Source organism: Takifugu flavidus, chromosome 10 (assembly GCF_003711565.1).
Source record: "Takifugu flavidus isolate HTHZ2018 chromosome 10, ASM371156v2, whole genome shotgun sequence".
In the NCBI taxonomy this organism is placed as follows: Eukaryota; Metazoa; Chordata; class Actinopteri; order Tetraodontiformes; family Tetraodontidae; genus Takifugu; species Takifugu flavidus.
The window spans coordinates 3,994,045-4,126,360 of record NC_079529.1 but is presented as its reverse complement, the minus strand read 5'-3'; the positions used below and the strand labels follow the sequence as shown (position 1 = coordinate 4,126,360).

At 43.4% G+C, this 132,316-nt stretch overlaps 21 protein-coding genes and 3 long non-coding RNA genes across 41 annotated transcripts in view; 11 read left to right on the top strand and 13 right to left on the bottom strand.

The window, feature by feature from the left end:
- Positions 1-130, bottom strand: part of spaca6 (sperm acrosome associated 6) — a 6,107-nt gene extending 5,977 nt beyond the window's left edge. For all 3 annotated transcript variants that reach the window (XM_057045570.1, XM_057045571.1, XM_057045572.1), the window contains exon 1: positions 1-130. This exon is cut by the window's left edge. The gene's annotated coding sequence lies outside the window, so the exon portion shown is untranslated.
- A 1,611-nt stretch (positions 131-1,741) lies between these two features.
- Positions 1,742-5,372, bottom strand: LOC130532764 (uncharacterized). The gene is made up of 2 exons (XR_008952422.1): positions 2,913-5,372; positions 1,742-2,828 (listed from the first exon to the last, which is right to left on the bottom strand). It is a non-coding gene; the product is annotated as an uncharacterized LOC130532764 (long non-coding RNA).
- Positions 5,373-18,820: 13,448 nt separating this feature from the next.
- Positions 18,821-74,641, top strand: LOC130532742 (myelin-associated glycoprotein-like). 2 transcript variants are annotated; one of them, XM_057045562.1, is made up of 11 exons: positions 18,821-18,911; positions 69,501-69,766; positions 69,900-70,781; positions 72,471-72,534; positions 72,614-72,973; positions 73,050-73,340; positions 73,407-73,670; positions 73,765-73,858; positions 74,001-74,093; positions 74,254-74,332; positions 74,408-74,641. In XM_057045562.1, exons 4-11 carry the CDS (start codon positions 72,492-72,494, stop codon positions 74,441-74,443), a joined length of 1,260 nt encoding a protein of 419 aa, XP_056901542.1. In that variant the 5' UTR covers positions 18,821-18,911; positions 69,501-69,766; positions 69,900-70,781; positions 72,471-72,491; the 3' UTR covers positions 74,444-74,641. The 2 variants fall into 2 exon arrangements, with proteins under 2 accessions (XP_056901542.1, XP_056901541.1); XM_057045561.1 differs by having other exon boundaries at positions 69,879-70,781.
- Positions 21,302-26,119, top strand: si:dkey-79d12.5 (maternal B9.15 protein). The gene is made up of 5 exons (XM_057045577.1): positions 21,302-21,457; positions 23,864-24,041; positions 24,119-24,253; positions 24,440-24,719; positions 24,926-26,119. The coding sequence occupies exons 2-5, from the start codon at positions 23,869-23,871 to the stop codon at positions 25,136-25,138; spliced, it is 801 nt and encodes a 266-aa protein (XP_056901557.1). The 5' UTR covers positions 21,302-21,457; positions 23,864-23,868; the 3' UTR covers positions 25,139-26,119.
- Positions 26,644-40,879, top strand: kcnn4 (potassium intermediate/small conductance calcium-activated channel, subfamily N, member 4). Of its 6 annotated transcripts, XM_057045549.1 has the most exons (9): positions 26,644-26,785; positions 26,903-27,267; positions 30,720-30,806; positions 31,738-32,174; positions 33,305-33,440; positions 35,644-35,754; positions 37,624-37,745; positions 38,450-38,519; positions 39,015-40,879. In XM_057045549.1, the coding sequence occupies exons 2-9, from the start codon at positions 26,989-26,991 to the stop codon at positions 39,183-39,185; spliced, it is 1,413 nt and encodes a 470-aa protein (XP_056901529.1). In that variant the 5' UTR covers positions 26,644-26,785; positions 26,903-26,988; the 3' UTR covers positions 39,186-40,879. The 6 variants fall into 6 exon arrangements, 4 of the variants coding, with proteins under 4 accessions (XP_056901529.1, XP_056901527.1, XP_056901528.1 ...); XM_057045547.1 differs by lacking the exon at positions 26,644-26,785 and having other exon boundaries at positions 26,792-27,267; XM_057045548.1 differs by lacking the exon at positions 26,644-26,785 and having other exon boundaries at positions 26,792-27,267; positions 38,983-39,157.
- On the bottom strand, positions 40,310-43,616 carry si:dkey-79d12.4 (zinc finger protein 135). Its single transcript, XM_057045557.1, has 2 exons — positions 43,263-43,616; positions 40,310-42,575 (listed from the first exon to the last, which is right to left on the bottom strand). The coding sequence occupies exon 2, from the start codon at positions 42,353-42,355 to the stop codon at positions 40,973-40,975; it is 1,383 nt and encodes a 460-aa protein (XP_056901537.1). The 5' UTR covers positions 42,356-42,575; positions 43,263-43,616; the 3' UTR covers positions 40,310-40,972.
- On the top strand, positions 43,993-48,390 carry smg9 (SMG9 nonsense mediated mRNA decay factor). Its single transcript, XM_057045555.1, has 13 exons — positions 43,993-44,508; positions 44,588-44,662; positions 44,880-45,114; positions 45,203-45,300; positions 45,387-45,499; positions 45,968-46,079; positions 46,153-46,248; positions 46,398-46,483; positions 46,845-46,951; positions 47,027-47,134; positions 47,296-47,421; positions 47,512-47,656; positions 47,768-48,390. The coding sequence occupies exons 1-13, from the start codon at positions 44,362-44,364 to the stop codon at positions 47,844-47,846; spliced, it is 1,527 nt and encodes a 508-aa protein (XP_056901535.1). The 5' UTR covers positions 43,993-44,361; the 3' UTR covers positions 47,847-48,390.
- Positions 49,523-51,346, top strand: LOC130532760 (urokinase plasminogen activator surface receptor-like). Its single transcript, XM_057045586.1, has 5 exons — positions 49,523-49,751; positions 49,898-50,011; positions 50,274-50,420; positions 50,642-50,755; positions 50,847-51,346. Exons 1-5 carry the CDS (start codon positions 49,706-49,708, stop codon positions 51,047-51,049), a joined length of 624 nt encoding a protein of 207 aa, XP_056901566.1. The 5' UTR covers positions 49,523-49,705; the 3' UTR covers positions 51,050-51,346.
- On the top strand, positions 53,563-55,198 carry LOC130532759 (phospholipase A2 inhibitor and Ly6/PLAUR domain-containing protein-like). The gene is made up of 5 exons (XM_057045585.1): positions 53,563-53,719; positions 53,903-54,022; positions 54,106-54,252; positions 54,405-54,515; positions 54,586-55,198. Exons 1-5 carry the CDS (start codon positions 53,632-53,634, stop codon positions 54,786-54,788), a joined length of 669 nt encoding a protein of 222 aa, XP_056901565.1. The 5' UTR covers positions 53,563-53,631; the 3' UTR covers positions 54,789-55,198.
- On the bottom strand, positions 56,425-58,979 carry LOC130532763 (uncharacterized). Its single transcript, XR_008952421.1, has 4 exons — positions 58,774-58,979; positions 58,311-58,376; positions 57,724-57,886; positions 56,425-57,440 (listed from the first exon to the last, which is right to left on the bottom strand). It is a non-coding gene; the product is annotated as an uncharacterized LOC130532763 (long non-coding RNA).
- LOC130532721 (uncharacterized) lies at positions 59,827-65,303 on the bottom strand. 2 transcript variants are annotated; one of them, XM_057045529.1, is made up of 18 exons: positions 65,208-65,303; positions 64,765-64,820; positions 64,300-64,686; positions 63,923-64,210; positions 63,534-63,830; positions 62,976-63,353; positions 62,611-62,898; positions 62,223-62,516; positions 62,070-62,108; positions 61,629-61,967; positions 61,244-61,540; positions 61,068-61,167; positions 60,935-60,973; positions 60,812-60,838; positions 60,686-60,730; positions 60,582-60,608; positions 60,348-60,393; positions 59,827-60,112 (listed from the first exon to the last, which is right to left on the bottom strand). In XM_057045529.1, the coding sequence occupies exons 1-17, from the start codon at positions 65,249-65,251 to the stop codon at positions 60,360-60,362; spliced, it is 2,979 nt and encodes a 992-aa protein (XP_056901509.1). In that variant the 5' UTR covers positions 65,252-65,303; the 3' UTR covers positions 59,827-60,112; positions 60,348-60,359. The 2 variants fall into 2 exon arrangements, with proteins under 2 accessions (XP_056901509.1, XP_056901508.1); XM_057045528.1 differs by lacking the exon at positions 60,348-60,393.
- On the bottom strand, positions 65,951-68,579 carry LOC130532743 (myelin-associated glycoprotein). Its single transcript, XM_057045564.1, has 10 exons — positions 68,316-68,579; positions 67,633-68,028; positions 67,237-67,533; positions 67,060-67,159; positions 66,946-66,981; positions 66,826-66,858; positions 66,699-66,740; positions 66,461-66,529; positions 66,331-66,367; positions 65,951-66,256 (listed from the first exon to the last, which is right to left on the bottom strand). Exons 1-10 carry the CDS (start codon positions 68,359-68,361, stop codon positions 66,197-66,199), a joined length of 1,116 nt encoding a protein of 371 aa, XP_056901544.1. The 5' UTR covers positions 68,362-68,579; the 3' UTR covers positions 65,951-66,196.
- Positions 71,647-72,435, bottom strand: LOC130532765 (uncharacterized). The gene is made up of 2 exons (XR_008952423.1): positions 72,144-72,435; positions 71,647-71,754 (listed from the first exon to the last, which is right to left on the bottom strand). It is a non-coding gene; the product is annotated as an uncharacterized LOC130532765 (long non-coding RNA).
- Positions 74,642-74,838: 197 nt separating the features above from the next.
- Positions 74,839-76,795, bottom strand: LOC130532751 (sialic acid-binding Ig-like lectin 10). Its single transcript, XM_057045576.1, has 8 exons — positions 76,525-76,795; positions 76,367-76,427; positions 75,913-76,284; positions 75,797-75,838; positions 75,611-75,713; positions 75,438-75,512; positions 75,246-75,300; positions 74,839-75,154 (listed from the first exon to the last, which is right to left on the bottom strand). The coding sequence occupies exons 1-8, from the start codon at positions 76,543-76,545 to the stop codon at positions 75,080-75,082; spliced, it is 804 nt and encodes a 267-aa protein (XP_056901556.1). The 5' UTR covers positions 76,546-76,795; the 3' UTR covers positions 74,839-75,079.
- A 481-nt stretch (positions 76,796-77,276) lies between these two features.
- si:dkey-238d18.4 (TBC1 domain family member 15) lies at positions 77,277-81,765 on the top strand. Its single transcript, XM_057045559.1, has 10 exons — positions 77,277-77,770; positions 78,765-78,950; positions 79,029-79,147; positions 79,706-79,809; positions 80,016-80,083; positions 80,185-80,331; positions 80,425-80,515; positions 80,612-80,760; positions 80,876-81,017; positions 81,112-81,765. Exons 1-10 carry the CDS (start codon positions 77,590-77,592, stop codon positions 81,278-81,280), a joined length of 1,356 nt encoding a protein of 451 aa, XP_056901539.1. The 5' UTR covers positions 77,277-77,589; the 3' UTR covers positions 81,281-81,765.
- Positions 81,766-82,087: 322 nt separating this feature from the next.
- On the top strand, positions 82,088-86,163 carry hsc70 (heat shock cognate 70). The gene is made up of 9 exons (XM_057045543.1): positions 82,088-82,247; positions 83,134-83,338; positions 83,424-83,629; positions 83,867-84,019; positions 84,090-84,645; positions 84,766-84,968; positions 85,081-85,279; positions 85,361-85,593; positions 85,745-86,163. Exons 2-9 carry the CDS (start codon positions 83,134-83,136, stop codon positions 85,931-85,933), a joined length of 1,944 nt encoding a protein of 647 aa, XP_056901523.1. The 5' UTR covers positions 82,088-82,247; the 3' UTR covers positions 85,934-86,163.
- Positions 86,164-86,344: 181 nt separating this feature from the next.
- On the top strand, positions 86,345-87,908 carry LOC130532753 (chymotrypsin-like protease CTRL-1). The gene is made up of 7 exons (XM_057045578.1): positions 86,345-86,501; positions 86,611-86,714; positions 86,808-86,887; positions 86,962-87,043; positions 87,136-87,316; positions 87,409-87,539; positions 87,663-87,908. Exons 1-7 carry the CDS (start codon positions 86,456-86,458, stop codon positions 87,822-87,824), a joined length of 786 nt encoding a protein of 261 aa, XP_056901558.1. The 5' UTR covers positions 86,345-86,455; the 3' UTR covers positions 87,825-87,908.
- A 913-nt stretch (positions 87,909-88,821) lies between these two features.
- lin37 (lin-37 DREAM MuvB core complex component) lies at positions 88,822-91,044 on the bottom strand. The gene is made up of 9 exons (XM_057045584.1): positions 90,612-91,044; positions 90,394-90,469; positions 90,269-90,319; positions 90,164-90,190; positions 89,955-90,040; positions 89,687-89,844; positions 89,268-89,399; positions 89,117-89,190; positions 88,822-89,031 (listed from the first exon to the last, which is right to left on the bottom strand). The coding sequence occupies exons 1-9, from the start codon at positions 90,643-90,645 to the stop codon at positions 88,944-88,946; spliced, it is 726 nt and encodes a 241-aa protein (XP_056901564.1). The 5' UTR covers positions 90,646-91,044; the 3' UTR covers positions 88,822-88,943.
- A 125-nt stretch (positions 91,045-91,169) lies between these two features.
- Positions 91,170-95,172, top strand: proser3 (proline and serine rich 3). 4 transcript variants are annotated; one of them, XM_057045539.1, is made up of 13 exons: positions 91,170-91,601; positions 91,678-91,786; positions 91,866-92,143; positions 92,245-92,390; positions 92,498-92,565; positions 93,072-93,148; positions 93,228-93,361; positions 93,452-93,690; positions 93,784-94,247; positions 94,315-94,474; positions 94,589-94,760; positions 94,838-94,919; positions 95,036-95,172. In XM_057045539.1, the coding sequence occupies exons 1-13, from the start codon at positions 91,591-91,593 to the stop codon at positions 95,088-95,090; spliced, it is 1,995 nt and encodes a 664-aa protein (XP_056901519.1). In that variant the 5' UTR covers positions 91,170-91,590; the 3' UTR covers positions 95,091-95,172. The 4 variants fall into 4 exon arrangements, with proteins under 4 accessions (XP_056901519.1, XP_056901521.1, XP_056901522.1 ...); XM_057045541.1 differs by having other exon boundaries at positions 91,171-91,601; positions 92,039-92,143; XM_057045542.1 differs by having other exon boundaries at positions 91,178-91,367; positions 92,039-92,143.
- Positions 95,091-96,565, bottom strand: hspb6 (heat shock protein, alpha-crystallin-related, b6). 2 transcript variants are annotated; one of them, XM_057045587.1, is made up of 4 exons: positions 96,314-96,565; positions 96,064-96,218; positions 95,680-95,802; positions 95,091-95,600 (listed from the first exon to the last, which is right to left on the bottom strand). In XM_057045587.1, exons 2-4 carry the CDS (start codon positions 96,214-96,216, stop codon positions 95,442-95,444), a joined length of 435 nt encoding a protein of 144 aa, XP_056901567.1. In that variant the 5' UTR covers positions 96,217-96,218; positions 96,314-96,565; the 3' UTR covers positions 95,091-95,441. The 2 variants fall into 2 exon arrangements, with proteins under 2 accessions (XP_056901567.1, XP_056901568.1); XM_057045588.1 differs by having other exon boundaries at positions 95,091-95,597; positions 96,314-96,561.
- Positions 96,566-97,784: 1,219 nt separating this feature from the next.
- Positions 97,785-99,271, bottom strand: psenen (presenilin enhancer, gamma-secretase subunit). The gene is made up of 4 exons (XM_057045589.1): positions 99,129-99,271; positions 98,744-98,817; positions 98,497-98,601; positions 97,785-98,240 (listed from the first exon to the last, which is right to left on the bottom strand). The coding sequence occupies exons 2-4, from the start codon at positions 98,802-98,804 to the stop codon at positions 98,101-98,103; spliced, it is 306 nt and encodes a 101-aa protein (XP_056901569.1). The 5' UTR covers positions 98,805-98,817; positions 99,129-99,271; the 3' UTR covers positions 97,785-98,100.
- Positions 99,272-99,686: 415 nt separating this feature from the next.
- Positions 99,687-118,553, top strand: kmt2bb (lysine (K)-specific methyltransferase 2Bb). 4 transcript variants are annotated; one of them, XM_057045518.1, is made up of 36 exons: positions 99,687-100,041; positions 101,737-101,815; positions 101,945-105,427; positions 105,510-105,691; positions 105,780-105,890; positions 105,975-106,161; positions 106,524-106,755; positions 106,844-106,911; positions 107,003-107,254; positions 107,420-107,526; positions 107,980-108,090; positions 108,517-108,630; positions 108,978-109,124; positions 109,206-109,298; positions 109,369-109,486; positions 109,585-109,698; positions 109,855-110,039; positions 110,152-110,253; positions 110,720-110,830; positions 110,967-111,043; positions 111,162-111,370; positions 111,448-111,554; positions 111,638-111,775; positions 111,933-112,091; positions 112,173-112,290; positions 112,374-112,452; positions 112,537-112,697; positions 112,799-112,966; positions 113,067-116,121; positions 116,218-116,318; positions 116,411-116,548; positions 116,673-116,925; positions 117,000-117,107; positions 117,199-117,282; positions 117,382-117,511; positions 117,826-118,553. In XM_057045518.1, exons 1-36 carry the CDS (start codon positions 99,736-99,738, stop codon positions 118,099-118,101), a joined length of 11,463 nt encoding a protein of 3,820 aa, XP_056901498.1. In that variant the 5' UTR covers positions 99,687-99,735; the 3' UTR covers positions 118,102-118,553. The 4 variants fall into 4 exon arrangements, with proteins under 4 accessions (XP_056901498.1, XP_056901499.1, XP_056901497.1 ...); XM_057045519.1 differs by having other exon boundaries at positions 99,687-100,065; positions 106,002-106,161; XM_057045517.1 differs by having other exon boundaries at positions 99,687-100,065.
- Positions 118,554-120,270: 1,717 nt separating this feature from the next.
- igflr1 (IGF-like family receptor 1) lies at positions 120,271-123,422 on the bottom strand. Of its 2 annotated transcripts, none has more exons than XM_057045573.1 (7): positions 123,256-123,422; positions 122,989-123,181; positions 122,869-122,893; positions 122,411-122,465; positions 122,192-122,329; positions 122,048-122,119; positions 120,271-121,958 (listed from the first exon to the last, which is right to left on the bottom strand). In XM_057045573.1, the coding sequence occupies exons 1-7, from the start codon at positions 123,347-123,349 to the stop codon at positions 121,624-121,626; spliced, it is 912 nt and encodes a 303-aa protein (XP_056901553.1). In that variant the 5' UTR covers positions 123,350-123,422; the 3' UTR covers positions 120,271-121,623. The 2 variants fall into 2 exon arrangements, with proteins under 2 accessions (XP_056901553.1, XP_056901554.1); XM_057045574.1 differs by having other exon boundaries at positions 122,048-122,074; positions 123,256-123,421.
- Positions 123,423-125,163: 1,741 nt separating this feature from the next.
- zbtb32 (zinc finger and BTB domain containing 32) lies at positions 125,164-132,071 on the bottom strand. Its single transcript, XM_057045556.1, has 5 exons — positions 131,831-132,071; positions 128,757-129,729; positions 127,871-127,980; positions 126,603-126,764; positions 125,164-126,288 (listed from the first exon to the last, which is right to left on the bottom strand). Exons 2-5 carry the CDS (start codon positions 129,710-129,712, stop codon positions 126,059-126,061), a joined length of 1,458 nt encoding a protein of 485 aa, XP_056901536.1. The 5' UTR covers positions 129,713-129,729; positions 131,831-132,071; the 3' UTR covers positions 125,164-126,058.
- Between the last annotated feature and the right edge of the window lie 245 nt (positions 132,072-132,316).

The window sequence follows — 132,316 nt, the reverse complement described above, 5'->3', positions numbered from 1 at the left end:
GAGGAGAGGGGAAGTGAAAGGAAGAGGACACTAGTGAGGGATCGGGGCGCGGGAGGAGGACGAGGGAGCGGGACCACAAATCAAGTCGACTGCCTCATCACATCCTGTATCCCCCACTCGTCTCCCATCCTCCTCAACAACCCCCCCTCCCCCCGCCAACGGCCCCATCCCCGGTCGCTCGCTCCCAGTGCATCTCCATGGCAACCAGACAGGGTGCCTAATACATGAACTTAATATATTTTCGGTGGCAGGGCGAGCTGGGTACTAATGCATTCATCTGTCTCTACACAGACAAGCCAATCAATGTTGGCCAAGAGAGGCTGCACCAGGACTGCCAATGTCAGACAGCCAGACGGGCGGTCAGACGGGCTACAGCCCAGATGTGTGTGTGTGTGTGAGTGCGTGTGTGTGTGAGTGAGTGTTTGGGATATTTTTGCCATGAAAAGGTATTTTTAAGAGCCTTTGTGCTGGAATAAAGCCGGTATCAGAGTGTAGAAAAGCTTATTTAAAAGCAGTTGTAAAAAGAAAAAAACCCAACAATGGACGCCTGGAGGGAAAACTTCCACTAGCTTTCTGTTGCTTTATATTCATGACTTCTGCTTCATGTCCTGGGCTCCAGTGGGCAAAGATCAGACACTGAGACACATAAATCTTTATTGATGTACAAACCAAGAAAAGTGGAAGTTTACTGGTACAGAAAACACCAACGCGGTGAACTCGTGACTTCGCTGAAGCTGATATACAAGGCGGGGTCGCGACCCTTGGCTGTCTTCCGATTGGGCCCTGGTGAGGGCGATAAAACAAAGCCAGCCAATAGGATGGGCCCCCTGAGACTGTCTGCGCTGCAGGAGGAGGGGCGGCCATCTCCTGGTCCAACTTGATGCATCCCAATCACGTCTGGGACATACCGTAGATGTCAGCGTGACATTGTAGCGTCTGACAATCTTCTCGTGGTAATAAAGGGGACAATGACGAGACGAACTTCACCAAGAGTGAACTCCCGACCAAAAAAAAATCCTCTTTTCACGCTGAAACTGAATGCAGCCCTGTTCCCGAGGACCTCACCTGTGACCTGCTTTGACCTCACAGGTTAAGGGTCTCAGGGACAGAGGGGCATACTGGGAGAGCAGGCTTTGAATCGAGGGCAGCTTCGTCTGACTGTAAAATCGTGTAAATAGGAATGTGATGAAACGTGTTGCAGGGGAATCAACGGCAGGGGTGAGGCATGGAGACAAAGGCGTGACCTCAGCTCACATTTGGACTCTGCGGCACTGAACGGATTCCTGGGGTTCTGGCCAACAGAGGCAGAACCAATCGGTCGAATTGAAACAAGGAAATGAATATTTGTCTCCATATTTCCCCCCCCCACTCATCGTCAGTGCAGCAGGGAAAGTTTTTTTCTGTACATTGCGGCTGTGGTAATGTTGCCACTGCAGCAGCGGAGAACATTGTTGAAGGGAGGCGATTCGCTTAAGCGAAGATATTAATTCCGAACTCTCGTTAAATTCCTTAGACATTCTGAGCAAAATTTAGTGACAGCCTTGAGAAATTACAAGAGCAGCTGTTCAGGGCTCAGAGAATTGAAAGCCTTAGGTATGAAATCATTTATTACAGATTTATAATCTTAATAACTGCCCTAAGCCCTCGTCTTCAACTCGAAAACATAAGAATTTTTACTTCACCAATAACCATTCAGAAAGAGAGTGTGATGTAATCCACAATTAAATGAAGTGGAAAGACATTTTCAGTCTATACCTATCAAATCATGTTTTATACATTTTCAAATTTACTGGTAAACTTTTTGTACATTTATTAGATGGCAAGACTGAAATTCATTACATATCGGACAGAGAAATTTGGGAGCGCGCGCCCCCTACTGGTAGACAGGTAACATGACACATGACTGGAGAAGACAGTATTGTCTCGTGGGGGGAAAAATACATACATATCTATTTATGATTTGTTTTAAAGTGAAAACTGAAAAAAAACATGTTAGCGTTAGACATCAGCCCTAATGTTTTTTAAAAAGGCCTGTATCATTGCATGTAGTCTAAAGAGTTGCATTTACATTACGCTTTAGTTCTAGACTGACAGCGTGCGCCACAGGCCCCGAGATTTTGCAGGGGAAAAATGCAATTTTTGAGCTTGCCTCAGTGAATGACGTAGGAAAACCAACCTGGCAGGTGGATTGGATTTAAGTGAAAAGCAGATCTTCTCCGTAACTCACTCTGGAAATTAATTCTGGCCATCCACAGAACAAGTTGATTGTCAAGTTTGTTAAAGAAGCTGCCAACCAAACTTAATGTTAACACATTGTGAGAGGCTGTGCTGTCATTATGACTGCAGCAATTCTGAATGCGTATCGTGCACACGTCTATACCTTGACATTAATTCGGCTAATTTACCTGCCTTATGCGGCAAATGTGAGAGTATCAATGCAAATCTGAGATCCATGAATGGAAGCATAAAACTGTAAAGGTCTAACAAGCTGCAAAATACTCATGAGACATGGACATGACCTGTGGAGAGCGTGCAGCGAAGACAAGACTGATGAGCTTTTAATCCTGCACAGTTCATGGTTATACATTTAAAACCCCCCAAAAACTGTGGAAATGCACGCACACGCAGCTAAATCATTAGTGTTTAACTGTCAAAGGAAAGAAAAATTTCCATGTAAAAAGCAAAATCAACATGAAAAAAAAATCTGAAATTGAGAAACAATCGCCTCACATCTGGAGGGCTCCTCTCCTGTCCCCGCCGGCGTGAGTCGGGTTCCTCGTCCCTCTCTGGCGCTCTGTTCTGGGGCCAGACAGCCAAACCAGCGGCGGCTAGGATACAGACAGGAGTATTGATTCCATTATTCTGCTCTCACCCCACCAACCTACCTGACTAACGTCCGAGCAGCTTCTCACCTTTTGTCTCTGCAGGGCTGCTGTCGCCACACACGTAGAGCTGCAAACCGGGGAAACAAAAAGAGGAGAGAGAAGGCTCGTGTACTCGCATGCCCGCTCACACACACCACACCTGAAATGCTAACCAAGACTCTCTACCACACACAGAGCGCTGCATTCACAGACACTTGTCATCCCTCTCAGCTCTCCCATGCAGTCTCCCGCCTTTACACCCTCATCCCTCCATCTATCTTTTCCTCTCACGTTTTTCCCGTCTGTACTAGATCAGTAATCCCCCTTCCGCACACGCTTCTGTCTGTGAGCTGTGTGTAGACGTGTGAGAGGTGGGAAGAGAGGGAGAGAGGGAGCGAATGAGAGTGCAGCGGGTGCATGTGTGTATTTGTGCGTGCGTGTGTGTGTGTGTGAGACGGTAGGGGGAGGGAGGTAGGGTGGCTGAGAGGCTAGCAGAAAGTGGTGATGGAGGGGGAGGGTCAGAATCTCTAATAGGATGAGAATAGAGAAAAAATATAAAGCCCAGGAGTCTCATGAACGGGGGAGCCTGACATTACTGGTGTGTGTATAGCAATCATACCATCATCACATTGATTACAGGATTTATGGTGTTGCTCAAACACGACTGTAAAATCGCAACCTGTTTGATGGGAGGAGATGGGGGCAAAGTGTGGCCAATTACAAGAATGTGGTTTTAATTATGCAGCCTGAGCATCAGAGGCGGATGCGGGCATGTGTCCGTGCCAACCAAATGGATCCAGACATTTCGGTAAACACGAGGACACGCCAAGACGGACGAAAGAGACCCGTGCTCGACGTTAACAAAGAACATTGCCACAGTTTTGCATATTTAATGTTGCGTCATATCCCTCAATTTCCTTTTATTGATTTAATAACTCTGCAGTGCTGCTCAGTCGGCCCCCGTGTCTGTCGGCAGTTTGAGTCCAATATTTCTGTGACTCTCCGAGAGGACAGGGAGTTACGCTGGTGTTTGTCAGATAACAGAATCATACGGCCCTAAGGGAAAAGCTGAAATGAAAGTAAATCTAATTTAGAGTCACTGATTAGCTGTCTGTTCAGTCAGATGGAGCATAAACACTATACTTGATGTGTGAGCATCATTAATGGCCCTGAAGTGTTCTGACCATGTTAGACAACACTGCGCGTCCGCCAACATGTCACGCGTTCAAAGCAAATGAGGGTTAAAGTGATATATGGTGGCGCTTATAGCCCGAAGGAACAAACAACTTTCGGGTGGACACGCAGTTTACACCCTGGACAACAAAGAAATCCGCGCAGACAAAAGCGATAAAGCTAAAAAGCAGCAGGGCGAAATGTCTTGTAGCATTTAGTGCGTCTCCTCTGCGAGATGCAAGAAATGTCAGGCTGCGTACGATGGTGGGAAAGGACGGCAATGAACTCATCGCAGCCTTCGAACAACCTTTCATTTGTGCCGTCTGTTTCATAAATATGCAAGACAGGCACACAACAGCCTTTCAGATATGTAGGTTAGAATAAAATCACTGCACTATACATTCATGATACCCCATGAATATTCATTGGGGGACCTATAGATGAGTCTGTGTCACATCAGCAGCAGGTATTCTAGACACCCAGGCAGCACGGCTGAATGTGTAGCCCTGCTTTGATCCTATTCAGCACAGCTTCCATGCATCCTCCTCCATATCTGCAATAATACCGTAATTTCATGCCAGGCACATTTGCATAGAAACAACATGCAGAATGTGTTTATATTATCTGCTGCCATATGGCAGTATGTGTTCTGTCCCATCCCTTTGCGATGAATGAGCTCCTGCGTAGTACAATACGTGCTTGCGCAGCAGATTTATTCTTTCTGATCCCACGCTAACGCTGCTAAGGCAAATTGTCACACCTTTACAGTTCAGACAGCCTCAGTCTGGTTTCCAGAAGACCATTACTGGCAGCTATCTGGACACCCATTTGACTTAAGGACCGTGAAAGTAAGCTATTCTCATTAGCATTAGAACCCGAATGACGAATAGGGAATGTCACAGATGAGTGTGGCGTACGTGTGTGTGTGTGTGCCTGCGGCTGCTCTCCGCAGTGCCACTGCGAGACAAAGCACTGGAAGTGCTTCGTGGGGATGACATCACCAGTCTGGGATGGTGTCTGCCATGTCTGTCTCAGGATCGGGATGCTCCACGTCTGCGTTGCATCCCCATCCCCGCGTTGCACTGGAGACAGCATCGTTTTTATCACCTGACATCTCGTCTTGTCACAAGTTTCTCTCGAGAAATTTATATTTCATGGGAAAAGTGAGGAAAAAACGCGTGGGCCGCGCGCTGCAGAGGGTCTATAAATCGGGTGGGTCGTGGCGGTTTATGTGTGTGGCGGTGCACAGTATGCAAACAAATCCACAAAAAGTATAAGTGGCCACTCAAGCAGACTGTATGTGTGCGATAAAGGGTCGAGGCTGGGCAGACAGCTCATTGCTCACAGTCCTCGCCCCGCACAACTGTCAGACTTCCATCGTCTCCTCTGGCAGGAGGGCAGCGGTGTTCAGGGGATGATAAAGAACGCTAAGACTGTGTTGAATCAGCACAATTCTGATTTAGTGCGCCCATTTTTTTTTTCCTACCCAGAAAGGGAAGCGCATCGGCTATAACGCACTGCAGATGGCTGCTGCCTCGACCGCCAGACTGAGGCGAAGGGAGGCGAGGGAGGAGGTTGTGGGGTAATGAAAGTGGAGAAATGATTGCTGTAGTGTTGGCGCGGCTGCAGAGGACTGAAACGAAATGGTCGAATACGCCCGTGTTGTAGAGCAAAGCAAAATGCGGCTCCTCTACCTGTTGTGGCACATCGACCTCAGAAGATCATTGAGACGCATCGGGGGTATGATTCATGACAAAAAGGAGTGATTTTTGTCTTAAGAAACATCTAGTCCTTTATTTCTGGATTCTTTAAAAAGGCAAAGATATGTTGAACCACATCTAGATGAAAACTACTGTTTCACAAGTGAGATCTTCTATTTTAGCAATTCTCTGACTACCATTACCTCTTATTGATTTTCTATTACTAGTGTTTAAACTCCTTTTGAATATCTTGCCTTTGTATTTTTGGGGGAATCATTTATCTGCAAATTTGGGTTCCATGTTTGACGTCGAGATGCCGCAGTGTTGTTGAAACGTAAGTGTGCTGCAGCAGAAACGGTGCACAAGCTCCAACCTGTTCACACGCAGGACGTCCCCCAGACAAACCTGCCCAGGTGCTATTACACATGAGAGAACACACAAGCAAACGCGTTGGAAGTTAGAACTTTTCACGTTCACAACCGAAATGCGTCGCGGCTGAAACGAACGAGTCATTAACCACTGGGAGATCCCCTGGTGCAGTAAGAACATACTTACCTCTCTGCTGGGAGGCTCTTTAGATGTGGCATAAAGTGACTCCGCAGGGAAAGCTAGAAGGTTGTACAGTTATCTCCGTGCTGTTTATTATGCGAAACCATACAACCAACTACCTCACACTGCAGAGCACAGACTGTAGAGCAGCTCTCCAGACAATATCTTCACCAGCAGGATGAAAATGTCTCCGTACAAACTACAAATGTGCCTGTCTGCCTCCTGCCTCACTTCCTTTCTCTGAGCTATACAGTCATTGTCACTAAATCATTTATCGAGGGTTGAGAATGAGGGGAAAAGTCTAAAAAATGGCTAATGTGACTGTTTTTTGTGCATATTTGTTGATGCCAAGGATAATTAAACTGAATTTTCCCACAAAGCCTCTTTTCTCTGGTGTAAGAGAGACTTATTTTGATATAAGGGGTGTGAATAACGTTGGATAAATATTACATTTCCAACATAAAATGGAAGAGGCGTCATCCCTTCTGGAAATATACCGACTGCTGCAGTGGCCGTGATGCTGTCGGCTGCAGGTGCAGGAGCTCACACAAAGGCACCAGCAGCAACAGACTGGGTGGTGCAGACGCAGAGCGCCAGAGATTGAATATACAGCAGAAAAGGGGGAGCGCGAATGTGGAAAAAAAGTTACATCTGCTATGAAAATCCAAATCTACACTTCTAAACCACTGAAGCAGGTGTGAGTACTACAAAGCCTTCATTTCATTTTCATTCATAGTATTTCCACCCATTTCTGGGGAGCTGTTGCCCTCTAGCGGCCACTGCCTGAACTCCTCCCTCCGCTATACTAAGCGCGTTGCCACAATGACATGAGACTTTGCATCAAAGCTGCAGTGAAAACTGCAGCCAGGATGGTGCGAGCATAAAGCACCTGCTTCCTGGAAAACAATTCACAAAACTCATCAAAACCCACCACCCAGTACCACCCACAGTGTCTGGTTCTATTACATGGATTTTCAAAGCGTCATGTGATGTGTGAACACCATCGCCCTCATTAAATGCATACACCATCAACTATGAAGTGAGAGCTTTCCCCTATGGGGAGCAGAGAGGATTTACTAATAAATAAATAAATAATAAGGAACACCTGGGGACTGTGGGTAGTGTAGTTTCTTTCTAAATCATGCTAAAACATTTTGAAGCATCTAAAGAAGGAAAACTATAATTGTTTCCATGTCTGGGAAGGTTAAACAAAGGTGGCGCTTCCCTTCGCGTCTACCGTCAGCTGTGATATCTAAATCTGGGTCACGTTTTCACGTCACAACCCAATGACAATCTGAAAGTTTCTCCCCAATCTGTACAAAAAGAATATTAGAGATTTGCATTACTGCTACAAACTAAGGATGAAAATTACACAATTCACAGAGCTTCAGCAGACAAGACAGGATTTTCACAAATGTTAACACCATAAAGTCCAGTGGTATGCTCATGAAATCTAAGGAAATAGAGAAAAAAAACAGCCACGATCATGGACTACTGTATTAACGCTGGACTGCGCACGGTTAGGAACAAAAGGTAGACAAAGAGAATGACGACTGATCACAGGAACCAACAGGAATCCTGCTGGTGTGACAGTTAAAACGTTGCCAGGTGAATTTGCTTCTTTTTTCTTCTCGTCTTTTGAGTGCTCTAATCCTCCTGCTTGCCCCCTTTCACAGTCTTGCCCCAAAGTGCTCCCCTCTTCCGTGCTCTCCTCCTCCTCTCTTCACTCTTTTTTCTCCACTTCAGTTCTCACGGGTCCCAGTTTCCCGCCCCTTTACCCTTTTAACCACAATCCATCTTCATACCCCCCACCTGCCTTTTCTATATACAAATGCCAGCCGGCCCCTTTTTTCCCATCTACAACCTCCTCTACTGTGAGCAGCATTATTTTCACAGGCCACTCACGCAGAAATGCAGTGCACTGGCACAGGTACACTGCATGTGTCGGCCATCTCTCTCTGACATCCTCCATCTTTCAGCAGATTCGCTCAATAGCAAAGAAAAAAAGTCTAATAAAACTTTCTTGGGTGATTCATGGATTTTACTCAATGAAATTCTCTCAGAATTCTCCTTCATTCAAAATGTGTGGTCGCGATGTGGAAGATCTTTTCAACAGCAAATCACAGATGACATTTTCAGATGACATTCCCTCCACCCTCACACACCCATAGACACACACATACACACACGAACACACCGCACACCCCACCCCCTCCAGGTGACGGCAACACTCTGTCCAGGACTGATCTGTTTCGGTTGACGCAAGCTTCGTACAAGAGGACAAAATGCACGTTGCCATGGGAACCTATTTTCCTTTTTTCATGGCAACCACAACATCCCGGCAGCTTGCCAAACCTTTGCTATGGCACAGCTGTCAATCTATGGATGTTGACATTGAGCCGGGCCTTCTGGATCTCCTCCTTTTCAAAGATTCCACTCAAATACACAATGCCAGAAATGATTTAAAGCAACAAAGGGCGTTCGCCCTCCTATTCTACATTTAATTCTAAAAAAACTACATAAATTCTGACACAATATTCCACAGTTCGCGCAATATTTCTTGCTAAGCCAGAAAATGCTGTTAAAATTGTTAATTTGTGTATAAAAGGCACTGCGCCAAAACAATGTAAATTATTTGAAGTACTGTAAAATACTTTAAAAACAGAGATGAGCGTGTGAGCAAGCAAGATGGAGAGAGAGAGAGAGAGAAAGAGAGAGAGAGAGAGAGAGAGAGGAGAGAGAGAGAGAGAGAGAGGCACTGAATAGAAAGAGTGTTTAACCAAGAGGTCACAGGTTTGCTCTCCACAACAGCTGAAGTCTCACTGACATGAAAAGCTACTGGCTTACTTAAGAGCTTCTCTGGAGAACAAATCCAGCTCTCAGACTATAACAGGAAACAAATATGTCGTCTCATCTTCTTGCATTTTCTTAACCCTTAAGTCTCACTGTGGCATCTGATTGCAAGGGTGCGCTATTTGCACACACCACCAACAGCCACATGGATGACTTTAGCATGTCAGCACTGGCAGAGCAGCTGTTGACTGCTATTGTTGGCTGCCACCAACTTTTGCCGTTCAGCAGAACCACGAGTTTGTCTTGCAGTAATAAATGTGTTATAAGTGCTTTGGCACAAATTTGCAGTGTGCAGTTTAAAATGAAGATCCCAACGTTGGATCAGTGTGTATTGAAATAAGGATATTGGCATTAAACAGCATATCTGGCCAGTTTTTTCTGCCCATGTTTGATTTAGAGGGTTTAAACCTGTAAGTAATCTCATTGTATACATGCATCCTGCAGTGTGGACAAAGCAACGGAGCAGCTTGCAGCACTCAGCCTACTGCTCCAGTTTGATAAATATAACTTCAAAAGAAGCAGCCAAACAGCTTTAGCTGGCCGACTGCACAATGAGCATAATAACTCCCCACCCCATGGGAGCTCCAGCCTAGTTCATTTACCCCTGCAAATTCTGTCGTGTCTGTATGTGCACATGTGTCTTTGTTTCACAGCAAGCCTCTCGGAGGCTCCCCACCTTCTGCTCCCTACAAAGCGGATGTATAGAGGAACCTTTTGGACCTCTTTTTTTCAGAGGAAATACACCCCTCCCTTTCCTCTCTTCTGTTTGCCCCTCACATGTAATGCCTGATTGACCACAGCACCCCTTAAAGAGGTCAAAGGGCAGACAAAACAGTCTGGTGTCATGGCAACCTGTGTGCCACCAACCAGTATAGGCAGGGGGAAAATGAGGGGGCTCAAAGAGCTGTCACTTAAACCTTCAAGAATGCTGCCTTCTGTGTAAGCTAATGTCTGCACGACACACACACACACACACACAGAGCCAATGCACCTGCACTGTGGGGACCCACCTAATTTTCACTCCATGCCAAATCCCTTTGTGCAGCGCAGTCAAGCGTAGCACCTTTGGAGTATCAGATGGCGTGCACACTGACGCATGTTTGCTCTTGCTGCACATACAGTAGAGGTGGTTGTGAGCTTGGATGGTGCTCGAGACAGACGCTCATGCAGAAATGGTTCTTAGAGACCGTCTGATGCGGTGACAGTGTTTATGTGATTTGGGGGATGGCGGAAAAATGGCAGGCAAATGGACTCAGATCAATATGAAGCTGGGAGAGTGCGAGGGATAAGACAAGGTGGTGAGGGAGGAGGGAGGGGCTACAGAGGGGCTGATTAATCATGCCTGGATTGTTATTGACTTTCTGTTAAAGGGTGCGTGTCAGACTCTGAATTATGTGTTTGTGCATATGCGGTGCCCGTTGAAAGCACGTCATCCAAATGTAGCTAGTCGCTGCATCGTTTTAGCAGATACTTTGCATATTCAGGGAGATAGCTGTGAAGTATTTAATAATTGATGCTTTGTAAAAAGAGCTAATATGCTGTTCCACTTTGAACAGGAACAGGGAAGTGAAGGAGGCAAACAGGAAATCCCCCATGAGGAGTTAATGAGGAGCTGATGACTGAACAGACACAACAGAGAGGGAGGGTTTGTGGCTGCTGAAGGTGGAGGAGGGGAAAAGGCTGCCCGACATATGACCACGTAACTGTGACCTTGTCCATTGTCTGAAAGGTTACTGTGGGCAAGCCTGTGATCATCCGCACATATGAAGAAGAGAAGGTATCTTCAGCTCCACTAACGCTCCCATTTCACACCCACGGTAAAAAAAAAAAAATCAACATAATTAGTTAACAATTTACAAGAGCATGACACCGGCGTGAGGCTTTGCCAAAGGCAGCATTTTCCTGTAATTACTGACCTTGCGAAAGAGCGACTTGTCAGAGGATAGTGGGTGGGGTGGTGGGTCAGATAACTGAATGAAAACTCCATTCACTCTTACCTTGAACTTGAACAATGAGTCTGGTGTTTGTGCTGGGGCCACATCCTGACCTTTCCATGCCTCTGTGGAGGTAACGGACCACAGCCTCTCCTTTCATCTTACAGATGTGACACGGCTGACCCGCGCTGACCAAAGAACAGCCGCCAGCGGAGGGCTATGCCTCCGCAGCTCACTTAAGAATTCTGGGCTTGTAAACGGTCTGCTTTATATACTGATGTGTAGCAGACAGTCGTTTTACCAGACTGCAGACCAGCTCGCGTTTATTGGTGGAGGTTATTTCTTTTTAATGGTTGAGCGGACACACAATAAAGACAAACGATTCCTTCACCTTCCTTCCCCCGCACCCTCCCCCCTCCCTCCATCCCTCCCTCCCCTCTCGCCTTCTGTCTCTAACTCACATGACGCCTGTTTCCCTTCTCCTTCATCTTTCTTGTCTACTCATCTACTTGTCTTCACACCACACCCATTTCTCCTCCTCTCTGTCTGACACTCTCGGGGCTGCTGCCGTGTGAGTCGGGCGGCTGACACCTCCGCCGCCGCTGCAGAGCATGTGCTCCGCCGCATAACGGGGGACCTTGTGAATAACACCAGCCTGTTTTCTAAGGTGCAGTAGTAACACTTCAAACAATTAATTTTCCAAATAAAAAAATGGTTTGGAGCGGAAGCAAATTATTTTGTATGCCCTGAAGCAATAAGACTTATTTAGTTTTTGCTTCTTTTACTGCTTTTAATTGCAAATTATTAAGCTACGAATGCAAAACTGACCCGTCTTTGTGTGAAGAAGAGCAAAACTGGAAGCCAATCTCCAACCATCCTTCAGATTTGATTAGTTATCTGATGCCAGAAGGACGACAGCAGGTGGCCACGTGTGTGGTGACTGGGGCTCAGTATGTTCTAGAGTCTCGTGTTATAATATGCATCAAGATACCCACATTACAATATTAATGTACACACATTGAGTGATTATTGTAGCTATGGCAGTTTCTGTTGCTGCTGAATAGCACCATAAAACCAATGTGTGCTCTTGCTAATACAAGAAAATATTTGTAGTGTTTTCTGGAAGAGTATCAAAATTTCACACGTTCTATGCTATATGTCACGCCGCATCATACGTGATGCTTTTGAAGCTGTCTTCGTGCTGCATCGATTCTGTGTCATATGCATCCATGTGTGCACTGACCAAGAGAAAGTCACAACATATTACCATATTGATTTTTTAGTGCAGACCTGTTGGTAACTCAATACTGCAGCAGAATTCTGGTCTCGCGGTGCAAAATGGCAGCCCCATATCCTGGCCGTTACCTCCTTCAGTCTTATACAACGTCGAGAAGTTTTGATGTGTGTGAATATGTGCTGAAAAGTCAACTGCATAATCTGCTCTGAATGTGATTTTACAACAAAGTAATGAGCCCAAGTCCTGGTATTAAACTGAAAACATTAGTTATGCGTATGATGATGACTTATGTCATGGTCCCCTGTAACCTGCTCCATAAATCACACCTGAATGACATTCTGAAGGAGCCAGCAGAGAGCCAAAGAATCATCACACTGATTCACTCTCACTTGCCGTTTACCCAACCCCCAAATCCCGAGAGTGCGAGATGGCGAGGATCAAAACTGGGGAAGAAACGTGGAAGAAAAAGACAAGACAGATTTAGGGGCGTGGCAGCAAGGGCTGCGATCAAATGTGAGATGGAAGAGTACGAGACAGATGTGAGGAAAGATGAGATAGATGGAGTTTAGACAAGTGGCGATGCGGAGACCTGCTAATGCAGAACTGAGGAATTCTCACTGCTGAATCCAAACACATTCCTACAGCCTGCAAATATTAACCCCCACCTCACCACCTCTGCCTCCATCTAAATGCACAAGGCAGACAGCGATGGGCCCCCCGCATGAGGAAACGATTCATTGATCTGAATCGGTAGCTGGAAGCAATTTTAACACTGTAGAAAAGGGGGTGTTTACTGGCAAAAGCACGATGCAGCTCCACTGCACACTCTGTTGTAATGTTAAAATTCAGTACCCCAAAATGTCGACCCTCGGCACTTTTGCACTATTTAAGAGGAATATTGACATGGACAACTACTGTTGCCAGGTAAATGTGGCTTAGTCAAAAGGTCTGCAACACAAATATCCATCCTCTACAAAAAAAAAGCATCCAAACCAACAAGGTCAACCTAAAAATTGTAATATTACAACAACAACCACATGAAAACATTAAAAAACAGAATCCTGTGCCAGTGAGACTTCCTCGCAAGCATTAGCAATATCACCCGGCGGTATACAGATGGAGCTCCGTCCATTCCAGCCCCATTTTGGGCCCACGTCCTGCAGAAGGCTGACAAGCCCTGATGCAACTGGAACACTCAGTCCAGTGGGAATAGCTCTTACTCAAAGCGTGAGAGAATGCTAGTACATCCACAGCAGTCACATGGTGCAGCGTTTTCTCTCCACACTAGTCTGTGGTATATATCTGCTTTTTCTATCCCTCTTCTACCAGAGCTACATAATTGATAGTGAAGGCCGAGTGATGTTTAATATAATGAAGCGTATTAATGGCTTTCACTGCACTCCAAGATATTTAGATGTGCTCTGATCAGTAAGTAGGAGCTTTAGGTAGAGGAGGTTTTAAATAACTGATGCATTCATAGTCAGTACAATAAGCCAGAGCAACCCTTTATTCCTGCCATAGCACTTTTAAAGAGAAGTGGTGCTTAGAAGATACAATGAAGGTCTAATATAGCCTGCTTTAAATGTTAGGTGATAGGCAGTCTTAATGTCACAACAAGCGCATATATTCCCTTGGAAAGATTTTTCATCAATGGCCACAGCCATGGTTAAAACTATTAGCCAGACCCTTTTTTTGAGGGAACATGCCCTCATCTGGCTTTTACAGAAGAGATGAAATCTGTGGTAGTTTGCAAAACAGTTATTTAGTCATACATACTTACAGTCCTGACTACACTTTTAATACACAAACACTGTCTTTTCCCCAGTTCATGGAAAATTCTCTACTACCTTTTCCTGCATGTCACCATAAGAATGATAGGACATTAGCTGTAAGATCAAAGGCCCAATGGGACAAAAATGTGCATCTTTTGGAGGTAATGCAGATGGCAAACACAAGAAACCAGACCTGGACGGGCGGCTGACTGGCAATTAAACTGATTTTTCCAGGACTGCGTCAGAAAATGTGAAGTCCAGAGAGTGGTTGCTGTAGATACGCCATTGGAATTTTAAATTTTAGCAATGCAAAATTGAAGTGTAGAAACACAGCTTGTTAAAACTTGATATGTCGGACCTTATTCCTTACATCACACACTACACATAAGATTCAATTTTAAACCATAACTTGTGCACAAACATACAGAGTGGACCATTCAACATATAGTTCATTGTCTTCACCCTGATCTAGACCAAATTAAATTGAGGCCCCCTGGCTGACAACATCTTTGTCTTCTGTCTTTGTGAAACTGGTGAAAATCAAACATCAATAGTGTGGGAAAGCTAAACTACTGGGTCTTCTACAAAACTTACATTCAGACACATTTATCAATCCTGCAAACTCTGAGCCACTGGTTGGCAGAAGCAGTGTGGCACAGAAAGTACTGGGGGGGTTGTTACAGTGAGGGGCCCAAAGACTGAGTGCTTTTATCCACTATTCACAGGTCCTCAGGGGGCATGTGGGAGACAAGTGTAACTTGGTGTTCTTACACATATGACAATGGAGCAGGAGCTGCGAGAAAATAGGACAACGAGGATGAGGTGCACAGGCACAGAGCATTAAGGCATTCAGGGGAGGTAAGTTTGGTGTTAGTAAGAGCTGAGAGACATACAGATGAGGCTTGGCTGTATCTAACAGATAGACACAGTGAGAGGGAAGTGGAGGGAGGGACATGACAATTCCACAGTAAGGAGGATGGTGGCTGCATAATTCAGATATTCTGTCATCTTTTCAGCAGTGTCATATTGGGTGAAGTCAAAAGTAGGTCAGAAACATTTACTCCGTGCACGTAATGATTCAGAAAGGCTGCTTGAACCCCGATCGTCTTTCTCGTCCCCCTTCGTAACCGAACCCTCAAACTGCAAAGTATCCACTCAATATCAGGCAATAGTTAGCTCAGAAAATACGCATATTCTATCCCTCATGTACAGGAGGGGAAAAGCATGGCAGGATAATGGGAGAAGCTGGGAAAAGAGTGAATATGTATGAGTGAGAGTGGGAGGACGGATAATGTATACAAACCAGCAAGAAAAGCGTTACTGAACTCAACTCAGAAATCGAGGAAAAACAGCCACAGATGGGATTAAGGTGTGTACACAGATACTTTCAGAAGAAAATCGAAGCTAATGTTGTACAAGCACCCCCTCCTTTTTTTCTTTTACCTTTTCCCGCGTTTCTTCACCGATTCCAACTTGATTCCTCTTTGCATCTGTTTCGGTCCGGTCTTGTCACGTTTTATCTGCTGTTGCCTCAGACACCATTACGCTTATCTTTACCCCTCCACATACAGGAATTGCCCTCATGGACAAAGGATATTAATGCCGTGGGGAAAAGTACGGGATTAGCACTTTTTTCTTGTGCCGTGTTCCTGAAGCTGTGCAGAACCGGTTCCACCGTCTGCTGTGGAGAGACGACAAACACACAAAAGTATCAGTGCTGCAGGGAGAGCTGAGAAAACGGAGAATGCAAGGGAAGGAGGGACGAGGCATCAGTCATCGTGTGTGTATGAGAATATGTGTGTGTGTATGTGCGTGTGTGTGTGTGCGTGTGTGTGTGTGCGTGTGTGTGCAGGGCAGGAATGAAGGAGAGGGAGGGACAGAGATTGAAAGAAAGAAAGGTGGGAGGGAGTATACGTGGAAAGAGGAAAAGGGGAGGAGACATTTTTTCTCTATTTTCCTGTTCATATTTTCTTTAATTCACTCCTTTCTTCATGAAATGATCCCTCTACTGTCTCACCAATCACCTTATCAGCAGGTCATTATACCATGTTTCCACCATTGTTTTCCCATTGTCATTCCCCCTTTGTTGAAGCCAGCTGTGTCTTTAAGCCCGTGCACTTGAACTCAGAGTGTGCTTTTCCTTTTCTGTGTACTTCCCCTCCGCTGGGCCCCCTGCACACAGGAAAAAGACACAGCTTGCAGAAGGAGAGGGAGAGAGAGACGGAGAGAAAGGGAGAGAGAGGGGCAAAAAGGGGCAGAGAGAGAAACAGATGGGGGAGGGGATGGTTTGTAAATGATGGCTCAAGGCTTTGTAAGACTTGGAAATCAGCTCAGGAAAAACAAGAAATGCACATTTTGTGAAAAAAATATTCTAACAGCAAGTTTTCTCGTTATTGTCGTGGACTGATTCCATTTAATTTGGTTGCTATGTTCTATAACAGAGGTGTGAGTCTGGAGAGCCGTTGAAATATTGATTTGCAGTGTAAATTATGCCTGTGTGCTTGAAACACCATGAAAGCACGCAGCGGAGAAAGTGCAAGTTTAAGGTCAAACCATTAAGCTGTGCCGTGCATATCTGCACACATTCTCCATGGCAACAGCTGACACACAGGTGAAATGTTTTATAATAAGCCTTGATTGTGTTGCTGATCATGAAGTGAACTTTCTTCTTGGTTTATGATTTTTTTTTTAATCTGTTTGCATTTTTACTTGGGAACAGAGCTGAGAGAGGGCCGTCCACGCACCTTGACTGATTGAATTGTTAATACAGCAGAGGGGGAGTCGGGCGAGCTGGCTGGACTCCATCGCAGGCCAGCGAGGGCACGAAGTAAAACGAACTGCCTGCCGCCTCTCACAGGAGAAACTTGCATATGTTAAATTGTTCCACATTATACAAGCATTCCCAGAACATTTACGTGTGCAGCAGCAGAATTTATGTGATGGGTTTTTGGCTTCATAAATACATTTAAGACTGTCGGAGCTGTCGGGAATTGGATGATTTTCTAAAGAAAAAGGGAAAAGAATACAAGCCACAGCTCAAGCATCGACAGTAAGAGTGGTGGAAAACTCCCGACATTTTCTATATTTTAGCAACCCCAGCAGGGAGGGATTTTCACATTCAATTTTTATATTCAGTACATCACCGGTAAGAGTATTTGCGCAAGTTTGTCTTAAGAAATACAATAAAGCAAACAATAAACAATTAAACATACAAGGAAAAATGTTTTCAAAATGAGGCAGCGTGGGCAGTTTGCTCGTCTCACGATTACTCGTCCAATGCATCTTAGATATTTATTCTTGCCTTGGAAAATGTTTATTTCTAATGCACTTAGAATTATGATGTATGCTTTGTTTAACTTCAATCCTGTGAACCAAGGACTGGCTGTAATACAGACAACAAAAAAGAAAGCTTTTTGAATACTGTGGAAAATAACATTGGTGGTGATTTAATCACCATCACAACCTCGAATCAGAGGCTGCCTTATATAAGACAGTTGAAGGAAAGGACATAAATAAATGCTCAACCATCTAAAAAGTCAAGTAATGGCTGGAAGAACAGTTGATATTAACCCCTTAACATTTTAAACTGCAGGGATTTAACACATTAAATGATCAATCAGGGAAAAAGTTTAAATGCTTGCCGTGAAAGACCTTGTTTTTCAGGACACAGTGAAGTGTCTATAATGAATATTATTATAATATATTAGTATCTATAATGAAGATTATATCAATGGAATGAGTGCAAACGTGTAATTATTATTTAGTTAACTGAGATGACACCTTATAAAATCACTGAAAAGTAAATGTTTCATTGCAAAATTAGCTTTGGACATCGATGAGCTGAGCAATTAGCTGGTTCAAGGACAGAGTATCAACAAGTCCATATGCATAAAAATGCTGCCCTCGATTTGTAAACATGGATTTTTTTCTTGAGTTGTGTTTAAAGGGGATACAGGTTCCATGCATGTGCGCATGGCTTAAAGCTTTCACAAGAAAAGAGTCTCTGCAGGCCTGATTTCCCTGCAAGGCAAAACCGGAGAAAAGCCAACTTTTTCAATCTAAATGGTCTAATGCATTTCAAATACAAATAGGTATCGACCCGCTGGGGAGTGGAGGGGTGGGGGGTGGGGGGATGGGCAGACAATAAAGGTCAAAGAAGGTGCGTTCTGCATTTGTTCATACCCTCTGTGAAAGAAACCAATATCGGTTGAGTCCCATTATTGAGGAGCGGAGAGCATGGAGGACTGGATGCCGCAAGAAACACTTCAAAACGCAGACAAACAGCCCTCGCCAGCTCTCCCAACCCAAGGACAGTCATTACCTGAGGGGAAAGAGACAGTGTGTGTGTTAGAGGAAGAGATGCTTATACTGGTGCTGATCTTGAAAGGGCCTGACCGATCGATGGCATTAAGCTCCCTGTGAAAGAGAGAAATCAATATGTTTTTTAAGGGCGAAGCAGGCTGCATGTGGTGTATGCGTGTGGGCTTCATTGATACCACCAGACACATTTAGAGAGTAGCCATTCCTGAGAAAGAACAATCATGTTTGAGGGTCAAGAGCCTTCACTTCCAATACTTAACTTATTTTTCATAAATGTGCAACGGCATGACTCATCCAGGTTCAGGATCCATTAACTTAAACAGGTTTCTATATGGGCACAAACAGAAGAAGAGTATAAGGTCCCATGATTCCATGAAAAAATACTGCCTGTTTTCTTGTCTGTCTGTCTGTCTGTCTGTCTGTCTGTCTGTCTGTCTGCCTGCCTGCCTGCCTGCCTGCCTGCCTGCCTGCCTGCCTGCCTGCCTGCCTGCCTGCCTGCCTGCCTGCCTGTCTGAGAACTAGACGATATAGAGTGACTAGCGTGCCCTCTAGTGGTAAAAAAGGACTGACGTGACACAGGAGAACCTATAAAATCGAAATATCCAGTAAAAACTTTATTTCAGTGGTGATATTCGAGGGAAGGGGGGAAATTGTGATTTTAATCCTCATGTTGATTTATAAAGCCCGTGTTGTGAACATCAGCGCTTTTTTCAGTGAAGTAAAGGCAAATGATTACCCGCGATAAATGACACTGCGTAAGCTCCAGTTGTGCTGTCAGTCTGTTGGTGGGGAATGGAGATACTTATGGATTCCTACATGATGTTAAGCATCTAGACGGATCTTGTTATAGCTGGAACTCAGTGGTTTAAAAAGCATTGGCCAGATATTCTTACATTACATTTGTTATAATAAAATGCTACTTTGAAAAAGAAATAAGCAGCGAGAGGAAATGTTTCTCAGGTCATTACAGTTACATGACAGACATTCAGAACCATCAATAATTAACACTTATTAAGACTGTAAGTATATTCATTCACACTTGCAAATGTGACAATATTTACATTAAATAGATATTTATTTGAAATGAAGGAGCTCTTTAATATGGTATGACCCGAGTGCTTTTACCTGATATTGTGCATTTAAATTCTTTAAAAAAACTTTTGCTACCAAAAATTCTTTTAATTAACACTGAGATAAACACCAATACAGATAATAGTTCTGTTGAATTGGGACATAATGGGACTTATTTAAAAGACATAAAGGATTTAAAGGAAAGTATATAAATGCTTAAATTGGAGTATATAAATGTTTAAGTATAATCTAGAAACAAAAGCACTCAGAGTAATTTCTATTTTACCTTTCATCTTCCAATGATCAATGGTCAGAATCTAGTTTTGTTTTTCTCTGACTTTTTGGCAAAATAACAGGTATGAACAAATTTTGATTTCTATTTTAGTAAATATTGATAACATTTATTTAAAAGCTGGCTGTAACATAACCTCAATGGAGGTAATTATAAAATCACGATATAGGTTGTTGACGTGGAGATTCCCTCGTCTTTGTGATCAAAATATTCTGAGTCCAAAATGAGCACAAGAGCTTGGTGGAGTCAAGTCCAAAAGTTTATTAGCAAAAAGTAATAAGTAAAACTGTGAGGGAAAAATGAGCGATTCCAAAGGAAAACCCAGGAAGAACTAAAATCCTTACGCTTGTGTCTGTTTATACCATAAATTCTGGGTGTGGAAGACCATTCCTTACACCCTACTCTACTTATATAATTCTACTTTCTTTGTTTTCATTGGTGGATTACTCTTTACCTTATTGCCCATTAACCCTTTGTATTGGTGTCTAAAATGGTAGTTCCCCCCTTTGTTTAATCTTACACTTAATATTAATTTCTATTGGTGACCGAATATACCTTCTTTGGTTTTTAAAAACATAAGTTCTTCGCTGTAGACCATATATACCTTTTTAAGACATATGTTCCTCCATATGTTCCATGTCACCTCCGTATTGCACCCGGCGTTTTACTAGTGGTTTCTTGTTCTCAGCTAGGCCTAAATTTCTGTAGAGACAAAACCATCCCTCCGGACGCTCAGATTCCCTAAGTACAGCATTTTATATTCCTCTTATACACAATCATTCATTTAAACACCAAATACCTTTTTGTGCTAAAGGAAAATACACACGAACATTACATAGCCTTATGAGCTAAAGAAAATATACACTACATTGTGATTTTCATAGCTGCAGTGTATTTCAGTGCAGTCAAACGTCTCTAACAAAACACACGTGGCCACGTGTGAACTGGCGAGAAATTTATTCCACTTCCGTCTTCAGTTCTTCAAACGTTGCAAACACTTTTCTTTGCGAAATTCCTTCAGTTTCGCAGCTTTTCTGACAGAATTTTGTAAGATTAAAATCACCGACTGTATATAGCACATTATTCGTGTATTTATTACGAATAACAAAAGTACAGTCATTTTTTTGGTAAAAATGAAATAAATATATGCCGTTGGAAGTTTTTTGGTGGGCTTTCCTTTCGCGATATCGTCGTGCATAAATCAATTAGAAGTAAAACATTAAGCAGTAATGAAGAAATTAGCAACGCATGCTAACTAAATTAGCAATAAGGGGAGCTAATTATGAATTGTGGCGCGTGTGATGCATTTAGGAGACGTAACTGTTTTAACAATAACTCAACGCTGACACGGAGATAAACTGCAGGTAGAGTATACCTGTTATTATTGCAACACATTACATTGTGGTGACGAATAGTGCAACAGGGTGAAACGACTGGTTACCTTGACAGCCCATATATGGTCCGGGCGGGGTGTAGCTGGGACTCAGCAGCCAGTCAGCTCGAGCTCACGGCTCTGACAACAGGAAGTGAGTCATCCTGACGGTAATGTTACGTCCGAGTTACAGCAAGTGAACAGAACAAGGAAGCAACATGTGCTGAGCGACCACAATAACTCCAACACATCAGCGCGAGGCACGCAGACACGGCACACGAGCTCAGGACGCCTCGCGACCAGCCGGACACGTTTCCACGGTGAGTATCGCTCCGCATCGAAAGCTAGACGTATCACATTTACGATTTGGATATTGGCGGGCTGGTTTGTCCGCCTGATTAAACTTTGATACCTACTTTTATTTCAAGTTCTTGGTATTTTTTCCCCTGAAAGAAAAAAAATAGTTTAACTAAATGGTTAGCAGCTCGGAAACTTTTTTCTTCTTAAATAAATCACCTCAGAGCGAATATTCGCTATATAACCACGGAGTAGTTGAATTGATTAGTTACTTATAATAGGACCGTTTCGCATCTTCCTCCTTGGGGGGTTTCCACGCTGTCAGAAACACCAAACGTGTTATTTCCAGTTCGTGTCGTGAGGTTTCTTTTGTCACAGCATAAAAAAAAAGCGCCCCACCATATTTCCCCCCTCTTTTCTCATTTTTCTGTCGTATCGAGTTACAGACCGTTGAGTCTGTCCTTCGCCACGTTGCGCCTCCTTTGTTTCAGCCCGAGAACAAGTTTTGTTTTGCACACAGTGATTTTTAACGACTCTTGGGTGGAATAAACACCACCTAGCGTGAGACGAATGTTTGAGAAAAACCTGCCAGTCACATCCGTCAGCGTCTGTGACTCAGTCTGTGACCCACTTATGACGAATGGAAGTTAGGATATTTGACAAAACACACACGTCCGAAAACATCCCCTGAACTGCCAGGTCAGCATGTCCATGTTCAGATGGTTTGTCGAGTACAGACAGGCGTCTTAAGATCTGTCCTCCCAACGTAAAGCTGAAGTGTCAAAAATGCCTCCTGGCCTGGCTGACAGTTGTGATTGTGCTGAAATCAGTAGCAGCGTACTTTAAACCACCACTCAGATCGTTGTGTACTGTCCCTGGATAAAAGCCATCAGCAAAACACCCGTTGAGCCACTTTAACTGATGGCTGAGCTTATGGACAACTGTGGTTCCAGTAGGTGTGACACAGCAGAACAATTAAAGACATTTCCAACCGTTGGTGAGCACAATTGTGCTTAAAAGAATAAAGCCAACAGAAACCTGTATGTACAAGCAGCCGATGCCTCTGAAAGGACTGCGTCTGCTTGACGGATGGAGTGACGGCGTGCAGGCCAAGCTGGCAGTATCTGATTTGTCCTAATTGTGTATCTTTGTAATAGCTATGCACCGGCTTGTTGTCAGACGTGCATCTGCGTTAGTGTTCTTGATGGATCGCCAGTTTTCTTGTCCTGGACTTAGACACTGAGTCTGATTCCTGTTTTCTTATCTTTAAAAAAAAAAACCAAAGCAGAGCATCAAAGACACCAATAAATACGAGACTAGGAAAGGAGTGAGCATATAAGGAGAGGTACAATAAATTTGTGACGCCAATAAAAAAGTTTTGTTTTTTTTTGCAACTATGCCAGATTAATCCAATAATGCACATAAATTAGATAAGGTTATGAGAACAAAGAGGTGTGAGAAACAGACCCCCGCATCCATGTTTTATGGTATAAAAGATGAGATGCAATCATTCGTTTTCAGAACTCCTTTTGCTGATGCTCGTGATTTTCCTCTGCTGCGCCATCGCCGTCTTTGGGAATAAACGTGTTTGACTTCATTTTTGTGGGCTCCTGTGCTCATTTGGCCTTTTCTTATAATGAAGACGGGAGATATTCAATGTCTGTGTAACTCCACTTTAAATCTCACATTAAAGACGCTCCCTTGTTTCACATAATGGAAACAATATTTTGATACAGATCTGCCTGTTGTGGAGGCTGCGGTTGCGTCTTCTGGTGCAAATAATCATTTTCTCCTTGATTGTACAATGATGGCTGAAGTGACAGACGTGTGTTTCAAGCCACAACAACAGATGACTAAACCTGAAAATGTCACGGCCGGAGTTTCTCTGCGGGGTCGTCAACAGGTTGAGCTGAGAGTTAGAAATCAGCCTGGCCTTCTTCAGCACGCTCTATCTGGTCAGGCTGACACTGGCAACTGAGTGGGCGCACTATCGGACAATAAACTCCCCACTGGTGCAGTTCAGATTGAACGAGTGTCAACAGAGCAGCTTATGTTTGTATCGCATTTGCTTGAATGCAGTTCTGGGCTTTTATCCGTGACCTGCAACCAGCCCAGTTCCTGGAGTTGCTCTCCATAGGAGGACAGTCTCTTATTGCCATGTTATGCCATTGTTTACCAGGGCATGCTAACAGCTGAGGCTAGCGCTAGGTGTTTTTTTTAATTCGACCTATTTTTGATTTGCTTTACACTGGATCAAGTTCTGAAGTAATGCCGCAGAGCAGCATTTTGACACCACGGTGTTATATTTTCAGAATAAAAAAAGAAGGTGCAGAGAGGGGGGCTTAGTGGTAGCAAATTACTGTATCCTCTGCGAGAGCAGGCGGGCCTGGGGGAGAGTGTTTTTTTAAGGTTCTTGTTTAATTCTGCAGACACGATGAAAAGAGAGGTGAAGGCTGGGGTTGGATTCATCAAACGCATGGCTGTGGCATGTGGGAAAGCCGACGAATCCAAAGCAGAACTGTTTGCCCAGACGCTGCAGAAACTTCTGTGTGACAAATATGAAAACCACTGGTACCCCGACAGCCCCAGCAAAGGACAGGCGTACAGGTACCAGTCTGGAAAATGGTTGTCTCATCAAAGCATTAATACGATCAGCTGGGATCTTAACCTCTTTTCATCCACAGATGTATCCGGATAAATAACGGAACTCTCTGCGAGGTGGTCCTGAAGGCATGCGAGGAGAGTGAGCTCACGCCCCGTGAGCTGGGCCTTCCGCCTGAATTCACACTGTGGATCGACCCACTGGAGGTCTGCGCGAGGTGAGTCATGGGCCATGAAGCGGCAGGGAATGATGCAGGCAGGCCAGGTTTAATAAACAGACATGTTTCTGCCTGGCCAAGAATTAGTAACAAGGTTAAGTCATGCGGCATTCTGGGAAAATGGTGAACAACAACGTAGGGTGCACAAAAGAATGAGCTGTAAGTCATTCCGCTCCCTCTCCGCAGGTGTGCAGAGAACAGCAGGCCCTTCACAATAGAACATTTTGATGAGGAGGACACACGGGGAGAACAGGATGACTCGACTCCGTTGGACACGTCAGATTACCACTCCGCTACCTCATCAGACTGCGGTTCAGCCGTGTCCAGCGACGCCGAGGAGGAGGCCAAAGATGACGAGAAAGAGGTGAAGAACGTGGAAGATGGCGGCGCCGTCACCATCACAATGGTTCCCAGGATCCGGAAGAGGCACATAGAGAATAATAAGGTCCAATACATCAGAAATGTGGTAACTATTCTCTTTTTGATTGCATTCTTGAATCTCAGTGTTCTAGTGAGTGTTTATATTCATTATATGGATTAAATTTGGTTCCATGTATGGAGGAGACAGTTCTAAGATGTAGATTTAAGCATGACACGTGTGAACTCGCCGCACACTCCAGACACTGTTTAACATCCATACAGGAAACTCATGTCAGTTGTTTGTCTGTTCAGATCCCTGCGAGCCTCCAGTACGTTTACCAGCCCACACCAGCTTGGCCTCAGTACAAGAAAGGTGCTCCAGTGTTTCTGAACACGGTGTGTGCTCCTCCAGCAGCACATTCTCCACACCAGCAGGTGTTTGGCTACTACATCCTGCCGCAGCCGTCTCCACAGTTCATTCTCCCTCAGGCCAGCCTGCAGCCTTGGGGATCTGTGAAGGGTTAGAGCATCCAGAAAGTCCGGGAAGAAGGTGGACACGGTGTTCTAAGTTCTTTTGTCTGAGCCATATCACATCAGGGCCCTGAGTTCAGCTCAGTTTGGCCCGAAAAGATCCTTTTCTAAACCTCACAGCTGGACATTTTCTGTAATTTTTATGTCTTGAAGGTTGATTTTTTTATTTTTTTTTTTACACTCAGCACAAACCCCACTTACCTTGAGCAATATCACATTTTTCACTGTCAGTTTTGCACTGTTAGGTTTTGCAATGTTCTGCACACTTAAAATACTTTTGTTGTCACTGGGTGCTAGAACATTCTCAGGAACTCATGACAATATCTTTAATATGAAATGCTTGTTCTGTCAGTTTCCGTTGTTCTCTCACCAAATACTGTCCACAGTGCATATGTCGTAAATAATCAGTGTAAAAAGGATTCCAGGTTTTAATCTGTTCTAGCTATAGTGGCAATATCTGTATAATAAGAATATTTTACGACCACTGCTTGTAAATATAGAAAAAAACAGATTGAAGCACATTTTTTTACCTTCACAGTCTTGTAATTTATTGGACCTCCACTGGGTGGCACTGAAGTCACAGCTAATGCCTGCGATTATGCGTAAACATCTATTTTTTTAAAGTGTGACTGCTCTAAAATGCAAATGTAACTTCACAAATACTCTTCAGCTGTAGCAAAATGGTTATTTTTCAGGTAAATATCTTTTATTGCTTGCTTAAAGTTCTTTTAAAAACAATTTTAATTGTTATTGTAGATAACTTGTGGAACTATGCTACCGCTATTAGCCTGCACAATGAACTCGGTCACTGCGTACTGTAGTCAATTAAATTGCTGCATATTTATTTGATGGACGTTATTTTCTTTCACAATTTTCACATTCAGTGTCACGCCTCTGCTTATTTGTTTTATATGAAATGTGTTATCTTTTGCATATAAACAATGGCTTTAATACATTGTTTGCTGTAGCATAAAACTGTGTCTGTGTCTTGTTATAAAAATGCATAAAGTCTTTTTGATTTAATGCCTGTCAGTCTTAGCATGTCTTTCTGGCACTCAGTGTTGGAAGGATTGCAGGGCTTTAATTACGTCGGAGAGGCTACAGGATGCGGAAAGACGCCCCCCTCTGCTGGCTGCGTCATTTAGCCCAAGGTCATGATGCTGGCCCTTTTAAAAGTTTAATAAGGAGATAGAAGAAAAGAGGTTTTTTGCCACACAGTGTTCGACCTCTTGTAAACTGGAAATGAAAACCAAACAAATGTACTCACAAAATAATGTTTGGCTTAAAATATGTTGCAAACGTTAAAGTGTCTTAACGTGAACGCAGACCTAAACGGTTAAAAGATCAAGTCCAAAGTCGACCAGGAGATGTCACTGTCGCATTGGAACTTCTCACTCCGGATTATTGTTGTTTTTTTTAATGAACAGTCAAAAGCTGTAGATCCCTTCAAGCCTGTCCCAAAGCAAAAGAGAGCCACTCTTTCAAAATTTAAGATGAATAAAGAGCAGATTGTTTCACGAAGTGCACAGATAAACACACACCTCTGCTTTGTGGCGTACTGACGCACTCCCGTCCCTGACAAGTGTAAATACAAGTGCGCAAATAGCATCAGTGAGTCGAGACGCGCCGCGCCGTGCACATGTAAGGATAAAGCCCAGTGTCTGGGCCGTGTTGTCAAGATTGCGACTTGGATGTGCGACAAGCGTGAGCATGTTCCGGGCGTCCGAGCTCCTTTCAGATTATGTTTTCCCCAACTAGGTCGGAAAGCGAAAGGGGTCCCGGACAGGCAGGACGCGGCGGAGCGGAGAGTGACGGAACGGGGGCGTCCAGTCTGCGCTCTGGACATGGAGATGACGAACTACGACCTGCCCGGCGACTCCAAACTGGACTGCGCCAACCTCGGCGGCTTGATCAGTCGAAACGGTCGAGACTCGTCGAAGGTGTCAGTGCCGGTGACGCAGCGGACAGGTCCCATGGAGGGAGACAACCTCTACAGACTCCGAGACAGAAAGTTTTTGCTAGAGGATAAGAAGCGCCTGTGCGCCCTGGCTTTGGGCACCGCTGTGCTCGGGATCGTGCTCATGATCGTCCACGCTGAGACGTGCCCCTTCATTGATAAAACGGTAGGTGTAGAAGTGAATTGTGCCTCTGCAGGCTGCTCTTCTCACAAGGTAGGTTTCCCTGAAAAGCCGCATGAGTAGGGGGACATCCTCTGTGACGTGCCCAGAGCTCTGACAGACGACTTCATTACATCTTGTGTACATTTTTACATGCACGTTAAATATTATCAGTATTGAGCACGCCAACTGGCGTGGCCCTCTTCTGAGGAACTGAGTAGCTGAAGAATGTTCACAAGTCTTCTCTATCTCACAAGAGCTCAAGATAACACATGCGGCAGGGCTGATTAAAACTAACCAGCAGATTGAAGTGTTGTGCAAGACGCTGGCATATTTCAGCAGCAAAAGAAACACCTGTAGCTGACGGCTCAGGCGTTATCTGGGCCTCTTTCTGTAGCGGCACCACCGGATCCCCCACCTGGGTCCTGACCTTCAGTGACCTTCCTGATTAGCTATTCCCTTCGCAGACATGGTCTGGCAGTTTGGCCCCGTGACATTAACATGCAGTTCGTAGTGGATAACAATGCCAAGCCACACAATCAACAAATTGTTTAACCCCCCACCCACACACACACACACACACACACACACACACACACACACACGAGCCCACTCTCCTGACTTCTTCCAGCGCACGCCAGTTCCACATGTGGAAAAAAGCTCTCATGCGTGCTGCAAAACATCAGGCCTCCTCCGTGCTGTGAAGCCGGTGATTGATTACAGCGTCAGAGAGCGCCGACGTGCATCAGATCATCTTTAGAGGGACCGATGGAAATATGTCCGGGCCTAAATATGGATGGTGTTGGATGCAGACAGAGTATTCCAGCGTGCAGATGAGGGGAGGAGAACAGGTGTCGTTGGTCCATCCATCAGCCATCAGGTTCGCTACCATGGAAAAGTTGATGTACTGGAAAGGTGTTCTCTCCCGCCTTTAAATCTTCTAGTTTGGCAAGGCAGCATTAGGAATTCACACACAGTGTGAATAATAGTGTGCAATACTGATTTTAGCCCATGTTGTGTCCAAGTCGGGAGTGAGATCTGACATCTTCCTCCTCCTTGGAGTGCTGTGACTTTTCCCACATGGCCGCAGTTAAAAAAAAAAAAAATCTCTTTTTAAGCAATTTTTAAATTTCCTGCGAGATACGACGGAGCCGTCTGACCCCCGAGTCGATGAAAGATAAATCCGTCCCGCAGAGTTATATTTCGAGATTACATTTTCGTGGTTATGCACAAAAACAGAGCTATTTCAGGAAGGTTTTTCCACATTTCGCCTCTCCTCCAGCGAGATTACTCAGACTACTTCAGGCTGTTTCCACATCATTTAGTGTCTAATTAGAGCGTTTGCGTGGCCAGCCTGAAAGTTCCTGCGTCTCGAGTTCACCTGTGTTAGAGCCAGGAGTGTGTCCTTTAATCTGGAGGAAATCTCACATCCTCTCTTCTTCTCTGGCACTTTTATGGCTTTCCAAGAACGACTCCATCCAAAGGGTTATCTTACCCAGACTGCAAAGACAAAACCAACCCTTTTTATCCTGCTGATTTGATTTAGTTACAATGAAAAATGAAAGTATACAGCCAGTCGGTAAATGTTGTCAGTCATCCAGGTTAAATAACTCCTCTCCAGCTTGATAGATAGATCAGCTGCATTTCACGCTGGTGTCTCCAAAGACATTTCAACATGTCGGACTGTGTCTTGATTCTTTGGAACAGTGGCTTCTAATGAGAAAGAGTGTAGAAGCACTACTGTACTACTCTTTGTTGCATGGCTCAGAAGCTGCAAGATGGTTTCAACAAAACCTGGCTAATGAAGTCACTCACAAACCACAACTGTAAACCCCCATAGCAACAGGATGAACTGTAGCTCACACACTTGGCTTCGCTGTCATGACCATAACCATAATAAATGAGCCTGTTACAGGACACAGGCAATGTTGTGACAGTGCATTTCAGAGCCAGGTCGATCCATCTACTGTGACTCCCTGACATAAATCATCAGTCTTATTTTTCAAATCAGTTCACTTCTTTGCTATTGTTTTTAGGGTTACATTAGTCTTTGCCTCACAGATGGTTTCCGGGCCTTTTCTGGGTAAGCACCCATGTCACTGCAGATTAAAGTGGGTGAAGGTGCAGAAGTCAGGGCTTTTTTTGTTTCCATATGTCAACCAAGTCATGACAGTTTTATTTGTACAGCCCCAACTCACAATCACTGCTCCCTTGAAAGGCATCTTTGGTTCTCAGACACGCAGGAAAAAACGAAATATATATGTAACAGATGTGGTGTTAAACTGCACAATTATAAATGCACTTCTTTCATTCACAGTAAATCTGATAGATGTTATACTTACATTGCTCTGATATCATAGCTGAGGTTGTGACATCCAACAGTCCTGTGAGGAGCTGTAGCCTGTCTGTACTTTGCTTTTGCCCCAGCTGATGCTCCAGCATTAATTGAACCCATAGCTGGTAATAAAAGAGAGGATATTATTACACCTTTTACCCCTTTATTTACATGCAAAAATCCCTGTTAGCTGGTCCCTAAAACAGCGCTTCAAGCAGGGAGAAAGTCCAAGATGTGCAAAAAAAACCCAACCAACTGCTGTTGACCCCTCTGTTATGCAATCTGGTGAAACGTTGAGCCTTTGTGGGGTCTTTCTAATTGCCCTTGGATGAAGTGCACACATATTGTGGATGCTATGCTAGAAACTGTGGAAAGTGGCGTGCCCTGCCAAGGACGTCACACCATATCACCTACACCCTCCTCAAGTTTGAGATCCTCCAATTATCTTTTTAAAACTGTAAACCAAACTTAACTGCAGTTCCTGTTAAAGAAAACAAAGAAAAAAACTTCCACTGGCTTAGCATTAGTTGTTCTGACATGCATGGAGTCTTTAACTACTGAGGGCCGGGCCACTTCATAACTTCTAGCTTTGGGTTCAGCTGCATGCAACAGCGCCACCTCTGGCTGTTTACTGAACAAACGCCTCCTGCATAGCTAATAATCCAACCCCGACTTGTCCCACATAAACATTTATAACCAAAGAGAAGGAGAGCAGAGAGAGATCTACTGCTGGGGGGCACAAGAATTTATATTGTGGATAATGGTGGTTTTTTTCACGGTTTCATTTATCATAGTTTTTGCTAAATTTGCTTGTTTGTTGCAAATGCATTTCAGAATATAGTGAATCTTTCCTCTACCTTTCTCTATTCTCTACCCTTTTTTTCACAAGCTGCTTCAGCGATAAACAGGACTTAACGATAAACGTAAGGATATTTATTGCTCTCCTTCCCCTGGTAGCGATGCTAAGATACATTAAGTACCTCTCAATAGGGAGAGACAGTTGTCCAACAACATGTAACAAATATTGAGCTCTACTGAATCAGGATCATTAACGACACGTCAAATCACGTGTCGGCTGCTGTAGAAGGTTGCACTTTCACACCGTCGTCTCTGTCCTCCGCAGGCCTCGCACGTCTTCAACTGTTCCATCAGCCTGTCCACAGCGTGTCTCCTGGTCCTCATTATAGCTTTCCATTATAAGGACATCAGGGTGAGTTTCCTCCTCCCTGTCCAACGGATTTCGACAGGCGTGCTGTGATGTGCCGAGTCAGAGTCTGTGTTTGCACACGCATGGCTGCATTGTTGATCTCCGTGGGTTGATTTGCCATGGTTTGTATATTGCTTTTATTTCACTTCTGTTTGTTCCACATTAGCCTGGTCAGGATGATACTTTCTCAGAGATACTTGAGGGCAAACATTTTAAAAACAAGCCTCGCTCCACTGATGGTAGCCTCAACACTGATTACCTGTGTTGCATTCACTGCATGTGTAAAGAAAAAAGAAAAAAAAAGACTAGATGAAAAGCAGTATTTTTTCCAATCCAGATATCCTGTTTTGTTTGTGTGTAGATGAAATATACATGACGTGTTTTGGTTTAAATTAAACAGAATAAACACGGCATCCACATCTCCGGCTCAGAACGAGCGCAACGCGGCGGCGCGATGACAGGAGTCTTTAAAGACGTTTCACTGTGTTCACGCTGCTGGGAGGATCCTTACAGTTGGTGGTGTTTTCAGCTGCTGCACGTGTTTGTGGCCTCTTTACAAATGCAGGGAGAAGATAAGGGAGGCGTGGAGAGGCTTAAGTGGCCCTCACTTCTGCTCTGATGTTGCTGTAACACTCAGAGATGAAAGAGTAAAGAATAGCTCATTGTTTCCACATCTCAAGAATACGAGGCTACTTTACTTCTTTTGCGTTTTGCAGTAATCTGATTCTCATCTCAATAAAAATTAAGATGTCTTTATTTGCTGATTTCTGCCCAGTCTGTGTAAAATGCACAGTGAGTGTGACGGATGGTGTTCCGCTGTCGCTGTGTGATCTTGCTCACAACAGAAGTGACCTTCATTAAGTTTTGCTCCTCATAATGTTAGAACAGTAACAGCTTTCAGCACTTTTCTCCTCCCCTGTCATTATCTTTTCAGCTCTTCATCATTGACCACAACCAGGTGGACTGGCGTATCGCCATGACCAGTCAGAGGGTCCTGGTCATCACCCTGGAGCTGATCGTCTGTGTCATCCACCCCATTGGGACGTACAGGGAGCTAAGCCAACACCTCAACTCCTCTTCTCCTGCGCCGCTCTGCATCTCCAACCACAGAGGCGAAGCCTTCATGGACCTGGAGCTGCTGCTGTCTATGCTGATGTTCCTCCGCCTGTACCTGGTGCACAGAACCATCCTGCTGCACAGCAAAGTGCTCCTCAGCGCCTCCTACAGGAGCATCGGCTCGCTCAACAACATCAACTTCACCTTTCGCTTCGTTCTCAAGGTACTGATGAACAAATACCCGGGGCGCACGTTGCTCATCTTCATCATCTTCTTCTGGCTCACTGCATCCTGGATGCTCACACTGTGTGAGAGGTAAGACCACAAACTCAAGTCAAGTGATGTAGATCAACTGAGCAGCGTTTATATCATTAAGAGCAGTTTTAGCAACATGAAAGTGCTATGAAGTGTTTAGTTTAAAGACTTTTACAAGAAGGGAATAGAAAATCTAAAACTTGCTATTAGAGCCGTGGAAGTCTTGAATGGTGAAATGGGAGTTGTTGTTTGTCAGACTGATGTCTATGATGAGCGAGTGAACATCAAATAAACGGACTTCTTGGACAGAGTCAAAGTAAATCCCCAAAGTGCTTTTGTTAAATGAACAAACGTGCCATTAAATTAGACACACCCGTTTCAGATATGGGAGACTTTTGTGTTTTCGGACAGTGTTCTGATGCATAAATGATAGAATGCGTTGCCAATAATTATAGTTTTTGTTAATAAAAGCCTGCACACACATGCGCGCACACACGCACACAGCTAACGTCCAGCATTCCTCCCCCTCGTCACACATGTGCACATGAAAGAGAGAAATATGTGGTAGTCTGACATTCCTCCTCAAACCTTGATGGTCAATTTGACTTTCCCGTTTCCAGAATGGATTTATAATAACTGATTCGATCATCGCACAGTTCTGTTTTGTGATTTCAACAAATTGCTCTTTAACGTCGGCCAACAAAACAAAAGCCCTGTCCTGTGTGCATGTGTGCGCACACGCATATGTGAGGTCATTTGTTCATCTGGGAGGCTTGGCCTTTTGCATCTTCCTGTGTGTTTTGGTGAGTCAGATGTAATAAAAGAGCTTATGATGGACGGACCCAAACCTCCACCCGCCATTGTCTGTTGATAAGGAGACCGCTGAGCAGCGAATGGGCTCTTTGTTCAGAGTCAGCCTGGTAAATACTCTTACTCCGCCGTTTTTAGGAGTTTACACTAATCAGTTACTGTGAGCTTCTGATAGGACAGCACAGGTGACGACACCTTGGTCAAACTGCCACTCTGGAGCTGCCAGTATGTTTACTGTAGGTGGAAGGTCACAGGGGAACTCGAGTTGAACGCACAAAAAATCAACAGAGGTTTTGTGGGAAAGAGTGACTAAATCCATCAACTCTCAGGACGTCCATCAGTTTCATATCGGCTGATCACTCTGCGTTTCTTTCCTGCAGGAAAACCATCGAAGTGACGGGTAAAATGGACACGGCCCTGTGGCTCGTGGCCATCACCTTCCTCACAGTGGGCTACGGGGATGTGTCGCCCCAGACCACCTGCGGCAAGGCAGTGTGTCTCTTCACGGGAGTCATGGTAATTGTGCTGTCTGGGGAGAGAAACACTGAGAAGCAGCAAAAGTGAACATCTTCTCTTCTATTTTCTTTTGCTCTGCACGCCTTCCTAATCAATCCTGGGCCAGAACAAAAAGTTCCGTTGCTGCCGTTAATTCCACGTCACTTCCATCTCTTATTTGTTTTATTTCATTGCTCGGGGTTCTGCTCTGAGTTGTTCTGCTCCGTATCACCTCCTTGTTTTGGTCCATTCTGTTTCTGTTCCACTGGTGCAACTTTTTCCAATTAATCTTTTTTTTTCTACCCACTTTCTACCCAAGTTCGCTTTTCTCCTCCAGCATTTGCGTTACATCTCGACAGTAATTCAGAGGCACATTCTGAATCTCCTCTTGCGCAGCTGAACCGCCGCATGGTGCTGACGCGGCGCCTTTGTAATCGCAGCTCAACCGCCGAAGTCAAAGACCTTGGCGGTACCAGGCGCTGGAGTCTGCCTGAATATTTGGGTACTCTTCAGTCCTCACTAAACATCTGTATAGATTATGAGGACTCTGCTGAGTGACGATGTTTCGCTGAACTCTCTGACTTCTCTGCCTGTTACAGCTCGCAGGAGATAGAAAATATCACTCACCGGAGGTTACATTTTTTCTCAATTGTATATTTTTCGGGGGGAGCAAAAATGAAATGAAACATCTCAGTGATCCTATTCCCATCTGGTGCGGAACAGCTCATTTTCTTCCAACATATCCGGTAAAAACATCTCTCGTGTTTCTTCAGTTTGTAAACTGCAGCCCAGACTTAGATTCCATATCAGATTTGACGGGAAAACAATATAAACCACAAGGGGTAATTTTTATATACAACCGTTTCCCAAAACTTTGGCACGTAAATGTAAAAAGTGGACATGCAGAATTTAAAAAAAAACCCACAAAAATAAATAAATATCCAGCGAAATATAAATGATTGAGCTTTGTAACAATAACTGAGCTTAGACTCTCATCATGTAAACACAACATGGGGAAATCTCCCACCACATTTGTAACATGCACTCACCATACTGCGCAGCTTCCAGAGTTCCTTGAATTTTTGTAAACAAGCTGTGGTCACATGACCCTTATGTTATATGTTTGTGCAGGATTATTGTTAGGATATTATGAGTTGTGAGATGCCGACACCCCCAAGTGTAAAACTACAGGGCACAATGGAAACACCCCCTCAAGCGTGCATCACTGTTAAAGACCTCAGCATTTCAGGATCAGCCTCAGATGGTTGACAAAACATCAAGAATCGCAATAAGCCCACAATAAAACGTGTGACAACCAGCAACGAGCGCTGATCGCATTAAATTACGACGCCAGCAGATAAGAGTTGCCGTCGTGGTTGTGGATGTAGGTACGGCTCTGGTTTCAACACCTCTCTGACAGAGTGGAAAACAATCTTTCCCCTCTGTTTTTCCCCCCATCTGCCTTGTTTTTATAAGCCGCCCCCCCACTTATAAGGGAAAACTTTCCAGCATATCCATTTTTAGGTTTTTTATTGCCTTTGGCAGCGGTACATTAGGAGGGTGTGCCAACCTGTGCCAGGGATTTGGAAAAAAAAAATCCCCTCACCCATTAGAGCGGTACTGGGAGCCAGTTACAGCTGCCGCCACACCTGTCCTGAGACGACTCCCTGTGCTGTGGTGCATGAATAAATCCAAGAAATGTCTGAATTTACAACTCTTTTGTTTCTTCCAGTTCTTGATTGACCTCTGCTTTCTCTCTTTTTCCCCCTCTGCAAGCTATAAAGAGGAAAACAGGTAACAACTGGTTACAGTCAATCCCCATCCTCTGTGGATGTGTGTTTCTCCTGTGTGTCTCTGACGACGTGGTGCCGTTTGCACGGCACCCGATCTGGCTTTTCACCAGCGTTCTCTAGCTCAACTTCCAGCCACAGCGCAGAGCTATAAATACAGAAAAGCAGCACTATAGCAGCGCCGCAGAGGACTCCTGCTGTAAATATAACTTTCTTCAATGTAACCATATGCGGGCCAAAGATCAACATTCAGTTTTATGAATAAATGTTCTCCCTGGTGGGGAGTTATCGAGCCAAAGTCAGAAGACTCAAAGTTATATCTGTCCCTCTTTGCTGACGTCTCCTCAGCACTTCTGCAAATGCTTGTGTGAGGGAGTCGAGCTGAATCTCATCCTTGCTGACTGTCTGCGTCCTCACGTGTGTTTGGCTTGCAGGGTGTCGCCTGCACAGCCATGCTGGTGGCGGTCGTCACCAAGACGCTGGAGTTGAACAAAGGGGAGAAACATGTGCACCTCTTCATGCTGGACATTCAGATCTCAAAAAGGGTAAGAGCAGCAGGAAAGCTTTAACCAGCCGTTTTAAACCTGCGTGAACTTCCTTCTCACCCTCTGGGACGTGAACGTGGCGATGTAAGACCATGTGGTTTGCCCAGTCGTCTCGCAAAGGTTTTGGTTTCGCTTCGGCCTCACTTCTTTGAGTGTGAAGGCCCTATTTTCTCCCCTGTGCCTGTTTGGGGTTTCCACAACTGCTCCCACTGTCCAAAAGACTCTGAACTGCTCTTGTGTCGTGACCTGTTACTGCCTCTCAACCAGTGAATGCTGGGATACACTCCAGCACTCCCAGCAACCCAGATTAGAGTGGATGGATGGATGGATGATGGATGGATGGATGGATGGATGGATGGATGGATGGATGGATGGATGGATGGATGATGGGTAGGTGGGTGGGTGGGTGGATGGATGGATGGATGGATGGTGGATGGATGGATGGATGGATGGAGGATGGATGGATGGATGGATGGATGGATGGATGGATGGTGATGGATGGATGGATGGATGGATGGATGGATGGATGGATGGATGGATGGATGATGGGTAGGTGGGTGGGTGGGTGGGTGGGTGGATGGATGGATGGATGGTGGATGATGGATGGATGATGATGGATGGATGATGATGGATGGATGATGGGTAGGTGGGTGGGTGGGTGGATGGATGGATGGTGGATGGATGGATGGATGGATGGATGGATGGATGGATGATGGATGGATGGATGGTAGTGGGTGGATGGATGGATGATGGATGGTGGATGGATGGATGGATGGATGGATGATGATGGATGGATGGATGGATGGATGGATGGATGGATGGATGGATGGATGGATGGTGGGTGGGTGGGTGGGTGGGTGGATGGATGGTGGATGGATGGATGGATGGATGGATGGATGGATGGATGGATGGATGGATGGTGGGTGGTGGTGGATGGATGGTGGGTGGATGGATGAGATGTGCGTGCATTTTTCATCCATCCATCCATCCATCCATCCATCCATCCATCCATCCATCCATCCATCCATCCATCCATCCATCCATGTTTGTAGTGTGAATGAGAACTTCGTCCGTGTGTCCTGCAACACGGTGCCCAGATGGAAAAAGCTGATGGATGTCAGGCTGGAAGCGTCACCACTTCCTGTGTCAGGCATATTTGGTCTTTTACTATTTTTTAAAATTATTATCATTGTATGACCTCGGGATCACCTGTCAGGAAAGAACCTGGTGTCCGATCGGGACGGAAAAGCAGCAGAGGAAACTGGTTAGGGACTATTTGTAACCTTGGCTGTTGCTCAAGTGTTTTCCCATGTCAGAAGGAAGTGTCTGGTAAATAAACACCTTCGAGCAGAGTGTGACCAAAAAGCTAAAATAAAGAATGTGGCCACAGCTGCACTTTCATTTCCATTCCTCTCTGAGTGGGGACGACGTGCTGTTTCGGAGGATATAACCTTTTCCTGTCTGTTGGTGCTGCATCCTGTTACTAGGTGCATCTTTCTGCCTGGCTCTCCCCTGTTCTCATGCCGAGTGTTGGTTGCTTTTCCCAAAGCTATCTGGTCAAGCCCAGATTTACAGGAAAAAAAGGGAAGACATCTGCATGCACACACGGACAGTCTCTATTAATAAACCCTGAAAACCGGGCCGGAGTGACATCATCACCGGGCAGCTTCAGTGGTTTGTGCAGGAAGACAAACAGATATGAATAGAATCAAAAAGAAAAGTGCCAAGGGGCGATTACTGGGGGACCCTTGAAAGGTTTAAATGTCTTCACAACATCCTGTCCTTCAGATCTTACCATGACCCCATCTGTGGACGCATGTGTTTTGCTGTCATGTCTCAGTCCGGTTGTTGTTTTCCTGCCTTCACCAGATCCGTCACGCTGCTGCTAACGTCCTGAGGGAGTGCTGGCTTCTTCACCGCACAAACCTGAAAAGGGGCAACCGCGGCGAGCACCGAAGACACCAGAGATGCCTTCTGGAAGCCATCAGAGTGTGAGTTATTGCGTCGCTGCATAAACGCTTGGGGCACCTCGCCTGCGTGGAATTACGTCTGAATTAAAGGTGTAAGCGGGTGGCGACTCATGGGTGCAGTGTTTCATGTGTGTAGTTAATGGATCGTTAAGTGTGTGTCAACATGCTTTGGCTGCAGAGTCACGGGTTTTAAAGGCCGGCTCATTTTTTCAATGGGATTTTTCTTGTTTTTGGGGCGATCGTTGCACGCATGGATGCACCGTCATCTGCGCATGTGTCGGGACTTCTTGGTTCTGTGCATAAAATGGAACACATAAAGTACCTCATTAGCTTAAAGGCGGGATTATATGTGGTGCTTGGTGGCCTGTCTGGAAAGTGTGGAAATTGGGAGGCAACCACACACCTTGGAATTAAGACCAACACACAGTCCATCTTCAGAAAATGGCTGTTGGATTGCGATATTGGTTTCCGTGTGTGTGTGTGCGTGTGTGTGTGGTTTCGTGAAACTAAATTTAGGTCTTTTCCACCATTATACGTCAGGAAAAAAGCCTTTTAGTCATGTTTTATAGGCACTTAATTAACACAGCATGACTGCTGGATGTTGAGTACTGGAATACTAATTTGTAAGCATATATTCCTCCAAGAAAAGGGGGGTTTCTACAGTGCGCTCGTCTGTTTCAGAGCTACTTTCAAGTGACTGGGAGTTGCCAAACCTCTCATTGCAGGTTTCGGCATTTACGCCTCAAACAAAGAAAGCTGAGAGACTACGTCAGCGAGATGGTGGACCTCCCTAAGGTAAATGGCAACTCTGGCTGGAATATTTTGTGCATGTTCCACTGCAGAGCGATAGAGATCCCCCTGAAGACACTCATTTCACACGCACAGGCTTTTTACAGGCTGTTTATCGCTAGGTGTTCAGACACATTAAATGCTTGTTTAAAAATTTCCATAAAATGCCCCAGGATTCATTTATGTGCGGGGTTCTCGGGTTCAGAGAGGTTTTCCATGTGGGATGAATTTGGGATGTGAAGGTGAGCAGCGCTCAAGTGTTATTTGTGCGTTTTAAACCACATTATTCACACGGAGGACTAAAAATCACCAAATCAGGTGCTGGCAGCATCTTTTTCCCCCCTAAAATTTGAATCTTGACTTTAAAGGAAAGCACAGATGCAAAAATAACATAATGTCTGTGAGAGTTGAGGAACCCCCGAGGGGTTAACGGCCGTGGCCGGCTGCCTCTGGGGTTTTTGATATACAGTTTGCCCTGGACGGTGTCGCTGCTTTCAACAGATGCAGATGATCATGTGCGACCTCAGCGCCAACTGGAACAACTCCTATCGGGAGCTGGAGCAGCGGATCCTCTCCATGGAGCAGAAACTGGATGAGCTGAGCCGCTGTTTCCATCAGACGTCCGAGCTGCTCTCGCAGGTCCTGCTCCGCCGCAACCCGGAGATCAGGTGAAGGAGGCGCGTGGACGTGCCGCTGATGTGAACAAACACAACCGGCCTGCTGAAGATGCCTATTTTTTTGTTTTGTTTTGTTTTTGGGGGGGTTGCAGGTGACAGGGTTTCAGATTTCAGACGCAGTGAGATAATTATCTCCAGCGTTTCCATCAGAATCCACCAACGCCAGGCTTAAAACCCTCTGCAGCCAGAGCTGCCTCAAACATACTGAACCACTTGGAGGACTGGCATACCTAGTAAAGATCTCATCTTCTGGATTTGTGCTGAGCGCGCTGCACTATGACTCATAGCTGTAATATTATCAGACTTTATTTCACTGTGGGAGAACCAGTGTTCTGAAAAATCTCTCTTTTGGAGCACTTCTGTCTGCTTCAGTGCCTAAAGAAGCGAATTATGCTTGGAACGGGATGGAGAGACTTAGAATCCGGTTTGTTCAGTACAGGATCATGTTTAATAGTTCTTACTCGGGTTTTTTTTTTGTTTTCATTGGAGTCTGTCTCACTCTTGTTCCTGTGGAAGATGTATCATTTTACATTTAAATTTTTGTAAATTCTTGAAAGGTGTTGGTATTTGCCTTCCAGTTTCATTGAACCTTCTGAGGTCAGATACTAAGGGACATTTCACCCAAAATGAGTTAAAATCAAGTGCATTCTACGCCTGCAACTGGTCTTCCAACATTATACCACTTCCGTCTTTGCAAGCGAATGTAAATATTCTCTTCTGTATGAAGATCTTGTATGTGTCTGCTTGTGAACCCAGGAGATTACTTCGAATCTTCATGTCACCAGGAGTTTTTCTCGTGCTTTAGTTTGCAGATTTACACTGACAGGGAAAAGCATAGATGTCTGGATGCAGATGCTGACCGTCTCTACTAACGGAAGGAGACAGTAGAAGTGTTTTTAAATGTATTCCAGTTCCAAAATAGTCGAAAATGTCATCTCTAATAGATTGAGAGTGTACTATGTTAGAAAATGTAGAGCTGCATTCTGGGGTGAACTGTTCTTTTGAGGATGATCATTGTTATTGTCTCTATCAGGTTCATAGATCCGATTAACCGTTCATTATTGTGCTGCTTTCCTCTAAACCACCATGAGAAATTGTCCAGACCACAAAACACTAAACTTCAAGTGTAGATGGAACATTTATTTAAAAGCTGAAGGAGTTATCCCACTCTTTCAAATGTACATCTATATGTCAGATTTGCAGTTTTAGGTTTACATGTGTTGCAAAAACAGGAACTCTTTATCGCCTGTTACAAACTTATTCTTCCAAAAACGCACCAGCCCCACCTACTGGACATAAATACACAGAACAACTCGAACATTAAAATGATACATGAACACTATAAAAGGTCATATTCAAACGAATGTCCCAATCCTGGAACCGCGGGGCAGCAAAAGCAAGTTGAAATAACAGAAATCTAAACCTCACTGTTAGAATGCACTTTGTGAGACACGCGGGGGGGAGGGGGGGTGCAGAACTGGACCAACCTCAGAGGGATAAACTGGAGTTTTGACACGTTTCATCCCGTACTGAAAGAAAATGTCTTTTCCTACCCCTATTTCCTATCATTTGCACATTGTGAAACCACATTATACCTTCCAGAAGATGCTTATAATAATAAAGTTTAAAAGCGAAACATACAAGGAATTCTTTGATACCACCACTGAGCAATAAAAGATACTGATGCGACTGTTTTGGTTTCACACTTCCGCTGACTGCGAGAGACACAAATTACAGCTAAAAACCCACGTGTTGGGACGCAGGCCTTCGAAGGGTGTTTAATCATTTTGGTTTTGTCCTGTTCTGAAGCTGGTGCCAAATATACGCCGAGGGCCTAAAAAAGTGCCGCCCGCAGTCACAGGTAAAGGGCACTTTACACTTTTTTTGAACTTTCTGTTTCTGTCCAGGAGGAGAATTTTTCCCAACTTTGCCCTCAATGTGCCTGGCTAACTGTTTCGCTCCGATGAACGTCTCCCCGCAGCTGACGCAGATGTAGCTTAAGGTCTCGGCGTGCTGGACGCAGTGCCGCAGTAGGTGCAGACGGTGCTTAAATGCCCGGCCGCACTGGCAATGGTGAGAGCGCTGGCCCCTGTGTCGGTACCGATGGCTGATGGTGAGGAAGGGCTGCCGGAAGATGGCGCCGCACTGTCTACATGGGTGGGGGGCCTTGAGGCGCCAGCCCGTGTTCAGCCGTTTCATTAAGGCCACCTTGTGGCTGCCGTTCTCAAACAGGGCCATAATGGTGGGTGCTGGTGGGGAAACGACTTTTGAGGCTTCAGACAATGGAGAGCTGGATGGCTGATCTTCTGGTTTCTCGGGGGTGCCGTCTTTTTCTGAAGTGGCCGATGCAGTAGCAGTTATCAAGCATACTGGAAACGGAGGTCCGCCCACTTCAGATGAGGTGGTCGAGAGAGAGGAGCTGGTTTCGCTGCCATGGAGCTTCCCATTAATGACCTGACTGGCTGTGGTTGGAGGACCGATGGCCGACGGAGCTGCAGAACCGTTGACACCGTCTGGAACGACTGACTTGGGTTTGGTGATGATGCATACCTTTCTTCTGACCACTGACGTGTGAACTTTATTGAAATGATTTAACAAAGTTTCCTGAGAGGTGAAAAAGGACTTGCATATGTTGCATGCTTTTGGCATCGACTCTGAACAAAACAGGACCAAACAGGATTTAATCCCTTTAGGACACTGGTGGTCATTGTACAGTTTCTCCTTAGAGAATACTTGGCCACAGACCTCGCATGTATATAAAGGCATGTAGTGCTCATTGAGAGACTTCTCAGTCTGGAAAAACTCTTTACACCGTAGACACTGATGATTTACTTTCACATTACAGTGCAGCAGATGGAGTTTCAAAGACCTAAAAGGCCCTCTGCCACAGAAAGTGCACATCAAATCATTGGATGTGGGGTCATCACCCACTGAACTTGACTTTAATTTTCCATGTTTAGGGGTCCTTTCACCATAGTCAGAGTCAGAGCTGCTTGTATCATCATCCATGTCACTGTCATTATCTTCATCTCTACCCAGTATATACTCCATACAGTTACCAGAGGCCTGACTTCTTTGTTGATGCCTTGACTTTGAGAGCCGGGATAATTGTTTCCGCTGTTTGATGCCAGGGATCATCGTTGAACCTATGTATTTGGAACCCATGCACCTCGTCTATGCGTGCTTGTTCGGCTCTCCGACGTTGGGAGTTGGCATGTACGAAAGGTGGCGCGGTTTTGGTCGCCTTTATAGCGCGTCATAACATCCGTTATGTTGCTGGAATTTTGCCACAATCCAAACGTTTCCTTTTTCCCAATGCACACCGCTCTTCATTGCTTCTTGAGTCCTCAAACATATAAGCCAGTCAAGACAAATGTTGGGTGGCCTGCAATTTAAAAGAGATTGGCTTGAAAAACCTTGAGATATTTGATTCATATAGTGTACTACTGAAAAATGACATGGCATATACTAGAATACATCAAGTATCACCATATGTTACTAATAATAAACTATATGATGCAATAGCAATTCTCTCTCTCTCACTACATATATATATAGTGAGATAGATATGTTATATTTTCAAAAGGTATTCATTCAAACTAATTTTTTCTTTATTATCTCATATTTAGAAGTGAAAAGACCACTTATTCATCAACACATTGGTCCACTGATAAATCATATAAGCAGCAATACTTTTTATTCAATAGCTCTAGTTGAAATGGTACGGGGGGGATGTAGGGTTATGATTATGCATAATATTCCGTTTATAACCTTTCATTCGAAAAAAATAACCAACAAGCTTTAGCTAAGCACATCACGCTAAGCTAGCAACCTTAACAAACGGCTAGCTTGCATGTCTGTACATTTGGTATATTTGGTATCTTAATCTAAATTCGTCTACCAAATATTAACAACTATACAACATTTAATTAATGGATCGCAAACTTTAATACGTTTTTTTTCCACAAGCAATTACGTCCTGTCGTCTTCTTTTGCTATTAATAAAATTGGTTAACGCAACGGCGTAACCCAAGTTTAGATATTTTTACATGCATGATTAAGGATTACTTACCTCTACAGACAAGCCCAAGCACCAAAATACTGACATCACTCTCTGTAGTGTAGATTAACAATAAACAATCCGACCGATCATAACTAGAGTATTGGAGTCGGTTATCGCTATTGTGTGGCTCTTCAAAAAAAGCTAGCGGTAGATAAACAAACTTCAGGTTCTGGGAATCGACGAATGTTTTCCGTCATATACCAACTCATACACAATTAATAGAGAGTTGCGTACATGCACATGCTCACAAAGACAATATACCGTGGTCAGAGTACGCTACATTTAAAAAAATCAATCACACTTTGGATTTGAAGACACCATCATTGCTTGGTAACAGCAACCACTTCCGTTCTAAAACGGAAGTAAACCCTGAAACGCAAGATAGCGCAGCTGCAGAAATAATTTAAAAAAAACCCAATAAAAATCCTGTATGCCTTTAATATTACATTTACATATGAAGCAATGTCCACTTTTAGAAAAAAATGCATTGCACTAATTTCTGTCAATCTTGGCAAGAGCTGAATAAATACATTGATTTTACATTCATACGTATCTTATAGTGTATAATTTACTGTCGAATATAGCACATAAAAAAACTAATAAACAAATAGATCATAATGATAGTACAGTTTATTATACTCAAATCTGTAGTTTAGATGGTAACAGTCACAGATAGTAGCGGAACTCTAAGACTCTTCTTGTTTCTACTACCTCATTTACAGACGAACGGGATGCGTTGGGGATAATCACGAGGGCAATTTTGCTGGGTGGAGCCTCTTTCAATACTGTGATTCCAGATAGACACACATGTCACACAAATACGCAGTGTTATGAACCAAGCCCACTAGCAGGAAGGCTACGCTTTGAACGTTGCACATACTGCATACAGATGAGTGGTAACTCTATCGAAGTCATCTCTTTACAACTCTAAATGTAAACAGAAATAATATTCGCGGAAACAATTAAATTAATAAATAGAGCGAATTACAAGTTCCAAAATTACATGAAGAAACCCTTGTTTACCTTCTGCGGCCACTGGTTGGACTGGGCTCGCATTTTTAGCTAGCTATTTATTGATATAAGTTGTGTTAGGTAGGTTAGTTTAAAAATGTCCGAATCCGGTCACAGTCAGCCCGGCATGTACGGGCAGGGACGAAGGAGGAGACGGCGGCGGGGAGAAAGAGATGTTGGAGCTCCTGGACAAAATTTGTCTGGACCTAGTAGAGATCGAGAATTCCAACCAAGAGAGCGAAGGGTAATTTTACACCGGCTCATAACTATAGTCTTGATGTGTATTACCTATAGTTCTTCAAAATAACAAACATTTTGTTCAGGATGGAAGTGAAGATCCACCAGGTCCGCTCATTCAGAAGACCCCTATCATTCTTGCAAAACCCCCCGGAGAAAGGGTTTGATTTTTTCTTTCCAATCTACTTTTAATAACTTCAACAGTAATTGTATCAGATGTTATCAGCTAGTGTTTACTAATGGAGCCTAAATAACATGAAGTAGAACAACATTATTAAGTTTGACTACACAGCCTTTGGAAGCCAAAAGATCTCCAAAACTCGGGGTTTTAAGAAAGTGTGTTAATAATGTATGTGCACATATTGGATTGTTTTTAAGGCTAAGCCATCACAGAGTGGCCATGGTAGTGCAACATCAGTACCAGAGAAGCCCATCATGCTCATGAAGGCTAGGGATGATGGACCAAAGCCAGGAACGCCTCCAGAGACAGCAGCACAGTCTTCTGCTCCAGGACCCTCCAAGTTAGAGAAGGAAGGGCAGCGACCCACACAGCCTGTATACCAGATCCAGAACAGGGGAATGGGTGCCTCTGCATCGAGCAGTGTTGTAGACCGTGAGTCCCTTAAGACTTTCAATCTTAAGGCAAAAATATGTCAACAACAGGAGGAAAAAGTATAACAATAATAATATCTGACTTTCAGCCATGGTGGGCCAGTCTAAACTTCTCCCACCAGAGAAGATGAAGCATAGCATTAAGTTAGTGGATGATCAGATGAACTGGTGTGACAGTGCCATGGAGGTGAGTCAGAAGTTCCGAGAGTCAGTGTATTTGATGTTTTCAATGTATGGATATCAAGGGCATTCAGGTGTTGTAATGTGTTGCAGTATCTTAGGGATCAGACAGATATGTTGGTGGTGGGAGTCATTGGCCTCCAGGGTGCTGGAAAATCTACAGTTATGTCACTGTTATCTGCCAACACTCCTGAAGAAGATCAGAGGTAAGTTTGTCCGTGAAGTGTTGAAGGAGATTTCATCACTGGATACACATGTTCTCATTTCGCTTTCACTTCCAGATAAATCTCTCTATGTTGCAATGTCTTGGATGATTTTTATTTTTTTATTCTTGTTATGTTGGTGTCGGGCTGCATTGTTGATAACTAAATCTGTGCATACTGGAGAATCTTGTCCAGAAACCAAAAGAAGCCCAGACTTACCATTAGATGGCTAGCAAAGAGAAATAGCATGGTTTTGGTGAACCTGCACGTGACAAGTGGTAGCATTTATATTGACCACATGGGGGCAATATAACAAAACCAACCACTTGTGTGGCGTCTGTCTGTCTTCACTAGTTCATATAAATATTCTCTTCCTATTTCAGTGTGTGCACTATAGTTGCTTCACATTTAAATGAATAAGCAGTACATTATTACAATGCCATCAAATACCATGCATTATTGTTTGCTCAGGGCTTATGTGTTCAGAGCCCAGACTCAAGAAATCAAGGAAAGAGGAGGAAACCAGAGCACAGGTATAGATTTCTTCATCACCCAGGAGAGAGTCATCTTCTTGGATACTCAGGCAAGCGAAACACATTGCAATTACTACAGACATTCTCAAAAAAAGACTAATTAACACCTTTTATTTCCTTCAGCCTATACTCAGCCCATCTATTCTTGACCACCTCATCAATAATGATCGGAAATTGCCCCCAGAGTACAACCTGCCACATACTTATGTTGAAATGCAGGTGAGTGTTTGACAGCCCTTGGGATACCTGCATTGACTCTAAGGATCCTGCCTGCTCTTATTCAGAATGTATCCTCCTCTGTATGCATTGGCAGTACAGAGGGGGAGCCACGTGTCTCAGATTTGTTTCTAATAACCAGTTTTCAACAGTCTCTTCAGATTGCTGCTTTCCTGTTTACCGTTTGTCATGTGGTTATTGTGGTTCAAGACTGGTTCACTGACTTAAACCTTTACAGGTGGGTACCTTCCAATTCATGTTTAATCAGTAGTTGGTTGTTGCTGGTGTTTGCTAAATAAAGCCAGTTGTGGTAGCTTTCCCTGGGGGCTGATTGTGGGAACTGAAAAATCCCAAAGGAATGTTGAGCATTTCATTTTATTTGCTGAAAGGATATTGTCCTCCTTTTCATAAGCTGTATAACATAATTTATCCAGTTGGACATAGTCAAGGCCAGACATGCTGTCACATGCCATAGCTCCAGGTGCAACGGTATTGCCTCCCTTGTTTCATTTCTGCTGAACTTGGTGGCTAAGTGAAACTTACAATTGTTACCGTTAATTTTGAGTGGCCTCAAATCTATCACGGACTTGTCCCAACAGGTTTCTTCAAACGGCCGAAATGTGCAAGCCTTCCACTCCATCTGCAAGCCACGACAGCACTGGCTCTTCTGGCAGTGATGACGGAGCAGAATATTATCCCCATATAGGTGGATTTTTACTGCCAAAATGTTGCTCATAATTCTCACATATCATCAAAATTAATCCGTCTTTCCTCTCTCCAGTGTTCATCCAGAATAAGGCCGGACTGGATGATTTCTGCCCCAGGAATCTGAAGAACATGCATATGGTGGTGGACAAATTAATGGCCCACTCTCACCTCAAATACAAAGGTTTGAATCTAGAAAACTATTCTTCATACATTAATAAATACTCCTGATCCAAATTTTAAGACCAGTTGAAAAAAAAAATGCTAAAATTTGGTTCAGGAGTGTATTCAATTTTCCTTAATGGCGAATTGTCTGAAACCGGGTTGATGTCTGGTTGTTTTTAGGGACACTGTCAATGCTGGACTGCAACATCTTCCCTGGTTTAGGGCAGGACTATCTCACAACTGAAGTCAATATGTTTCTCCTTCCTGTGCAGGAGAATGATTCTGATGATGGTCTGACTAAAGCAGGTTTAGGTCATTTCTCTTCTTAAAAGACAGAAATCTTTTGATTTATTGTATGCCGCTTCTCATGGCCATCAAACATTGTCCCCTATTTAGCACCGGGAACATACCCGCTCTTCTCCCTGCTTCCGGGATACAAAGGACACCCAGCCTTTTCCACCTTGGTCCACAAACTGCGCAGTCGAATCCTGGCCATGCCGCGCTGTCAGCTGTCACACACCATCCTCACAGAGAAGAACTGGTATTCATCACCTCGTCTAAAAAAAACCCCTAATTTTGTTTATGATTGTAGATGTGAAATAGGTTTCTGCATTCTCCAAAATGAAGTTTACTTTGTCGCTGTTTTTAACAGGTTCCACTATGCCGCTCGTATCTGGGATGGGGTGAAAAAGTCCTCGGCCCTGTCTGAATACAGCCGTCTGCTCTGTTAGCTCCTTTGTTGAATTGCTGCTTTCGTCACAGCTGCTGTACTGGTGTTTCTACTCTACAATCGGAGCCACATGCACAGAACCGTGGCCCTGAAACCGTAGACAACCCGACAACCAGAGCGAGTGGGAAGTGGGCCTCTGGCTGACTAGTACCCGCAGGTTTCCTGTCTTGATAGGAGCAAACGCCTGCAGGGTTTTGGCGCCCCTGACAACCAGAATCTGAAGTCAGCTCTGGGGTGCAGCGTTGAGAGAAAAAAATGTTTCTCTGCCGCTGATAATCGGTCGCAAGGCTTCATCTGTTGTAACCGGAGGAGACCGTCGACCATCTGATGATGGCGTTACGCGAGTACATTTTTGAATGTCAGAAATGTATTGTGATTCCCGGTGGCGTCGCATTATAAAGTGCAAGAAATGTAGAGGCTCATTACCAAGCTTGATGATGATTTATTTAGGCCCTTACTGTTCTTCTGCTCTGAAATAGTCTCTGTCATGGTGTCAGGCATTCCATTGATACTTATTAAACAGCCCTTATTCTGAAAAAATGCCATTACAGACTACATTATTTGTTATGAGGGGGATGTTGGAATGTATAAAATTTGTGACGTCTCTTTTTGGACGACTGTCGCTGCTGAAACGACCACATCCTCTTTATGTTGATTTACTTACAGATTTTCCGCTTTTCTTCTGAGTCGCGGTTCAAACCAGCATCAACCCCGGGTGCTGTAAATGATTTCACAGCAGAGTGCAGTACAGGAAAACAGGGTCAGGAGTTTGTTTCTTTCTTTGCAGAAGAAAGTGACAGTAGTTTGGAAAACACTTGGCAAAGCAGCCGATCAGGATGCCTTTTTATGCACATATGCTTGACTTACAGGTCTACTCGTGTGAGTTTTAGGTGCTTTCATAATGCTGATACTAAACAGCCAGTTCTTTATATCTTACCCATAAATAAGTCATGTTCGACACACAGAGCTGCACACAAAGTACAGATCAGGCCAGATTTGGTCCTGTTATTGTAAACATTTAATTTCACAACTTAACAGAAGCAAGGAACCACAATGACAAAACAATGTGGAGGAAACTGTTGATTCCTGAAAGGAGCTGGAGCAAAATCTGTTTTCAACCATATCCTGCATGCACATGTCCTGAGCTAAACAGAGTTGTTTATGTTTTCATGTTCTCAGAAATCAACTGTGTTGCAAACAGGCCTTATTTTGGCAAGTTTTACTGGCCCATCAATATTTTCGTCTAAAAAGTCATGGAACCAATTGCAGCAGAACAGAAACCTAAGAATAGCTGAGCTTTATAAAATATTATTGACTTGCAGGGAAGATGAAGGCTCATGTTTCATAATCGAAATAGTAACAAAAACAGTGCGTCGATCAGGGTCGCGCTGTTGAAGAGCGTCCCGCTAGATTACCGGAAGATGATGATTGTTATGGCCTACTCGTAAGGTCCACAACGAAAGAGGAAGACAGCCCTTTATTTCCTAAACCAAAAAGAAAACCCCCAACAAAGGAATCAGGGGTGTGAGCAAGTGCCTGGATGAAGTGAGTGAAGGGGTGATGTATGTTGTAGGTGTGAAGTCACCAAGAGGCAAAGCAGCTGGGGACATCAGGCGGAGGTAGGAGACAAAGCCCACCAAGATGAAATTTCTGAAGGACAAAGATGTTTTTTCCACCTTCTGCAACTTTAGGAACAGCGTGTTTAGAAAGAAGATGAATCCTTCCACAACTGCACTTTCGGTTCTGTTTCTTTCATCATCTGGAAACTCACTAAGGAGTGGTTGAGGTGGGACTTATTCCCAGCCCATATAAGACCCGCTGAACACAGAACTGGTTACGACTGCCTCCCCTCATCTCACAATGTTTCACTTCATCCTGATCGTTGGCTTCGTGCTTCTCCCAAAAGGTGAGCCTTACTGTCTTTTTTCTTTTTCAAAAGAAAACAAAATTCCTCTCCAGTTTCCTCATCGCCTGCCAGCTGCGTTCCACCTCGTGGAAACAAGTGATTGTCTTTAAAACTAGCTCCTCTGATTTCTTTACATCATTATTCAGTCGCCACCCTGAAGTGTTACGAGTGTTTAGCCGCCGGAGACTGCAACAAGGTGGAGAAACAGTGTCCAGCATCAAGCAGCCGCTGCGAGGCCGTGAGAGTGACTTCATATGTTGGTAATTGGATTAATACAGTTTAAAGGAGTCGATGCTTAAACTCTGATCTCATGCAGTTTTACAAAGATATTGACACATTTACTGACCTTGTTGATATTCAAGAATCCACAAAATTGGCATTGATTTGAAACAATTCTGTATTTTATGCCCCCATTTCCGTTGGGTGCGTTTTTTTAAAGAGGGTTTTTACTTCCTCGTTTTTATTTGGGGAAGTTATAATTTAAAAATAAAAAAATTGACAAAAACACATGATTTCTTCCAGGTAGTGCCAAAGCTGCTGAAGTCAACCTGAAGTCCTGCTCTGAGCCTGAACAGTGTATTGAAGGCTCGATCAATTTTGGAATTTCGAGGACTGTGATGACAAGCAAATGTTGCAGCTCTGACCTCTGCAACACACAGTCTGCGCCTGGTACCTAATACATTGTGTGTGTGTGTTTGTGTGTGTGTATGTGTTTTATAGAGAGAGATGAAGAGTCTCCAGGCTCAAGTTTAGGCTTGTTTCCATAGGACCAAGTGTGTTCTTAAGTTTCTTTCTGTTTGGGATTAAAGAAAACAACCAGTCAAACCAACATTTTAATTCAGCACAATATTCTTAGTTTCCACTCAAGTTTATATTTGCATATATTGCAGAGCCCATTCCATTGTCCATTCCTAACGGCAAAAAATGTTACACCTGCAATGCGAAGTCGTGCAAGGTGACTCTTAACTGCGAGGGCAGCGAGGACCACTGCATCTCCACCTCAGGTAGCAGAGCCACAAATTCTGCCATTGATCTCTGCCACTCGTGGTTTCAAACCTCCCACTCACAGATTGCGTGCTTTTCCCACTCTCTCAGTGACTTTCGGGGGACAGAAGATGACCATGAAGGGCTGTGCCTCCAAACGGATCTGTGCAAACACAAACAACAAGCAGCTTGTTGAGAATATAGGAGCAGACTTAAGCTGCTGTCAGGGCAACTACTGCAACGGCGCCGGCAGCACCAGCGCCAGCCTGCTGCTCCTGGTGGCACCGCTCATCCCGCTGATGATTTTTTCATAGGATTTAAAGACCTTTTTTTATATTTTTTATATAATTTGCTTTTTTAAAATCATATTCATGTGTGGACTACTTAATGTAGAAAGGTTCTGCAAAGTAGACCTTGTCTTTTAATCTTTGCCTGTCTTTTGCCTCCTGTTTTCATATGAAAACCAGTATGTGGCTCTCTTGTGCCACGCCTTTAAAATCAACAGCACAGTTCCACATTCATTCATGTCTGTTTTAGCTGAAATCAGCCCAAAAGCATGGATGTCATGTCTGACAAACAAAACAAATAAAATGTTTGAACCATAAATACAATTTGATTTCACAATCAAATCAAATTTTCAAGTGCATATGTATGTATTATAATGTGTCATAGCGCAACAGTAATATTATATTGTAATTGAAGGGATGTTAAAACTGCAAGATCATAATTGTTAATATGCGACTTGGGTTTTATGTGCCAAGTTTAAAGGGATCACGGAGGGTGGAGCAACCTTCCACCTCCTGGCAACACAAAAGAAATGAGGATCATTTAAAAGACCGACGCCGACCATTTTAGGGTTTCTTGTTGTCGTGGATAATCACAGAAGTCAGTCCTGCCAAATTACTGCCTGCGATATTTCTGGCTGTTGCCATGTTGACAACACAACACGTGAAAAAATTCCACTTGGCAATAATTAAAGCATCTCTCTCTCTCTTTCACATACACGGACACACGAGCACGCCACTGATATGCCTATTACTTTGTTTTCTTTTATTTAAATTACATGAAGTAGTAGTTTATGCGAGAGCCCCACCCAGCACCAAAAGGTCTACTGAGAAGAGGATCCACCAGGGCGGCGTCCTGATCCTACAAGATGGCTCTCTTCACCCTGGTCTTCGGTTTTGCGCTCGTCCCATAAGGTGAGCTCTCCTGTGCGCTTTGCTGTCCCCTTTCTTTTATTTTGTCAGTTTAATATCCAATTAAACACGCTTCATGTTCCCGTTTGTTTCCTAAACACCACTGACGCACGCAGCTGAATCTGGATCTGCAAAAATATTTCCACAAAGTGAAAGTTTGATGATAAAAACAGAATTTTGCTTCCAGTGTTACAGTGTAGTAGCGGTAACAGTGAGATGAGAGCCAACACATGCCTTAACCTCACACCTCTCACTGACTGCGTGTCAAAACAGACTTCCACAGTCTAACTTTTATATGCATTTTAAAGTTTTAGCTTCGTTTGAAAAGAATTATTATATCTTGTTAGCATCTTTTATCTTGTTAGCATGTGTTATACTATATGTTTTTGTTTTCTGTTACAGTTAGTTTAGAAGTTAGGGATAGTATGTAATCTTTAGTAGAAATAAACATAAGCAAGTCAGTTGACCCTTCCTTGACATGAATGTTGTTTGGACGGTTGGGGCCAGGAGGAGACAGTCAGAAGGAAAGTGGTAGACCCCCATCGTAAAATGTGACAGCATAGTTTACTGGTGTTGATAAGTTCCTCGGCAGGAAAATGACCTCGGATCTGGACATCTGGGGAAGATAATGGAGAAGAAGGACCGCACCAACACCAAAGGAGGCTAGAAGACGAAGATGGGGTCATCCAAGAAGAAGGACTGGATTGGACTGAATTAGCATCAATAATTTACATATGTTTTTCTATAAAAGACTGGGTCAAGGGATAGTTAGGTTGTCAGACTTCATGCCCTGTGTCACGAATACTTGGCTCAAGGTAGCCATGACATACAAATGGGGAGACCAACGATGAGGATTTTCAACCCAACATAACATTTATTAAAGAACCCAGTGGAATATAAAACAGAAAAGTCCAAATAGTCACAAAGAGGGAAACTCCAAACTCCTGCGGCCGTGACAAGCTCCGGGCTCATCTGACGAACTCCACTGCAGCACACCAGATAGGACGAGAGGGAGCCTCCTCGACGCTCTCCAGACAGGTTTTATACCTGGACCCGTCAGGCAGCCAATCCCAGCAGATGGGCCACAGGTGAGCAGGTGAACATGCTGGGTCGACTGGAAACGCTTGGCACTCCCCCTGCAGGTCAGCCAGGGAATTGCTCTTCCAGCCAGCCCCGACAACAGTGAGGCACGACAGAGCCGTCACACCTGACAATTGATTCTGTTGTTGCTAGGGTTATGAACTGGCCCAGAGCTCTGTATATTTCTATCTTGAATTGGTTCTATTTGTTAAATACATTTTGAAATTGGCATTTGTTTACTTGAAGTCTTCATTTAAAGAACACGCGGATTGGCAGTGACACACGAGAGGTATTGCAATCCAACACGTTTAAGCAAGTAAAATATAACTACATGCAGGACATAGAGTTTGTGCAAATAGTTTTAATTAGAGAAATTTCACTGTGTAAATGTTGGCGCGACAGTCTGCGAGAGGCAGACCGTCATGAGACATGTCTGTCTTAATGCAGATAAGTAAATTGGAAAAGCTCCAATGTTAATAAGGTGCAATCGCCTGATAAGACGATTCGAGAAACACCTTCACCTAATGTTTCCCTGCCTATCATGGGAAATTTACTCAGCTTTCATATTTTGTCGATATAAGGAGGGGTTTGTGGATAACGGCAAAAAAAATTAGTGTCAAATGAGACGAAACTGTAACTCTCCTGTATTCAAGGTTGACAAAATGCATCTCCTTGTTCTTGTCTTTGGAATTGTACTTCTTCCAAAAGGTAACTTTTTTGTTTGTTGTTAGAACATTTGCTTTTCACGGTTTTTTATGGTGACGTTTCTGTGCAACAGGATGATGTGTTGATTATTACTATAAACGTTTGTGCCTCATTAATTACAGTGTAAGGATTGAAACAGAATTATTTTGTCTGTATTTATATGCCTTTCTCTTTATTTCGGCCCAGCCTACACTTTGAATTGCAACAAGTGTGTACCCGGACCATCGGGAACATGCACAAGTTCAGAAAAGGCATGCCCCTCGTCCAAGTATCTGTGCGGGGCCATGAGAATTGTGTCATTTGCAGGTACTGACCATTTTCTGACCTTTTTTGATGTAAATTAACTAACCGCACGAGTCAGACTCACGGAGAACCCTGTTTTGTTTCAGGAGGATCCAAACTTGCTGACATACCCATGAAATCTTGTTTTCTACCTGAAGAGTGTGTGGAGAGCTCCATCAATTTTGGGCTTTACAGAATTGTAATTTCGACCGCGTGTTGCAAATCCGACCTCTGCAACACCCAGCATGCCCCTGGTAACAAACACATGTTTGTTTCACTTTTACTGCCCTCTATTCTGCACTTTTTGTAAATTAAAATTGATCTCAATATGAAAGAACAGCTTTGACATCAATAGAGTTATGCTGGTTAAAAAGAAATAAGAGCATTTATATGATCTGTTATACAGAGCCAAGCAAGTCTGTCCCCAATGGGAAAAAATGTTATCACTGCAATGGCCAAACATGCACTGGAACCCTTCCATGCCAGGGCAGTGAAGACTACTGCATCTCTAAACCAGGTGAGGTTCAGTTAATCGATTAGCTGGTGCACCCGAACAAATCACCAAATTGATTTCCTTCCTCTGTCAGTGACTCGTGAGGGGAAGAAGACTATGGTGAAGGGCTGCGCCACCAAGCAGATCTGCTCACACGTCATCAATCCACAGATCAAAGCAGCCATCGATGGAGAAATAAGCTGCTGTCAGGGCGACTACTGCAACAGCGCCATTAGCACCAGCGCCAGCCTGCTGCTCCTGGTGGCACCGCTCATCTCTTTTGTCATGTTTTCTTGAGAGCCAAAGCTGCCTGGGCGTTCCTCTTGCTTATCTCCCCACGGCCCCGTCGGGCTCAGGCCTCTCTGCTTATCAGGCAAACTGATGTTCAGCATGTAGACTTCTAAAATATAATTTTGTGTATTTGCAGTATGGTTTATTGGGTCTCCCAGTTTGGTCTCATGTTTGCTTCACTTTTGTCTCTGTTATTTTCACTGCTATTTACAGCATCAATAATGATAATGAGCAACAGTATTCTTAATTTTAAGCGTGTTTTTTTGGAATCATCAAAAACATATCCAAGTTATGTGCAAGCAAGTTCAACATCAGTTATGTAGTCACATTATCATTATATCAATGCGCTTTGTGGTAATTGATTTGTTTATTAGCTACACTGGCCCACATGTTGCTGAAAATAAAATTCAAACTGATGTCTGTGCAACTCTTGTTTTTCACGCTGGTTTAAAAAATAACAATTAAAAAATAATTCAATAACTTAAGGGTTTTCATGCTCTAATCACTAAACCAAATCCAAGCAGCTGTAGTTGTGAACGTGTTGTTCCAAACTGAGATGCAGTTTTAGTGACATTAATTATCATTCATATAAAGCAAAAAACATAATTTAGATTTTTTATTTTTTTTTAAATGCAACACTCATTACATTACACACATTAACCCTTTACACTCAAACAAAACTATAGGCAAACATTTATAATAATGATGTAGATGTTACGAGCGGTTATACCAGGACCCGAAAGCAGGCAGCACACAGTGGCGGAACGTCTTTCGAGAAGCTTTATCGAAGATCACAGGAGTGTATGCAAATCAAAGGGCGTGTAGACCTCGACTAAGTTCTTAGTCCAAACCAGAAAGAAAAACTCGGAACAAAAAATCCCGAGCGGGGTCAAAAGAAGTCCGTGAAGAAAAAGACATAAAATAATCCAGGAAACGGGCTCCAAACTAACCCACGAAGGAAAAAGTCACAATGAATAGGCAGAAGAGTGTAGTCGGGGTTTCGGGAGCAGACAAACCGTGAGTACAGTCCATAAATAGGTGGCTTGATTACCGATAGTCTGCAGGTGCGCCAGTCCCTGGGTGCTGGGGCATGGCTCCACCACGCCCCCTGCAGGAAGAACCCCGCAATAGAGTTCCCCGAAGCTGGGAACCTGACAGTAATACAGACTGCTATTACTACACACTGTTAGAAAAAGACCGTCGTTTTTACAGGAAAACGCTGGCAGCTGGGGTTACCAGAGAATTCCTGTAAAAAAACCAACAGGACAGTAAATAAATTTACAAAGAAAATATGTAAATGGTTTTACAGTGAATGCCAAGGCTGAACTGTTAATTCTACAAAAAAAATCTATCAATTTCATGGATCATTGTTGTATATAAATAGATCATTTCCTGTACTTTTTACATGTAACTACTTATTATGCGTCAATAAATTGTAAAATTAACGTGGAACTACCAGGCAAAAAACGATTTAAACTGGTAGAACAGTAAAACTTTGCATGTTAAATGGAGCTGTTCTGTATATTATACATACAAGCTACTCATTATATGCAGTAGCTGTATGTTTTAATAATCAGTTTAAAATGATTAGAACTACACCAAAAAAATGCAAAAATACATCATGATAAAAGACAAGAGAATATCACTTTTAGGAAATTTATTGAACAGCCATTGTGATTAGTTGCAAACAATTAGATTCATTTTTTCAAAATATAGAGCATGCAAAGAAGTTGGGGTCCAGGGTTGTGTTGCTGGTTTCTTCCTGCAGTTGCTTGGAGGAGCCACTCATCAGCCACGGCTGGCGCCGCAGGCAGACGCACCTGCGGGCTCTCTTCAATCTACCATGCTATCTTCCCTGCTTGTTCGAGGTCTCCATGTCGTCTGCTGGATCTGTGAATGTGCAGAATCGGACTCCTGAGATTCCTGCAGTCCAGGAGGACTGCCTTTGTGTCCTTGGTGTCTTCCCGGCACGGTCGAGGTCCCTGTGCCGTCCGCAGGACCGGTGAACGTTCGCAGGTCCAGCAGACGACATGGAGACCTCGAACAAGCAGGGAAGACGCAAGGGAACAGGCAGAACAAAGCATCAAAGCCACAACACACAGGAGTTCTGTCCTTAAATGGTACGGTAGATTGAAGAGAGCCCGCAGGTGCGTCTGCATGCGGCGCCAGCCGTGGCTGATGAGTGGCTCCTCCACGCCACTGCAGGAAGAAACCAGCAACACAACCCTGGACCCCAACACAAAGAACTTTCAAGCATTGGCTCTTTTTAACTGCTGAACAGACAGAGTTACAGGTCATACTTTATCTGTGTTATTTTTTGCTAAAACATATTCTATTTGAGTAATTGAAGATAGACAAGATTTTTACAATACTGTGGAACATTGTTGGATAACAAGGACAACAAGCAGGTGGCAGAACCTCTTCATAGAAAATTACAAAATGCACCTTTAAAAACTTGCATGTTGTACATTTAACAAAGTGAAAATTAACAGCACCTCTTCTCTAGGAGTCATCAGAGTCCTTGTTTAGCCTTCACGCCACTCATGATAAGCGAGATCCTGTATTAGGGTCAGAACTCGAGGGTTCACGTTGAGACAACGCTTTGAGTTTTTATTCTCTACTTTGGTTCCTTTTTCTGGGTTTATCAAGAAAAAACACCTGTAGAATAAAAGCATATAAAAACATATTAAGCATTTTAATGAGTTAAAAGAAGACTACAGGAATGAATGAATACACACATCCATATATAAACAAACAGTCTGAGTCTGGGTCCGAGCCAAGACTCAAAGTCATATCAAAACCAATGCTGCACCCAGAGCCAAGGCCGAGAATCAGACCCACACCAAGACCAGGTGTGATTACGGCTCTTAGTCTGGGTCTGACTCTTGGCCTTGGCTCTGGGTGCAGTCTGGACTCCAGGTCCCAGGAAATGTTTACTCACCTTTGAAGAAACTCCAGTGTAGAAGCCAGCTCAGATGGATAATGGATGTTGAAACAGTAGTAGCTCCCAAACATTAGCCACAATGCAGAAATGAAGGAAGAGATGTTTGTGTTGACAAGGTTCCGATCCAGACTCAGCATGTACCTTGTTGAGAATAGCAGGACTGGCCTATAATTTAACAGGTTATATTAATAAGTGTGTGGTGGTCATAGCTCAGTCACTCACATAACAAATTCAGACACATATGCAAGAGACTTACCACAGACAATAATAGTGGGTGTCAGAGGCACCTGCCCTAGCTCAACCTCTTCTGCCAGACATGTATCATCTACATGGAAGAACATGGACTCCTCCTTCTCATCAAAGTAGCTGAGCAGAAGCAGCAGCATCTCCTTCACATCTTCTGAGCAGCCACTCTGCTGTCCCCGCATCCTCTGAAGCCTTGCATAAGTCTGATGGAATCTCTTGCGGACACAAACTGTGGTCAAGTAGTTGAGAAGCCTTTTCCCCTTCAAATCCATTCTTTATGATTCCTACACATGTGAGAAGTAAATGTGGATTTTTTGTAAAAACGTGCTTACAACCACTTACTGGACATGACACAGACCTGCCTTCTCCAATGTGATCCTTTAAGTGTGACACTAGCTCTTTCACTGTTTGAAAATGGCGGACACACAATGAAACCGCACATTTTAAATCCGCAACAACAGAAACAGCTTGTGGCTCAAGTATATTGTGCACACGGTAAAAATGGCCCTTGAAAGCCGAGTAAGTAATAAAGGTTTTATTACAGTTGGCGCCAACACATTTGAAAAGACAGCGTGACTCATTCCGATGCACTCTGCAATGTTGCACATAGCAACTTAACGTAACCAATTTCTTTTTACAAAAGACACAGGTGATCATTTTTAAAATTTCAAGTGTTTGTCTGTCTCTTTCTGCTTAATAATTACGAACTGATGTACTGAAATATGGAGAATTGCTAACTTAAGCCATTTGCTATTAGCACACATTTTTGCTAGGTCTCCCAAAGAAAGTAAGAAAACTTACCGTGCAAACTTTAGACTTTCCAATTGCGCAGTCACTATAGACCCTGCAAAATCTTGTATGTAGTGTGTCGATTTTTAGTAAAATCTTTTGAAATGAGAAATTTCTGCGATTTCTGCTCTGTTCCGACCCGTTCGCGAGTGGTGTCAGTTGTGTCCGTCAACGAGGAGCTCGCGCCTTTCACGTCTTTCCATTATTATCCAATCAGAGACGAGCTTAACCCGCGCAATTTTAAACTCAAAAATATAAGTATCGGAAGGAGGCGGCTTTATTGCACAGGTATCAGCCTCGAGAGAGGCGCTGTTAGGTCGATTAGCCAGTGATGACGATGCACTGCCCATTACGAGTAGTATTATGAATATTGTACCGGTATTGGCTTTCTATTTGAATTATTATATAAATAAATATTATTATATAAATAATAATAAAAATAATTGTTGTTGTTATTGTTGCTGTTATTATTATTAACATCAATAATAATAATGGGCTGTAATGCATTCAAATTTAAAGACAAAAAAATATATAAAGCAAGGATTAAGATTGAACAGTACAATAGGCTACTAAAAACAATGTCATTATAAGTTTATATTTTTTTTAAAATATAAATAGATGGGCAGTAAACGGTTTCATGTTACAATGAAATTTTGTGTGAAATCATTTGGTTGACCTCAATTAACATAATTTCATCAATGTTAAAAGGAATAATTTTGGTAAAAGAACAAACTTGTGAAGGGAATAACATATAGTTTTTGTATTTAAAAAAAAGACTAAAACAATAGTTTTTGCAATATTTGCACGTCAATTTATCAAAGTTGCTTTGTTATGAGTATTGCAGTATTTCCCGGTTTCTTTACCAATATTTGTCATTTTAACAAATAAATTCCATTTAAATCACATATTGTTGTAGTAAATCTAACAAAAAATTCTGTTTAATAGTTTACAAAATTTCACAGTGATTTAAACAAAAAATATATGTATTTGGGTTTACAAGATTTTTTTGTAGGGATTTTACAGTGTTTTTATGTACATTTCACGGTCTTTTTTTAGAGTGCATGTTCCTAATGAACTGGTGAAAGCACACAACTAATAATCACATAGATATATTTTTTTAATTAAAAGAGTTATCATTTCAAGATTTCTGAAGCTGTGAATCTTTTCCCAATTTTCTACATTAAGAGAAAAGTCATTTCTTTGATGGTGGAAATCTTTGACTGCTTGGGTTGACAGAGGAGGAGTTGTTTCTACAGGTGAACAGCACATTATCACAATCTGCTCCAGTGTGCAGGTGTGGTCACGGATCAGAACTCAGGATTGACTGAAAGACATGGCGCTGTCTTCAACTCTGTAACGGACAACGTGATATTTCAGCCTTCAGCCTTATTTTTTCACAACAGGTATAAACAGCAACATCTAATTCAACATGCAGGATAACAAGAATTAGCTGGATCTTTGACAAGAGCCTGGTCTTACAGTGGGCCTACTTTGTGTTTGTGATGTTTGCTGGATTGTATACAGCTTGAAGCCTGGAGTCAAAATATACTTTTGAAATTGGTAAAACAAACCCCACTATACTATACCTGGACTTTCTGCTATTCTTCCCAGGCAATATGGTGATTCTCTTCCCTGCATACAGTTAGAAGTGAACTGAATACTCAAGCACCGTGTCAAAACTTAAGCACAGGGCCCACTAGTGGATAAATATGGTACTTATACATTAAAATACACCTAAAGGGCCTGCTGCATTTTGAATTTATACTAGTTACAGCATAAATGAGTCATTCAAGCTTCTGTAACAAAGTCTTAACTCTTACCGAGAAAATCGACTCCAAACTGACCTCCTATGTGGGAGACAAATTTTTGATATGAGGTTTATCTGTCTACTGTTACTCATTAAACAGTCAGACCATTGACAAACCTTTTCTCTGGCCTTGGAGGCTTCCCACTGTTTACTGGTTGTCTTCTGGATATTTGAATAAAAGCAGCAGGTAAAACCTTAATGTTTAACATGTGCTGTTACATTTTTGGATAAAGCTGAGCGTACCTGGACAGTCTCTCCCAGAGTGATCTCCTGTGACAGTTTGAAATTTACATTTGGTGAAAAAAACAAAGTATAGTGTTGTGCAAATGATCTTCGTGAAATATAGGCGTGAGTATGCATAAACACCTTTTCTCTGGCCGGGGCGGTGGTCTTTGGGATTTCTTTCTGTTGAATAAATAATATGGAAGGGTTAACTACAGAATATTAAATTCCACTACATTGAAAATGTTTCATTTAATTGTTTGTGCATTTACTCTACCTCTTAAAGATGACCACTGCAGCTACGGTAACAATCAGGAGTAGGATTAAGACAGGTATTGTTACTGGGAGAGACCTTTTTAACTGGAAACCCAGTGATCCTGTTGACGTAAGCAGTAAATAAAGTAAACAAACTGAATATGTGACAACCCCACAAACAAAACTGCATCCACTGACCCTTCACTGTCAGCTGACCAGTGGTGGCTTGTTTCCTGCCACGCCAGTAGCTGGCGGTACAGGTCAGACTTTTCTCGCCATCTCCCCCGTCAGCCATGAACGTGATGGTGGAGGTTGATTTCCAAACACCCTGTGGCAATAAGGTGTGTGTGGCCTCACTTGTGAGGTTGGAAACACTCCATGAGAACTCAGGCGGGTGAGAAGAACATGTGTGTGTCACTGAACACGAGACGGTAACAATGGTACCAGCATCCACTTCTGTTGGAATTTGGGTCATCGCTGGTTTGTCAGGGGAGGCTGAGCAGAAATTATGGTTAGTGAAGAGGCGAGTAGATAAATAGCTTATAAAAAAGTCAAATATCATGAAGAAATAAGGACAGCAGACCTTTCATCACGACAAACACGCAGCTGCTATTGAATCTGTATTTTTCTTTCTTATGCTCTGCATGGAAGCAGAAGGGCCCATTGTCAAATGCATTGATATCATCTATCTCCAGTGAGCAGTTTCCTTCATCCATTCTCCCTAAAATTTTGGTGCGGCCTTTGAAATGGTCGAGCACCTGACTCTGGGCATTATGGTAGATATTGCGTCCACTCTTCTTTGTCCAGACACCCTTTGTCAAGAGCATGTTCTCCTGCTGCTGGAAGCTGCAGGGAATGACCACGCAGGATTGGGTCAGGGCGGGGAACCTGAAAGGAACCTCACCAGCCAGGGTGTGGAACACTGGGAGGGGACAATCAGAACCCCAAAGGGAAAACTGTAAAAATGAGACCACTAACTATAGAACATAAAGCCTCAGCAACTTGAGTTGAGAAGTACACCCACCTTCCTCCATTTTGACTACCTCAATTGGTTTTTCATACTCTGAAAAATAAAGACGTGAAGTCATTGACCGTTTTAGATGAGATACCCCTTCCCCCATCAAAAAATGGGGTACTGCATATCCTCTTGTACCCACTGTGTAGAACCTGTACTCACTCTTAACATGGATGATTGTAGAGTCTGAGGTATTCCCAGTGAGGAACTGGGCAGTGCAAGTCAAAGATTTACCATTATCATCCAGAGAACCAATAAAGGTGAGGTTGGATCGGGCGACAAAGTTATTGTTGGGTAGCTGTTCGTCTGAAACTGATCTCTGCATGTCACTGTAGTTCCACACAATGGTTGGTTTGTTTTTTCTGCACTTGTACGAAACAGAACAAATGACGCTCTGTGCCACGCCCTCTGTTGCTTTAATTGGATGCTCAGTCATTGTGATTTTCTCATATGGACCTAAGCCGAAATATAAAAATGACACAAACAAAACAGCATGCATGAATATCCTTTTGTTTCGCAATCCAATTGAACCTGTTTTGTGATGACTTACATCTCACATTTAACCTGAGCTCACTTGTGGCTGTTTGGCCACCCTGGTAACGAACAGTACATTTCACGCTCTGGTCCTCCTCTTTTGGGGTCCATCGCCGCTCAATCCTCCTTTCCCAAACCCCATCAGACACTGAAGTGTCTGAAGTGTGGTCTGATCCAAGTATTCCGCTTATGGTCAGGAGGGGAGGAGAAGAGAAGCATGTGTGTTGCACACTACAGACCACACTGGTCTCCTCTTCTACTCTGGGGGTATCGGAGGTGCTGAGCTGTGGGTCAGGTGCATGATCTAACAAATATAAGAGCAATTGATCACTTGATGACATGCAGGATTTGGAAAATAAAAGAGTCTCACTAAATACCTACCCAAAATGATAATTTGAGTGGTTTTGTCATAAAACGAGTGATCCGCCATGTGGTAAAAGGTAATAGGGTTCTTGTCTATCCAGGGGTAAAGTCTATCCTGGCCGTGGATCTCATCCAACTTATTAATTTTGAGGCTACAGTTCTGCTCACCCACAGATCCAGTCAAGCTGGTTATCCCCCTGTATTTGCTGATAACATCTTGCCTTTCATCATACACAGGGGGGTATTGGTTACCTTGGAGCAAGTACCAGATAACCCTCAGGTCAGCAGGCATGGAATTAGTGTATGTGAATCTGCAAGGAATGAATACACACGAGCCTCTCATGCCGGTGACACTGTCAGGGGTGGTGAAGTACCACCCACGGGAGAGTATGTTTCCTGTCAAAAAAAAACAAACAGACAACGGAGGTGATGTCACAGATCACCACCATGTTGTCAATGTTATGCTATAGCATTCATTTCTTGTGTGCTATTATCCAATCCAGTTATTTAACTGCTTTGCTGCAGAATGTTGGTTTTGTGGTTATTTTATAAATCAAAAATTCAATTACGACTCACTCTTTACCCGAAGGGGGACCATTGCTTCCTGCCTTCCTGTCCCGTCATTAAATTGCATATAGCACGTCAGAGATCTTCCATTGTCATTGGCTGATGCTGTAAAGGTCAGCGTGGACTCAGACTTCCATTGAGTTTCTGCTATCCGAGAAATACTAGTGAAGGCAGGCATGTTGCCATAGCTCCATTTGAAGACTGGTGCTTGTTTAGGGCAGGTGAAGGTAGCAGTGCATGTTACTTTGCTTGGTTGTCCCTCAAGGAATTCCTCAGGAGATCTGATGTTTAAGGAGAGAAATGAGCCTGCAAAATATCACAAGTTTATGTTTATGTTAAAACTATCACTAGAAAAATGAACATTTTTTTATTATAAGTTTGGGCTTCTGACCACGTACATTTTGCATTAAAGGCTATAGAAGATATAGCAGTTTGACCCCCTTTGTAGTGAACTGAGCATTTCACAATTTGGAGTTCCCTCTCAATGTTCAGTTTGGTCATCAAGGTGGTTTTAGACATGCCATTGGACATTAAGGTTGTGTCGAGTCTGTGGCTTTTCAGCGGTATATTGAGATGCAGACTGGGCGGATTGGTAACACAGCTGTGATAAACTGAGCATTGGACTGTCACAGATTGCCCAACCCTCATGTCTCCAGAGATCACAATATCTGGTTTCTCTGCCCTGTCTTAAAAAATAAAACAAGTAAAGGTTTATCAAGAAAACAAAAATCACTCTTATGATGTGTATTTTCTTAAACTCATCATCACAACTTACCAGTTACTTCAATTGTCACGGTTTTATCAAAGAATCGATACGTCCACTTTCCAACATTCTCTGGATCCACCCAAGGGTAAATTCTCTGTCTGTGGTGATGCCATGTCACTGGCCAGATTTTGAGACTGCACTGTTTACCACCTCCAAAAATAATCACTTTGGATGTTTTTCCTCTAAATATGTCAATGACAGACTGGCTGTTCCGGTTGTCATAAACCAAAGGGTATCCATGTCTGACATACTGGTACCAAACCACACGATTTGGATTATGAGGAGGGTTTTCATAGTAGTCAAAACTACAAGGAATGACAACACAGGAACCTAACATTGCTTTAATGGTATTTGGTATGTCAACCGTCCAAGCCCAGGAACAACAGGATATGCTTCCTGCAATACAAATCAATTAGTTCTTAATTTTATTTTCACAGTTTGACTAAAAGCTTTATGTATTCAAATTTGCACTACCTAGAATATACCAGCTCAGGAGGAAATGGCTAACACCAGACATCCTGAAGAAGGCCCTTCGTAATATAAGAGAGAAATAAATGTGAGGATTTACTGTAATGGTTCATAATATACCGGTGTACCAGCAAATTTTTCAAGCTTCGAAGCCAAAAGAAGAACAATGTTACAATAAAAAAAATAGCTTTCAGCTAAATCAATTTAAAATTGTTCATTAGTTAATGTCAGTCCTATAAGCTAATGTTTGTTGCATTTAACAGGTTCAAAATCAAATGATCAAAAATTGAGCAATTTTACTTCTCAATCGATTTAGCAATCTATAGCAAAAAATTCACACAGACACACATTCCCTTATAGGTCATCTGGCAAATATAGATAAAAAGATAAACAAATTGATGTAGATGAAAACAAGAAAATAATTTTTCATCTCCAAAAAATTAACTTACCTCAGAGTTGAGTCTGTCAGAAAATGTTTTATCATATTTACCATCCTTTTTTAAAGAACACCTCCCAAATGTGGGTGGGGGATGCTATTTACTCACTGCACAGATGCAGGAACTATGCTTGAAAAGATGGGTTTTTTTAGACATAAGAGGAAGTTTTTAAAAAGTGGGGGATTTTATACCTTGTGTTAGCCATTATGAAGTTTATGAGAGTCAGTCTTTCAGTTGGTTTAACTTGAAAAATGTGTTTGATGATATTCTAATTTCTACGTTCTGTTATGGGTTCTCATATGTTGAACGTGTTGGTAACAGGTCTGCCCCATCAAACTGAAATAGTTTCACATTTGGCTTTGAGTAACTAATACAGTAGAAAGTACACGTGGAGTCTCACCAGGAGGTCTTTTCGGCCCTTTATTACTTAAATTATGAAGCTTTGACAATTTAAATGTATGAGTGCATGTTGTACGAAGTCAATTCAAAGATTCAAGGAACTTTATTATCATGCCAAAATACATTTACACATGAGAAGGAACAAAATTTACACTTAGCTCCTGGATATCAAACATTAAAATGGCTTTTATGAAAGCTACAGAGAGCCATAAGAGTAACCCATTTATCATTATGGGTTCAATAACTTCTGTTTAGTATATATAAGTAACCTTTGTGTTCTGTTTTTAATTTTGACAAACAAAACACAAACTGCTTTTATTATAAATTCTTTATTGATTAATTCACAACAATTGAGGTGAAAGTTTAATTTTTAATTTTTATTTTTAAAACGCATTGCTATTCACTAACATATGTGCAGCATTAGTTCAACTAAAGTTCTCAGTTCATTATAAATAATTTTCTGGAAAAAAGAAGTAAAAATCGATGGAAAAATGAGATGCATGTTTTTACGAAGTGATTTTTTTTTCAGCCAACGATAAGTGATCATTCACAGCTCCTTGTGAGTGATTTTTCCTCGAAAACAAACAGAGAAATCCGTTTTCTCAGAGGTTTCCGTAGATTTGGAGGTCTGCGGTGTTGATGTAATCATCGCCATCAGGGTCCTGTGAAACATCAAAAGGTGATCACTGTCACAGGAGTCCAGAGTATCAGTGATAGCAGGTTACTAACACCGTACCTCTTTGTAATTGAAGGAGGTCTGCTGACTTCGCTGCCTTAATGAAAGCAATAAAAAGAACAATTAGTACATGTGGAGTCCCGCCAGGGGGATTTTTGGGTCTGATCTGGGTCAAGAGATGATGGAGTACCTCTCAGGAGAGGGAAAACGTGGCTTGGAGATTTTCTGGTTGGAGGATTTACGAATTTTGTCACTGGTTCTGTGGAGCAAAAGGTAACAGTAATAAACACTTAACTCTCACTCACAGAAGACCCTCATGATGTTTCTGGATGAGAGGAACAGAAACTAATGCAAATAATGTCACGTACATAAATAAATGACTTTTTAGAAAAAAATGAAGAGACTTAAGAAAATGAAATCCCCTTTACCTTTGTTGGGACCATGACGACTGCGAACGGACAGAACGAATCCTAAATATTACACGTGTTCAGTTCATTAAAAATCCAATTTTTTCACAATGAGCAAAGAAAAGGTTAAAAAAATGCTTTTTCTCACCTGTTGGACAATCTAGACAGTCTGTTCCATACGCTATATGTGACAGAAACATTAATTGTGATTGGATTATGGTTAAAATATGTCCTGTGTGCCGGTGGTTTGTATTTTTGTTGGTCTTACCTGCCATCCTGATTTTGGAGTTCTGAAATACGTTTCCTTTAGGAGCCAAGCAAAAAAAAAATCACTTTGCAGCTCAGAGGTCTTTCATACATGTCATCATGGTGCTTTACTCACCTGTATTTCTTTAAGATGACAAAGAAGGCAGCCCCAAGGATTACCGCTGTTATGGTCCCCACAACAGCGGGAATGATGATGTAGCTGTAGCTTTCTTTCCCTATAAAAACACAACAGCATTCTAATTTTAAACCGCACTAACAGTCAGTAAACCAAACAGAAGTTAAAAGATCTCACGTTTTAAGTAAACTGTTACTGTTGCCGAGGACCTTTCTCCACCCTTAAAATGTGCTGTGCACGTGACCTCACTGTGGTCGTCCTGTTCTTTAGGTGTGAACGTCAGGATGGACAGAACCTCCCAGTTGCCAAAGGGAAGCTCCCGGTGCAACTCGTTGATTTTGCCATCTTCACCCCTGCTCCATGTGAGGTTAGGCCTCTGAGAGGGGCATGTGTGGGTGACCGAACAGGTGGTGGTGTAGGGCTGATCCTCAGCGGCCACCTTTGCCCCCGTGACTGTAGGCTTGGGTGGATTGGCTACAAATCACAAGGCAAAACTATAAGTGAAACACGTGTCTTTGGCGTGGGAGAAAATATGAAATATATTAATGAAGTGTTAAATCTTTAGCAACATACGGAGAATTTTAAACCGGACACAATTGTCGACAAAGAAGTGTGTTGTATTTGGGGTGGTTTGGGCCTCTTCCTGAAATATTCCAATCTGTAAACAAAAAGGCCCGTTGTCGTAATCCTTGACTTTTACGATTTCTAGGGTGCAGTTGTTCTGACCCAGATGTCCCAACAACTTTGTTCGGCCTTTAAACTTTTCAATGACTTCGTCGATGTCTTCGTCATAAATGCGGTGATCTTGCTTGTTTGATAAATGCCAGTTCCCCTTTAGCTTGGAGGAAGGCAAGTTCCCATAAGGGTGTGTGAATGAACATGGTATCACGACACAGGATTTGACCAGGGCATCCAGTTCCTTTACCACATTCACCTTCCATTCTTCAGCAGATGTAGAAACAGTAAAAACTGAAAGAACAATTAATGAAATTTTTAAAAAACAACAACAACAACAAAAAAAAAAAGAATTGCAGTTTGGAATAGAATTGCTCAAAATTGGTGAACCAAAAACGAACGAACAAACAAACAAAAACTTTTCCGTTACCAAAGGATGTAAAGTGAACCATTGCGGTAAATATAGAAGAAGCAAGAGCTGGTCTTTGTCAACATAAAACCGATTTAAAAAACCAATCTTCAGATTAATACATTTTAAAAAAGGATGTTGAACGACAAAAAATGTGCTAAAATTGTGTTACCTGATAGAAGCAAAGAGAGGAGCGTCATTGTTTCCTTTGTCTCCATACTTCTCTGGTTTAATACGCCAACAGATGTTTCTGTGAGCCTAACCCAGACTAAGGTCTACAATCACAAGCGTGACAATACTATTTTAACAAAAGATTTTTCAAATACGTCCAAGCACACAATCAAAAATATATCAGCGAAAGAAAAACGCAACTGCTTTGGTCTTTTTTTTTTTTTTAAATGCAGGAAGTTGAGCGTACCCAATGAGAGGCTGACTCAATTAAAAAGACAGCAGATGTCTAATTTAGGGGAGGACTTGTGTCTTTGTTGGGGTGGGGAGAGAACAGGCTGCCTCATTCAGGCACGATATCAGTAATGCTATTTTGTTGTATTTGCATCAAAAGATGGACACGTATTATTGCAGTTGCAAGATGTATTAGTCAAGAACGTCACCTCAATACATGCATATACATGAAGTATATAAAATTATATATATATAAAAATTAGTAAACATGCAAAAGGGTTTTAGCAAGCAGCAAGTGATATACTTTTTTTAAATCTAAAATTTTTCTCTACCTCAGTCTGTTTTACTGTCTTATTTCAGATCTTAACTTATTCCACCTTATCTTTTAACTTAGAAATATATTTGTTTGTTGTTTTTCTGTCTAGTGACTGTTTTTCTTAAAGGAAACATCTTATGGACACACTTGGATGCATCATCAGTGATGTTTCCTGGGTTCACTGAGTGTTTCTGGTCTCGCAACCTCAGACACCCCCGCCCAGGTGACCCAGCAGGGGTGATCAAGTCCAGGCTCGCGTCCCAGGAGCAACCCATGGATCTGCCCTTTTTGCCCACAGACACCTCGTGGTTTTCTCTGCAGCTTCACTCACGGACTTAGTGGCCCTGTTCTTGGCTGCCGCCGTCACGCCCAGACAGCCGAGGACTTTACAGAGAGAGCCAAGCCTCTAAAGACAACTTCTTTTACAGTTTCAGTGTTTGTACTGGGTGTGTGATTGCTACATCGCTACTCTCACATCAATTCTATTTGCCACATGTTGAATGGATACACACACTGAAAATGAAACACACACACGCACACAAAAGAATAGGGAACTGAAAGTATAATGTGGGTGTTAACTAATTTAGCTTTCGATAACATGTTTTTCCTCAGGATTGGATTCCTCGGGGTCCTGTGCAGCACATTCAGCCTGCCTGCCTTCTTTTCTATTTCTATTCACAGTGGCAGGAACTATATTTTATAGTTGCTATTACTGTTGGTGCTGGTGTAGCTGTCTGCAGTTAAAAAAGAACATGAAATTATTTTCATGATTTTACCGTCTAATATTAATTGAATATCATAGGTCTGTGCCCCCAGTGTTGTATCTGAAGCAACAACACATAATTTTGCCATGTAACACAACAGTGTTTGTGTCTGCAGCTGCTAAAGGGTAAATCATTCAGCAGGTGATGAGCACAAACTGATGAATGGATCTTTTGATCAACACGGCTAATCAGCTTTTGTTACCATGGTGTCTAATCTCATCTGGAGGGGTTCTGCTAATTGGTTTATTGACAGAAGATGTAATCAAACCTTCAGGCTGGCCTGCAGATAGTCTTTAAAATGGACTTTGTGAGGAAGACATCATCCAGTGTGAGAACTTCAGGAGGTCAAGTAGCGCCAACGTGCTGAGGAGAGACATCGTCGCCTGTTTTACAGCCAGGTAAAAAAGAAAAATGAAAAAAGTGTGGCTGTAGATGTCCAGTGGATACATGTTTTTGTGCATTTTCTGCTTTGTACAGATTTCCGGTCATGGGCAACTCAGCTTCCAGTGCCTTCATCCCTCCAGCTCCCAGAAGAGTCTTCTGGACACGCCAGGAAGAGGACATTATCCAGCTGGAGGACATGTTGACAAATTGCGATGAAGATTTCTGGATCATTACAGTGAAGAAGTTATCAATGAAGAAGCTGCATCTCCCTCAGGGCATCCAGTACATCAACCTCGCTGCCCAGCAGGGTGATACTGGTTTCCACTACAGCACAGAAAGGCTGAATCCTGCTTTTGTTGGAGATCAGAGCCCCTAAGTGCCTGATTCCATTGTGGATTTGGCATCAGATGGAACTAAAAAAAAAAGTTCTGTCAGTTTAATGCTTGAAGTGTTGGGGTTCACAGGAACTGTCACCATCGACCCCACACTATGGTATCTCTTTGACAAGACGCTTCAGTCTGATTGGAGGTGTGGATTCTTCACCGGAAATGATGAACTTGTGGGTGTCAGAGGTGTTGCTTTGTAGCGCTCTGTGTGGAGCCGTCAGCCAGACACAGAACACTTCATCACAAGCAGAAACAAGAAGCACATCTGAGTCACCTGAACATGTGACTTTTATTCGCTACGAACAGCCACTGGCTGCAAAAGGAAGCATATTGTCAAAAGGAAACACATAGTCTGTCTCTTCTGCTGCAGTGAAAACACATTCATGGTAAAGTAAATGAAACCTGCCTTTTATGAAATATTAGAGAAATGTTGTTGTGAGGAAAATGCAATTTGAGATTAACGTGCACATATGCAAATGTTTAAATGTAACAGCTTCTGTTTTTATCCGATTTTTCACAAGTTTACTATTCTTTTATTTGAATTTTATTTGCCCTTTGTCACTTTAAAGCCGAGAGTAAAAATAAAAACCTTTCGTTAACAAGTGATATACCTGTTGTTATGTAAATGACAGTCTGGGTGCTTAAACAGCCCATTAAGAAGGTTTTAAACAATGATCAATCAGTCGATGCTTCGCATAATCCCAGGTTTCAGTTTAACAAACACAGTTCATATCAGAAAGGTCTGAACAGACAATGTGTGTGTATAATCAGTGTCATTGTTTTTGTTAAATATTGAGCACCAATGCTCGTTCTACTTGCAAAGTGAGGACATCTTTGCGACATGAGGACATTTTGACTTGTCCCCACAACTTCAAAGGACCGTTTGACGGGTTAATAAATGGTTCTAATGGTGAACCTAGAATTGGGTTAGTCACCGTTAGTGTTAGGATCCTAGAGGGGATGCTTTAGGTTAGGGTTAGGGTAGGGAGCTGGATCCTCTTTGCTAGACCATTATGGATTTTTATGACCTGGATGAATGAGAACCTACATGCGAGATGGGTAATGTACAATATTTATGTCTCAGTCCCTATAAGGAAAAAGATAAAAATATGTGTGTGTGTGTGTGTGTGTCAAGTTATTTTTGGGGGTAAAGGTTTTCCTTTTCTCTTTTATTTGCCCTTATTTTCCAACTTGAAAGGAATTGCAAGATTGAAGGTTTAGTAGGGTTTCACTCAGAGGCAACAGTCTGGGTTTCCGTTTTCTTTTTCCCTTTATTATAATATTTTCATCAGGGTGACTTTTAGTTTACAGACAGCCCAAGATCACAACAGGTAGCCCAATGGCCACTAGGTGAAAAACCTTGAAATAGAAAAGAAAAATATAAACATATGAAATTGCTTAACAATAAAGAAATGAACATATTTAAGAAATTCAGACATATTACACATAAAACCCAATAGTTATAAATATAAATGTGCAAAGTCGCAATAATGTAACCAAGGAAGTAGGCTACACCATAATTTCACTAAGACAACCAGGGTTAATTGTGTTTTAGTCGCTACAAACTACAACAATATACCTGTTTGGGCCTGCGCCTCTCACTGAACACCAACATCCTAATTGTAAACAGTGCTGTTTGTGAAAGTGAACGTTCTAACACAACAATCAGCGCAGTCACAATACAGTATTACGTCTTTCTTCCGACACACTGAAATTTAAGGCTTAAAACAAATTAAAATGGTGCTTACCAACTGTCCCTCCAGATCTTGCGAGCAAACACCTCGAGAATTGTCTCATTGCTTTTCTAACTTGGGAATGAGGACAATTGGAAACACCTTGCAGGTGAGGAAGGCACGCCTCTGCGTGGTGACGTCACAAACCTTTCCCTATTATACTTGCAATTACACTTACCCACCACCAGGAACCACTAAAGTGCCAAGCAAGTAACAAGGGGTTTGGCTTTACAGTGTGTGTGTGTGTGTAGGAATGTATGAGAGAGAGAGAGAAGGAGGAGTGAACACTGTAGGCTGTTCTTCCGCTTTTAAATAGAACAAAATGTGATGCTTTATTGGCAGATCTCACTCTGAGAGAAGAATATGGCGTCTTTAAAATGGACTCTGTGTCTTTTGTACTTCAAAGGTAGGACACATTTCCCATGTCAAACACTTTTTAAACAAGTTCCCTTTCTCATTACACTGTTCTCTATTTCCTGCTACAGTTATTCTCACTGAAACCAAACATTGGTCTATTAATGTTCCATCTTCGATCAAAGGCCTCAATGGTTCCTGTGTCGTGATTCCTTGCTCGTTTGACTTTCCGGATTCAAAAAATGACCTGAAGTTCACCGGGATGTGGAAGGATGGTAGCGATCAGCTCATATATCACTCGGTTAAGTCCAAAATCATGCAGACGTACTGGAATCGAACAGAGCTGCTGGGGAATCTCGCACATAAGAACTGCTCGCTGAAGATCGATCCCCTGAAAGACTCGGACGGCGGCCCGTTTCATTTCAGGGTCGAGATAGACAAACTGGACAAGTTTTCTTACAAAGACAACAAAGTCTCCATTTTAATGATCAGTAAGTCCTCAAACACTATGTTGATATTTGGACCTGAAGATGCATTGAATAACTATTGGTTTTCTGGATGCCGCAGGTGAACCGGACCCAATTTCTTTGTCTATCAAAGGACAGGTGAGGAAGGATCGGTCCACCTCGGCGGTGTGCTTCGTCACCCATTCCTGCCCCACGTCCCCTCCTGTCTTCACCTGGAGTCACGCAGGATCGCAAAAAGTTCAGCACACCCCGGTTAAAGACGGCCAGTGGAAGGCAATATCTACCCTGAGGTTCCAGGCCACTAAGGAAGACAACAACAAGCACTTACGCTGTCGCGTCACATACAAGGGAGGGCAGCAGCAGGAAGCAGCCTCACTCCTTGAAGTCATCTGTAAGTATGCGAGTGCAGTTAATCTTGCTAGGGACAGATAGGGAAATGTCTTTTTTTCTGTTGCAGTTGCTCCTGAGATAAGTAACACATCTCACTGCACCTCCGGAGCAAAACTGACAACATGCGTGTGTATTGCGGAGTCCAGTTCTCCCAGCCGGGTGCAGTTCGTGCTCTCCGGCAGAATCCTGGACAGCACTGACATGAAGACACACGACAGAGTTACCATAGGGATTCTCCGAGTGCAGCAGGGACCTTACGAGTTTATCCACTGCCTGGCCAACAGCACAGCTGGCAGAGCCAACCTCACACTCTCTGTTATACACCTTCACAGTAAGGGTTTGTCTTTTCCTTTCCGCATATCCAAATTGATAGTTTGATGAACATTCCACTTTTTGTTCCACTTTTTGATTTTGTGTTTGGACAGGTGCAAGGATATCAAATCTCTATATCCTCATCGCCATAGGGGGAGGGACGCTTTTGCTGATTCTTCAGATTTTACTCACATGTGTTCAAAAATGGTGGGATATCATCTAAAGTGGTTTCTAATACCAAACTAGGTTTTTTTTGATGATTAAAAAAAAGGATGAAACATGGGGTATTACAGATATTTGCCACTTGTCATATTTCCTCATACTTCTCTTTATATTTTATTTTATTTAGTTTCAGGATAAGCTGTCTTTACCCCAACAAGGAACAGTCTGATGCTGCACCAACATCTCAACTGAAGTCAAACAAGGCTCTGCCGCTCCATAAGTATACCGCAAAACATAGGTTTCATTTAAAATCGTCTTCTATTTCCACGATAACCTCTGCACATAATAATAGGATGTATGGAAGCTAACGTAACAGATGAGCTTTGGTTTTTGCCGCTGATTTTTGCTGTCATTTTGATCAGTCTGCTTTCTGTCCTCAGAAAAGTGTCGAGGAAAGAAGACGGGTTTGACGGAAATGGAGGACAGGGTTTCATGAACCACGTGTATGACAACATACAGGTACGGGAAACAAATCACTCCTATCTGATTCTCATGTATCAACGAAAGAAACAAGTTTCTCTATTTTGTCCACAGACCTGCACTGAAGAACCCATATACGCCAATATGTGACTGACTGAGGGGACCTTTCCGTGCCAACTGACTGACATGGACGAAAACATAAAGGAAATGATTCATACGCTATTTTAATAACATGTTTGGTTATTCCACTCCTATTTCTGATTATAAATTTCCAGTTAGATTTGGGTGTTGAACTGCTCATCCAATGACTGTTGTACTGTTGTTGTAAAATACATAAGCAAAAAGATCTTAATGTGTTGGTGTGCATTTATATTCTGCTTTATAAAGCTACACAGGTTCACTTACTTTTGAATTACCCTTTTTACTGGTGTGAACGTTATCACTCTTTAGCAATGGTTATTTTAGCTCTCTAGCAAAGGTGTTACCTGGTTGTTGCTTTTACAGAAAGTGTCCGTGACAGCCCCATAATGCAACTAACACATGAGCAGAGTTCAGCAAGAGGATTTTATTTTACAAATATTCCGTACCCCTATGAAGTTACAACTTAATGAACATCAGGCAGGTTGGAGACTCCAAGAGCATTTGAATAAATCACACATGTTTCCTGTGATGGACTGGTGAGCAGCCCAGTCCAGTTGGTATTCCTGCCTCTCACCCATTGACGGCTGTGATAGCGTCCACCGTCCTCTTAGAACCTGTTTGGGAATAACATCCCAAAGCTTCCCTTCAGTTTAACATCTCCACATTTGCATATAAAGCCTCTGCATCATCCACCCTTGGCTGCATCTGATATGAGTGGAACTGGAAACAGAGAGAAGCGAGAAATGAGAAGCATAATCCCATTTTTGTACATTTCTGAGAAGGTCGAGCCCGACTGAATGAATGGATGTACCGGCATGTTGATGTAGACTGGATCTTCGGTGAACTTCTCCTCGGGAGGTTTGCCGCTGGAATCAGAAGTGCCTGTTAAAGTCACGCATCTGTACCCAAAACGCCCGACATGACTGGACCTCCTTCCTTATTCAAAGGTCAAAGTCATGAGATATAAGACCCTTTTTGGGTTTTTTAAAATCACCAAACAAACCTGCTGGCATGGTTTTCTGTAGGTCTGTTAAAACTTTCAGAATAGCCAGAGTCCTTCCTGATGATAGACACGTACCTTGGTGAGGGATAAATGGCAAAATGAGGTCATCGATCATCCGTGTCTAAGACACATTTACTGATTCTGCGTTCGAATTTACTGATTCTGCGTTTTACCATTTCTGTCTTATAACCAGAACAGCCCCAATGAAAAGGATCAAAAGCGCGATGAGCGTCACGACAATGGTCATGTGCAGCGGTGTCATCAGGGTTGCGCTCTCTAGGGGAAAATATTGAAATTGCTGTCGGTAAAACGTTGCACACTCTTTAGATCTGTGTGCGCAAAATAGACGTCGCACTTACCTGTGATTGTGTCAGAATCATTACTTGGAGCATGTGTGCCATCTAAAAAAATGTAATTAGGGAGTCATTTCACTGTCTTTCACCAAATATTTTAAGGGTGTTACTGGGTTTCTTACACAGAAGAGTAATGGAGACAGAGTCCCTGTAGAAACTGTACTGGTTCCCCTTTGCAATGACTCTCAAGTAGAGGTTTGTATCGTTTTGGTCGACGTCTTGGATCATGAGGGAACAGTTCCCTTTGTCCTTGTTTCCGATGATTTTGGTTTTGCCCCTGTATCTCTTCAGCACCCAAGTGTCATTTGTGTGATAAACAAATGCGTTCTTGTCCTGGTCGTTGACGGTAAACTGACTTCTCTCCCCTCTTTTCCAGTAAACCTGAACATCGTTGGTGTAGAATTGGCGCGGGTAGGTGAAAACACACGGTATGGTCACGTTTGATCCGGGCGGCGCAAAAATGGAACTCGTGACATTAATGTCCCAACTCTGACCTGTGTTTAAAATCAACCCAGATTCTATATTATTAGAGGCTACACCACATTAGATCCAGTATATCACACGTGCAGGCATCACCTTTTGACCCAGAGGCCAGGAGGAGTATGAGACTTAGCACCACATGGCCCGGCAGCCTCATCTGGTCCAAAATAAACAATATGGAGGTTAACAGATCTGCTTCCGAAGTTGTCGCAGCAACAACGACAACGTGGGTTCCCTCACAGCTGAATACTCACTGTGGGATGGATGTGGAACATCTGTGAGACCAGGCTGCCCTTCGGTCAGTCGTAGATGTTTGCTGCTCTGTCAGTTGACCTTTCTCTTCTGGGTACAGATCAACTAGGGCGGCAAGAGCCGTGAATTGGAGTGTGAACAGGAAATGACCTCCTCGAAGTTCTAAATAATCACACTTGCACTTTTGCCTGCACACACACAGGCCTCAACATGCAAAAGAGACATGCACACATATAAAGATGCAAAGTTTAGATGACTGCACCAAAGTATTTACCGTACTGTGTGTCTAAACGAGCTAATCTGAGACCTGTACTATAGCACCTAATGTAACTGGACCTGTTGTGAAAAGGAAGGAAGCCATCCAATTTTGAATTCATCAGCAGTGATGGGTGAGTTCTCGATAAGCACTCGATGCTGTCAAACCAAAAAGTGAGGTGCACAATAACACACTGGTTTCGCATACTAGCATTAACTAACCTGGAAAAACTGTAATAAATAAATAAATAAATGAGAAAAGGAGAGAAATCTGTTTAAAATAAGCATAAAAGAGGGAAATTAATAATGAACCTCTATCAACTGACACACTGTTTGTTCGTTTTTTGTTTTTTCTTTCTCTGTGTCTAAACTAAATAAATTATAAATAAAATTTCAAGTTGGGCGGTCAGTGATTGAGCTCAATACGGCCACTAGATGGCGTAACAAGCATTATCACATCTTTTGTGGTGAACTTTGCCACTCAAGTGTGACTCGGAAGCCACCTGGAATGTGGGCCAGGACTCGGGCCTCAAGGTGCCGTCATGTGACTCCCGAATGGCGCAGTGAGAGTGCGCGGAGCTGCAGAGGTTATGCGAACCTTCCCTTTAAAGTTTTTTTTCTCTCCCTGTGTCGGTCGGATCAGCACTACTGGAAGAAACCATTCCCGGGTTTCAGTCACGGGTCTCAGGGGAGATGGGACGCGGCGGTGTGTAGAAGGATGACGGTTCTTTGGCGAGAAGGGGCGTGCGGCAGCGGCGCGTCAGAGGAGCTCCTCTTCTTCACCTGTGCGCTGATCGATCCAGCAAACACTGATGGATGATCCTGAGGCAGCTTCGGAAGGGGGCCGGCAGCGGCCAGACGTCCGCTTCCAGAGTCGGGTGGCCGCGGTGAGCGTCCCCGCTGTATCCGGCACACGCCTCACCTTACCCGGGGTCATGGACGATGAGGGGAGGGTCGACGAGTCCAGACTGAGGATGCACATCTTCAAAAACGGTAGAAGAGCAAATAATCATACCTCTCTGCACCAACATTTTTTTTCTCCTTTTATTTCTGTCCTAAACATCTTGAGTCTAATTAATATGCGCTTTTTTATAATGTCAAGTGTGTTATGGACTCTTTTTTCCATTTATTAGCTGTAAGCGCCGTCCATTGAGACCCATTAATCTTAAGGCAAAAGATTCTGCTGTAACTGTACTATGCAGTAATGCAAAATTACTTCAATAGATTTCTCTATTACTGTAAAACATAATTTTGTGCATGTAACTTAAACTTGGATATTTCATGTATCTCTATATTCTTGCGCATTTTGTTATTTAAAATCTACTTTTATCTCATCTAGCATGTGAACTATTTAGCTGCTGCCATAAAGAAATCGCCAAACTTTTTTTTTTTTAAGTGGGAGGGAAGTCAAATGATGCTTTGCACATGAAACCACAGTTAAACCGTTCTGTTAAATCCATCATTTAAGAGCACATGGGCCCCCCTGGAGGGAGGAACAGCTCTGTGGTAGCACAACAGATACCATTTAGACTCGCTCCCGATTTCCAGAAGCACGATCACATGAGATTCAGATGGCAGGCAAAATTATTCAGTGAATTGTGAGCAAATCTGGATTAGAGCTCTCAGCGTGGGTTCAGTGCAGCGAAAAATCACCTTCATGCATTTCCTGGACCTCCAGCCGCCCAGCAGCTCCTGCTACTGCAGGAATCTAACATACTTACAAGGAAGGTATAGCATCTATGAGCAGGAATGTGAAAACCCACTCTCATTGTCTGTGGCTCTTTTTGACCTTTAGTCACATTCCACCCTTAAAAAGATCCAAAAACAAAGATTAAAGAATCAGCAGAGCAAAACATTACATAAGACAGCTCAATTCCCTGTGAAAAAACAGGGCAAAGTTCACCGTACTAGGGATAAGCAATGGACACCTCATCTTTAAGTTCTTTAAGGCCTTTTAAGGCTTGATCGAAATGTTTTCTATGGCCAGGCGGTGTGTCTCCCTCCGAGCGAGGTCTGGCATGGCGGTTCCTGTTTGGGATGTACCCGTGCGGTTCCACAGCTTTGGAGCGCTCTCTGCTGCAGGAGCAGCTGGTCGTACGTTACCAGGTGATGAAGAGGAGGTGGCAGCAGTTTCTCCCCTCGACTGTTCAGATTCACCTGAACGGAACGGACGGTGAGAGCGGGAACGCGACAGAATCGTAATCTCCGAGATTCAACTGTCTTCGGTCAAGCACACTTCCCTGCTTTCTAGCCGAGTTGTTGGCTGGGGTCAGGTACTTCGACCAGAGGCAGGCGCATGTCCAGCAGCAGACCCAGGACCAGTCAGAGGAGATCAGGGAAAGACTGGCCTTTTTGGAGCTCCAGGCACAGGTTGGAGGGACCATTCTGCTATACACATGGCCACAGTTGTGATGTTTTTGCCAGCTTTTCATGCAACTCTTCTACAAAATGTAAATGCTTTAACTGATTCGAAGCAAGACAGTTAACTTGTGATCAAAAGTCAGTGCCTCAGCCCAAAAACTTGCCACAGCTTTAGAAATTCTCTACTTCTGTTGGACCGCGTAACGTATTTTTCTTCAAACTAATATCTGCTCTCTTTCTGTGTTTTTTTTATGGGTGGAGGAAATGTGAGTTTAGGGAAATGACTCATCGTGATCTCATTATCTTAAGAAATAACCTGTTAAACACACATTGACAGATGTTTCCATTTGTCTTCTTTGTTTCATTTTAATGCTTTTATCTTGTTTGTGGAATGTGTGCATTAACAGCAGCTGGCGTGCACGGGCAGATTATTGAAAACAGAAACTGATTGAAGTAATAGCATGAGCTGATCGTGCTAATCTCTCGACATTATCTCAGGAGGAGTGAGAACAACAGTGGCTTCAGTGTGTAAATATACTAATGAAACGTCGATGTTTGCTCTCTTAGATCCTGTTTGAACGTGTCACGTTTGACCAGAGGGAGCTGCGGGAGGCCATACGGATCATAGACAAGGACGTGCCGAGGACCAGCAGAGACCTGAGCTATTACCAGTGAGTGACTATGACCTGAAGAAGTGAATCATTGAGGTTTTATTTATTACAACAGTGTGTTTTTCTTTGGGATTACGATAATGAGCCTCAGATGCTTTTGTATGTTGTGAAATGGACCACTCAAATGATCACTATAGTCAGTGCTGAAACAGTATATACATGTAATACCCATAAAAAAAGTGATTGTAATTTATATTTTGCTGTAGGGGTGAAGGTTTGGGCAATTTGTTGGTGCTGAGAGACATCCTCATCACTTATGCTGCCTTCCATCCAGGTAGGTCACCTCGGGCTTATGGACACTTATTAGATCAGACAAAACTCCGACTTGTGCTAGAATGGAAACAAAAAATTGTGTTTGTGCACCGTTTAATTCAGAGGTCAGTTACGCCCAAGGGATGAACGACCTGTGCAGCCGGTTCTTGGAGGTCCTTGACTCTGAGGTGGACACCTTCTGGAGTTTTTCCTGTTACATGGAGAAATTCTCCAAAGACTTCAGGGCTGATGGTCTACGCAGAAAAATAGGTAAGGATACCTCCAATAAAACATACATGAACCATGAATAAAGCACAATACACACTTCACAAGCATCTTGTCTGATGTATGTAATTGTTTAAGAGTTGGAGGCAGACCTGTTGAAGGAACTGGATCCTCAGCTTTACGAACATTTAGTCACAGACAGCATGGAAAGCTTTGCCTTCTGCCACAGGTACCTGGCTTTAAATGCTTGGTAATCTCCCCCCTCTGTGTAAATATGAAGTACGCCCGTTGATCCGCTGACTAAATATGTTGCCCCTCCCTTAAGATGGCTTCTGCTAGGTTTCCAAAGGGAGTTTGAGCACTGTGACGCCTTACGTTTGTTCGAGATCCTGAGCTGCGACCACTTGGAGTTGATTTCCCAAAAAGTAGAAAGAGCCCGTTATCAAGAAAGGCTGGTACAGAAATGGAACACAGGTGAAATTTAAAACCATACATGTCACGTATAAAAGTAAATTACATATGAACCAGAGTTTATTTTCCTTTTTATTCCTGTTAAAAGTCTGACAAATATGTCTGCCTGTGTTTGCAGAGGACAGCTCAGAGGCAGAGCTGCGGACCATCAACACGGACTTCACCTTTGAACTCTTCATCTGCGCGGCCATCCTGCTGGAGAACAGAGAGTCTCTGCTGCAGTGCCGAGATGATGCGCAGCTCATTCAGTTCACCAGCAGGTGCGTCTGGCCCACAAGGCCACACGGCAGCATCGGCGGAGCGGCTTTTTGTCTCCGATTTTACTCATTCCAAACAAATGTGCCTTTTGTTCAGCCTTCAGGGAACGCTGGATTTGAACAGCATACTTGAGAAAGCAGAGAGCCACTTGTACAACTACTGCAAGCGCTGCACGTGGGACTACATGAGCGGACAGTGCAGCGCTGACGAGAGCAGAGGAGAGGACTTCCTTTTACTGCTCCGCGGTCTGCTTGTTTTAAAATGACATCCAGGACTCTCATGCAGCCGCAAATCACCCCGATGAACTCCTCTTTGCAAAGCCGATATATTTCATTGCAGTTTTTATTCCCGAGGAAAACAGTTTGGTGTATAACTGCTTACATTCAATCTGACTGTTGCTGCTTATTCTAAACGTACTGTAACATTGTTTTTTTTTTAATGACCAACGGTAACTGTGAGTGACTCATTTTACATGCAAAAAAACATTTTTTTTTTTTAAAAAAAGAGGGTTATACAACAGTCAACTGTTGGAAAACAACGTGCATGACAAGCATGGCCGGATGAGATCTGGTGTGTCGCAACAGGTGGCAGCATGGCAAGATATTTAGTGCCAGGTGGCCCGTGTGTCAGCGAGCGTGTAACAGGAATAGAAATCAGTATTTTGAGGTCTGGAAGAGGGACTCTGGCAGTAAGGTGGAGGACTTGAATACAAAATGTTGCTGAAAAAATAAATAAAGTAATTTAAGATCATGTATCTGTGCCTTTGAATATTTACTATTATGTTTGCTGTGGTTTTTTTTCTTCATCTACATTCCAACGTTTCTGTTAACTCGTGAGGAAGAGCAAGAATTGAAACTCTGAAGCCACGTCTGTGCACACCCTCCAGCGTGCCTCACTGAGACTTCATCATCAACACGGTATTTTGAAAAATATTTAACTCTTTAGTACAACAACTCACTTACTTCCAAAGCTTGTGACCATACACAGTTTGGCTTCTGGGGAGGTAATGACTGCAAACCTTCTCCCACGGAACTTGAGGAGCATAAATCTGGGCTCTGAGCTAAGAGTCACCTGACACCCTGATGCACTCTCCCTTCGCGGTCCTCTATATACACTGGGGAGCACAGGCTCTCGCCCTCTTCGTCATCCGGCCAGGAGAGGGAAAGGAGTGCTTGAGGGGAGTGCTGTGTGCTGAGCAAAGTCCTCACGTTTTGAACAACTAATCCTTTAAGGTAAAGTCTCTCCATAGGAAGCATCACAATCGTGGCTTCACAGACTGTCCTGCTTGTTGCTTTGAAAGACTGGCTGTCAGATGCTTGCAGGGTTTGTGGTAAATATTAGCATCTGGGTAAAAAGTGTATGAGAGACCAGTGGCTGACCACAGGCTGTGTGGTGCAGAGAGGCTAGTGAACTGATCCATCGGCCGTCAGAACACAAGGCCGCCATGAATGTTTTCCCTCCCTTCATGTGGAAACGAATCGACAGCAGTGTCAGCATTTTCTGTTCTGCTACATAACTGTATAACAGGCAATCTAATAATCTGCTGTCTAAGTAGGTTAAACAGATGTATATTAAAAAAAAATAATTTATGTGCTTTGGTGCATTTTTCAGCTGCATTCTTAATGTATACCCTAATTCTTTAAAGAGTTTATTCCATACCTCAGTCAGCTAATTTTAAGAAGCTACAGCTCCAAAAGAGGCTTTTGTTCAACTTTCAGTAATCTAATTTGTCTGGCACTGTCGCTCTGAGACCTGGTTTCATGTCTATATGTTGTGTGACCTAGAGAAGAAAGAGAAAAAAGCCTATAATGATGTATTCCTGTTCACAACCTGCAAATGCTGTAGATGTGCCGATACTTTTTACAGGAACGAGACTATCAGAAGCCAGCTGTCGGAAAAATAGCCTCTCCGATCACTATTTCAGGATCAGTAAATCACATTTCACAGGCCTGACGTGCTTGCTTCAGTATTGAGTTGCTGAACGCAGTGTGGAATAGACTGGAAAGAGTCAGGAGACATACCCAGTCAATACATTAATCAATTGATTTAAAATAACTTATTTTGTTGGTTTGAATCTCAGTCAGCCTATAGTGATTATTTCTTGTTTTCTCATTTAAGATGTCAAAAGGACCGGCAGTAGGCATCGATCTGGGCACCACCTATTCCTGCGTGGGCATCTTCCAGCATGGTAAAGTGGAAATCATTGCCAATGACCAGGGAAACAGGACCACTCCGAGCTATGTGGCATTCACGGACACTGAGAGGCTGATTGGTGATGCTGCCAAGAACCAGGTGGCCATGAACCCAGGAAACACAGTGTTTGGTAAGGCTCCCAATGAAACAGACAAACAGAAATATCAGCCACCCCAATCCAACTGCATCTGCTGGTTTCCTTAATTCCGTTCCAGATGCCAAGCGTCTGATCGGTCGTAAGTTTGATGACGCCGTGGTGCAGTCAGACATGAAGCACTGGCCTTTTAAAGTTGTCAACGATTCATCCAAACCCAAGATGGAAGTTGAGTACAAGGGTGAGATAAAGACCTTCTACCCTGAGGAGATTTCCTCTATGGTCCTCACCAAGATGAAGGAGATATCTGAGGCCTATCTCGGAAAGGTAGCGCATGCAGTTTATTCAGACACTCGCAAGTAGAAGTTATAGACTGAAGCATAGTATAGTACGGACTTTCTACCCACGAAACCTCATTAAATTAAATCCAGGTGTTTACTTGACACCTGGAATCAGACATTTCTCTACTTTGAGGAGGCCTGCACACAGAATTAGTATGTAAAAACGAATAAATGCACAAATGTTGTGTTCTGCAGTGACATCATGGTATTTCCATCTTCACAGATTGTGAACAATGCTGTCATCACAGTTCCTGCTTACTTCAATGACTCCCAGCGCCAAGCCACCAAAGATGCTGGGACCATCGCTGGGCTCAACGTGCTGCGCATCATCAACGAACCCACAGCCGCAGCCATCGCTTATGGCCTGGACAAAAAGGTCACTACTAATTCAACCACGATTCATGACATTTCATGCTCCTCGTAGTCATGTTTATGTTTCATGCTAGGTTGGCAGCGAGCGAAATGTACTTATCTTTGACCTCGGAGGGGGAACTTTTGATGTCTCCATCTTGACCATTGAGGACGGCATCTTTGAGGTCAAGTCCACAGCCGGCGACACTCACTTGGGCGGTGAAGACTTTGACAATCGTATGGTGAACCACTTCATTGCCGAGTTTAAGCGCAAGTTCAAGAAGGATATCAGCAACAACAAGCGTGCGGTGCGCCGCCTGCGCACGGCCTGCGAGCGTGCCAAGCGCACCCTCTCCAGCAGCACCCAAGCCAGCATAGAGATCGACTCGCTCTACGAAGGAACGGATTTCTATACCTCCGTCACCAGGGCCCGTTTTGAAGAGCTGAACGCAGATCTGTTTCGTGGAACCCTCGACCCTGTGGAAAAAGCCCTGAGGGATGCCAAAATGGACAAGTCTCAGATCCATGACATCGTCTTGGTTGGCGGCTCAACACGCATCCCCAAGATTCAGAAGCTGCTGCAGGATTTCTTCAATGGCCGTGATCTGAACAAGAGCATCAACCCCGATGAGGCTGTGGCCTATGGTGCAGGTGAGCGTCAGATATGCGTCTGTCCTCGTTTTCACACTCGATTTCTCGTGTCAGCGGACTGAATTTGATAAATCATTCATGAGCTTGGCTTTGAATTCAAATTTTGCGATCTTTACACAGCTGTCCAGGCGGCTATTTTGGCCGGAGATAAGTCCGAAAATGTTCAGGACCTGCTCCTGCTGGATGTCACGCCCTTGTCCCTGGGAATTGAGACTGCTGGAGGAGTGATGACTGTCCTTATCAAAAGAAACACCACCATTCCCACCAAGCAAACACAGATATTTACCACTTATTCGGACAACCAACCTGGAGTGCTCATTCAGGTAGATAATGCTGAAATGCTGCTCTACACACTTGATTGTTGTCTTCCATTTGTCCCCATTCTTTCGAAACACACGTGACAGAACAGAATTTGATCTCAAAACTTATTTTTAGGTTTATGAAGGTGAAAGAGCCATGACCAAGGACAATAATATCTTGGGCAAGTTTGAGCTGACTGGGATTCCACCTGCACCCAGAGGCGTCCCCCAGATTGAGGTGACCTTTGACATTGATGCCAATGGCATTCTTAATGTGTCTGCAGCCGACAAAAGCACAGGAAAAGAGAACAAGATCACCATCACTAACGACAAAGGTATATGACCTCATTTAAAATCTCAAGAGCTTAAAAATATTCAACAGGGGCTACAGAACTTTGTGTCTGATGTCCTCACAGGACGACTGAGCAAGGAAGACATTGAAAAAATGGTCCATGAGGCAGAGCAGTTCAAGGCTGAGGATGATGCCCAGAGAGACAAGGTGACAGCCAAGAACTCCCTGGAGTCTCTGGCCTTTAACATGAAGAGCACCGTGGAGGATGAGAAGCTCCAGGACAAGATCAGCCCCGAGGACAAAAAAACCATCATCGACAAGTGCAACGAAGTCATCGCCTGGCTGGACAGGAACCAGGTGGAATTCCTTTTTCACTGCATGTAAACTGGGCCCTCTTATCCTGTGTATGAGCATATTGTGTGGAAACTCATACAAAATTGCACCACATTTTCTGAGATGGGGTAATTTCTGCAGTTGCCTGTAAGAATGACATTCAGTTATCTTCCAGACCGCTGAAAAGGACGAGTATGAACACCAGCAGAAGGAACTGGAAAAGGTGTGCAATCCCATCATCACCAAGCTGTATCAGGGTGCTGGGGGAATGCCAGGTGGAATGCCAGGTGGAATGCCAGGTGGAATGCCCGGTGGTGCTGGAGGAAGCTCCTCCACTGGTCCAACCATCGAGGAGGTCGACTAAACGCTTCTCTAACAGTTTTCTTCCCACATCTCCACATGCATTTATTTAATACGCCAGAATGTCCATGAATCTAGTTAACATTTGACTTGACTTAAGTGGCTTTAAACACTAGATGTTTTTGTCCAAAACCTCAATAAATCTAAAAAAGAATCTCAATCTGAAAACTGTGAGTTAAGAGTTGTCCCTCTCTCTGATCTGATTCTGTTCAATAAACTAGTAAAACACAAGAACTGGATTCTGATTCTTTTTTTCATGATGTACAACAGCCCATGGGGCAGGATTTGAATGATGAAGTTTCCCTTTCCTGTTTGAGTGCTGTTGTCAGTCACCAGTGGAGTAATCATGCAACTTTGGGTGCATTAAAACTAACCTACAGTCTAAGCCCTCACAGGTGCTTATCACCAGGTGTTCCCTTCCCGGAGTTATGCCTACAGTTCACGGTCAGGTTTGTCTGAGTTCCGCCTATAAAAAGGGAATATCAGAGAACAACGGGGACTCGGGGGGAATCGAATCGCGATCGCCATGTTCTTGCTTGCCAGTTGTTTTGCCCTTGTGGCCTCTGTGCTGGGTAAGTGCACTTATGCGTGGGATTAGTTTTCCTGCTGTGGAGAAGTGTGCTGTGAATTGTGCATATCGGGACAAACTGGCCATTTTTGCTCTGTGTACTTTGTAATAAGGGTGTGGAGTGCCTTCTATCAGGCCCCAAGTTAGCGGATACAACAAGATTGTAAACGGGGAGACTGCTGTGTCTGGATCATGGCCCTGGCAAGTTTCACTTCAGGTAGCCAAAAACTCACCCTCCTCCCTTTTGTTGCTTGGCTTACAAACCTTTTGTGTGATAAAACTTTGCATTATTGCATCCTGTCCCTAACAGGATGGTTCAGGATTCCATTTCTGTGGGGGATCCCTGATCAACCAGTACTGGGTTGTCACAGCTGCCCATTGCCGTGTGTCGTAAGTCCTTTTCAAAGTGCCCCATTTGTACTGTAGCAACAACATTATCAATTTCCATCTTCATCCTTCTCCAGCCCCAGAATGCACCGTGTGATCCTGGGAGAGCATGATCGTCAGTACAACAGCGAGCCAATTCAGGTCAAAACTATCTCCAGGGTAAGAGTCTTAGCCCATCCTGTAAACACCATAAAGATTATATCCTTAAACAGCTTCATACTAGTTTGTGGTTCTTGTTCTCTTCCCTTCAGGCCATCTCTCACCCATATTACAACTCCCAAAACTTCAACAATGACATCACCCTTCTGAAGCTGTCATCCCCAGTGCAGATGAACTCCCGTGTGTCTCCCGTGTGCCTGGCCTCCAGCTCTACCAACTTCCCCTCTGGAACTAAATGTGTCACCACTGGTTGGGGCAGGACCGGCCAAACTTGTGAGCAATCAACTGCCTTTGCATCTAGGAGCTGACTGGGTTATCAACATTCCCGTGATGTAAATGATTTAATGTTCCTTCTGTGTGTTTAGCAAGCCCACGCTTCCTCCAGCAGACCGCCCTGCCTCTGCTCACCCCCACTCAGTGCAAACAGTACTGGGGTTACAACAGAATCAGTGATGCCATGATTTGCGCTGGTGCTTCTGGAGTGTCCTCCTGCCAGGTAATAACCATGTTGGTGCCTGACAAAAAATGATTGTTTAATATTTGAGCCCCAAAAATATATGTCAAGTAAAACCTAAGGACAAAGCAGAGGTGTGACATGGCGCCTGTTTTGGCATTTTAGGGTGACTCCGGTGGCCCTCTGGTCTGTGAGAACAGCGGGGTGTGGTCTCTTGTTGGTATCGTCTCCTGGGGCACCTCTAACTGCAACGTGCGCGCCCCTGCTGTGTACGCCCGTGTCTCGTACCTGCGCAGTTGGATCGACCAGATTGTTGCCTCCAACTAAGGAGTGGACCCACAAACATCTGTGTAAGCAGTGTGCTTGATGCATTGGCCAACAACTGTGCATAAAATATAAATCCTGACAAGAGTGTTTGGTTTTTTTTATGTTTTCCTATACACGGCCTGAAGTGTGTGCAACACTTTATTAAACAAGTAAACTTTAGAACCATAAATGTGGCTAAAACATGACATAGGTGGGAAATCCAATGTTAGAAAACATCACAGTACACAATAACTACTCAGATGGTTCACGTCCGAAACTGTAGCACATGGAAACTCCCTGACAAGACTGTTGTGCTGTTTAGTGGATTGAGTAACTATTTATTTCTCTAAAAAATCTTCATTATGAACAACAAATCAGCTGTTACTCTCAATTCTGCTCTGGCAGAAATAAATATCTATGCAGGAATGATGCTAAGGTCCATTAGAAGAGCACAACTTTTAATATTCCTGTTCCTGGATTACATGAATGTTGTTCTGGACACATCAAAGCATATAGACAATTAAATATCTGGCACCAACGACTTTTATAGACTAAATAGCGTGTGAAAGGTGAGTACGTCAGTAAATGAAGACGAGAGGTATTTACTCAGGTATTTTGCAGGGTGACCTGACTTAAAATATTTGCTTTAAACACTGTAAACTTTAAATGCAGCATGATCTGAAACATGCAACGTTGTATTCAGGGGTAATAAGATGATCGGAACTGATGGTCACAGTCGCAGCCTTTGTTGACACCATATCATGTTAAAATAACCGTGCATGTACAGCAGTAGTAAACCACTGAGACTGGGTTTTGCATACTGCACGTAGTTGAAAAATAGTTTACGTACACGGCGCAAAAACACTAGTAACCCTTTAAAAAAAACCTGACTAAACTTAATTTTGCTGTGTGGCATCACAGGAAAATCAAGAGTAATCAGCCAATAAATCAGGAAGGGAATTGTAAAATTATGTGTGAGTTATTCTTGTGACAGCAACAAAATAAATAATAAAAACAATTTTAATAAACTTAAACATGCTTTATTCCAACAAATCACAAGACATTTGATTTAAGGCTTATGGTTCTACTTTGCTATGAGTCTGATCCACATAAGACTGAAGGTGAAGGGCTGCACATCAGTCAGCAGTCGTACAGTTCCTTCATCTCCTTTAGGATCTTGATACTCTCGCTGTATCTCAACTGATTCTTGTGGGAACACTCCTTCCATCTGCGAAAAGAACAAAAGATTATACATTCAGGACTTTTTTTTAAATGATGCTTTAAATTCACAATAAAAAGTTGAAAGCACACACTTTTGCCGTATCTTTTTCCAGCGTTCCATGTGGTCAGATATGAGGGAACCAGACACAGGAACTGAATCATTTAACTGTGGGAAGTTGGCAGGTTTAGTTCATTATTAAATTGTCTTTTACTTCACTGAGGGCAAAAAATTTAATATCGAACCTTTGTAACGGTAGGTTTTTCAATCTGGGGGATCCTGAGATTGACGGGTTCACCAGATGTACTGACTGGACTGGAGGTTGGAGGAGGCAGTCTGTACACATCCTGGTCTTTACCGTTTATTATGTCTGTAAGCTGGCAAAGCAAACAGTTAAGAACCTGCAGGAAGGATTCTGATTTTTTCGGCATTATCATTTTAGTCATTCAAGCAGTGATGGATGTAAACTGCCAGAATTGCAGTCTGAACATTTTGACGCTTTCTTTAGAAAGTTTTCTTAGGTTTGGTGCCTACTGTCACTTAATGACAATAGAAAAATGTAAGCTTGTAATGTAAATGTAAATGTCAGTTTGCAATTTTTAGGTAGGTAAATAAAGTTTAATTTCTGTACTGGATTTAGAATAAAAGTAATGCCGGGCCTCACCTCTTCCTCCATGCTATGTGTGGGGCTGGGGTAGGACGCTTGTTCTCGGACAGAAGGATTGTTTCTCATCCAGGCGCGACAGATGGGGTAAAGAGGAGTGTTGGTGTTGAACTGAGCCAGATCCACACTTCGATCATACAACTTTATGATATAGGAATCTAATAAACACAAAATTGCATCAAGTGTTAGGAGCAATGAGGTGAAAGCACCGCTAATAAAAAGCCAAAAACATGCAATATTTGCTTTTCTATCCACTACTTATACATACTTTGCTTGTGTGGGTTACTTTCAGGGATGCTCTCGTCCACCTCTTTTCTCTTTTTCCTCCGGTGCTGTGAAAATCTTGCTGATGGCCTGTATCAGTATCAAAAAGGGATAGACACATAATGTCACACAAAAATGAGATGTGAACTCTTGACTTGTCATGTCCACAATGATCAATGAACGAGTAGTTTCTTGCAACAAAAATCTACTTGCCTTTTTCCTGTAGATGGAGATAACTCCCTAAAAGCAGCAAGTGGAACGCAGCATGTCAACTCAAGCTTTTCTTGTTGATATTTGAAAAACAGAAATGAACCTTACTTGTTTAAAGGATCCGCTGATACTTTTAAAGCATCACTTTCGTGTTGCTCCCTGTACAGAACATGATGGCATTAGTTTAATAGATAGCTGATCAGAACAGTTACATTAAAAATGAGATGACTGACCTTTCATTTTCAGTCCTCTCCACCAGTCCCTGCAAGACTGCATCCAGTTTGCTGCGGGCACCAGAACCCTCTGAATCTGCAGAGGAAATAACGTAAATAACTGTGGGGATGTACGTCACTAAATCCATACTAACATAGTCAGCATTCTGATATACTTTACATAGCTTACACCAACGCATTTACAAGCTTGAGAAAGTAATAGGAACAACGTAACTCACCAGTCCTTTCAGTCTTAATCTTCACGTGATGCATTCTTTCCAATATTCCTGTGATATATATTACCTGCTGCAAATCATCTAAATGCACAACCTCAGGATTACAATCGACTAAAAAACTCAAGTGTTTTGATAAGGTCCTAAAAAACAACTATTGATTTCACAATGCGTAAGACAAGGCAGTATGGCTAACTAGCTAGCTAGCAATGGTAAAGAGCATCTACAAAAGGTTCACAAGATAAACATTGGACGTAAGTGCAGTATTGCCCAAAATAAGTTTTCGACCAAATAGCCTACACCGCACGAATGATGAACCTGTTGCTTTCGATCTATTCTCCAGAAAAATTAAATACGTTTAACTATTATTGAAACGGGCTGATGTTTGCTAACTCCCAAAGTAGTGGCTACCTTAGCCTATTTTGACCAAATGACAGCCGTTGGATCCTTTACTCTTCCGCGCGCTGCTGAGTTCCTGCTACCTGATTGGCTCCTCTGAAGCAAAGCCGCCTTACCCGATTGGTTCTTTTGATGTCCATCATACTAAACTTCGCGCTGATTGGCTGCTTCTGCTTCGCCACGAACTGCGATGCGCTTTATTTTTCCTATATTGCTGTATTGTCGGAAGACCTCGCTCATTCTTTACTTTTAAATGTTAAAACAGCAATTTACTGGGTGAAAAGAGCCATGCAATGGCACCTACGACTTTCTGGGGCTCCTGTCTAACCGATATGTGGTGTCGCACTCGAATCTGAGTCCATGGTAACTTTGTTTCGTTGCTACATTGAGCGATAATGTATGGGCGGCTTGTATTATGTTCTGTTTTCGTACTTTGCGTTACAAAAATTCGTACAATAAGTTGATCAACCCAGAGAGTCCAGTTCAAATTAAAAGGAGCTCTGTTAGGACCGAACAAAAGCACCTTTTATAGTGTACCATGTTTTCTGTGCTCTTATGAATCCCCCTGCGACATCCAAACGCCACGATGCAATCCAGGTAAGATTCAAACATCAGCGTTTGTGCGTGGATTTTGTGACTAGAAACACTTGGTCAAAAGTATTTGTCTTTTCAGTGAGCCGTTGTTCACAAGAAAGAATCCCTTCACGCCATCTTCCAGGCCGGGGAGGGCACACTACCACCCATCACGCACACACTCTCTGTCAAAGACAGAGAAAAAGACGGTATGTTTTGATCTGGACTGAACGTGCAGCTTCTGTGTTTCATTTCAAATGCATTTTGCACGTCGTTGCCATTGTGCAGGCTTTGAGTCCAGTACGTCTTGAACAAGCACCACGCTCACCTTTAAGCACCCGGCATCAAGAGAGCCAGAAGCTGCATGAGAGCCAGAAGAGCTGTTCTGGGGTCACAGATGAACAGCCTGTATTCACAGAGTCGTGGCCGGCTTCCACTGACTGTGAATCATCTCCCACCAGCTGTACAGCCTTGGACAACATGGACAGCATGGCGCATAAAGTCAAATCAGGAAAGACTGGGATTTTTTCAGAACAAGGAAACTGGCGAGAATCATATCTGACCAAGTGTGTTTAAACATTCAGACTATAGCAACAAATGTCGTAGAGCATAATTATTCCTCAGAGTTTCTTCACAACCTCAGGTAAATCAGAAATCTGCTCTGCAGGCACACAGAACATTTTTGTGACAGCCCACCACAGAGGCGAGAGGAACAAACGGATTATAGCATGGATGAGCAACAGCTGTCTTTTTGGCAAACATCTCCTTCATCTGTCCCTCCTAGTTCAACCCCAACAAAGACAGCAGACACGGGTACCTTTTCTCTCACTGCTGTTTTTTTTTAAATGTCGAGGTCATTGACAGTAACACAGCAGCCTATTTTGGTAAAATCTTTCCGTGCAATCTCTCCCTCTGAATAGATGACTATCAGTCTCCTTTCTTCAGTCCAGCTGAGGGTTGCTTTTCCCCGTGGAGAGAGCTTCCCAGCGTGAGTGTATTCACGAGTCTTTAGTAATTAATTTGTATTTATGTTTTCTTTTGTAAACCACAGATATTTAAGATGCAATGATCTCTGGATATCCAACCTAACTTTCGTCATAATTTAGTTATATTTTGTGCATGTGTAATGGTTTATTGGGGCTGCGTGCTGCAGGCTTGTCCTAATTCCTGGAGATGGTTTGCAGGAGAGGTGGATATAAATATTTACATAGCAGCCACTCATCTCATGTTCTTTTGGAAACCTTTATTGTTTCACAACTCTGAGCACCATTTTCTTTACAACTGTCTTACATAACACATATTATAATTCTTATTTAGCTTGCCTGCATCAAATCCCCTCCCAAAGATACAAGAATCTCAGAACTTTAATTTAGCAAAATAGGTCCAGCTACTCAGAATGTTTTTTTCTTTAAATAATGCATCATTTATGATTTTCACTATACATTATGGATTCGTTATTTGGTATTAAGTACAACATCTTGATTCCCTCTTCAGATCCCGTCTGAGGGTGAGGCTGATGACACAGAGATACTAGACCTTCAAGAAAGAGCCAACAGACTTCTGCTGAGAGAGTACGTTGATGTGCTGTTGTAATGGCTGGTTTCATTCTTTTTTTTCTAATCGATACACTTTTTTCTGACTTTCCATCAGAGAATGTATAACTGATGGATCAATACATGCCAGCTTGGAGGGCCTGGGGTGCTCAGATTTCTCTTCTACAGCCAGCAACGATGAGCCCCAGCGAAGACCTTTCATTCCTGGAATTAAGATATCTGAAGACAAACGTATGTATTAATATTCACATGAGTGCCTTTTCTGTGTGTGTGTACTGACCTTTTACTGTTACTGTGCTGTGTGTTTATTCATATTTGCAGGGAAAGCCAGGTCAGACTCAGAGCCAGCTGCGTCCTCCCAGAAATCTTTTATCCCTCCTTCTTTGGTAAATCCACAGCGGCCAGAGGAAGACATCTTGTTCCAGTGGCGTTTACGGAGAAAGATGGAACAGGCCAGGGAGGGTCCCTGGCATATGCAGCACACCAGGCTTCATGGCCCCACAGTTAGCTGGCAGACCCCGGCCTTAAACCATCCTCCAGCTACTGGACCTCTTTTCAAGGTTAGACTTGCATGTGTCACAAACACCTTTTTGTTATATATTTCGGATTTGCAGAATGATTAATTTTTCCCTTGTTTGGTACATTTTCTCCAGCACCAGCAAAGTACACAAACGGAATACTCAACACAGCCAAACCTGACAGCCCCCCAGTCAGATCCCCATGCATCGTATTCCCAGGCTTCAGGCCCATCTCCTACCCCTGCTTTAGTTTCGTCCGGATCCGTTGTCTCTCAGCCTCAGCCTGTTGCCGGTGTTCCCTCTCACATGCATTTTCTCTGTGACGTGTTGCCCTGTCCCATCCAATCATCTCACACCGGCAGGAAACAAATGATTTCACAAGACGTCTGCATGTCTCGCTGCACACCCAAAGCCCCTGAAAATAACCTTCCCGATGAACCCGTTCATGAACCTACACCTCTCTCAAAGCCCACTTCTTCTGAAGCAAAAAGAGGGGGGGCAACCAGTCACCCCCAAAGACCCGAGAGGAAGAAAAAAGAAAAAGTCTCGAAAAAAGACACAGAGAGGGTGATAACCACCAGAAAGCAAAAGAAATCCAGGTATTGAAAAATGGGCATAGTATATAAATTCATGCTGAGTGCTCAGTGCACCTCTCTGTTGTCATAGTGTGGACACAGGAGACACGGAGGTCCCGGATTCTAAGACTGAGAGCGTCTCACGTGAACGAGTAGCTCAACATCTAGAGCAAAAGCGGCAGAAAGTAAGACGAGACGTTTCAGATGAAGCTGCCGCACCATCTTCTCCCGTCCACAGCACATTAGGACAGGTCAGAATGGAAAGGCATCCCATCTCGGCTAGTGCTGCCTTTATGTACTACACGCATCGTCAGCAGTTATTTTCTGGATAAACAAATTGGTTTCTCTTTTTTGGGGTTTGACAGGTCGTTTCTGAGGTTTTATTCCCATCAGTGGTGTCTTCCTCTCCTGCACATAGACCCCCCGTCTCAAATGGTCCTGTTCTCCCATCATCAGCAGCTTCACAGCCCTCAGATCCTCCGTGTGACACACACAACTCCATGGAAGTCATTGCACAGCTGCTGCAGGAGGCTGAAGGTGAGCTCTGCACGTCTGCAGCGTGAGCAGCTCACATCAGTGATACATAATCAAAGCTTTCTTTTTTGCTTTTTCAGATTCAGATGGAAAGGAGTTTGAAGATGATCCCTTGTTACAAGTCCTTCGCAAACAACGAATGTGGATCAGGGAGCAAATTAGGTAAAATACTGTACATGTTATGTCTCCAAATGATTAGTTATCTTAAGTGTTTATCATTGTTTTATTACAAACATTAACCCCACTTTTTGAATGTTTTTTTGAATATTTTCTTTCAGTCAAGTGGACTCTGTGTTCAATGAACTACAGGATATGCAAGTACTTCTACACTGATCAGAGACACTTAATTTTTATTATATAAACAGAGAAAGTGTATTTTCAAAGGAATATTTCCACATTAAAGAATAAAGAGACACATCTGTGCACTTCATTAATCACAACATAGTGCATTTTACAAAAAGCAGCATTTTGACCTGTGAGCAGAGCATATTTACAAAGAGTGTTTCCTCAGGACATCCTGTGATGTTGAGGGAAAAGTATGGATGTATACATACTGGAAAGAACAGGGAATATTGGAAAACATTCTGAGAACACTGCGTGTGTGTTGGCACATGTCAGGTGTCACTCTGGTGAGAGGAGCCTTGTTCACACGTGAAGAGATCTGAGCGCCTGTCTTCATTGCGATCAGGTCAGGATCCTCGTGTTCTCGGGGTGCAGCATCGGAGCGGATATGATAAGGATGCCGTCTGGAGACACGGCCGACTCCAAAGCCATGGTGTGCACTCCTTTTGGGATGCGGTAGCGGCGGTTAAACTGCCGCGTTGTAAAGCCGGGACCATCCTTCTAGGCAGAACACACAAATCATATAACTAGGAAATTAACCTCAGATATTCTGCGATACCTCTCCTGCTGGAAGACCAACCTTTTTCTCTTCATGCTTCCCTTGTACTTCCACAAAGTCTCCAATCACCTTCACCAATAGATCCTCTGGGTTGAAGTCCTTTACATCAACTTTCACGGTAAAACCACTGTCGTCACAGAACACCTACAGACATGGGTTTAATAACAGTCAAACACATGGACATGAGCTCCTGGTCATTAGTTTATTAACATTGTTTGCCTTTAGCCTTAGGAAAATTGGGAATTTAACTGAGTTTTGTTTTGTTTTTAAATCTCTTTTTCTCAAGTCAAAATGAGGGATATTTTTAGAAGTCTTAAATGTCACTGAGCGATGTACCTAAATTTAAAATACAAATACTTAAAATTTGATCGCATATTTTCTTTTCTCTTTTCTGAGTTCACCTACCCCTGCAGAGTGGCTGTTTTCTGGTTCAGGTAGAAGGAAATTCGGGGACCACTTGTACTCTCCGTATGTTCCATTCAGCCGCGGTATAAGCGGAGGCAGCACTTTCTCCCACTGGATCCCTCCGACAGGAGTAGGTGGCAGGATGAAATCCATTCCTGTAGAGAGAAATGACATAAAAACCAGGGGAGGTGACTCAAAGCACTTCGGTCTGCCGCATGTGAGACTGGTGGTGCCGCCTTCAACAACTTACCGCTTCTGATATTCGCTGACCAAATAAGTGCGTAAAAATGAAAGGACGAGCCCCGTTTACTGGTGCTCCGCGCTGGTTGGGAAGTCTGATCGGCTCGCCTGGGTGTCTCCTGCAGGCTCCTCGTCCTCTGGATGCCTGGCGTGACTCTGTGTTACGGCCTCTGTTTTATACTGGGGTTGCATAATGAGCCGGGAATTCTCCATAGGGCACCTTCCCTCTCTTGTGGAGTAACGCGCCCTCCTGGGTGCAGAGACGCGCAGGGTCGTATAGGATAAGAGAACATTGTTTGGGTCGTGACGCAGCTGTTGCGGGATTATTGGCAATTAGCGTGTTTGTCGGCCATTACCGACCGTGTAGCCAGAGGTTTATTCCGAGCGATGATGGCACGGATGGGAACAGTCTGTGCGCGCTAAGAAGTGCGAGGTCTGTTGTCAAGGAAGGGATGTCCAAAAATAAGTTCAAACGACAATGTTGTTGACCCTCGTGTGTGGATTCCGACATTGGCAGAGGGAACGTTATGAACACTTGCAGGAGCACGTGTACTGCCCCACAGCCACCAATCACAGCTTTGCAGGTCCAAGTGGAAGTCACACCAGCTCTTAAATAAAATGTCATGCGTCCCAAAAATACAGTTATTCCACATACCCGGTCCACATGAGCCCGTCTTCCACTAAAACCAGTCCATTCGACCTCTGTTTTACAAAACTCGGGTCATTTAGCCTCTTTTTCGTGTTTTTTCCTCATTTTATAGTAAAGCTTTAAAAAGTCAACCAGTTTAGGTCAGTAAACATGCACATTGTAACAGCAATGCCTAACTCATGATGCACATGCATCATATTTTAATCCAATAAATCTTGGAATCTAGTCAAGTGTGACACTAATTGGAAAAATACATTCAGTAATTGAAGTTTTTAGAAGTCACCATATGCAGTGAAACCCCTACAGACAGGACTTTGAGTCGAATTTACTTCCAGTCTAGAAAAAGCCTGCAACGTGTCTGTAAAAGGATCTCTCGTAGTTCACTGATCATAAAGCTGTATTAACTGTGGAAAGAACAGATCGTGCAGATACTCCTGACTTGGTCTTGGCACACTCGACAGAAATGATCAGTTCATGCAACAGGCCCATGTTCTTATTATAATGTAGAACTCATCACTCAAGCTTTGAATGAAGTGACTAAAAATGGCCCTGATGGTGTTATGACTCATATAGGAGGGGGTGCAGATGGGACACTTTTGACAGGATTAAGTTATTGGGTTTCACAATAGGCGCCAGCCATTAGCCTCCCATAAGACCTCTGTGATGATGTATAGCATTAGAAGGATATATACAGGCCATAGTTTATGGATTAATCCCTAAACAAAGAGCTCATAAAGATCCAGCGGTACTTACACTAATTCCCCAACATCTCACAGCGAGTACACTGACTCACAACGGGAAAAAACCTACACACATATTTAGAAAAATGACATCAGTGAACTGTGCATGGTTTATTATTCATAAACAAGTAAAGAATGTTGTTGTGCAATCTGATATTAACAGAACAGTTAAGAAACATTATTTCTTTTGTTTACTGTCCTCAGCAATATGAATAGACTAAGGACTCATCAGGCTTGTTCCAATTGACAGTGATAATCCACAAACAGACTTTTCTCAACGAAGACACATTTAGAACACTTTATTCTGATGGTAAATTACAGAATCAAAAAAAGGGCCAACAATAAAGGGGAAAAAGCTGTATTTCTTTAGGCAGCAGTTATCTTTGAAATACGTGTTATAAAAATCTCCTAAGGAATGCCCAAAGGAATGGTGAATGAGATGGAATCTCCCACCTCCCCCCACTCAGATCTGTAATGCTGGAAAATGGTAATCCAGGTGGTGAGCACTGCCACCCACAGCAGCAGGCCCACTGCTGACCGCTTGACATCTATATGGAAAACAGGAAAGAATTAGATTGTAAGTGACACTAAGAAAAATCTTTATAGTAAGTAGAATTTTTTTTAAGCAAAATGAGCGAAAATATTAAGCTAACCAAAAAGAATTTTATTTATTACAATTCTTAATCTTAAATAAGATCAATGAAATTTTATAAGCTCCAGAGTAAAGTACAGATATATATCTTGACTGCATCATATAAAAGAAATACAGAATACTACCATTACTACCATTTTGTCCAAACTTACAAGTTTTTATCTGTAGCTGCTCGGCGTAAGTTGGTTTAAAAAATGCCTCCCGGAAAAACCAGACAACATTAACCAGCCACAGGAACGGGAGCAAAGCAAAGCCACCTATGAATAATAAAAATAATACAGAAAAAGTTATCCTAATATTTGGGTTGGGGACTGACGAAAGTTAATTTGGACCAAGAAGTGATAAATCACAAACGACATTGAAAGACAGATGAATATTAATACAACAAAGTAATCTCACCTAAATAATATTTCCTGCAGAGGCCGAGCTTCTCCTCATTGGGAAGTCGTTCTAGGTTCATCGTCAATCTCTTTCTACAAGCAACAATTCATAACAATAAATCAGGGTTACAGGTTAAACACTACTTAACGCAAAAGCCTAAACACAAAAAAATTATGACTATAGTGAAAGACTTGGGAAAGAACAAAGCATTTAAATGATGGTCAACATTATTGCAGTCACATAATTAGAAATTCTGTACAAGCTAACAGTAACATTAGCATTTCGATGGCTCTTTAATTTAGCTGTTTCAAAACGCCGAGGTGTCACTTAGAAGTGTATGTTAACAATACAAGAATGGCCTTATTTTTATATTCTGAGCATCTCTACGAGTTTGAGGATTCACCTGAAAATGAGCTATCAACAGAAGTCACAATATAACGAATGCACAAAACACAAACAACTTCTTCCTTCTCTGTTTCCGTCTTCTTCCTCATATTTCTTCTTTTCTTCCCCCCTTTGATTGACTGCACAAATGATCACGTGAACCACATCGCCCCCTATTGGGCCGGAGGATGTAGCACATGTTTAAAGTATAAATGACCCTTACAAAAATAATTTTTAATTTACATGGCATATTTTTTGTTTCAGAGTTTCGTTTACTTTGTGATTAAAATAAGCCAAATTAAATACTGTTTGTTTTTACCTTTAAATGGGGGAATTAAAACTCGGGTGGTTCAATTCTTATGTAACCACCACTATTTAAAATGCTATGCTAACTACTATTTTGATTTACATTAAAATTAAATTCGCGTATGCCGCAGCGTCTCACTCCGAGGCAAAATTCAGACTTTGAAAAGGTTTTATGCGTAGGTGGCTACGCCAAAATCCTTGGCTGAATAAACTCACTTTCCCTTGCTGCATTGCGCCTCCCCCCTCCCATCTCGCGCCTTCCCTCTTGTCTCTCCTCTAACTGCTAGCCGTCGGTGTGTGGTGGTGTTGTTGTTGAAGCGATGATGGCGGCAGCGGGATGCGGATCAGCAACCGCAGCTGCCGTAGGAAGCCAAGGTGGAACCGCTACGGCCAGAGGTCGTTTCCCCGGTCGGCCTTGGTCGTCACGCAGTCGTTTGCGCTCAGAGAAGCGATTGCAGCTCGGACGATCAGGCTTGGAAGCTGATGATGTGAGTAACGGAGGGCCAAGGCCCCCGAACCTGGTTCTATCGTTAAACGAAGACCAGTCCCACTTGCGTTTACTTGGAATAGAGGCGAGCCACAAGATCCTTGGCCAGGCTGGATACACCTCTAGTGGGAGTGAAGAGGTGAGGTCCCAAACCCACCCAGGAGTTAGTATCTTTATTTCATCTTCTCACATTTTTTGTAAATGCTAAAATGTGCAACATTAAACATTATTCGTGCCAATGTGACAGGATAATGCCTGGGTAAAATGTCAACATCCCGTGGCACGGCTAACTTTAGCGTTAAGCTCGAAGAGCTAATATTGCATGCTAACTAGTGTTAGCACAGTTCAGCTTTCCATTGCATTTAATGGGCTGTTTCACTAAACCAAACTTCGTTAAAGCAGGAGACAGAATCTAAGTTCCATTAAGTGTGTATTTTCTGCTGCGTGTGGTTTTAAATATAAGAAGTTGGAAACATGAGAAGAGGGTTGTAATAAAAAAGCTATTGAGCGAGTGCGACAGTTTGTAAACAGGGATCGCAGTCATGTCATGTATGGCCCGCTCGGACAGTTGGTTAGCAGTAATGCTAATAGTAGCGAACACAAAGAACGAGAGTGTTAGCTCAGCATTGGAGCGGCTCAAGTGCTAAACGTTCTCTTTCATATGTTGTCCAGATGTTAGCGCAACGAGCTCTCTTACTGTTCTAAATGACAGAACTCGCAAGCGTTTAATGGTCATACTTCAACTCTAACAAGGCAGAATTGAAGTGCGCTTAAAGATTTCAGCTAACTGCTAGCTAATGAAGCAGAGTACGACAGGTTTAAATGGTGGTGCTGAAATGTGCCATGGCCAGTTTCTACTCTTGCTGCATAAAAGGAAGAAGACAACTAACGTTATACAGTTGTTACTAACTAAAGTCAAAGTCTTTACACGCCATTAGGTCCTAACTATAAAATGTAGCTGTAGAAAGCCCGGATTTGATTTGAGCGTAGTCTTCGTCCTGATTAACCTTGTTAATAGCGGCGCATTTAATGTTTGAAATATATGCAGTTGGTTAATAATCTCTAACACTTGTAGTTACATTATTAAAGGGCAGTAAAGAGGAGGGTTACCCAGAGAAGCATTAGCTATTTAGTGAATAATGCACGTGTAATTCACGTTGCCTCATTGCAACATAAATGAGGCAACATGTTTGGATTCAGGTGAAATTCAAATGTCCATTTCATCTTTTGACACGGCTAAACTCTAGAAAATATTGCATCTAATACTGTAAACTGTCAAAAGGATTTTTTCATTATATATTTACATCTGTCATTTGTGTTGTCTGTATAATTGTCTACCCGCACAGCTATACTGCAATTTCAACCTAAATAATGTCTTGCTCTGAATAAGCTGATTACTTTCATTTCACTTTCATTTCACTTCAGATCAGAGTAAGATTTAATCACATTAGGACACGTTGGGCGTGCAGATCTTCGTAGTATCATTTCTGCATGTAAACACCTGAGTCGTATCTTTTTACTTTGAATGCAGTTAGTAGAAGCTATACAGTTTGATGATGTTTGCGCCTCTTCCCCTGAAAAGAATATGAAACATCAGGAATCCATGTAGTTTGCATCAAGAGTTGGTTTAAAAATGAGATGGGTCAAATGTAAAAGGGTGTTTCTTGTCGCTACGCTACATAGAAAGTGTTCTCTGAGCCAGAATATCAGATTTGATCAGAACATGCTCAGCATGTAAATGGCATTCTGTGGTGTTTTATTGTGAGAGTTTCCAACCAATTGATATTACATTGCTGTAAGTATTGATTGCGTAATCTGCTTTCACTTTTTGAAGGGTGATGACTTCAAAGGATTTGAGGCTGACAGACAAGGCTCCGAAGGGCCAGTATGCTCACGGCAAAACCCTTCCAAAGGTAAAATCATAATGACTCCTGTCTAAAGTTGGGCTTAAGCATGCAAGACAGAAATATTTTCTTCCATTTTTTCAGTAAAACATTAAAAGTTGAGCATCTTTGACAAGGCTTCATTATCTGTCTTTGTAGGTGATGCTGGCAACACAAAATCGAAACGTCAGAGTGAGAAGGTACTGCTCAAAGTGCCACCATTGGAGGCAGCTATTAACCCCCCTGATCCTGTAAAAGATGTGAACCCTTTGGAAATGCATGACTCCTCTTCTGAAACAGATCCTGCAAAGGACTGCAAGAAGGGTTTGAAAGGACGAAAAGCTAAAAGTGGGGTGTCTGCAGCCGCAGCTCCCAGGATTACAATAAAACTGGTGGCCAAAAAGAAAATAAAAAACGCAAAAGAGCCTCTTAAGAAAAAGGTGAGGAGAGGAATTCAGAATCAGCCTCAAACAAAGGATATTCAGGGTGATCAGATTTCTAGTGCTCATGTCAAATTAAAAAGTGAACCTCCCGAGGAGAAACATGGCACGGAAGATCATGCAGGTGAGGCCGCACCTGCAAGAAGGCGTGGGAGGTCCGCCACAAAGCCGAACCCTGTCAACCAGTGCAGCACCAAAGGTGTGGATGATGACCAAAAATCAACAGAGAGGACGGCAGCTGATCAGGTGGACGTGCTAAAGGACGAGAGCCCCGTGCAACCAAAAAGAAACTCAAAGAAGTTGAAGCATAAGGAAGCTGTCGCAGAGCAAGGTTCTGACATGACTCAACCGGGCACCCGTAGGAGCAGCAGAGTCAAAAGAGTCTCGGACACGACAGAGCCAGAGGGTCTGAATAAAAGCGATGCTGCTCTGACGCTAACAGAGGCCGCAACAACAGTGGAGGCCAAGCCACCCGCGCGCACTGACAGACGGAGGCAAAGCAAAAGGCTGAATAAGGAAGTTCCAGCGGCAGAAAACCACCTGTCATTCTCAGAGAACGAGAACTCGGCCGCACAAACCAGCGACGGGTCGCACCTGGACAAGGACGAAATGAGGGTCCCGAGCTTACGGCTGAAAAAGATTAAAAACCCCAAATATGATTCACAGGTCAGTGGGAAGAATGCTACTCGAAAGAAGAAAGTGAAGAAATTTATCTGGAGTTTAGCGTTGAAGAAGGGCGTCGAGACGCTCGCTCCGGAAAACGCTGCCACCGTCACAAACGCTGCGAGTGAGGAGGAACAATCGTCAGCCTGTGATGCAGCTGTTAACAAGAGCTCCAAAGGTCCGGATAGACAATGTAAAGTGGATGCGTCCTTGGATGAAGAGGTCAGAAGCAAGGAAAAGAGTTCCAATAAGCAGGCTGATGTGTCACTTGAGGAAACTTCCACATTGCAGGTGGAGAGAGAGGTTGAGCAGGAAAAGGAAGCGGCTCCGCAGGAAACGAACAAATCAGATTTTGGTAAAATCCCGCCTCTTCAGATCAAGAAAGTCTCCTCTCCTGGTAAACATAAAACCAAACCATCCTTTTTAATCCAGCAAGTTAGTCCCTCACCTGAGAAGAAGGAGGACGCTGTAAAAGATCCAGCTGAAGTTAAGGAGGATTCGTCGCCGGGTTTGAATGCTGAGACCACTCCGGCCAGGAGGTTACGGAGAAGGACAACAAGCTCTGAGTCGCCTCAGTCAAAACTGCTCAGCCAGAAGCCAGCAGCTGCTCAGAGGCGCAAGCTAAGAATGAATTTGCAAGATGAAGAAACTCCAGAATTGGAAGGTGATGAACCTCTTCCGGATCCAACGTGTGATCTTCCGAAAAGCTCGTGTCAACCTTTGGTGGAGGAGCCGGCGCCAGAGGCCAGTGTGAGTCACCCTGAGCTTCGGGATGACTTTGTGAAGCTTGACGATGATCTTCCAGAGGCGCCAGCTGACGTTTCTACACAGGAAGAGAAGGAAGAGAAAGAAGCCGAACCACAGATCCAGCAGGCTGCGCCACCTTCCATGCCTTCCAAACCCAAACGAATTAGGAATAATAAATTAGGGAAAAAGAAGGCAGTTAAAAGAAAGATCCCAATTATCCCTCCCGAGCCCACTGAAAATGCTGTTAGTGCAGATACGGCTCCAGTCGAACCTGCTGTCACAGAATCTGAGCCAAAGGAGAATACGCAGCCTCTGGAAACTGAGGCACCTCCTCCAGAAACAAAAGATTCCACACAATCAGAAGCCAAACAGGACCCTGTGCCAGCAGAAGAGGTACAGATACAGCCGCTAGTGAAAGAGGAAACAGACATTCAGCTGATAGATGGACAACAAACTCCAGAGCCAGAAAGTCAAGCAGCTGTACTGCCAGAAATTCAAGAAAGTGATCCTAAGGAGCAGTGCCCGCAAGAGAGATCTCCCAAAAGGCTGAAAAAGAGGCGCAAAAATTTGATTGGCCAGCGGCAAAAACACAGGCACAGGAGCAAAGATGGCAAATTTGCCCCCCTTAATTCGTCTGAAAACAGTGCGGAAATGGGCGTGATGGCTGGTGATCTTTCCCCACCCCTGGAAGACATCTCCCTGGCCCCGAGTCCCAAACTGATAGGTGTGGAGAAAAAACACAAGAAGAAACCACCAGGCCTTCAGTTATTGACGTCTAAAGACCCAAAGCCGCAGGCAAAAATCATTTCTAAACTGATAGAGTTGGGACTGGAGAACGAGATTCTGAAGCAGGAAGAAACGGACACGTTAGTGGACGCGGGACAAGCGGATGCGGTGAATCAGCACCCCGCCAAATCCAAGTTTGTCAAAAACATCAAGCACTTCATTATGCCTGTCGTCAGCGCCCGGTCGTCGCGCGTGATTAAGACACCCCAGAGGTTCATGGATGATGCCGGAATGTCCGTGCTGCCCAGGAGAAGCTCTCCGAAGAAAGGTTTACAGCTTGGGCTGCAACTGCGCCAGGGGAGGAAGAGAGATGAGGGGACGTGCAGAGCCATCTCCCCGATCCTGCCAATCGATGAGGAGGACATTCTGAGTGAAGCCCAACTGGACGTTGATCTGTTTTCAGCTCAGGATTTGGACGACACCCTCGATATCACTGGCAGCCTGTTTTCTGATGACAAAAGCGAGAAGAAGAAATCTCTACTGAAGAACTCTAGTTTCAGATGGCAGGTGCCAGAAGAGCCTTGCAAAGAAATGAATACACTGGACAAAAGTCTGGACAGCACCTGTGAGGATCTGTTTTTATCCACGCTGGTTGATAATCCCACTGACCTGTCTACTGAGCTGCAGGACATTCACAAAAAGAAAAGTTCCCCCAAGTTTAAAAAGCAAACCGCTCCTCTCAGCCTTTATCAGAAGCTCAAGAAGACACATTTGTCCTTTTCCAAAAGCAAAACCACAACAGAGACCGAGGGCGTGAGTAAGCCTCCTCTGCCTCCCATTGATCTGGCAGAGGGGCTCGATGATGAAGCCATGAGCATCAGCCTCAGGCAGCGGGACACGTCCACAGAGAAGGACAAATCCAAGCTCAAGATCGAAGACCTCGATTCCCCTGGCGTGGTCAGGAAAGTCTCAGTGTGCGTCAGGACCATGAACTCCAAGTCTCTCACACTTCAGCACAGGAAGACAGAGGACATAGTGCGACGCGGAACGCTCCAACATGATTCGGGTAATTAAGATGATTGAAATGCTCCTGTTTTTCCCAAGTAGACATCTACTTTTTCTGGACTAGTAATTTGGTTTCTCTGCAGGAGAGCTGCTGTTGGAACGGAACTCAGGCATTGGTGAACCTGATTATCTTCACTCTGCTGAGAGGGTAGCTTCCCAAAGAGCGCGACTGACTGGAGCCAATAAAAGAATGTTGAATCTCCTCAGGAAGGCTAAAGTCCAGCTAATTAAGATTGACCAGCAAAAACAGCTTAAATCATCCGGGGTGAGGCTCCGTGTGTAAATACTGCTGTATTGACAGGAGTCACTGGGGTCTTCAGAATCTGTGAGCCTGTCTTTTGTTCCCATTTTAGCTGCTGTCGGGCTCGCCTGGCGCCAGGCCCCGAGATGTGACGAAGAGGCAGAGGAGGAAACAGAAAACTCAGCTCGACGCTGATCTTCCAGTCAAAATGGAGCCGACACAGGTACATGTAAGCAGAAAAGCCAAGTAGCACAGACACGCGGAAATCAATTGTGAAATTAGACGGTTGAAATCCTGTTGTCTGCAGCCACAGCTCATCTCCCCACTGTGCCAGGAGTTCCGTAGAGCAGGAGGTCCTCGGATCAAGCACGTGTGTCGGGCCGCATCGGTGGTGCTGGGACAGCCTCGGGCCTTAGTGCAGGATGACATTCCCAGGCTTAGCGCCTTGCCTCTTCATGAAAGAACCGGCATTTCCCCTTCGGAAGTTGCTAAAGGTAGTGTTAACGAAACTCTCGTTGGGTATTTGTCTCTAAAAACTCTTTCCAGCTTTGTTATTCCAGAATTTTCTTGTATATTTACTGGAGATTTTACTAGATTTCTAACAATGACAAATGAAAATTTCAGATGAGCACCATCTTGTTCTCTCTGAAGAATTAATTTATTAACCACAAATAGTTTTTAAGTGCAGTTATTATAAATGATCCAATTTTGTTTTGACTCTAATCTTTTTATTGAACAGAAGGTCCTTGATATTCCTTAAAACAAAGCTAATTTTTTGCATTTTTCTGCCGCTGCAGCAGTCTGATGATATTTGAGCAGAGAATATCTGGCTGATGTTTGTTGATTCTTGTTGCAGATGTTGGCTCTCCATCAGAGTCAGACAGTCCAGGATTGTCTGATCTGAAGGTCGCTAAGGTCAAGAAGCCGTCGGGTTTTGTTAAGCGGAAAGGACTTGGGCCATTCGGTTATCGGTCTCGGAGGTGTGGTGTTTGCAAAGGCTGCAACACAGAAGACGACTGCGGCGAGTGCATAAACTGCCTCGACAAACCCAAATTCGGTGGTCCAAACACCAAACGACAGTGTTGTGTGTAAGTTTGGACTTTTCCTTTGCTCCCTAGCTTTTGACAACTCTGAGAGCCTTTACAAAGTTTTTGAAATCATTTCTTCTCCCACAAGGTATAAGAGATGTGATCAGATTGAAGAGAGAAAAGCACGCAGACTCAGTGGAAGAGCAGCACCTAAAGGCAGGTTTTTCTCTGGTGTTTACAGAAACCATTGTATTTACCTCTAGGGCCTCAGTTACAGGACATTCACAGTCCGTTTATTTCTTCACAGGGTCTTCCAAGCGCCGACGACTGTCGTTCAGCGGGGGCCACTCCAGCAACGATGAATTCAACGAAGGTGCTGACTCTCCATCTGGTGTCCAAGGCGACGGCCACAGCCCGTCCGTCAGGAAACAGCCTAAACGAGTTGTGAAGCCTCGTGTCTACTTCGACCTCGTGGACTACGACTCGGACTTTGACGATAAAGCTGAAAGCGCTTCGTCGCCAGCCAGGAAAAGAGGAACTGGGCCCCGTTTTAGCGAAGGTAATAAAATGCAAACAAGGCATATAATTATCAATAGTTGTCCCAGGGTGTACCAAAGGCTGGTTACATGACTTCTAAACTCTTATGTGTAAATACTTGACTTTTTCGATTGTAATGTCCCTGTTATTAATGTGTTTTGTTGAAATTTTGTTCTGTGTTCCATAGATTTTGTGTCACTCGATGGGTTCCTTGGAGACATTTCAGACGACGAAGTCAGGCATCGGAAGTCCAGTTCACATCGAGGTCTGCCTAGTCGACGTAAACCTGAAAAGGTAACTGACTTCTCAGTCTTATTAGTGTTGAGTTGAACTTTGTCTTCTTTATCGCAATTTGTATCTATCAATAAATGAGCTTGGTTAGTGTAATTACCCCTTTATTATGTATAATGTTATAATAAAATTAAAGGTAAACGGTCGAATCAAGACAGTACTTTACGAAATTGTTAGTAAGGCATTAAGTGTAAATTGGTATTTTGTGCTTATCATGAGCATTGAGAACTATTGGTTGTAGGCAGCAGATTCATGAGAGCAGCAAAAACGCAAACTTGGAGGCAAGATTGTGTTGTTCCATTTCTTTCTTTTCTTTGGCCCTTAGTAACATGACATTTCGTAAAAGACTATAAAGTTGTGAGCAGCCACTTCTGTCTTGGTAATTGAGAGGAAACAATACATGTCTGAGAATGTGTAGTTAAAGGGGTTAACACTCACGCTATGGCTGTATCGCAGGGTCCTTTGGAACAGACTCCTCCCAGTGTCCTGGCTGCCCTGGCACACGGGTTTGAGCAGAGAAATGTTGAGTGTTCCAAACCTACTCACAAAATCAGGGTTGACTTCAAGGTAGGTCAATTGTCGCAGTTTATTCCAAAGTTCAGGAGTTGTGTGGTTCCAGTGCCATTCATTTTTATTATTATTAACAACACACGGATTTAATTAAAATTGTAATAAAGATTTTTAACATTTTTATCCTAAAACCTGGAATTCCACATTCATTTACTTGGTTTTCAGGAAATTCCACCCATCGATGTAACAATTTTATCCACTAGAGGTCACTGTGCACCTTCTTATTCCATTAAATACCTTCGAGGTCATACACTTAAGTGTACTGTGTTTTATTTCTGTCATTCAGCTTAACTCTTAAGACATTTGAACGATTATACGAGCCTCTATGTTGTCTGAGATATTGATTGTCAGACCCAGGAATGATGCCAGTAACCACAGGTTCTTATGTCGGTTAAGAAGTGTGTATGGTGTTTTTCATTACAGGAGGATTGTACCTTGGAGAATGTCTGGAATATGGGTGGCTTAAGTATATTAACCTCTGCACCACTCATGCCCCCCTATGTCTGCTTCCTTTGTGCTAGTAAAGGCCAACACGAGGTAAGAATTTAAATTTTTCACGGTTATATCAGATACAGTAAAGCCATTAATGTAATTTTCGTTGTATAAGCTGCCACTTTTTTCCCCATGCGTCAAACCCCACAGTTTATATAGCGGTGCGGCTTTTTTATGGGGGGGTTTCCACTCCCACGAGCTTCATGCCGCTTAAACACATCAGACCAATAAAATTATAAAACGTAGAACAGTCTCAGTGGGCCAAACAAACACTCATACAACAGTACAGTAAATAATTTAAATCCTTAATTTATACATCAGAAATGACCAAACCATACATTATCTTTGAGTTAAGAGACGTGATCATAATTTTGATATGTTGATTTTGGCAGATGCTGCATTGCCAAGTGTGCTGTGAGCCTTTCCACCGCTTTTGCCTCGAACCAGCAGAGCGGCCGTCTGAGGAAAACAAGGAGAACTGGTGCTGTCGCCGCTGCAGGTTTTGTCACGTGTGCGGCAGAAAAAATAAAAACTCAAAGGTAATTTGATTTTTTTTTTCAGCTTTTGTACATATATGTACTTCTTAGCTGTGGTATAAGTGGATTGTGTGTCTCCCTCAGCCATTATTGGAATGTGAGCGATGTCAGAACTGCTATCATGCTTCCTGTCTGGGACCCAGCTATCCGAAGCAAAATAAGAAGAGGAAAACTTGGGTAGGTCTGCGCTTCTTCGGTTTACTGTAAACACTCTCAGGATGTAGCGCTAACCTGCTGGCGTCTGCAGGTCTGTGTGACTTGCATCAGGTGTAAAAGCTGTGGTGTCACACCTGGCAAAAGTTGGGACATTGACTGGAACCACGAAAAAGGACTCTGTCAAGACTGTTCCAAACTGTTTGAAATGGGTGAGGAGTAAAAACACGAGTTGACCTCCATGATTATGTACCAACACAGCTCATCTAACAGAGTTTCATGTCTTCTGAATGCATCTTTCTCTTATAAGGTAACTACTGTCCCATCTGCTTCAAGTGCTATGAGGACAATGATTATGACAGTCAGATGATGCAGTGCGGTACTTGTAACCACTGGGTTCATGCCAAGTGTGAGGATCTAACAGGTAATTTTATTTTTATTTAATGCAATTGAAGGGGAAAAAAACAGTAATTTTCTACTGAAAACATTGCTGGCAAAATTCCCTTTTTAAAATGAAAAGATGATGAGATTAACAAGCATTCTCTTTATCCATCATTTTGAAATCATAAAATCCTTCCAGATGAGCTGTATGAGATCCTGTCGAGCTTGCCTGAGAGCGTTGTGTATTCGTGCCGGCCGTGCAGTGTGACGCAGCCGAGCGCCTGGAGGGAGCTGCTCTACATCGAGCTCAGGGCGGGGGTGGAAAAAGTGCTGGCCTGCCTGCTTTCTTCCACCCTCACACAGCACCTTGTCACCTGTTCTCAGGTATGGGAGCCTCCATGACAGACAGATTATCAGGATTTAATTGTTATTAGTTATTTTATACTAATACTTATGCATTATATTAAATATATCTACGTATTTTTGTTTGATCTAGTGTGAAAAGGTGGTTGATCCTGACACCAGATTAGAAGGACAACCAGCTTGTGACCTGCGGGCTGTTGGGAAGAAGTTTGACAGAGGCCTTTACACCTCATTGGTGAGCAACCCGTGTCACTAATCGTTTTAACACTTATCAGTTATACTGTCCTCGTGCTCCCACACACCACATCTGATGGATCCTTTAGAATAACATATGTAATTGAAGTGTAGATATTGTTATTCAAACTTAGTTGGGTTATTGCGAGTATTGCAGTATAAAATTATTTAACCTGGTATTGTGTGGTCTCTGTCTTCTTTATTTACAGATAAATAAGATAAACAGATAAAAAGTTGTTAAGTGGTATTTGGTAGCTAAAATAAATCATTACAAGTGGAAGTGTAAAATAAAAAGTCACTATAATTCTTTAAGTTTCAAAAACATAAGCCTGTATTAACCAAATTTACTCTGATGCATACAGTCCAAGTTATTAAAAATGTCAATGTGTAAGTAACTGATGAACGCACCTATAGTTTATCAGTAAGAGGTACGATTTTCAACTATATTTTTTTTCGTTTTTTGTTAGAAAACGTTCCATGAAGATGTGGTACATGTGGTGCGAAAGAGGCTCGAGCAGGAGGAAGATCTTCCAGAGGAGCAGCGCCCAACTGCCCTTGCACGCTCTTACTACTTAAAGGTTAAATTCAGTGTGGTGGAATAATTGAAAATGACTGTAAACTTTAAAAAAACATTTTACTAGTGGGAAAACCAGAAAGTTTAAAATGTAGAAATATTTATTTAACTGACTAATGTAACCTCTCTTTTCCGTTTAGCTCCTTGAAGAGGTCTTTAATTGGTTCAACAGTCAGGACCCAAAGCTGTGGAACCCTCGTACCAAAGATTTGCCAGTGTGAGTTGAAAGATGATATTCAGACTTGCATACATGTCGGAAATTTTGTGTTGCTGCATAGAAAGTAGAAATGGAAATGCTTATTATGTGTCAAACTCTTGAATTCTTTCATTGACAGAGGAATGCTCTCAAGTGCTGTTCAGCCTCCCACAACAGAGCACATTTATGCACAGTGGAAGGAGAGGGAAGAGGTCACATCGGAGGCTCCACTGCAGGAGGACAGTGAACAGAGCTCGGATGTAAAAGATGAAGAGACTCTTAACCTGATGTCTGGGGGGCCAATTAGCCAGAACCACTTTAGAACAAGCAGGGTTGTCAGGCTCAAAGGTACGGCTGTCATGGAACAAGATAAGAACTCTGCAAATTCTTCTTTTTGCAGTGTTGACTCTTTTGTGTGTTTGCAGGGAAAAGAGGCCGACTTTCAAAAGCTGATTTTGACACTGGATGGTGTAATGATGATGATGAGAGACAGTGCTCCCTGTGCCAAAAATACGGAGACCTAAAGCCCAATGTACGTAACGCTAAAGATGTGAGAGCAACATAGATTATTCATTGGATGGGATTCTCATGTTTCCTTGGGATGTTTCTCCACAGGAAGCAGGCAGGTTGCTGTACTTGGGCCAAAACGAGTGGGCTCATGTGAACTGCTCTTTGTGGTCGGCTGAGGTGTTTGAGGAGGAAAATGGCTCTCTTCTCCATGTCCACAGTGCTGTGGCAAGGGGACGCCTGATGGTAAACTTCATTTCTGTTAATCATTATTTTTATCTTGTAATGTCAATATTGACATTTATGTTTTTTTTCTGAAAAAAGTGTTTTACCCTCAAACCTACTTTCGACATAAATGTTAGCCCCTCCTTCACCTTTCCTCTATTCATTTCTAACTTCTCAGCGATGTGAGCGCTGCAACAAGACTGGTGCCACTGTGGGATGCTGCTTGACATCTTGTCAAAGCAACTATCACTTCATGTGCGCCCGCTCCCGTCACTGCGTGTTCCAGGATGATAAGAAGGTCTACTGCTACAAACACAGACATCTCATCAGCGGCAAGGTAACTTCTGCTCATCAAAGTGTTTGTTACTTAGACTTAGAATTTGAGTGTCACTTAATATCTTTATTTTTTTTTTCACAGATGATAACTGGACAAGAATTTGAAGTAAACCGCAGGGTGTATGTCGATTTTGAGGGCATCAGCCTGCGCAGAAAATTCTTGACCGGGCTGGAACCAGAATTGATTAATGTGATGATCGGTAATGCCATTATCGTTATTCTTGCTTTCCTTTTTAATTATTAACTAGTGGATATTTAACTCATATTTGGTTTGCACTTTCAGGTTCCTTCCAGATTGAAAGGCTCGGTGTTTTGACCGAACTCTCAGCTGTCAAAGGAAAATTGTGTCCTGTTGGATTCCAGTAAGCTCGGTTTAATTTGGTTGCTCATTGAACTTGGATAACGGAATAGGCTCATCTGTAAAACTTTGTTTATCTTCTCTTTAGGTGTTCTCGTTGGTACTGGAGTACAGTAAATCCACTGCGCAGGTGCAGATACACATGTACCGTCCGAGAGTTTCGGCCTGTTGTTCCTGAGAAGCCAGTTGAGGATTTGCCCAATAATGGAGACAATCACACCATTGCTCACAGCCCCTGCCCACTACCAGGTGTGTGCTTGTACATTTTAAAATCCATAATATGTTGGGTAGTGGTGTTATACATAAAGATAGTAATAAAGTCACAACATTTTTGATAAATCAATCTTTAGAAGCTGAAGCAAAAAGGGCCAACTCGACAGAAGCTCAAACCCCCATTGAGGAAACCTTTGTCCCAGGACACCCACATAAGTCAGATCAGAATGCAAGGCCAAAGATTCAGAGCTATTCCCAGACCAGGAGACCGGCGGGAGGACTGTCCCGACCTCTGCCATCCCCAGGTAAAATATAAATTCATGGGATTATTTGCTACAAATATGTCCATTAGCTCACATAATCTGTTGATCAGCATAGAAATCATTTTTTGTTCTGTTGTCATAGGACTGGCCCAGCTGAAACCCCACCACATACTAACCATAAGCGATCTGGAGGAAACTCGAAGGCCTCGCCGCTACCCCCCACATTCACAGACGCCAGGCCCTCGTGGTCATATTCCACCACCTCCACTCAGCCCCCTGAGCGGACAATTGAGTGTCCGTGCAGGAAAATCTTCTCTTCCCTCGTCCCCACTCTTTGGTGCTACCGACAACTCGACCAGTTCTCCCTCATCCCGCGCAGTTGGAGGTAGAAGTGCTTCCTCAGTCCGGTGCCCTGGGAATACAAAGACTCATTGCACCTCATCTTTCTTTCCTCAGTCTGCCTGGCAGGATAGTGTAGGCAGCCTTCCCTCTCCAAATCTTAATTTCTCTTCATCTATACATCTCCCAAGAAGCCGCTTGTCATTTGATCTAAGCCAGTCAGACTCAGTTGAGGTCCCACACAACTTTTTGGCATCGCCAGAGCCAGAGGATGTCTCTCCAGCAAATGGGACATCCCCACAAGGAGACCTGGATCAACCGAAGGGCGAGGGAGAATTTTCATACAGTTCATTCCACAAAGATCCAAGCATTAGTCTTGGCCAAGGGATGAGAGCAGAGCTGGAGATTGAGGAAACGCTCTTGAATGAAGGCGTGGCAATGAACTGTGAGGGGCAGATCGTGGTGGAGGGTGATGATCAGGAAGAATTCTGGGGTAGAGCTCAAAACAAGAATAAGACTCTTGTCGCCAGTCTGCCACGATCTGCTGCCAGGGACGATTTGGCCAATTCGTCTTCAGACGATGACATGGAGCACTACTTTGATTTCTCACGAACGATAGTCACCTGTCCTGGATCAAAGGATCAATCCAAGTCTCCTTCCTCACCTTCCTCACGGCCGATGGCGCAGCTGGATGGCGTAGATGATGGTACAGAGAGTGATGCAAGTTTGGCAACAAATGATGATGCACAGAAAGTTAAGGGTTCTGATCAGGCCCGGATCCAAGTAAAAGATTTGAAAAACAAAAGAACTGCCGAATCAGACCCCGCAAGTGAAAGGCAGCCTGTTCACAGTGTGGCTCCAGAGGCATCTTCTAAAGATAAGCACGCAGATTCATTTTCATGTCATGGTTCCATCCCATCATTTGTTTCTCCACGCAGTTCCACAAACTTTGCACGGAAAGAGAAAAGCTCTGACACTCCTTTGAAAAATCAGGAATCTGTGCTTCCTACTCTCGTTCAAGATTCTCTGCCTACCTTACTCACAAATGTGCCTGAGACCTCTTATTCTGAGGCCTTATTCCAGGGTCCAAGTTTAGCGTTCACCTCTGAAACACCTCTTCTTCTTGAGGAATGTGACACCAGCTCACATTTAACTGAAACAACTCCTTTACGAGAAGGTACAGGGCTTGATGCCCAACAGTCTGAGGCTTGTAAGCCTCGAAATTCAACATCTACTGAGGGTTCTGTCATGCTATTGAACACAGGTAATACAAGAGAATCCAATAATAACCAGGGTACTCTCCTGGATCTTCTTCAATCCACCCCTTTAATCTCAGCAGAACAGAATCAACCTCAAGGGATTGTGGACTCGCTGCAGATGTATTCCTGTTTGCCAGGACTCAGTCAGCCGGCTTTAACAAGCATCACGCTTCAACCTGTAACACCGTCTCAAGACTCAACAAGCGTTCCGTGCATGGAGCTTTTGTCGACTAAACTAACCACCCTCAGTACTGTTGGAGATGTTACGCAACCACTGTTAAATGCCGCCCCCCAAAATGAGCCAGCACTGTTAGCTGCAGCAGGAACATGCCCCCCAGCGACTGAAACTTGTGGAACAGTCACGCTTCCCGTCCACTCCACTCAGACACAGCCATTGGGGACTCCAGCTGTCACCATTGTGACCTCCTCCGCATCAGGTTTGTCTCTCAGTGGGCTGTCAGCATCGTGTTCCACTGCCCTAACACCAGCCCAAACAAACTCTGCTCCCCTCATTTTAAATGGCTACAGTTCCTCATCTGTGCAGAAGGACTCTCCCTGTGGACACATGATCTCTATCAACTTCTCTGCACCAAGGCCAGCTCTAGAACCCCAACAGCCAGTGGTTCCCCAGGCCTTTCCTGGACATGCTATTCTCACCGTGAAGGAGGTAGGTGGTCCCAACGTAGATCCCACCCCACACGTCCTGCTGGTGAACCGTCTTGGACAAATCTTTGTGAAAAGCACAGAAACCAACACTTTCCATTTGCCAATGCCCAATTCCCCATCTTACAACTGTGTGACCCAGATTGCAAGCCTTTTGCAAAGCAACGCGCTGTCGGCTACGCTGGCAGCAGCCGGTAACATGACCGCTTCACCTCCTGTGGCCAATGTTGCAAAGGCAGTTCCTCCGTCAGTTGCTCCGTCAGTCCCACCCATGGCTGAGAACACAACTGCAATCACACAGCTTCTTACTCAAAACAGCAATGGTGCCGTGGAATTAATCAATGTGAAAAAACCAAGGAAGCATTCCAAAGCAGCAAGAGATGAAATAGGTCCGGAATCGAAGAAAAGTAAGAAAAAGAAGGACCCCAGTGCGTCCAAAAAATCCAAAACTTCTAAAGGTTCAAACCAACCGGCAACGTTGACAAAGAATCCCTCCATGAGTCCTGCTGAAAGCGCCCAGGCTATCATCAATCAAGCAATGGCGGGTAATTACACCCCCAAATGGAGTGGGCTCCAGACACTCAGCCCTTCCTCATTGGTTTTGCCTCCCGGCCTGTTGGTTGAGCCAGAACCGACGGCGTTGCCTCGCTCTCCATCCCCGACAAACCCGGCACCTCTCCCCGCACCCCGGCCCCGGACCCACGTTCGCATGAAGAGAGTGTCTTCCCTTTCAGATCGCATCGTGTCAAAGAAGTCTAAAGTTGACTTCCTGAAAGCTGAGCCCATCGTTGAGGAAGAAGAGAGCCGCAGACCCGCCTTTCCAAGCATCTCCAGCGGCAGGGCTTCAGGAGTGCGCATCAAGACCCCCACAGTGAAGGGAGTGCTGAACCTGGATGACTTCAAGGAGGAACATATAAGTGATTCTGACAGTTCAGGGTACATTTTTAATCTATCGTTAATAGGGCTTCAACCGGTATCAATTAAAACTTTGTTGATCTTTTTGAAAAACTGTTACTTTTATTTTCCTTTTAGATCAGAGCCCTGGGATTACATTAATCGGGGTGAACAAGGGAAACAGCACACGTGGGAACCAGTGGGACACAGCAATCTGACAGACTGGAATAAATACTGTGGTACGATTAAGATTAAATTAAGATTTGCATCATTCGTGGAAATAATACCAGAGAACAGTGGTAAAGATAGGTTGTGGCTTGCCTGTGATCAGGTGCCGCTTCAGCCTCTGATGATGAACTGCCACCATCAGATGAGGATGACAAATGCCCCACCAACAGAGACCAGCCACACTTGAGATTTGAAATAAGCAGTGATGATGGATTTAGTGTGGAGTCAGACAGCATCGAAGGTATGGCCATCTGAACATCCCTTACAAACATCTCAGTGATTGGACACCATCCTTTTCTGATTAAATAAGATTTATTATTATTTATTCACTCACATTTGTGTAATTTTCTCCACTTTTCATCCAGTGGCCTGGAAAGCAGTGATTGACGGGGTGCAGGAGGCTCGAGCACTCGCTAGGCTGAGACCTCTGACGTGTCACGGCATGACCGGCGCTTACATGCTGGGCCTGGTCCACGATGCAGTGGTCTACTTGCTGGAGCAACTCCAAGGGGCCCACCGATGTCAGCGACATATCTTCCGTTTTTTTAAACAGTTCAGTCAGGAGGACGACCTTCCTGTCAACCCCAGCGGCTGTGCCCGCTCTGAGATGTACCTGAGGTGTGTAATCTAACCAAAATACAGGGCGGGGCATTTAACCACCACATAACCACCTTATCTTGTTCTGCCAACAGGAAGTCCACCTTTGACATTTTTAATTTCCTGGCATCTCAACATCGACAGCTTCCTGATATTGGACCTTATGATGATGAAGAAGATGAGGTTCTTTTGAAGTCCACAAGGTCAGTATTAATAGGTTAAAGAGAGTGATGAAGAATAAATAGCAAATCATATATATACTGTATATATATATATATTTTTTTTTAACTTTAGGCGAGCTACTAGTTTGGAGTTGCCTATGGCAATGCGCTTCAGACATCTGGAAAAGACATCCAAAGAGGCTGTTGGAGTCTACAGGTGAGTAGATCTACGCTGATAAAACATTTAGCAGTTCAAGTCAAGACGTAAATGAAAGTAGTTCTGACGTTCTGTTGTCTGTCTCGATGTCTTTTGCAGGTCTGCCATTCACGGCCGTGGTCTTTTTTGCAAGAGGAACATTGAAGCGGGGGAAATGGTTATTGAATACGCCGGTATCGTCATTCGCTCAGTGCTGACGGACAAACGAGAGAAGTACTACGACAGCAAGGTTGGTTTGTTTTACCTTTTGAGTTAGCTCATCTCCATGAAAGGAAGGACACCAAATTCTTTTTTTCTTCTTGGCGTTTGCCTTCCCTCTCTCTGTTGCAACCTCCCTGCTCCTGAAAACGAGGCACTTGACACCTAGACAACTAGACTAGATTTACTTTATCTTGTGGGTGTATTTGTGAGAAAACTAACTCAACTAATTTTAATAGAAAATGATTTCTTTAGCAGAATATTTAAGTCCAGTCTAGAGGAAAGAAGCCATTATTTATGCCTTAGACAGGCATAAATAATACCCAAGGCCTTTTCTTTCTGCAGGGGATCGGCTGCTACATGTTCCGTATTGATGACTTTGATGTGGTGGACGCAACGATGCATGGCAACGCAGCAAGGTTCATCAACCACTCCTGCGAACCCAACTGCTACTCTCGAGTGATCAATGTCGAAGGCCGGAAGCATATCGTCATCTTTGCCCTGCGAAAGATCTACAGAGGGGAGGAGCTCACCTATGACTACAAATTCCCTATTGAAGACGCCAGCAACAAACTCAACTGTAACTGCGGGGCCCGACGATGCCGCCGTTTCCTGAACTGAGGCAGCCCTCGCACATAAAGGAGAGGATCGTGTTTACTAGTAAGCCTTAAAATAAGGTGGCACTGGATTGGGCTTGGGGAGGCCACAGGCAGGCCGCACGGGAGGGGAATTTGCCACTATGATGCCGTTAAGCAATATTTGGCGGTTCAGAGGTGAGGCGGACATTTTATGACGGGAAGGAGACGCTAAATAGAAGACAAGATGTAAAAACTTGTTGCCTGATTCATGTGCCTGCAAAATCAGATTACAGCTGGTACCGCTCATTTTGCTGAGGAAGTGGTTTTGTGCACACGCTCACAGGATATTCAAAGGGTAGGGGGTTTCCGTCAGTCTGGATGATGTTTCTCTAACACACACATCAAGCCTTATTTGTTTAACTCATGTTTAATGGGGTGGGAGCTCAGTGTTTATTCTAAAATCTGCTTCTAATCTTGGCTCCGTTCCCCAGTGGTGGGAAAGTCTGGTTCTGAGCCACACAGTCACCCGGTCCTTCCTTTTTCTGTTTTTATCTTGGCTCGTTTCACCACTTGCATTAATATTAGTTCTTTTTAAATCTTTATTTTGTGAAACTCAAACCCATGGTGCTAAGCTTTGAACTATATTTAAAGACTCTGGATGGACTATAATCAGGAAATTGTCTGTTTATCCACCCTGCTGAGACAGTTTGTGTTGGACTTGTATCGTCCTCTGCTACTTTTTTCCAGTTAAGGCCACACATCTGCTGTCTTTCACCCACCTGCTCTTGCTCTGAGTTAACTTCTTGGCTTCCATTTGATACTCAGAAACGTGTCTTTAAGACGCTTTCTTGATGTACACCATATGTAGCAAACACTACCCAAGCCAAAAGTAAAGTATTGCGGTGATCAGTTTTTAAACATTCTATTTTATTACTCTCACACCAGATGCTCGTTGCCTGTTGCAATAATACATTACTGCCCCGCAGTTTGTTGCGCCGACCACAGCAACAACGAAAAGAAAAGGCGAAGAAGCTAATTGGCAACTTTGGGGAACTTGCTGCAACTATCCTCTTGATCAGGGAGAGCACTGGTGGGTGTAAAGCATTGCCACTGAGTGTACCGGTATGTACGTGTGTGTTCGGCTCCTGCCACAGGCCTGTTGAGAACAGTCTGTTGTGGCAATAAACAGTGTGCAACAGAGCTGAGAAAACATTCAGCACCTTAAATACGAATGTTAGATGATGTTCTTAGTCCATGTCCAGTGCTGTTAGTGATGAGGCAAAAAAAAGAAATCACACTGTTCAAATTGGTCGTTCTATTTATTCCTGTTTAGAATTCTATTTTTTAATGCTTAATGGTTGTGCTTTGTACAAAAGTTGGCAGTTAATCGTATTAGAAGAGCTCCCCCTATTCTTATTTTTGTTTGTTGACGAATTATGTCCCTGCTTTCACTAATTTACTTGAACTTTCTTTTGGGCCAGTGGTGTCGAGCACCCGGGCCCCTGTGATCTGTATTGTCCTAAGCAGTAATTTTTAAAGAATAATTTTTATAAATATATTTTTTTGTAATGTTGATTACTGACGGTTTTGACACCTGAGCACTGTTAGCCTCCCCAAGCCCATCATCATCTTATGTTGGTTTTTGGCTTTTGTTTATTGGTTGTTTTGTTTTTTTCTCCTTTTCTGTGATATTGGAGCAAATTCCCATCATGTTTTATATCGTTCTTAATCCGCTTTTTCTTTCATGCATGTCCAATCACTGGGATGGAACCCAGATTTAGTTGTCAATCATTTGTCTGACAAGAGCAGAGTCACTCCCTACTCCTATTCTACCTCAGCTGTCCATACAGATGTTTGGGAATACTGATGCAAAAGAGAGGATGAGAATACACGTGCCGTCGGTTTTAATATCCTGTAGTGTGAGGGGTGTGTGCCTGTGTGTGTGTGTGTGTGTGTGTTTGAGATGTAGACTGCGCAGCACTAGTTAAAACCTTGTCACGACCATCTCTCCCAGAATCTGTTAAGAAAGCTGTATGTTATATACACACACGCATATATAAATATATATATAAATATATATAGTAGGTTATTTTAAAGTAAGTGTAAAAGAAATAAAAATGAGAAAATATGTGATCTTTAAATTTAAGTCTTTGTTACCATGTACAAATAAACCTTAAGTTTGTAAATATTTGTATACATATTTCTAAACCCATTTAATTTTTCTATGCACTTTTTTTATTTATGATGTTTGCTTAATAAAGATGTTACGGTGTTTGAACTTACATTTTTATGACAAGTAAATACATAATGTTGTAATATGAAGCATGATAATACAGTGATCAGTTTTACTAGAAATGCCCACCGAGTCGACAGTTTTAGGTTTCATTTGTGTTCATGGTGATTAAACAAAGAGATGTTGGTCAAGCTGGATATAAATACTAAGTTATCAATAAAATAACAACCTGGTTGTGCTACCCGAGAGGAAGGAAAAGACACATCACATAGGTAATGAGACATGTCAGAGGAAGCTTCGTGGTAAACGTTAAAGTTCTTTAGTTACAGCCGAGGACGTTGTAAAAATGTAGATGGGGAAAATTAAAAAAAAAGAAGTGAATTAATAACCTGCATGGAAAAATAAAGTAGAACCCGTGAAAACGTGGTTGTGTAAAGAGACTTGCACCCCATCAAGTCTTCATTAGAACCGCTTCTGCAGGCCATTAAAACAGGAGGATATTGGACAATAGTGTTGTAAAAAGCACGCTGTTGAATATAAATTCCTGTAATCCTTTGCGGAGACACAAGACAAGCGATTTGAATAAGGGGTTGTCCAGATCCAGACCTCTAGAGCTGTGATCCAGCCAGGTTTTCTTTCCTATCAAGCAGTAAAAGATAAGAACGTGAAAGTAAGATTTCAGGCGAAAGCGACGTCTGCCAGGTTGGACTGAAATTCCGGGTTGGATTATGCCCCCTCGAGGACTGGGTCTGGAAACCCTTGACCTAAAGCAGGGGTCGGCAACCCAAAATGTTGGAAGAGCCATATTGGACCAAAAAAATAAGAAACAAATCTGGAGCTGCAAAAAATTAAAAGCCTTATAGGGTTTATAATAAAGGCAACACATGCTGTAAGTGTCTATATTAGCTGTATTACCTACTTTCCAAATGATAAGTAGGCTACAAAAACATAGTGAGCATTCATGATGAAATGTTTATTTTCCCTGCAGCACATCCTGGAGAGAATGAGGCACTACGTGGCCACTCTGCTGTACGATGACGCTTTAAGTTTAACTTCCATTATAATGAGATATTGAAATTAAATATTTATTATACACATTTATGCAGCATTGGAAAACTAAGAATTTCACATTTTTCCTCCTACAGAAATTATATTAAAATAATTTCCATTTTCATATTTTTGAAAAAGCTCGCCAAAGAGCCGCATGCGGCTCCAGAGCCATGGGTTGCCGACCCCTGACCTAAAGGAACATGCACATTAAAAAAGATTTCGATCCTTTAAAAGTCTGGAAATTCAACCAGGCTTAGATTTGGGGTTTTGAAGACCTCAAAGTTAGACACTGCACACGTTGGTGCCATCTGGTCTAAGCCTGGAGAGCATGGCGATGGCATCATTTCGCTCCATCAGCCTCAGCATCTTCACCAAGTCCCCAACCGTCCAGTCAGGCTGCCTGCTGGTGATCCCCTCCAGCACGGCTTTAAGGGGGCTTTTACAGTCTCTCATTGAGTAAGCGTAGGTGATCCACGTGGAGGAGAACCCACAGTGGGACGCCAGGTGCTTGGTGTTCTTCACCCCCTGGGTTTCGGGGTCCAGTAGGATCATCAGATCTTCCAGAACATCCAGGTCATTCAGGACAGTCTGTATCGGTGCTGAGACGATGGCAGAATCTACGGAAAAACACAGAAAATCGCACAAACTACACCATACACCTAAAAAAAAAAGACGTTCAGGCATGAAAGCTTGTGACCACACTCACCCAGAGTGTCTTCCTCAGTCCCGTTGACTGGAGCAGAGAGAGGGGGGAAAGCAGATGCTGATGTCAGACAGCCTACTCTTAAAACACAAGCACCGAGTCCTGACATGAACCAAACCCATGAATAAAACATCTTGGGACAATTACCTTCAAAGCCTGCCTCTGTAGTCCTGAGCCTTTTTCTCCCGAACAAGCCCTTCCCAACACTCAAAGCTCTTTTCCTCCTAACACAAACCAAACACACTGCAACCAGGACCAGGCAAAGAACAACCAGCTGGACCGCCACTACAAAAACAATGGTTGTTTGTTATTCTGTTTAAAGTTGTACTGTTACAAAACCCACTCTATTCACGTAAACACCCTTACAAAGTACGTTGGGGAAAGTCTGAGGGGGAGAGGTGGTAGTTGGCGTAGTGTCACTCTAAAAGAAAAACACTGTTATTTACCCAGAGAGAAAATGGGAGGCTCTGTTTATATCTGCCCTTCCCAAGTGCATGCGGGTGAAGGCAGGGTACATTCCATAATGAGTTTCAGCTCATACTGGGCCCCCTGTGAGCATTTATGGATTCAGTACCTTCCTCTACAGGCTGAGCTCCCAGCACCTCTCTTAGATGTCACAGACCAACTTCAATGTGTGAGGTGGAGGTAAAAAAATGTAAATACACTTATATAATAAACGTTTGAACGCGGTGTTGGACAATAAAAAGTTTCATCACTCTTTGTGAAACAGAAATACAATTATCTGGAAGAACGAATCAATCGAGTTATAAATAGTTTTACGGTTAAACAGTGAAAATTGGCTTTAGAAATCGTTCCATACTCACTCGGCTTGTGTCATTTTTCGGTGATCTGCAAATAGGGAGATTTTTTTTGTTTTTTTTTTAATTTAAAGCTTCAAATTCTGAAGAAGGAGCCGGAGGCGGGTGTCAGGCAATGCAACTCACGGGGTCGTCGTGCACCTGGTGTCGGTGGTGGAGGTGCAGGGGGCGAGCGGAGAGAAGCCGGGGGGGCACACCGTGCACGGGTGACAGCTGGCGCTGCTGCCGTCGTTGAAAGTGCTGTTTGGGCACGGCTGAAAGTAAAGCTCATGTTTCCCTCCCTCATCATCGTAGCCGCAGTTCGGCGAGACTCTATGTCCTGCAACGACAAGAAGGAAAGATCAGCGCCGCGCTCCGGGGCTCCGGGGTACCGTCCTGGGTTCGAACACCCGCCTGGCTTGAAGTCGCAGGGAACACATTTGGAAACGTTCGGGTTCCAGCGCGTTCCCAGATCGGGACAGTTTTGCGAGTATCTGACGCGTTGCATCCTCGACGCGCGGCTCGAAACTAAAACACCGTCGAGTCGTCAAAGACGTCGTCCCTCCTCCCTCCTCCCTCCTCCTCCTCCTCCTCCGAGCAGATCACATCATCTCGAAATCCCCCCCGCCTTTTTTTAATGACCTCTACTTCATTCATTTCCGTCCGCAAACACAAAGTAAAATTCCATTTTGGTAAGCATATTGTTCTCCTCGGCTGAGATAATGACATGCTGTTATGTTTCCTACTGCAATTATGGCTAAATGTCTCCCTCATCGCTTAAAATAACCGAACCTATCTTTTTGTTAACTTTTCTAAAGAGCCCAGGAGCACGGAGGAATATATTTAAATATATTTGTTGACAAACTGACTCAATAAAGTACATTTGACGAGGTCAGAGAGATACTTCTAGTATTTTTGCTTCTTTTCTTACCTTTTACATTCCTTAAACAGGAAGATGTTTAACGTCTTGGAACGTTTAAACGGCCTTGGGATGCCTGGATCTTCTCTTCAGAAGTGTAATATTCCATTGGGAAAACACAGGTTCTTTTCCACTTCAAGCTTTAATTCCAGGGAGCCAACGTTGTTGGACTGCTCTGTCATTTCCTGGAATCGCCTCATTCAACAAATGTGTGTTGTGCTAAAAGGCCTCCAACCCACTGCAACATGTGTGAGGGAAATATATAGAGTTTACTTTCACCCAGAAACATTGTTCATATCACCTTTAATCACATGTTACATATTCTTCAGTTTGATCAGTATAGCAATTATACAAATATGAGAAGCCTCAGATACCAGCCGCTCCAGAGGGGAAGGAAGACACATTTAAAAGTGCAGTTTGTGAGAAGAGTGTATCGATCTGAGATGTATTCTCAGATTATATTCTTCAGAATTTGCTGTTTCTGTTTATCCTATTTATTCCTCTGTCTTCTAGAGGGGCCTGGAGTGGACAAAACAGGCAAAAACATTTAATTTGATGTTGCCTTTCTTCTTTCCGGTGATTAAGGTCTTAGTTAGCATCACTTATTTGATTATATAAGTAATACATTACTGGTTTTAGAAGACACTGGAGTCTTTCCTCATCATGTTTTAATGTATCATCGTTTCAGTGTTGGGCATCTTCACAGTGCCCTTATCTCGAAAAATTCCAGATAGAGTATTCATTTTTATGAACAGTTATGAATCACAGCCAATGGCCTTTTTTAAAGCAGTATTTACACATTATTTAGAAAATGTAGTTTAATGCGATTTTTAGTGCACACAAACCTCTCATCACACACACACACACACGCACGCACACACACACACACACACACACCACACACACACACACACACACACACACACACACACACACACACACACTTTTTACAGCGTATTTCTCATGAACTCCGTCCCTGTCATTTTTCGTTTCCCTCCGGCATACTCCGATGGCGTCACTACATTACCCAGTGTGCAGTGTGCACTAGTACGCGCAGCACGTCTGTCCCTCACGAGACTCTCACTCAAAAGAAAGTCTCGCGAGTCGAGCGCGTCAAAAAAGCCACAAAGACAAAGGGATTTTGCGGATGTTCCATGTGAACGCCTACACCTGGTTGATTTACAGCTTGATATGAGTCAGATGATTAGTGAATCTAGTTGGAAATGTTGTCACTGACACAGGAGGCCCAACATATGTTGCCAGTGAAGAGCAGCTAGCTGGCATTAGCGCTTCTGCTAACAGAGGTAGCCAGTGACGTCAACAATCAGGACCAGAATGGTCAGACTGCTGGTCAATAATGAGTTGCTTGAATATAAGGACAAAAGCCCAAACACATCAGGGACTGAGGTTGGAGTGGATGTTTAATCTCTACATTTGGAGCTGACAAAGTAAAACTACTTCTGTAAGATTAAAGAACACAAGAGATTTTAAGTTCCACATAGAAGCAGACAAAAGGTTGCAGTTGTGTTGTGCAGCATACAGATTGGAAACAAACACAGGAATATGTCATTTGAATGCTTGTCAATCACTTATTTCTCCAATCTTCTCTGTGACTAGGCTCCGTCTGAGTGGTCGGTGCCAGTTAGTTCTCTTATACATTAGTCTGTATGTTACTGAAGACCTGTCTTGGGCCACTTAAAGCTCTGAGCATCACTGACCAAATATAGTAAGGAAGAGAGCAAATATGAGACATTACTGGGGTATGTTTTACCAAGATTTACGCAAGGTGAGCTCAAGCTGTGTCACAGCTTGAGCTTTATTATGAGCAAGAATAGCTAGAACAGTAGTCATGCACTCTGAGCTCGGATTGGAACCCCAACAGCAGTTCTCTTTTTCAATTGTAAGAACATGAAAAACTGACTGAAAGATAAAATAATAGCAATTCATAGAGTTGTCACTTCTGACGAACGGAGCAGAGATTTTGCCACACGAGGGCGCCAGAGCCCCCATATTAAGAGTAATAATAAAAAGAAAAATGTTTTTTATTGGAAGGACACAAGGTTCTGATATCAGGTTAACATTCATACATGACTTGAGAACATTTTCACATTCATAATTTGGAATTAATGCCTGTTTTTAGTAAACAATGTGACCACAGAACTGTATGAATGATGCTGAATCTCGTGATTGCTGTAATTTTAGCCGATAGATGGTTAAGCCTTTGAAAATAATTTGTTGTGGAAAAGTTGCAGCAACAACATTTTAAACTCTTGATTTTAAGCTAATGAGAACTTCGGTTCAGGTGTGTGAGTTGTACAGGTAGGTGCTGCTGATGGTCCAGCCAGGGGGGAATTCCTGCACCGCGTGGTTCTTGATGTGCCTCTGCATGGCGACCAGGCTGCTGCAGAACTCCAGGCACAGCGTGCACCGGTAGGGTGAGGCCCCATTGTGAGTGCGAAGGTGCTTGATCATGGCCGAGTAGTCCCGCGAGCGCTGACCGCAGAGACGACACTCGAAGGGTTTCTCTCCTGGAAGAGCAGAGGTCAAAGTGGTCAGAAGACCGGAGATGACAGCAGGGGGGTGGATTTAATGTGCAGGTTGTGGGGAGGACAATTACAAATTTTTGAACTCTAAAGGAACTTTGGAAAAGAGAATTATGCTTTTTCTGTAGAAACAAGTTGAAACAACTTCTCGGAAAAGGGTATTAGGATGAATCAGTCCATTTAGTGTGAATATTTATTTGTTACAATCCGGGTTGGATAAACTTTGGAAAGAAACAGCTCACTTTATTGGCAAGAGTTCGTCCTCCAAAAAGTGCACTTTCAAAGGTGAATGTGCTCACCAGTGTGGACGCGGAGGTGTGTGTCCAGCTGGTGCTTCAGGCTAAACTTTTTGGGACAGTGCTGGCACTGGTGTGGCTTCCCTGCTTTGTGTCCCTGCTGACGGGACTGCTGCTGCGTCACGTCCCCGGTTCCTTTGAAACAACTTCCCCCACAGGACTCATCTGTGCGGACAAAAAAACAACGCTATCAGTACATTAATGCCTCAGAGGTTCCATTAACGGCAAATGGTCCAGGAAAATAATGGGTTTACTGTAGATATAAAAGTGAATATCCATGGCTCTTGTGTTCAATAAGTCTTAAAGTAAAGCATTTGCTGCGTATTTGCTTCGTAGCACGTTTAAACTTCAAATCAGTGAAAAATGTAATGCAGAATTTAGGGATTTAATGTCATGAAACCTCACGACAGTCATTTATTCCTAGCACGGATATTAGGCGGTTGCATTTATTGCACAGTATCAGCTGCACGCGCGCCACTTTAATCGCCTTTGTGGCGGCGTGGGTGTATTTCTGGTCAGCATCCTGTTGCACGTTCGTAAAAAACCTACTTTCCTGCCACTCCACGCACATCACAAAGGTGTGAGCATCTGCTCTGTGGCCTTTAGGGGCCTCCCACTGTTTCAGGTCGCCTTGAGTGAAAATTTGGGTCTGTGCACAGGATGCTGCATCAAGAGGTGCAGGGGGGTGGGGGAGGTTAATAGGGTAGTTAAAGAGAGCAAACCACAACAATTACCAAAAAAAATCACTTGGCCCGAACAGTTATCGTTAGCAAGTCTTCTGTCAAAGGTCTTTCTTTAGCTCTTTAGACATCGGGAAAGGTGGTGAAAAACAGAACTATAATACACAGGTGACTGTTTCAGGTGCCAAGTGGCAACAAAGTAAGCCGTCTTTTTTCCATTGCAGTTGGCATTTCCATTTGATTGCAGCACTGTTTAGCATATTGGCCCGATGTTCCACCAAAATACTCAAGAAAAAGAAACCGCTTGAGATTCTTTGACATTCTGTCAAAGACATTATTGACTCTGGCGTGTGGACAGTACATACTGTACTGCACGGACGTGTCTCGCTGTATCTGCTAACCACAACCCTGCTCCTGCAGCAACAGGTTCTCGAAAAAACCCCACAACGCTCCTCATCACTTTCCATTGCGCAGCTCGATAGGAGGAGGTTAGAGGTCACGGTGAAACCGGGCTCGCTGCAGGAAACGGCTCCGCGTGAACCGGTTGCACCCACAGATGCGAATCCGCCATGTAAAACAAGGAAAAGTTACCCGATGTGGCGGAGGACGTGTTCCTCAGGCCCGGCTCATCATAGGGACATTTACTGCGCTGATGGCGCTCGCCTGGCGAATCTGTGCTGGATTCAGGACCATTGGTGTTGCTGTGGAAAATTCATATTACGATGCCACCATTACAAAAAGGTTTATTTTCCCTCCGATTCAGGCGCAGCGGCCTGGGGAGAGATCGGTATTAGCAGCATGGTGACATGATAGCATAGATAACATCTTTTAACACCTTTGGCTTCCTCTCTCTCCGTAACCGCAAGTTATTTGGAACGTTTACTTCAGAGTAGGAGGCCCGTTTCGCTGTATTTTAGCATGTGCAGAGGGGAGAGTGTGATGCGGAGAGCGATTTGCGGCTGGCAAATGATTATTTTCAACAAGTTTTGTGGCAAAGTTAAGCCTAAACAGAAAACCCTGCTTCTGTGGGTGGTTAATCTTTTACAATTTTGCACAGAAGGGGAGAAATTTAGGGGGCTCCCCTTCACACACTGTCAGCTTACGTTTTGGGGAAGGCTGTAGTAGAAGTGATAGACAGAAAAGAAATGGGGCAAATCACCTTAAATAATCAAGAGATGAATGAAAATTCATGTAGAATTAGTCCAAAATCCATTATAAGAATGTGATTTCAGTCCAAAATGAGCTGTTTTGTTTTTTGTGCTATTTTGTGCTGAGCCCAATGTGTCAGACAACAAAGCTCTGGCGGGGAAGGGTTAACAGGTGAAACCGCTCAAGGTGGAAAGTTAGAATGTTCATCAGCCCAAACAGCGATGAGTCAGGCAACTGCGTAAAGGAACAACTTAGCAACTTATGGGGTTCTAGGTGAGTCTGTTGCAGGTAATGCAGGGAGTGGCTGAATAAAAATGTAGCTACTGACCTTGACTCGCTGGATTGAAACGATCTCCCCTTCCTCTTCAGCAGGCCCTGCTTGATTATGCTTTCTATCCCCTCCGATCTAGCGTAAAAGCCCTGGGCGTAGGCCGAGTTTAAGTCTGAGTAGGCCACCACCGAGCTTTGAAAATGGGGAGCCAGTAAGGGGAGGACGTGCGGAGTGGTGCTGGAGAAGGAGTACGGCACAGCGGACTGGTCTGGGTGCTGGACAGGGTGACAAGGAATGAAGCCTGTGTAGTCTGCCACCCTCTTCAGGGTGGCCACAGTCTTCAATGAGCTGGGGAAAGTCCAGGGGCAAGAGAAGGCGGCGCTGCTGCCTGCGTGTCTGGAGATGACGCTGACCCGGTCGAACTGGGTCACAGATGACGAGGGCGTTCTGGCCTTCTTCATCGGGGGCTGTGGGCTGTCAGGGGTCTTAACAGGGTCTACTGGGGAATTGTCTTCAATAATGATGCTGTCGCTTTCCTCACCCACACTCGGTCCCAGCTTCTCATCTTGAACTGGACCTTCTCTCAGCTTCTGCTCCGATATCTTCCCACTTCCCTGTCTCGTCCGGTCCACCTCGCCATTCTTGCAGTGGATAATTTCCAGCTGTGTCCTGCACTGCTCCTCCAGCGGCTGTATCTCCAGCACCTCGGCGGCCCTCAGCAGTAGCTGAAGGTCATCCAGAGTCACCTCCAGTGCCTGCTTGTAGGTGAAATCTAGAACTTGCTTGAACGTGCGCGGAGAGAACGACTCTAGCGTGCAGCGGACGGGGCCCTCGTTGCCTCCCAGAGCGAGCTTCTCGGCTAATCTCCTGCTAGCACAAGCCAGGACCAGGCGATGGGCTCTGAAAATCTGGTTCCTTACAGAGATGACGGCATCGCACATCATCCCGGAGCGGCGTAAGGCATCGGCCTGTTCCAGGAAGTGGACGTACTGGGTGTTGTTGATTCTGATCATTTCTGAACTTTAAAAGACTGTAATCAAATATCCGAGAAGAGAAAGTTTAGAAAAGGAAATGGGGACTTGATCATAACATGCCCACATTTTCCAATCTGCCTGACATTTGCAGATACAGTAATTGCAAAAATGAATGCGCAAATCAGCAGATCTGATGTGTGTATGTTTTTTTTGTTTTTTCTTAAATTAACAGATAACATATTTGAGGTTGGAACATTTTCAACTGAGGAGGCGGAACTTAATCAGCTCATCAAGCTAATCATTCGCTTTAAACGAGGTGATAAATTCTCTCTGCTTTGAAGATCAAATTCTAAATTCTTTACAAGTGTCTTTCATTTTATACGTAGTAAAAAACCTCACAGTGATATTGCTTCTGATTGTCTGCTTCATGTGTGGAGACGTCTTGTAAAAGCGCTCAGATCCGTCGAAGCCACAATACCTTGCCCGTACATGAAACCGTGACTAATGACTGTACACATGAGTAAACACGAGTAAAGTGGGAACAACAACAACAATGCGCCCGCAATTTGAGCTGCTAAACACCAAACTGCAAAAATGTGCAGCTGTGGAAGATAAAAAAAAGAGAAAAAGCAGGAATATTATGACTAAAACAGGCGGTAAAAGAGTTCGCCAGCACCGACTGCTGAAACTTCTGCAGCGCTGAAAAGTCGCCGTCATCGGGGTTCTGATGAACTTTTATGATCACAGAGCGTGTGGTTGGTCTCGTCTGCAACAGAGGTCATATCAAGAACTGAGATGTTCTTCTTTTCTTTCTTTTTCTTTTTAACACAACCTCGTTCTCCTCCGATAGTGGCTTCAAATGGAAACTACATGTGAAACAAATGACATTTTGTTCTCTGTTTACTGTAAATTCATTCAAGTTTCATTCAACTGTTTGAAAAAAATAATGAGTAAGAGACACTTTTAGAGTGAGATTCACTCCGGCAGGAGTTCAGCCACATTTTTAGACGAGAACATAAAGAGAATTGATGTGACATTAACAGCTTTTCCATTGAGAATCTAAGTGAAACTGTTTCTTTTTAAATATATTTTTTAAATGAACACAATAATTAAACTATTGTTTTGCTTGATTATGATACATATTTATGAATTCTGTTTGTTTTTTTTGCATTAATGGTAATTTTATAATAATAAATTGATTGGTTAAATGATAATAACAAAATGTGTTTTTGCAGCAGATTTAAAGAGTTGAAAAAAAGAACCCATTTCCAGTGGTGGCATCAGTTATCAAAGGAGAGCTGTAAAAAGTTACTGTGCCATGAGGTGAGCCTTTAGGTGACACCTTTACTAGACAATATTCTCTGCAAATGCATCATTATGTTAAATCTGAGGCAATTATTTACTATATTTTGCAACAAAAACCTATTTTCTTTTCACGTTTCTTTTTTTTTTACCATATGTTCTTTCGGTGGCTACAAACAATCAGCAGTAATGATCATAACTGAAGTTCCTCTCTTTGAAATTGTCTCGCGAGGGTAACTGCGTGCGCATTCTGCCGTACATTTCGGATTAGTTAAGATTTTCTAGGACCGTGAAGCGTGGGAGTTGATCGTTCTTCCCCTTCATTTTTGCAGATACAGCTCAGACATGTACTGGCAGGTCATCCATATTCATTCTTGGCTAATAATTTAATAAGGTGGATGTGATCCAGATGGTGTGGACAACGCGATGTGTAATTCTCAGGAATGTCAGAGGCTGAGTTCTGCTGCTCTGAGTTCTGCTGCAGGCCTCAGCTCCTGCACTGTAGCTGCTTGTACAGTACAGAGAGTTCAGCTGATTGTGGAGGAAGCTCTGCAGCCATCAAATACCGCTCAAGTCTGCAAAGTTGTGGCACGCTGAGGAACGCTTCAGCCCTGTGCGCTGCTGCGGAATACCAGGGGAAATCCATTTTCAACTTTATACAGACTTTATAGGCAAGTTTCAGTCCTCCAGAGCTTGCACGTCAACCTCTATCTGCAGATAATCTAGTGGTGTGCGTGTGTTTGCACACTACTCACAACACACGTGGAAGACGGTGAGCGTGAAGGTGTGTTTGAAGTCTTTAGACAACAACAACAACAACAGCGAAAAGAAAAGTAATTTGGATGAGACTCCTACCTGGTGCTCAGTGAATTTGGCTCCTGCAGACTGATGAGCTAGCTCGCATGATGACTGTGAGGTGTCTTGAAGTGACATGTCTGTCTAGGCACAGGTTCTGGTGATTTCCTCATCTGTCAACAGTCCCTGCTCCTCCTCCTCAGTCTAGCTCTCATTGGGTCTCTGATTGCAAGGCTGGTTTGGAGGATTCGTAAATCACAAATGTAAGTGGTGAAAGCAGTTTGGTGCAAATATTATTGAATATCAGTGTGTGTGTGTGTGTGTGTGTGCGCGCGTGTGTGCGCGCGTGTGTGCGCGCGTGTGTGTGTGTGTGTGTGCGTGTGCGTGTGTGTGCTTGTTGAGGAGACAGAGAAAAATGGGGACAGTGGTTACAGGGACACGTGTGTTGAAACTGTACAAATTGTCCTCTCCAGTTTGAGCTGCTGGTCATCCATTAATAGACGGCTCTGCGCTGCTACAAAAGCCACACCAAAGCTGAAGATGTGT

Coding starts and splice junctions, on each gene's coding strand:
- kmt2bb (XM_057045517.1), top strand. CDS start 99,736: ATGATGGCGGCAGCGGGATGCGGATCAGCAACCGCAGCTGCCGTAGGA. Junction 105,692..105,779: donor AACAGCTTAAATCATCCGGG/GTGAGGCTCCGT, acceptor TTCCCATTTTAG/CTGCTGTCGGGCTCGCCTGG. Junction 116,319..116,410: donor AGACTGGAATAAATACTGTG/GTACGATTAAGA, acceptor GCCTGTGATCAG/GTGCCGCTTCAGCCTCTGAT.
- LOC130532753 (XM_057045578.1), top strand. CDS start 86,456: ATGTTCTTGCTTGCCAGTTGTTTTGCCCTTGTGGCCTCTGTGCTGG. Junction 87,044..87,135: donor AGGTCAAAACTATCTCCAGG/GTAAGAGTCTTA, acceptor TCTTCCCTTCAG/GCCATCTCTCACCCATATTA. Junction 87,317..87,408: donor GGGCAGGACCGGCCAAACTT/GTGAGCAATCAA, acceptor CTGTGTGTTTAG/CAAGCCCACGCTTCCTCCAG.
- hspb6 (XM_057045587.1), bottom strand. CDS start 96,216: ATGGATTTCATCCTGCCACCTACTCCTGTCGGAGGGATCCAGTGGGAG. Junction 95,803..96,063: donor AAAACAGCCACTCTGCAGGG/GTAGGTGAACTC, acceptor CCATGTCTGTAG/GTGTTCTGTGACGACAGTGG. Junction 95,601..95,679: donor GGAAGCATGAAGAGAAAAAG/GTTGGTCTTCCA, acceptor TGTTCTGCCTAG/AAGGATGGTCCCGGCTTTAC.
- si:dkey-79d12.5 (XM_057045577.1), top strand. CDS start 23,869: ATGAAAAGAGAGGTGAAGGCTGGGGTTGGATTCATCAAACGCATGGCT. Junction 24,254..24,439: donor CCACTGGAGGTCTGCGCGAG/GTGAGTCATGGG, acceptor CCCTCTCCGCAG/GTGTGCAGAGAACAGCAGGC. Junction 24,720..24,925: donor TCCAATACATCAGAAATGTG/GTAACTATTCTC, acceptor TTGTCTGTTCAG/ATCCCTGCGAGCCTCCAGTA.
- si:dkey-79d12.4 (XM_057045557.1), bottom strand. CDS start 42,355: ATGGGTTCCAAATACATAGGTTCAACGATGATCCCTGGCATCAAACAG.
- LOC130532759 (XM_057045585.1), top strand. CDS start 53,632: ATGAGACGAAACTGTAACTCTCCTGTATTCAAGGTTGACAAAATGCAT. Junction 54,023..54,105: donor GAGAATTGTGTCATTTGCAG/GTACTGACCATT, acceptor GTTTTGTTTCAG/GAGGATCCAAACTTGCTGAC. Junction 54,253..54,404: donor CAACACCCAGCATGCCCCTG/GTAACAAACACA, acceptor TCTGTTATACAG/AGCCAAGCAAGTCTGTCCCC.
- psenen (XM_057045589.1), bottom strand. CDS start 98,804: ATGAACCTAGAACGACTTCCCAATGAGGAGAAGCTCGGCCTCTGCAGG. Junction 98,602..98,743: donor CTGCAGGAAATATTATTTAG/GTGAGATTACTT, acceptor TATTATTCATAG/GTGGCTTTGCTTTGCTCCCG. Junction 98,241..98,496: donor GCAGCTACAGATAAAAACTT/GTAAGTTTGGAC, acceptor TTTTCCATATAG/ATGTCAAGCGGTCAGCAGTG.
- LOC130532742 (XM_057045562.1), top strand. CDS start 72,492: ATGGCGTCTTTAAAATGGACTCTGTGTCTTTTGTACTTCAAAG. Junction 72,974..73,049: donor AGTCTCCATTTTAATGATCA/GTAAGTCCTCAA, acceptor TGGATGCCGCAG/GTGAACCGGACCCAATTTCT. Junction 73,859..74,000: donor CTCACATGTGTTCAAAAATG/GTGGGATATCAT, acceptor TATTTTATTTAG/TTTCAGGATAAGCTGTCTTT.
- hsc70 (XM_057045543.1), top strand. CDS start 83,134: ATGTCAAAAGGACCGGCAGTAGGCATCGATCTGGGCACCACCTATTCC. Junction 83,339..83,423: donor CCCAGGAAACACAGTGTTTG/GTAAGGCTCCCA, acceptor ATTCCGTTCCAG/ATGCCAAGCGTCTGATCGGT. Junction 84,646..84,765: donor GGCTGTGGCCTATGGTGCAG/GTGAGCGTCAGA, acceptor ATCTTTACACAG/CTGTCCAGGCGGCTATTTTG.
- LOC130532751 (XM_057045576.1), bottom strand. CDS start 76,545: ATGTTCCACATCCATCCCACA. Junction 76,285..76,366: donor CCTGGCCTCTGGGTCAAAAG/GTGATGCCTGCA, acceptor TTTTAAACACAG/GTCAGAGTTGGGACATTAAT. Junction 75,513..75,610: donor CTGGTTATAAGACAGAAATG/GTAAAACGCAGA, acceptor TCCCTCACCAAG/GTACGTGTCTATCATCAGGA.
- LOC130532721 (XM_057045528.1), bottom strand. CDS start 65,251: ATGGTAAATATGATAAAACATTTTCTGACAGACTCAACTCTGAG. Junction 63,354..63,533: donor GGTCCCCCTTCGGGTAAAGA/GTGAGTCGTAAT, acceptor TTTTTTTGACAG/GAAACATACTCTCCCGTGGG. Junction 60,974..61,067: donor GCAGTGGTCATCTTTAAGAG/GTAGAGTAAATG, acceptor TTTATTCAACAG/AAAGAAATCCCAAAGACCAC.
- smg9 (XM_057045555.1), top strand. CDS start 44,362: ATGTCCGAATCCGGTCACAGTCAGCCCGGCATGTACGGGCAGGGACGA. Junction 44,663..44,879: donor CAAAACCCCCCGGAGAAAGG/GTTTGATTTTTT, acceptor ATTGTTTTTAAG/GCTAAGCCATCACAGAGTGG. Junction 46,249..46,397: donor ATACTTATGTTGAAATGCAG/GTGAGTGTTTGA, acceptor AGTTTTCAACAG/TCTCTTCAGATTGCTGCTTT.
- igflr1 (XM_057045573.1), bottom strand. CDS start 123,349: ATGCAACGCGTCAGATACTCGCAAAACTGTCCCGATCTGGGAACGCGC. Junction 122,894..122,988: donor ACCAGGTGCACGACGACCCC/GTGAGTTGCATT, acceptor CCCTATTTGCAG/ATCACCGAAAAATGACACAA. Junction 122,120..122,191: donor TACAGAGGCAGGCTTTGAAG/GTAATTGTCCCA, acceptor TTTTAAGAGTAG/GCTGTCTGACATCAGCATCT.
- lin37 (XM_057045584.1), bottom strand. CDS start 90,645: ATGCATCACGTGAAGATTAAGACTGAAAGGACTG. Junction 90,320..90,393: donor GAGAGGACTGAAAATGAAAG/GTCAGTCATCTC, acceptor TGTTCTGTACAG/GGAGCAACACGAAAGTGATG. Junction 90,191..90,268: donor TCAGCGGATCCTTTAAACAA/GTAAGGTTCATT, acceptor TGCTGCTTTTAG/GGAGTTATCTCCATCTACAG.
- si:dkey-238d18.4 (XM_057045559.1), top strand. CDS start 77,590: ATGGATGATCCTGAGGCAGCTTCGGAAGGGGGCCGGCAGCGGCCAGAC. Junction 79,810..80,015: donor AGAGACCTGAGCTATTACCA/GTGAGTGACTAT, acceptor ATTTTGCTGTAG/GGGTGAAGGTTTGGGCAATT. Junction 80,516..80,611: donor AGCTTTGCCTTCTGCCACAG/GTACCTGGCTTT, acceptor CCCTCCCTTAAG/ATGGCTTCTGCTAGGTTTCC.
- kcnn4 (XM_057045547.1), top strand. CDS start 26,836: ATGTGCGACAAGCGTGAGCATGTTCCGGGCGTCCGAGCTCCTTTCAGA. Junction 30,807..31,737: donor TCCATTATAAGGACATCAGG/GTGAGTTTCCTC, acceptor TTATCTTTTCAG/CTCTTCATCATTGACCACAA. Junction 37,746..38,449: donor CTTCTGGAAGCCATCAGAGT/GTGAGTTATTGC, acceptor CTCTCATTGCAG/GTTTCGGCATTTACGCCTCA.
- zbtb32 (XM_057045556.1), bottom strand. CDS start 129,712: ATGATCAGAATCAACAACACCCAGTACGTCCACTTCCTGGAACAGGCC. Junction 127,981..128,756: donor TTTCAATCCAGCGAGTCAAG/GTCAGTAGCTAC, acceptor AATTTTCCACAG/CAACACCAATGGTCCTGAAT. Junction 126,765..127,870: donor CACGTCCTCCGCCACATCGG/GTAACTTTTCCT, acceptor TTGTCCGCACAG/ATGAGTCCTGTGGGGGAAGT.
- LOC130532743 (XM_057045564.1), bottom strand. CDS start 68,361: ATGGAGACAAAGGAAACAATGACGCTCCTCTCTTTGCTTCTATCAG. Junction 68,029..68,315: donor CCTCTCTTTGCTTCTATCAG/GTAACACAATTT, acceptor TTGTTCTTTCAG/TTTTTACTGTTTCTACATCT. Junction 67,160..67,236: donor AGTAACAGTTTACTTAAAAC/GTGAGATCTTTT, acceptor GTGTTTTTATAG/GGAAAGAAAGCTACAGCTAC.
- LOC130532760 (XM_057045586.1), top strand. CDS start 49,706: ATGTTTCACTTCATCCTGATCGTTGGCTTCGTGCTTCTCCCAAAAG. Junction 50,012..50,273: donor GAGAGTGACTTCATATGTTG/GTAATTGGATTA, acceptor GATTTCTTCCAG/GTAGTGCCAAAGCTGCTGAA. Junction 50,756..50,846: donor CCACTGCATCTCCACCTCAG/GTAGCAGAGCCA, acceptor CCACTCTCTCAG/TGACTTTCGGGGGACAGAAG.
- proser3 (XM_057045539.1), top strand. Junction 93,691..93,783: donor CTACTGGACCTCTTTTCAAG/GTTAGACTTGCA, acceptor CATTTTCTCCAG/CACCAGCAAAGTACACAAAC. Junction 94,248..94,314: donor AGAAAGCAAAAGAAATCCAG/GTATTGAAAAAT, acceptor CTGTTGTCATAG/TGTGGACACAGGAGACACGG.